Source organism: Monodon monoceros, unplaced genomic scaffold (assembly GCF_005190385.1).
Source record: "Monodon monoceros isolate NGI ecotype Baffin Bay Population unplaced genomic scaffold, NGI_Narwhal_1 Super_Scaffold_12, whole genome shotgun sequence".
Lineage (NCBI taxonomy): Eukaryota > Metazoa > Chordata > Mammalia > Artiodactyla > Monodontidae > Monodon > Monodon monoceros.
The window spans coordinates 150,260,015-150,404,193 of NW_021703768.1; the positions used below are offsets into that span (position 1 = coordinate 150,260,015).

General features: G+C 41.4%; 3 protein-coding genes across 4 annotated transcripts; 2 read left to right on the plus strand and 1 right to left on the minus strand.

The window, feature by feature from the left end:
• Positions 1-6,521: 6,521 nt before the first annotated feature.
• SIMC1 (SUMO interacting motifs containing 1) lies at positions 6,522-104,932 on the plus strand. Of its 2 annotated transcripts, XM_029217402.1 has the most exons (10): positions 6,522-6,763; positions 59,492-60,991; positions 64,869-65,101; positions 65,869-65,938; positions 70,870-71,024; positions 75,689-75,841; positions 77,703-77,831; positions 97,084-97,240; positions 97,427-97,511; positions 104,109-104,932. In XM_029217402.1, the coding sequence occupies exons 1-10, from the start codon at positions 6,635-6,637 to the stop codon at positions 104,369-104,371; spliced, it is 2,874 nt and encodes a 957-aa protein (XP_029073235.1). In that variant the 5' UTR covers positions 6,522-6,634; the 3' UTR covers positions 104,372-104,932. The 2 variants fall into 2 exon arrangements, with proteins under 2 accessions (XP_029073235.1, XP_029073236.1); XM_029217403.1 differs by lacking the exon at positions 59,492-60,991.
• Positions 104,933-105,043: 111 nt separating this feature from the next.
• KIAA1191 (KIAA1191 ortholog) lies at positions 105,044-119,216 on the minus strand. Its single transcript, XM_029217484.1, is given in 9 exon segments — positions 105,044-106,492; positions 106,600-106,742; positions 106,936-107,042; positions 109,111-109,235; positions 111,365-111,485; positions 114,604-114,782; positions 117,838-117,871; positions 117,873-117,941; positions 119,025-119,216. Coding segments are annotated over 9 exon segments (1,080 nt in total). The 5' UTR covers positions 119,118-119,216; the 3' UTR covers positions 105,044-106,283.
• A 14,053-nt stretch (positions 119,217-133,269) lies between these two features.
• ARL10 (ADP ribosylation factor like GTPase 10) lies at positions 133,270-144,056 on the plus strand. Its single transcript, XM_029215684.1, is given in 5 exon segments — positions 133,270-134,296; positions 134,298-134,588; positions 135,212-135,413; positions 138,290-138,465; positions 140,565-144,056. Coding segments are annotated over 5 exon segments (1,023 nt in total). The 5' UTR covers positions 133,270-134,116; the 3' UTR covers positions 140,739-144,056.
• Positions 144,057-144,179: the final 123 nt, after the last annotated feature.

Consider the following 144,179-nt stretch of genomic DNA (forward strand, 5'->3'; position numbering starts at 1 on the left):
AAAAATAAAAATAAAAAAACCTTTTAAAGATGTATATCCACTAAAAAAGTCCCCATTAATAAGTAAGGAAGCCCTGTTGCTTAGAACATTTTTACTGCAAATCATGGTTTCAAATCTCCATACTAAAGCAGACATGCTTTTTGGATAAAGCTGAAAATACATGTCATTTTGAATAAGTACATATGAATATAGGTAAATGTTAAAAAAAAAAAGCTCTAGAGAGGTAAACACAGCAGCACTGAAGAGGGGGAACCAGAATCAGGATGGAGGAGGTGGTCAAAGAGGCCACCTTGTCTATAACGTTTGAATTTTTTAATAAAAGGAAAGTATTCACATATTTTTATTGTGGTTAAAATATACATAAAATTTACATTACAGCCATTTTTAATGTTCAATTCAGTGGCACAGTACGGTCACAATATTATGCAACCATCAGCACTCTCAACTTCTAGAACTTTTTCATCATCCCAAATAGAAACTCTGTACCCATTAAATAACTCCCCATTTCCCTTCCCCCAACCCCTGATAACCTCTGTTTTTCTGTCTCTATGAATTTACCTATTCTAGGTAACTCACATAAGTAGAATCATAAAATATTTGTCTCTTTGTGACTGGCTTATTATATTTAGCATAGTTTCCTAAGCTTTCATCCATGGTGTAGCATATGTCATAATTTCCATCCTTTTTAAGGCTGAATAGAATTCCACTGTGTGGATATACCATTCATCTGCTGATGAATCCTTGGGTGATTTCTACCTTTGGCTATTATGAATAATGCTCTGTAGATTGGTGGGTAAGTATCTGTTTGAGTCCCTGCTCTCAAGGCTTTTGGGAAAATACCTAGGAGTCAAATTGCTGGATCATATGGTAATTCTAACTTTTTGAGGAACTGCCAAACTGTTCTCCCCAGCAGCTGCACCATTTTACATTCCCACCAGCAATGCATGAGGGTTCCAATTTCTCCACATCCTTGCCAAAACTTGTTTTTCCCTTTTTTTCTTCTAGTAATAAGCCACCCTATGGGTGTGAAATGTTATCTCATTGTGGTTTTGATTTGCATTTGCACATTTTTTTCATGTACTATAAATGTTTAATTAAAAATTATTTTAGAAGAAGAAAGTAAGGGATCAGGATTTGTTTTCTTCATTCACAAGCAAGGGATACCTTCTTCACTGCTAAGCTCTGGGATAGAGGCCAGGGCTGTCCTACTCACTGTTGCATCCCCAGCCCCTAACAAGGTGCCTGGCACCTAGTAGGCACTCATTAAATAGAGTATCCATTTGAGGAATAAATGACTGCATTATCCTCCCAATTTATGTATGAGTTGAGGGGAATAAGTCTATGAAGAAGTGTCACCTTGAAAAATATACACGCAAGTATTATTCAGCCATAAAAAAAAGGAAATCCTACCATTTGCGGCCATATGGTTAGACCTTGAGGGCATTTTCCCAAGTGAAATAATTCAGACAGAGAAAGACAAATACTATATGATCTCACTCATACGTGGAATCTAGAAACACAAAACTCAGAGAAAACGAGAGTAGAATGGTGGTTACCAGGGTCTGGGGGTTGGTGGGGGGAATGGGGAGATGTTGGTCAAAGGGTACAAACTTTCAGTTATAAGATGAATAAGTTCCAGGGATCTAATGTACAGCATGATGACTATAGATAATAATACTGTATTATATACTTAAATGTTGCTTTACTGTTCTCACCATAACAACAACAACAAAATGGTAATTATGTGAGATAAAGGATGTATTAACTAACCTTATTGTGGTAAACATTTCCCCATATATACATATATAAAAACATCACACTGTACACCTAATACTTACACAATGTTATATGTCAATTATATTTCAATAAATCTGGAAAAAATAATATAAGTCACCCAGAGGAAAAAGAAAAATACACATACATACTAATTTCTGAAAAAAACATCATCATAATCTTGGGAAGTCTTGGGTAGCAGCCTGTTTCAAGACAGATGCAGGATGGCCAAGAAAACATAAGTGACACTACTTAATGGTTTTAAGAAAGGCAACTTCGGGGTGGTATTCATCCATCTGGGTTGCCAGATAAGGACAAGGAACTTTTCAAGTGTACTCATATTATACAACCAGGGACCCTATATTTCCTGAGTTTCAGGCAGGATGGCTGATGAGAAAGATATATACAATCGGAACACTGTTGTACCCCTGAAGTCTTATCACTATTTGTGTGTTTGAAAGTCAGTTACTAATATTAATCACTTTAATCATAAATTCTGCAACAGAAGTAGATATTTGAATTTTTTTCCAATTTGTTCATATATCCATGAATGAACATTACTTATAGTAGATGGCAACCATCCATTGCTTTTCTCTAGCTAAAGAGGATGGAGGCCATTCATCTTGTTCTCCCATTCCCTTCCCACAAGTTTAAAGTGCAGTAAACTACTCCTCTCTCCACTCCCCAAGCTGAGAACTTGTCTGAAAGTCACGGAACTATTGCCCTGCCTAAGCCCCTGATGCCCCTAGGGGTGAAGGAAGGGAGGAGAGAGCTAGTTGATGCTAAGAGAAGAGCACTAAGATGGGAGCTGCCTGCATTCCCTTCCTCCTTGAGTTATGCACGTAAATTCTCCATGGGTGAGTCAACTGGAGAGCACAGAAGGTGGCTGAGGCTTAAGGCCCTTGCTGGCACTCCCCAAGAAGCCCCTCCAGACAAAGATCCCCCAACAACAAAAGGCTATACGTTAGACTGCCCCTGGCAGGGACTGGTGGGGATGTCTGGGAGAAAGGGTTTAGATTGACCTCTCCCACATTAGAGAGTGCACAGGGGAGGCCCCAGAGAGCAACAATGTGCCCATTCCAAGTAAGAGAGCTGGCATCCAGACTCCTGACACATTGGGAGAACTGTTACTGAAGTAGCAACAACCAGAAGAAAAAGAACAGATAACTCTTCATGGACAGTCTTGCAGAGAACATTCTTTCTCCCTCCTCCTCATCCTTACTTAGGAGCAGAGCCAAGCAGAAAGAAAGGGAGTGACATTACCACTCCCTCCACTAAGAACTGTTGTAGCCACAAGTCCACCTGCACCAGGAGAACGGGAAGAGCTATGAATTAAATAAGAGATTAAAGATTTTAAACAGGCAGGCCTAAGTCATAATACTTGGAATGGGACTGTATTAGTTACTGAAAGTGACTGCAGTTATAGGACCAGAGTAGAATATTCTTAAGGGAATCCGTTCAACAGAGTTAAGTGAATTTCTAAAGACAGTGGTAATGGTTATAGGGGAAACAAATTAAATCGTTTCATATTTATATCTCACAAGTGAAGACTTTACAAACTGGCTATATACTTATCATAATCTATAATTATTTACTAGTTTATTGTCTTCCCCATAAACTATAAGCACCATGGATCAGAGACCATGTCTATGTTGTTCACTATTGTATCCCTTGAGTACAGCATATATGCTCAACAATAACTTGATGAATGTAGATTCCTTATCTTTTAAAGATACAAACTGAAATGTCTGCAGAATAAACAATGTGATGTCTGATATTTACCTTAAAATAATTCAGGAAGGTAGAGGTGAGACAGTGCGTGGGAATATAAACAGAACAAGATTGATAATTCTTGAAGCTGGATGATGGGCACACGGGGTTCATTATAATCTCTTTTGTTTAAGTTTTTAAAATAGTGGTAGGGCTTCCCTGGTGGCGCAGTGGTTGAGAGTCCGCCTGCCGATGCGGGGAACACGGGTTCGTGCCCCGGTCCGGGAGGATCCCACATGCTGCGGAGCGGCTGGGCCTGTGAGCCACGGCCGCTGAGCCTGCGCATCCGGAGCCTGTGCTCCGCAACGGGAGAGGTCACAGCAGTGAGAGGCCTGCATACCGCAAAAAAAAAAAAAAAAATAGTGGTAAAATTATAATTGTTTCTTAACCTTTTTCTCAACATAATATAAAAACATCTAAATATACATAAAAGGTAAAAGTGAACACCCATATAACGACCATGTATTTGACAATGTTACTGTTTTATTATATTTATTTACCCACATCTATCTTTCTATACATTTATCCATCTTATTTTTGATGCATTTCAAAGTAATTTGCAGACTTCATTACATTTCACTCCTTAACACTATAGCATGCATATCATAAACCTCAAAATTTTTTACCATTTCTTTTTTTTTAAGGTAAAATTTACTTACAGTGAAATCATATACTTACTATATGTAAACATATCATATATTTACTATATAAAATAACATTAATATAATCTACACAAAATACATATTATTTATATTTGTCCTTATATTTAGACGTTCATAGCATGTTATGTTTGTGTTCTTCCAAAATTCATATGGTGAAACTCTAACCCCACAATGTAATGGTATCTGGAGATGTGGTCTTTGGAAGGTAATTAAGGTTAGATTAGAGTAAGGCATGAGGGCATGAGGGTATCCTCATGATAGGATTAGTGCCCTTATAAGAAGGCCATTAATCCTCACCCTCACCCTCTCCCTGCATGCACCCACTGGGGAAAGGCCATTTAAAGTTATACTGAGAAATCTGCAACCCAAGGAAAGAGTCTTCACTGAGAACTGAATTGGTCAGCACCTTAATCTTGGAATTCCCAGCCTCCAGGACCGTGAGAAAATAAATTTCTGTTGTTTAAGCCACCAGTCTATGGTATTTTGTCATGGCAACCTGAGCACACGAAGGCATAGTGTTATTAGGAAGCCACTGAAGGGGTTCATTACATACTTTCTTAAAGAGCACTCTGGCTGAGTGTGGAGGAAGGAATGAAATAGGACAAGAATAGATTCAGGAAGACTGGATAGGAGACTATGACTACTGACTAGACTAGAGGTGATCTTAGCTTGCCTAGAATCATAAGAGCAGAGACCAAAAGAAGCAAGTGAGTACAAGAAATATTTAGGGGGTAAAAGAGACAGGATTTGTTGAGGGCATAAAGCTGTGCCATTGCTGGCTGGTAGTACCACCAGTCACTAAAGTAGGGAACACAGAGAAGAAGCAGGCTTTATTTTTGGAGGGCCAGGTAGGGGGATGGAGGTTGAGTTCAGTTTTGGACATATTCAACTTGAGATGCCTATGAGATTCAACAGACATTTGGATATATATATCCGGAGCTTTGAGGACAGGACTGGGCTGGGGATAAACATATGGGGGTCACCAGCATCAAAATTATCATTAAAGCATGGAAACGATTGAGATTGTGTAGGGAGAAGTATGTGAAGGTCATGAGGAACACCATGATTTAAGAAGTGAGTTAGAGGAGCAGGAGTCAGCTAAGGAGAATGAAAAGAAGTGGTAACAGAGGTGCTGAGCCACAGAAGCCCAAAAAATAAGTTAAATAAACTAAATGTTTAATGGCATTTGGTGAAGACAAACAACTTAATGAATCCCTTCACAACAAGGATGATTTCAAACATACCACCAGAACATCTGAAATCTGTTGGCCATTGATCTGAGGTTTTCAATGCGTGGTCCCCACAAGAGCAGCATCAACATCACCTGGGAACCTGTTAGAAATGAAAACTGGGTGGCCCCACCTCATAAACCTACTAAGTCAGAAACCCTGGGGTGTGGCCCAGCAATCTGTGTTTTAACAAGCCTTCTGGGTGATTCTGATGCTCACTAAAGTTTGAGAATCGCTGCTCTAAGCAGTGCTTAGATAGCACCTGACAACCATTCCTTTAGGAACCAATCCCCTTTCCGATAAACACATTTTCCTTTAGCTCTGTTAATACATTCTGCCAAATTGCTAGAGCCTGGGCAGCAAGATTTGGTCAATACCCCATTTATTGTAACACAGATCCTATCCTGATTTTAACGTTCCTGCTCAACAACCAACTACCTACCGCTTCTCCCTCCACTGGGTGTATCTTTTTTGCTTATTCATAACATCTAAATATTTATAATGTCTGCTCCTTCATCGCTTCTCTTTGTGCATTTTTTTCAGTCTCTGATCCTGCTACCAACTGAACAAATCTCTAAATCTCAGTTTAAATTCCTGAGTGACATATATTGTTGGTGAAACCGCAAATTGGTACAATTTAGTAATTTGGCATCACTTATCAGAACAGAAACAGCGCCTTGGACCTAGTAATTCCACTTCTAGGAAATGATCCTACAAAGGTACTTGCACGTGTGCAGAAAAGGGACGCTCTTCGGGCGAGTATGTCGAGGCTGTCTGGGTCAGAGAGGCCTGTTCACACCTCACCTCACACTCGAGTCAGAAGCAGCAGGGGAAGCCCTCACAGCCTCAGCGTCCCGCACGGCCGTCCCCAACACCGGCCCAAGCCGGCTGCGACTTGATTTTCTCTCGCTTTCCGGGAAGGGAGAACGAGTGCCAACGCCAAAAACCGTGACCGCGGCCCTACCAGCCGCTAGCCGCCCGCCGCCTGCCGCCCGCCGCCAGCCGCCAGGGGGCGGTGCTCCGGAGGGGCGGGAAGGGGCCGACGGGGCGGGGATCGGGGCGGGGCAGTCGGGGTGATGGCCCCGGTTGTCGTCGCCGTCGCCGCCGCCGCCTCAGCAGCAGTAACCGAAGTCAACGCCGCCGCTGCCGCCTCCCGGGTTGCCGGCCGTCCGCGCGCTGGCTCGGCCGGGACCCACAGCCATGGAGGACTTCATCGTGATCTCGGACGACAGCGGCTCCGAGAGCTCCGGGGGGACCCGCTCGGGCCGGGCGCGGAGGCTCCGCCGGGCCCTGTCCCGGACCACCGGCGCGCTGCCCCGCCGGACCGTGGTGAGTGAGCGAGCCGCCGCTTCCCGAACCCCGCCGCGACCGGAGCGCCGCCTCTGCTCGGGCCACCCTCGGCCCGGCCCGCTGGCTCCGGCGGCCCCGCCGCTCGCCCCTGGGCGCCTCACAGCTGCAACCGCTTCCCGCCTTGCCGCCTTCCTGTCGTGTTCTACCCTGAGGAGTGCGGCTGGCCCGGGTCGGGAGGCCGGGCCTCCCGGGCTCCGCACTCAAGCCCGAGCGGGCTGAGGCTGGAGAGTGGCCGCCGAGCACATGGACGAGGTCCGGGTGCGGGGGGTGCAGGAGCCCACAGCGGGCGGCGGTCTCAGGCCGGGCCGTGCGCTTCCCCGAGCCTTGGCGGGGGTGGCGGCCGGGGGGCCCGGGGGCACGCAGGGTCCTGGGGGTAGTCGCGGACCTCGAGGCGGGGACGCGGGAGCGTGTAATTGTTTGGCTTGTGGTGGGTACAGATGTATGCAGGGAGGTAACAGGAGCCCGGGCGGGGAGGGAGGGAAGCTGGGGCCTGGGCCAGATGGTGGCCGCGCTCCAGGGCCTGGCAGCCGAGCGAGGGGCCCGATTTTGGAGTTGTGCAGGAGGGCCGTTTATTTCTCTTAGGAAACATTTACCAGGCTCGGGATAAGGAGGGAAACATCTTGCACGATTTCTTTTTCCCTCAGTCTCTTTGTCCTTCTTCCTAAGGTAGTGAATAAAACATCTATGGTCCCTGCCTTTCTAGAATCCTCCACAGATATTTATTGAACCTCTACTATGGGCCTGATGTTCTAAGAGCTGGGGATGCGATGGAGAACACAACATTCGCAGTTTCTGTCATAGAAGGTGATATAATCAACAAGTGGCTATTGAGTACTCAAGGGATGGGAGGTGGGCAAGGCTTTCTATCAGGAGACTCCCAGCATCAGACTTCCAACAATCTTCCCAGCCTCCCAAAGCCACACCCCAGAAATAACAGAATTGTCACACTGATGTTATTTGTAAACCCCTTTCTTCCTTTGCAAATACTTCATCAAGACAAATCTAGCTTCTGCTTCTCCAATCCCCTTCCCATTGTTTGTAGTCCCTAAGCCTCCACTGTGAGCCACTTCAGGTATAGTGCTAAATCTAGGAGGTCACTGTAGAATAAATGGCATGCAAAACCAATTAACTTATAGTGCTATGTTGCCATGATTCAAGCAAGAGGGATCCTCAATAAATTTCAGTAAAGAATTTAGATGAGATGGACAGACAAAAGATTTTCAAGGTAAAAGTGACCCAACTTGGGAAGTGAATGGATGTCCCTAGTGCTGTGACAGTGTGGGGGACATACTAGATCCACAGTAAATATTTGTTGGATGAAAGAATGGTTGATGGAATGGGAGAGCGAGCAGTTCAGATGGATGTTTGACGATGAGAGCAAATACAGTAGGAGCAGGCTTGGGGTGGAGGGAATGCTGCATTCAGTTTGAACCGCAGAGGACTTGAACTCTGGAGAAAAGTCAGGACTGGAAAGATTTGGTAACCATCTAAACAGAAAGGAGCATCGAAGGTCTAATTGTGACCGAGATAATCAAGGGAAAGAATATAGAAAGAAAAGAGGTGGAAGAAAAAAATACTGCAGAATAACTCCCAGCTGCATCTCCTCCCAGTTCCTCCTCTTTCCTATTCCTCCTTCTCTCAATCCCCCTTTAATTTGTCCTTCCTACTAACTTTGTCCTTTGCTCCCAAGTGGTATCCATCTTCCCTCATCCTGGGTCAGCTTCCTTCTTCAGGTGCCCAGATGTCATCCTTATCCCAGTCTGTCGCGTGTGTTGTGACCCTTCACACACATACATAGGGGCACTCTCAAACTGCCCCCCTCCCCTCCCTTGTGACCACCCAACCAAGCATTTTGATTTGGAGCTTTTGAGTTGAAGAGAAATGAAGGGCAAGTTCCAGAGTAGTACCCAGTGTAAATCTCGCTTCTCCAGAGACTTACTCCACCTTTCTAAAAACTCTGGGCTGGTTCTCCTTTTATCTTTCTTACAAGTTAGATAAGGGTGGTATGATAACCACACAAAAGATCAGAGGCATTGAGAGAGCAAGGTTATAAAGCCTCAAGCGCCTTTGTCCAGCTTTTCCTCAAGGCCCTGAGGTCAGAGAAACCTCTGTTTAAATACGGAACTTGGAACTCCCCCGCCTCCCCCCCCCCCAACAGCTGTGTGAGCTTTGGCAAGTTCTGTCATTTCTCTCAGCTTTTGCATTTGAGAACATTAATACCTACCTGGCAGGACCATTAGAAGGTTTTTAATGAAGCAATGCAAGGAAAATGCCAGCATAAATGATAGCTTTTGCTACACTTTGTGCTGTTTCTCAAGCTTGGGAAGCAATGAAATGAAAGAAACAAGTTTTGTAATTTTTTTTTCTTTTTTACAAATATTGACTGAGGGGAAACAACTTGCTTGAATTCAGGAAATCAGAAACCCATCTCCAATGCTGAAGTTGATGTTTCTGAACTTCTGGCTCTTAACCTAGGCTTTAGTCTTCAGTAAGTTGATGAAATGTGTCTGTGTTTTTTAATAATATTTATTGCTTTTTTTCCCCCCTACTTGTAAAAGCAGAACATATTCAGATAATTTTGGTTGCCCTAATTACAAAAAATTGAGAAATGTATATAGAAAAAAATTTAATTGCCCTTAATCTCGCTATCCAAAAATAACCAATGTTAACATTTTGAAGTATGCCTGGCTAAACTTTTATTTGTAAATACCAGTCTGCACTCATACATAGCCATGTGTCATCCCCATATGTTTTTGCAAAAATGAAGTCTTGCTATACTTCATTGTTTTCAGTTTGCCTTTTCTTTTAATATACTTTTTATCTCTTTCTGCATCAATAAATACACATCACCAATATTTTTAATGTATTTCATTGTACAGATTTATAATTACATTTCTCTTTTCCTATAAATGGATATTATGCTGCCATTTCTAAATTTTCTCTATTATAAACAACTCAGAAATTTCCTCATAAATAATCTTTGTACCTTTGTTTGTTTGTTTGTTTGTTTTAGGATAAGTTCCTCTTAGAAGTGAGATTGCTGAGTCTAAAGGTATGCCCTCTTTGGAGGGCTTTTGATATATATTGTCATATTTCCTACAGAAATCGTGCACCAATTATATTTTCACCGTACCCCTTTCTTCACTACCTAGTCCATATCTACCCCTAGATACTGTCAATTTATTCAGTATGTAAATATTTATTGAACACTTACTATATGCCAGGCACTCTTGTAGTTGCTAAGAATATGGCTGTGTAACAAAACCAAGTCCCTGTTTTTGTGGAGATTTCACTTTAGTCAGAGGGAGACAAAGAATAAACAATCACATAAATGTCATGTCAGAGTGTTAGGAAGAAAAGTAAGGAATTTTTGTTTTTTTAATATTTGCTGATTTGATAGCCAGATTTTGTGAGCTGTCATGGTTTTAATTTTTTCTATGGTTGTGGGTTGTGATTCATTCTCTCATTAAATACATATTGAGCACATGCTCTGACCTTGGGTACCAAAGGTGAACAGGATGACAATGGACCTACATTCTAGTGAAGAAATAAGAGCAATAAACTAACAAATAAGTGAACAATATAATAGAGAATAACTTGGGTGGGGTTGGGAGCATTAGATTGTGTCTTCAAAGAAGGCCTTTCTGAAGAGTTAATATTTGATAAGAGAACAAAATGACAGATTTGTTATGAGAAGATCTTGGGGAATAAAGTAGCAGTAAAGGGTGCAGCAAAAACAAAGGCTTGGAATTTGGAAGGGGCATGACTAATTGGAAGAATCAAAAGGCCAGTGGGGCTAGAATGTGAGTGAAGGACAGAGTTGGAAGAGATGAGAAGTAGGTGGGCTAGGTTATATAGGACCTTCTAGACCACAGTAAGGAACTTGGATTTATTCTTATGTAATAAGAAATCTTTGAAGGGTTTTTAGCAGGGGAAAAACATGATCTGATTTACACTTTTAAAAGGTGACTTTAGGGGCTTCCCTGGTGGCGCAGTGGTTGAGAGTCCGCCTGCCGGTGCAGGGGACACGGGTTCGTGCCCCGGTCCGGGAAGATCCCACATGCCGCGTAACGGCTGGGCCCGTGAGCCATGGCCGCTGAGCCTGCGCGTCCGGAGCCTGTGCTCCGTGACAGGAGAGGCCACAAGAGTGAGAGGCCCATGTACCGCAAAAAAAAAAAAGGTGACTTTAGCTACTGTGAGAAGAAAAGACTGTAAGGCAAGGTGACCATATAATTTGTCATCCAAATGGGGATTCTTTTGCAAATGAAAGGAGTTACTAACTGGACCGGGTATCAAGCAACAGGTGAAAACTGAAACTGTCCCAAACAAACCAGCTTCACCTTACTATAAGGGGACAAAAGTGGATCAGGGAGATCAGTCTTGGAGGTTTCATTAGTAGTCCAGACCAGAGATAATTGTAGCTTTGTAGGTGGTGCAACTGGAAGACTGGAGAGATATGGAAGGCATTTATAAAGTAAATCCTGATCTTTGGATGTGGTTAATGAGGGAAAGGGAGAAATCAAAAATGATGCCCTGGTTTTGGCCTGAACAACTGGATGCAAGTTGGTGTCAGTCATTGAAGTGGGGAAGACTTGGGGAGGAACAGAGTTGGAGGAAAGATTCAAGAGTTCTCTTTAAAAGGTGTTAAATTTAAGATGCCTGTGGGAGAGCCAACTGGAGATGCAAGGTATAAGGTTTGTACTGAGTTTGGAAGCCAGGGGAGAAGTCCTGACTAGTTTGGTGTCATTAGCACATAAGTTGTAAAGTCATTGACCTAGAAGAGTTCATCTAGGTTGACAGTCTACAAGAGGAAGAGCATCCAGGATCTAGCCCTAGAGCATGCCCCCTTCCATGGGGAAGGCAAGGGGAGGAGGAGCAGCTAGTGAGGTTGGAGATCAGAGTGTGTGCTCGGCATGTAGGAGAGCTGGACGTCTTGCACATGTTTATTGGAGATCTCTCTCTCTCCATATGTATGTGTGTATATATATATATATATATATATATATATATATATACACACACATATATACACACGTAGGGTGTGTGCGTGAATTGCCTGTTCTTATCCTATTGGGTTTCTGTTTGTGTGTTTACTAATTTGTCAGTTTTACTCACATAGTAAAGACTTTTTATAGGTTGTATTGGGTCCTCCAAAAAGATGTGTTGAAGTCCCCACCACCACTACAGAATGTGACCTTATTTGAAAATCGAGTCATTGCAGATGTAATCAGTGAAGATGAGAGCATAGAGTAGGGTGGACCCTTAGTCCGATATGACTAGTATCCTTATAAGATGTGAAGACAGAGAGGGAGTTATGCAGCTGCAAATCAAGGAACACCAGGGATTGCTCATGACACCAGAAGCTAAGAGAAGGGCACAGAACAGATTCTCCCCTAGAGCCTTGGAGAGAGCATGGTCCTGCAGACACCTTGATTTTGGACTTCTGAGCCTCCAGAACTGTGAGAGGATGTTGTTTTAAGCCAGCCAGTTTGTAGTAATTTGTACTAGGAAACTACCCCTGTGTCGTACATGTTACATATTTTTCCCCACTTTTGATTTCTTTGGTTTTCTTTACAGAGGTTTTAAATTTTTACATAGTCAATTCTGTCACCCTTTTCCTTTATGATTTCTGTCTTTGTTGTCATACTTAGAAAGACTTTCCTCACTCCTAAGATTATAAATATTTTTTTTCATTAATCCACCTGGAATTAGTTTCAAAAAAAGAATAGGAAAAAAAAAGAATAGAATGGTAATCTAATATTTTTCTCTCCAGATGGTTAGCTAGTTGTCCCAACATCATTTATTGAATTATCTGTCCTTTTTCCCCAGTGGTTTGAAATATTACCTTTATCAACTAATAACCTTCGTGTCTATTTGTGGACTTTGTATTTTGACCTTGTTACATGCTGTTTTAATAATAAGCAGAGGAAACTTTTCATTGCTCTTCTTTTTTAGAATTTTTCTGGCTAATTTTGCATATTTATTCTTTCAAATAACTTTAAAAATCACTTGGTCAACTTCCAAATAATTTTTACTTTTAAAATTGGGATTGCACTAAATTTAGAAATCTGTAGTTTGTGATGTTTTATTTAATGAAGTTTTACATTTTACATGTGTATTTGTGCATCTTTTTTCTTTATTTTTTTCTTTGTTTTATGTTGAGAAAGATATTTCCTGTCCTGAGATTATTTTCCTATTATTTACTTATTATTGTTCATTGGCTATCTCATTTTTAACATTTATTTCTTTAATTCATCTGAAATGCTTTATATAGCATGAAGTATGCTTACCATTTTCCATATACTGTATTGCCTTATTTCTAAGACAACACTGAATCTAAGACTTGCTGTCAGTTTAAGAACAGCTTTTCAAGAAAAAAGAAACTACCGCATGAAATGTATATACTATTAGATGCATCCTGATTGCAGATGTATGAGGGAAACATTCTGGATATTAGAATTTATAATATATGATTTTAATCATTTGTCTGGGAATCATTTCTTAAATAATTATTTTTCTCCATTTATCTGAAACACATTTTTTATACCAGATTATTTTAAGCACTTGGATCTATTTCTGGGTTTTTTTTATGTTTCATTGATTTGTGTATTCTCAGTGTCAGAATTTGACTGTCTTATTTTTGTGGTTTGATAGTATTTTTTTTTTTTTGGTATCTATTCGAGCAAATACCTCTTCTCACTTTTTTTTCCCCCAAAAGTTCATGTCTGTTGTGACCATTTAGTCCTCCAAGTGAATTTTAGAATATCTTATCAAGGATTGCATTAGATCAGGGTTTCTTTGGGCCAGATAATTCTTTGTTGTGGGAAGCTGTCCCGTGCACTGTGGAATGTTTAGTAGCATCTTTGGTCTCTACCTACTAGATGCCAGCCAGTAGCAGCAGCCCCTTCACTTGTGACTACCAAAAATGTCTCCAGATATTGCTAAATGTCTCCTGTGGGGGGCAAAATTGCCCCTGGTTCAGAACCACTACATTAGATTTATAAGTTAATTAAAGGAGTTTAATTTCTTAGTAGTATTGTCTTCCTAATTGGAAGCACAGTTTAACTTTAATTTTACAGGGCTTCCTTCTTGGCAGTAATAAAACTTTAAGACTTTCTTTGTTTGGGTTCTGTGCCTTTCTCATCAAGGAGCTGGTGTTTTGATTCAGAGTGACTGTTTGGTACATAGAACTGACCATGTTAATCATGATGAGCATCACATAGTAAGAAAAGTTGGTATTTATGCCAGGCACCATGTTGAGTGCTTTGCACGGATTAACTCATGTAATCTTCACTGCAACCCTATGAGGTGTAGGTACTATTATTATCCCTATTTGATAGATGAGGAAACTGAGGTAGGTTCAACCAGGTGCTAACTGATAGAGCAGATTTACCGCCACTAGTGTCAGTCTTGAAAATCCTGGGGTGAACTTGCAAACCTCTCACCGTGTTTCCAAAGGAACATCCTCTGGGGATGCTGGAAATAGTTAAGTGGAAAAAAGCAAATTGCAAAGTATAATTCTATTTTTCAAATGTGTGTTTTTATCAGAATAGACTCACCAGTGTTTTTTAATCCAAAAATTATTTTTTAAACCCTATCATGTACTTTAAAAATACTTTTTAAATCACTTTCTCTTTCTCAACCCCTTCTCCCCAAAATTGCAAGTTCCCTGCTGGACACAGCCACATACTTAATGCCTCAAACATAGTAGGTGCTCATTAATTATTTATTCAGGGAGAAACAGAATTCTTATTATTGGTTTTCTAAGGAATCCTTTCCTCCTGAGATAAGTTATGTCAAAATACCCTCTGCGATGGGAGAACCAGGGGATAAATAATGGCTTCCAACCCAAGATAATTTTTTATAAAGATTTTTGGAACTAAAACTATGGATATGTTTTAGAGTAGAAGCAAAATTCACCTACATTTTTAATTTAAAACATCAGATGTCAAACTATTGATAATTTGGATCTTAAATCAAGGTTGGCTCCCATGTAAGCCTGCAGATCACTTGCCCCGTTCCCCCTTAACAGCTTTATTAAGATATAATTCCATACCATACATAAAATTTGCCCTTAAAATTTCCTGAGTAGTTTAACAATCACCATTGTTTTAGATTTTAGAACATTTTCTTCACTCCAGAAGGAAACCCTATAGTCTCCAGTGGGTTCTCGGGGTTTTTTTTTTTTAAGGTATACCATTTGTGTCATTTAAAAAATAAAATTTCCCCATTTTAAATTTTAAAAATTATTTAAAAATTTTAAAGAGGCAAAAAACTCAGGACATCAGAAAGAATGCACCCCTGTCCATTCCCGCTCTCCAGAGATAACTAATAGTTTTCTCTGTGTATGTACACAAACATACCTAAATGTCTAATTTTTTTCCCAGTGGAGTCATAGTAATTTTTTAAACCACTTAATATATTTTAGGCATTAAAAAAAATATTGGTACCTCATTCAGACTATTGTCCACTTTGTTTACCATGGTATTCCCAGTGCATAACATGGTTCCTGGCACACAGTGAGTATTCATTCAATAAATATTTTATCAGCTGCATGTTATTCTCATATAAAAAATGCCATAATTTGTTTAACCAGTCCCTTATTTTTATTTATTTATTTTAACATCTTTATTGGAGTATAGTTGCTTTACAATGTTGTGTTAGTTTCTGCTGCATAACAAAGTGAATCATCTATACATATACATATACCCCTATATCTCCTCCCTCTTGCGTCTCCCTCCCACCCTCCCTATCCCACTCCTCTAGGTGGTTATAAAGCACCGAGCTGCTCCCTGTGTTATGCGGCTGCTTCCCACTAGCTGTCTATTTTACATTTGGTAGTATATATAAGTCCATGCCACTCTCACTTCGTCCCAGCTTATCCTTCCCCCTCCCCATGTCCTCAAGTCCATTCTCTACGTCTGCGTCTTTATTCCTATCCTGCCCCTAGTTTCTTCAGAACTTTTTTTTTAGATTCCATATATATGTGTTAGCATACGGTATTTATTTTTCTCCTTCTGAACCTCTCCCTTATTGATTTTAATTTTTTTGCTATTACAGACTGTGATGTGATGAACTCTCTTGTATGGTCATAAGAATATGTTTTTAGGACAAGTTCCTTACAATGGAATTCTGGAGTTAAAGAGTAATAAGTATTTATAATTTTAATGTATACCACTGTTGTGGACATAATGTCATTCTTTGTGTGATCCTAGTGTCTGAAACCCAGAACTATGTTTGTAAAACTCCCACCTTTGGAGATACAATCTATTTCCTCCTAAAAAAAAAAAGCTGAAATGCCAGATACTCACATTCCCAGGCTCCCTTGCACCTAATGCTTGGACATAGAACCTAGATTATACCAGTCAGAAGTACTTATTCCAGACTTTGAATTGGAAGCTGGTGATGGGAAAAAGCAGGGTAAGGTAGACTCCATTTTGGTGAGACAGCAGCAGCAATGGCAATTACATGTAGCAGTAGGGTACAGGGTATAGCTGGCCATGGAAGCTGTGGTGTTTGTGCCCACTGACAGTGATAATCGCATATTCAGTTGTGCACTATGGTTTAGAGCATCAGTTTTGGCTGTGTAGACTCCAAACTTGGTTCTCAGGTTCTCTAGATTCTAGGAGCTACCCTTTTTCTTGCAACTAAGATCACTAGTTGATATATAACCAGCAAATTATACTTCAAAGTGGATGTAATATCTATTCTTATGTGGACAGTGTTTAAGAATACCTGTTTTCTTATACTTTGGCAAACCTGGATATTATCAAATTTCTTAGATTTGTGCCAAATGTAATGGTCTAACTTTTCAATTGCATAGAATTTTGCTGAAAGGAAAAACTCCTCTCAAATATTGAGTTAACTCATTTAATACTATTGAATGATCTACCCAATTATGTGTAAAACTACCTGTGTTATAAACTAAGTTTCCAGATAATTCGGGGCCTATTTTCTACATATTTTAATTACTGTAGCTCTGAAGTTGTCTTGATATTTGGTAGTGCAAAGCCTCCTTATTTGTCTTTTGTTTCCCCTTTAAGTTATTCTTGAGCCTTTCCACTTTCAAAGGAATGTTTGAATCATCTTACTCATTCCTTTAAAAAATACCATTTTTGTTTGGAATTTATTAAATTTATAGGGTAATTTGGGGATAACCAACACTTTTTAAACTTTAAATTTTTGTTATAAAAGATATATGAATAGACTATCTGAATAGACCTGTATCTATTAAAGAAATTGAATCAATAATTAATAACCTTCCAAATCAGAAAACACCAGGCTCAGATGGGTTCACTGGTATATTCCACTAAACATTTAAGGAAGAAATTATACCAGTTCTCTACAGAAGATAGCAGCAGGGGGAATAACTCATTCTCTGAGGCCAGCATTACCCTAATACCCTAAAACCAGACAAAGACATTACAAGAAAAGAAAACTACAAACTAGTAGCTCTCATTGAACATAGATACAAAAACCCTTAACAAACTATTAGCAATTGAATCCAACAATGTATAAAAAGAATTATACACCACGACCAAGAGGAATTTATTCCAGGTATGCAAATCTGGTTCAACATTTGAAAACCAACTAATGTCATCCACCATATCAACAGGCTAAAGAAGAAATTTTTTCTTCATATGATCATATGATCATATTAGTAGACGCAGAAAAACCGTCTGACAAAATCCAACACCTATTCATGGTAGAAAAAAAAAAAAGAAAACCTCAGCAAACTAGGATTAAAGAGGAAACTTCCTCACCTTGATAAAGAACAGCTACAAAAAACCTCTGATACTTAATGGTAAGAAACTTAAAAATTTCCCACTAAGATCAGGAGCAAGGCAAGGACATCCTCTCTCACCAGTGCTTTTCAGTATTGTACAGGAAGTCCTAACTAATGCTATTAGACAAGAAAAAGTATACAGATTAGGAAAGAAGAAATAAAATTGTCTTTACTCACAGATGTCATAATCACCTATGTAGGAAAAAATCCAAAAGAATTAACACCAACAACAATGAAAACTAATAAGCGATAATAGCAAGACTGTAGGATGCAAGGTCAGCTTACAAAAGTCAGTCACTTTCCTGTATACCAGCAGTGAACAAGTGGAATTTGAAATTAAAAACATATTACCATTTACATTAAAACCTAAAAAAATGAAATACTTAAGTATAAATCTCATAAAACATGTACAAGATCTATATGAGGAAGACTATAAAACTGATAAAATATATCAAAGAAGAAATAAATAAATGGAGATATATTCCGTGTTCATAGAAAGGAAGACTCAATATTGTCAGGATGTCAGTTCTTATGAACCGGATCTATAGATTCAATACACTCCCAATCAAGATCCTAGCAAGTTATTTTGTGGATATCAGTAAACTGATTACGGTTTATATGGAGAAGCAATAGCCAACTAAATATTGAAGGAGAAGAACAAAGTCAGAGGACTGTCACTACCTGACTTCAAGACTTAACTACAAACTACAGTAATCAAAACAGTGTGGTATTGATGAAAGAATAGACAAATAGATCAGTGGAACAGAATAAAAAGCCCTGAAATAGACCCACATTACTATAGTCCACTGATCTTTGACAAAGGAGCAAAAGATAGTCTTTTCAACAAACGGTGCTGCAACAACGACATTCACATGCAAACAAATGAATCTAGACACAGACCTTACAACTTTCATAAAAATTATCTCAAAATGGATCATAGACCTAAACATAAGATGCAAAACTGTAAAATTCTCAGAAGATAGCATAGGAGAAAACCTAGATGACTTTGGGTTTGGCAGTGATGTTTTAGATACAACACCAAGGACATGATCTATGGAAGAAATAATTGCTAAGCTGGACTTCACTACTACTAAAAACTTCTCTGTGAAAGACAAGAGAATGAGAAGATAAGCCACAGACTGGAAAAAAATATTGCAAAAGACACATCTGATAAAGGACTGCTTTGAAAATATGCAAAGAGTTCTTAAAACTCAACAATAAGTAAACAACCTGATTAAAAAATGGACAAAGGACATAAACAGATACGTCATCAAAGAAGGTATATAGATGTCAAGTGTATGAAAAGATGTTCAACATCATGTGCCATTAGAGAATTGCAAATTAAAATAACAATGAAATATTACTACATTTGGATTTTAGACTACCCAAAATCCAAAACAAACACCAAATGCTGGTGAGGATGTGGAATAATGGAATTCTCACTCATTACTGGTGGGAATGCAAAATGGTACAGCAAATTTGGAAGACAGTTGGGCAGTTTTTTACAAAACTAAATGTGTTCTTACCATAAAAACCAGCAATTGTGCTCCTTGGTATTTACCCAGATGAATTGTAACTTCTGTCCACACAGAAAACCGAATACAGATGTTTATATCAGCTTCGTTCATAATTGCCGAAACTTGGAAGCAACTAAGATGTCCTTCAATAAGTGAATGGATAAGTAAACTGTGGTACATCCAGACGGTGGAATATTATTCAGCACTAAAAAGAAATAAGCTATCAAGCCATGAAAATACTTGGTGTAAACTTCAGTGGCTTTTTTCACTTAGTAATACGTAATCTGAAAAGACTACATACTGTATGATTCCAACAATGCGACATTCTGGAAAAGTGAAAACTGTGGAGACAGTGAAAAGATTACTGGCTGCCAGGGGTTAATGGAGAGGGAGACCTGAATAAGCAAAGCGCAGGATTTTTCAGGCAGTGAAACTATTCTGTATGATACTACAATGGTAGATACATGTCATTATACATTTGTCAAAACCCATAAAATGTACAGCACCAAGAGTAAACCCTTAATGTAAACTATGGGCTTTGGGTGTTGATAATGTGTCAGTGTAGGTTCATCAGTTGTAACTAATATACCACCGTGATGCTGATATTGGGGGAGGTTGTGCATATGTGGGGAGAGGGGATATATGGGAACACTCTACTTTCTGCTCAGTTTTTCTGTGAACCTAAAACTGCTCCAAAAAGTAAAGTTTATTAATTAAAAAAAAAAAAAACTTACATGTACCAGTCCAAAAAATTCAAATACTAGAGAATGGTATACGATGAAAATTAGGGTAGTGTTAGCCCCCAGCTCATTATTTTCCAGAGTTTTTCTGGGTTTTGTCACATTTCTCTTTTTTTTTTAAGTTATTTATTTAAAATTTTAGCTTTATTGATGAATAATTGACAAAATTGTAAGATATTTAAAGTGTATGTCATGGTGATTTGATATGCATATGCATTGTGAAAGGATTCCTCCCATCTAGTTAATTAACAAAGTTTTAAATTTTTAACCAAAGTTTCACACATTATCAATGAACTTTAGTGTCATGTCACATTTTCTAAAAATCCTCATCATTTTTTTATTGAGGTATAATTGACATATACCATTATATTAGTTTCAGATGTACAACATAATGATTCAGTATTTGTATACACTGCAAAATGACCTCCTTAATAAATCTAGTTACCATCATTCACCGTACAGAGTTACAAAGAAAATTTTTTTCTTGTGATGAGAATATTTTTAAGATTTACTCTCTTGACAACTTTCAAATACGCCCTGCAATATTATTGATATATTATTATAATACATTATAATATTATTATATAACATATTATATATTATAAAAATAATAATATATTATAAAATATTATTGATATAATTACTATGCTAAACATTACATCCCCATAACTTATTTTATAAGTGGAAGTTTATACCTCTTGACCCTGTTCACCCATTTTGCCCACCCTCACAACCCTCCCGGCAAACACCATTCTGTTCTCTGTACCTGTGAATTTCGTATTGTGTGTTTGTTTTTCTTTTTAGATTCCACGTATAAGTGAAATCATATGGTATTTGTCTTTCTCTGTCTGACTTATTTCACTTAGCATGATACCCTCTAGGTCCATCCATGTTGTCACAAATGGCAAAATTTCATACTTTTTTATGGCTGAGTAGTATTCTATTGTATATATATATGTATTTATATATATACTATACACACACACACACACACACACACACGCTACATATTTATCTGGTCATCCATCAATGGACACTTAGGTTGTTTCCATTTCTTGGCTATTGCAACTAATGCTGCAGTGAACATAGTGGTGCATATATCTTTTCAAATTAGTGTTTTCATTTTCTTCAGATAAATACCCAGAAGTAGAATTGCTGGATGGATCACATGTTCTATTTTTAATTTTGGGGGGAGCTTCCATACTGTTTTCCATAGCAGCTGTACCAATTTACATTCCCACCAACAGTGCACAAGGGTGCCCTTTTCTCCACATCCTTGCCAACCCTTGTCATCTCCTGTCTTTTTGATAAAAGCCACTGTAACAGGTATGAGGTAATAGTTCATTGTGGTTTTGATTTGCATTTCCCTGATGATTAGTGATGTTGAGCATCTTTTCATGTGTCTGTTGGCCATCTATATGTCTTCTTTGGGAAAATGTCTATTTAGGTCCTCTGTCCATTTCTTAATCAGATATTTGGTTTTTTGTTATTGAGTTGTATGAGTTCTTTATATATTTTGGATATTACTCTTTTATCAGATGCATGATTTGCAAATATTTTCTCTCACTCAGTAGGTTGCCTTTTCATTTTGCTGATGGTTTCCTTTGCTGTGCAGAAGCTTTTTAGTTCGATGTAGTCCCACTTGTTTATTTTTGCTTTTGTTGCCTTTGCTTTTGGAATCAGATACAAAAATAATCACCAAGACCAATGTCAAGGAGCTTACCACCTATGTTTTCTTCTAGGAGTTCTGTGGTTTCGAGTCTTCCATTCAGGTCTCTAATCCATTTTCAGTTAATTTCTGTGTATGGTGTAAGATAGTATCAATAGTCTAGTTTCATTCTTTTGCTTGTGGCTGTCTAGTTTTCCTAGCACCATTTATTAAAGAGACTGTCCCTTCCCCATTGTATAGTCTTACCTCTTTTCATAAATTAATTGACCATATATATGTGGGTTTGTTTCTGAGATCTCTATTTTTTTAATTGATCCATGTGTCGGTTTTTATGCCAAAATCATACTGAGTTTGATATCAGGGAGTGCAATGCCTTCAGCTTTGTTCTTCTTTCTTAAGACTGCTTTGGCTATTTGGGGTCTTTTGTGGTTCCATACAAATTTTAGGATTCTTTGTTCTATTTCTCTGAAATGTGCCATCAGAATTTTGATGAGGATTGCATTGAATCTGTAGATTGCTTTGGGTAATATGGGCATTTTAACAATATTAATTGTTCCAAACCATGAGCATGAAACATCTTTCCATTCATTTGTGTTTTGTTCAATTTCTTTCATCAGTGTCTTATAGTTTTCAGTGTGTAGGTCTTTTACCTCCTTGGTTAATTTTATTCATAGGTATTTTATTCTTTTTGATAAAATTGTAAATGGGATTGTTTTCTTTTTTGATAGTTCATTGTTAGTGTGTAGAAATACAACAGATTTTTGTATATTTATTTTGTACTCTGCAACTTTCCTGAATTTATTAGTTCTTACAGTTTATTGGTGGAGTTATCATACTTTATATAATATATTGTCCACAAAAACTGCCATTTATTTCTGTGTCTTGCCTAATTGCTCTGGCTAAGACTTCCAATGCTATGTGGAATAAAAGTGACAAGAGTGGACATCCTTGTCTTATTCCTGATCTTAGAGGAAAAACTTTCAGCTTTTCACCATTGAGTATGATGTTAGCTGTGGCCTTATCATATATGGCCTTTACTATGTTGAGGTATGTTTCCATCTCTACCCACTTTATTGAGAGTTTTTGTCATAATTGGATGCTGAATTTTGTCAAATGCTTTTTCTGCAACTATTGATATAATCATATGATTTTTATCCTTTGTTAATGTGGTATATCATGTTAATTGAATTGTGGATGGTGAACCATCCTTTCATTCCTGGACTAAATCCCACTTGATCATGGTGTATGATCCTTTTAATGTATTGTTGGATTCGGTTTGCTAGGATTTCTGCATCTATGTTCATCAGTGATATTGGCCTGAAATTTTCTTTTTTTGTGGTATTCTTGTCTGGTTTTGGTATCAAGGCCATTCTTGCCTTGTAAAATGAGTTTGGAAGAATTCCTTCCTCTTCAGTTTTCTGGAAGAGTTTGAGAAGGATAGTTATTAAATCTTATTTAAATATTTGGTAGAATTCACCAAAGAAGCCATGACCCTGGACTTTTGTTTGGGGTGAGGGGCAGTTTTTGACTACTGATTCAGTCTCTTTATTAGTAATCTGTCAATTCAGATTTTTAATTTTTTCATGATTCAGTCTTGGAAATTGTATGTTTCTAGGAGTTTATCCATTTCTTCTAGGTTGTCCAATTTTTTAGCATATAATTGCTCTTAGTAGTCTTTTATGATCCTGTGTATTTCTGTGATATCAGTTGTAACTTCTCTTTCATTTCTGATTTTATTCATTTGAGCCCTTTCTATTTTTTTCTTGGTGAGTCTAGCTAAAGGTTTGTCCATTTTGTTTATCTTTTCAAAGAATCAGCTCTTAGTTTCATTGATCTTTTCTGTTGTCTTTTTAGTCTTTATTTCACTTCTGTCTACTCTGATCTTTGTTATTTCCTTCCTTCTCCTAACTTTAGGATTCATTTCTTCTTTTTCTAGTTCCTGTAGGTGTAAAATTAAATTCTGTCTTTTGAGATTTTTCTTGTTTCTTGAGGTAAGCCTGTATCACTATCAACTTCCTTCTTAAAACTTCTTTTGCTGCATCCCATAGATTTTGGTAAGTTGTATTTCCATTTTCATTTGTCTCAAGGTATTTTTTTATTTATCTTTTGATTTCTCTGTTTACCCATTGGCTGTTCAGTAGCATGTTGTTTAATCTCCATGTATTTGTGATTTTTCCAGTTTTCTTCTTGTAATTAATTTTTTATTTCATACCATTGTTGTTAGAAAAGATGCTTGATGTGATTTCAGTCTTCCTAAATTTATTGAGACTTTATTTTGTTAAATATGGCCTGTCCTGGAGAATGTTCCATATGCACATGAGAAGAATGTATATTCTGTTGATTATGGCTGGAATGTTCTGTTTATACCTATTAAGTTAATCTGGTCTAGTGTGTCTTTTAAGGCCAATGTTTCCATATTGATTTTCTGTCTGAATGATTTATCCATTGATGTTAGTGGGGTATTAAAGTATATCACAGTTTTTTTCATTGCTGTCAGTTTCTCCCATTACATCTGTTAATGTTTGCTTTATATATTTAGGCGCTCCTATGTTGGGTACATAAATATTTACAAATGTTATATTCTCTGGTTTGATTGACCACTTTATCATTATGTAATGCCCTTCTTTGTCTTTTATTACAGTCTGTTTTAAAGTTTATTTTGTCTGATATAAGTACAGTTACCCCAGCTTTCTTTTGGTTTCCATTTGCATGGAACGTCTTTTTCCATCCCTTCACTTTTAGTCAGTATGTGTCCTTACATCTGAAGTAAGTCTTATAGGCAGCATATAGATGGGTCTTGTTTTGTTTTGTTTTGCGATACACGGGCCTCTCACTGCTGTGGGCTCTCCCGTCGCGGAGCACAGGTTCCGGACGCGCAGGCCCAGTGGCCATGGCCCACGGGCCCAGCCACTCCGCGGCACACGGGATCCTCCCGGACCGGGGCACGAACCCGCATCCCCTGCATTGGCAGGTGGACTCTCAATCACTGCACCACCAGGGAAGCCCTTGTTTTGTTTTGTTTTTAATCCACTCAGCCACTCTATATCTTTTAATTGGAGAATTTAGCCTATTTACATTTAATTATTGATAGGTATGTACTTATTACCATGTTGTTAATTGTTTTCTGGCAGTTTTGTAGTTCTTCTCTGTTCTTTCTTTTGCTCTCTTCCCCTGTTGTCTGATGACTTTCTTTAGTGTTATGCTTAGATTCCTTTCATATTATCTTTTGTGTATATACTATAGGTTTTTGCTTTGTGGTTACCATGAGGGTCATATATAACAGCCTATATATATGACAATCGAAGTTTTCTTAATATAGGTCTTGAAATTTCCCAGTAAGTTTATTCCAGGGACTTTTAAATTTTTATTCAAATTTGTTTATTGGGGGATAATTCTCCAACTCTCTGGATACCAACTGGGTGTCCCACAATTTCATTCAATTCTGACACTACCTGCAGTCATCATAGAACCCACAGGTTAAGGGCTCAGTCCTACAAGACTGCCCGCCTCTTCAGATTCCAATTGCATGTAGTGCAAGTTACCTTCACTTCTTTCCAACTTGTCTGCAAATCAGGGATTCCCAACACCCCCTTCTAAGGTTTGATAATTTGCTATAATGGCTCACAGAACTCAGGGAAACACTTTACTTACTGTTACCAGTTTATTATAAAGGACGTAAATGAACAGCCAGATGAAGAAGTACAGAGGGCAAAGTTCAGAAGGGTCTCAAGTGCAGGAGCTTCTGTCTCCATGTAATTTAGGGTACACCACCCTCCTGGCACATGGATGTGTTCACCAACTCAGAAGCTCTCCAAACCCTGTTGTTTAGGATTTTTATGGAGGCTCCATGACAGTGGGTGTGACTGATTAAATCCCTAGCCATTGGTGATTGCCTCAATCTTGAGTTCCTCTCCCCTCCCCAGACACTGAGGAAGTAGGGCTGAAAATTCTAACCCTCTAATCACATGGTTGGTTCCTCTAGCAACTAGCCCCAATCCTGAAATACCTAGGGGCTTTCAGCCATCAGTCATATCATTAACAAACACAGATATGGTTGAAAGGGGCTTATTAATAACGAAGATGCTTCTCTTCTATCACTAAGGAAACTACAAGGGTTTTAGGAGCTCTGTATCAGGAACCAGAGACAAAAACCAAATATATATTTCTTATTAGATCCCAATATCACAGAATCATATTGCACGTTATTCTCTTTTGCCTTTCTTTTTTCCTCAATCTTATGTTTATACAATTAAGCAGTGTTATTGCATGTGGCTTTAATTAGCCATTTTCATCTTTATATGGGATTCCCAAACCAGTCACTGCCAACTACCTTCTAATTTGTGACTTTTCTTACAACTTTCTGGTGTTTTGATAAACAGAAGTAGTATTCTCAGTGCATCTCATCAGGAGGAACATTAGGTAGTTTGTTTCATTATTGGTGATGTTAACATTGGTCACTTCATTGATGTAGAATCAGCCAGGTTTCTCTACTTTAAAGGTGCTATCTTTCTCTTGATTAGTAAGAAATTTGTAGGGAGACACTCTGAGACTATTAAGTGTTCTAATCCTCGTGAAATTGCTATACTTTAGTTTTAGCATACATTGATGTTTCTTGCCTAAATCAATTCTTACCATGATGGTTGTAAAATAGTGATTATATTTCCTGATTGCATTATGTTTCCTAATTATATTAGTTGGCATTCTACTATAAAGAAGAATATTTCCTTCTCTTTCACATCACCCTGTCTACCTATCATTAGTATGAATTAATGGATTTCTGTTTTATTCAGTTGGTTAAATAATTTCTACTACTCTTTATTTGTTTTTATTGAGATAATTATAGATTCACAAACAGTTGTAAGAAATAATACAGGGAGATCCCTTGTACACTTTGCCTAGTTTTCTTCAGTGGTAGCAGTTTGCAAAATTATAGTGTAATATCACATCCTGGATATTGATACAATTTGCTTATATTATTGAGATTTCCCCAGTTTTACTTTTATTCATTTGTGTGTTTGTGTGTATTAAGTTCTATAGATTTATAACCTTTGTAGGTTCTTGTATTTACTACCACAATCAAGATATTAAACCAATCCAATACCACAAGGATCCCTCATATTGCCCTTCTATAACCCCATTCACCTTCCCCCCACTACCACCATCACCCCACTCACATCCCTAAACCCTGGCAACCACTAATCTGACATTCATTTAAAATTTATCCTTTCAAAATGTTATTCAAATAGAATAATGTAGTATGTAACTATTGGGGATTAGCTTTTTCACTCATCATGATTCTTGGAAGATTCATCCAAGTTATTATGTGTATCAATAGTTCATTCCTTTTTGTAGAATAGTATTCCACTGTATGTATGTGCCAGTCTGTGTAACCAGGCATCTGTTGAAGGACATTGGGGATAACTGCAGTTTTTAGCTGTTACAAATAAAGCTGCTATGAACATGCATGTACATGTTTTTATATGAAGAATTTTTCATTTTTTTTTTTAGTATAAACGTCCAGGACTGTGATTGCTGGTACTATGGTAGTTGTTTGTTTCATTTTTTAAAAAACAGTCACACAGTTCCACTGACATTGTATGAGTGATCCAGTTTCTCTGCATCCTCACCCAGATTTGGTGTTTTCACTATTTTTATTTTAGTCATTCTGTTATATAGTGATATCTCATTGAGATTTTAATTTGAATTTCCCTAATGGTTAATGATGTTGAATATCTTTCCATGTGCTTATTTGCCATCTGTCTAGCTTCTTCAGCGAAATGTCTGTTCATATCTAACCCATTTTCTACTTGAATTTTTTTTTTTTTTTTTACTGTTGAGTTGTGAGAGTTCTTTATATATTCTAGTTACTATTTCTTTGTTGGGTCTGTGATTAGCAGGTCTTTTCTCCCAGTCTATAACATGTCTTTTCATCCTCTTCACACAGGCTTTCACAGAGCAAAAGTTTTAAATTTTGATTAGGTCTTATTTACTCACTTTTTTCTTTTATAAGTAGTGTTTTTGATGCTGTCTAAAAACTCTTTGCCTGGCCCTAGAGCCCAAAGATTTTCTCTTATTTTTTTCTAAAAGTTTTACATTTTATATTTAAGTCTATAATCTGTTTTGAGTTAATTTTGATGTAAGGTCTGAGATTTAGGTTGAGGTTCATATTTTTGCCTATGGATGTCCAATTGCTGCAGCATCATTTGTTTAAGTACTATTTATTTGTTGTTCAAATTGACCCAGTGTTAGCCAGTGGTAACCCCTTTATGCTGGCTTCTCTTCAAGAGAAATATTGAATAGGCACTATTCTTGTCTTACTGGCCTACTTTGGAACCAAATCCCCAAGTAAGATGAGCCTATACTGTACTTACTATCTTGGGGATGAGTTGATCTTGAGTTGTGTGAGATTTCACGAACTCTGGTGTGTAAAAGTAGGATCTTCTGCTCTATAATCCTTTGGACTCTGATGGTCTAATGCAACTTTTAAATTTCCCAAGGTTCCAAAGTTTGGTCCTACTTATTTGAAAACTAAAAAGTTTCTTTCTTAGCATGAGAGAGCAGAGCCACTCTTCTCCTTATTCTTAGTATATCATTAGGCCAACTTTTTAAAACTTTAAAAAGATGGTTGGCACTCCACCCAGTAACATCTGTTCTATCACACATGGGACATTCACCAAGATAGACCACATCTTGAGTCATTAAACAAACCTTATAGATGTTTTAAAAATTGAAATCATAAAAAGTATGCCCTCTGACCATAATGGAATCAAACTAGAAATCAGTAACACAAAGATAACAGGAAAATATCCAAACACTTGGAAATTAACACATGTCTAAATAATATATAGGTCAAAGAAGAAATCTTTTTTTTTTTAACATCTTTATTGGGGTATAATTGCTTTACAATGGTATGTTAGTTTCTGCTTTATAACAAAGTGAATCAGTTATACATATACATATGTTCCCATATCTCTTTCCTCTTGCGTCTCCCTCCCTCTCACCCTCCCTATCCCACCCCTCCAGGTGGTCACAAAGCACCGAGCTGATATCCCTGTGCTATGCGGCTGCTTCCCACTAGCTATCTACCTTACGTTTGGTAGTGTATATATGTCCATGCCTCTCTCTTGCTTTGTCACAGCTCTCCCTTCCCCCTCCCCATATCCTCAAGTCCATTCTCCAGTAGGTCTGTGTCTTTATTCCTGTCTTACCCCTAGGTTCTTCATGACATTTTTTTTCTTAAATTCCATATATATGTGTTAGCATACGGTATTTGTCTTTCTCTTTGTGACTTACTTCACTCTGTATGACAGACTCTAGGTCTATCCACCTCATTACAAATAGCTCAATTTCGTTTCTTTTTATGGCTGAGTAATATTCCATTGTATATATGTGCCACATCCAAAGAAGAAATCTTAAGGGAAATTTTTTAATGTATTATACTGATTTAAAATGAAAATACAACATATCAAAATCTTTGGGACACAGCTAAAGCAGTGCTTAGAGGGAAATATATTGCACTTAGTGCTTATATATAAGAAAGGCCTCAAATCAGTCATGTAAGCTCATACCTCAAGAAACTAAACAAAGAAATACATACAAAATAAATCCAAACAGAAGGAAGGAAATAATAAATATTAGAGTGGAAGTCAATGACATCAATAACAGAAAGACAATAGAGAAAATCAAACTAAAAGATTTCTTTTGAAAAGATCAGTAACTTTGATAAACCTCTAGCAAGAATGATAAATTAAAAATGGGAGATGAAACAAACTACCAGTATCAGGAATGGAAAAAGGAATATCCCTACAGACCCCACAGATATTAAAAGGATAATAAGATACTACTCCAAACAACTGTAGTCATATAAATTTGAAACTTTAGTTAACATGGACGTATTCCCCTCCAAAATCACAAACTCGCCCAAGGCTAAATAGATAATTGAATAGTCCCATAACTGTTGTGGAAATTGAATTAGTAATTTAAAATTTTCCAAAAAGAAATCTCCTGACCCAAAATTGTCACTAGCAAATTCTACCAAACATTTACAGAGGAAATAGCACCAATTCTACACAACTTTCAGAAAACAGAAGAAAAGCCAACACTACCCCCCTCATTTTATAAGGTGAGCATTACCTTGATATCAAAACCAAAGACAGTACAAAAAAAGAAAAAGAAAGAAAACTATAGACCAATATTCCTCATGAATGTAGATATAAAAATCCTCAGCAAGATATTAGCAAATCAAACCCAGCAATGTATGAAAAGAATAATATACCACAACTAAGTGGGATTTATTCTGGGAATTCCAGGCTGGCTCAGTATATTTTAAAACCAATTAATGTAATCTATTAACAGTCTTAAGAAGAAAAGCCACATGATCATATCAGTTGATGCAGAAAACACATTTGACAAAATTCAATACCTAATCATCATACAAACTCTCAGCACACTAGGAACAGAAGGGAATTTCCCCCAGCCCAATAAAGAGCATCTACAGAAACCAAAACAAAACACTAGAACTAACATCATACTTAATGATCAAAGACTGAATGCTTTCTGGAATAAGGCAAGGATGTCTGCTCTTTACACCCCTATTCAATATGGTACTGGAAGTCTTAGCTGGCACAATAAGGCAAGAAAAGGAAATAAAGGGCACACGGATTGTAAAGGAAGAAATAAAAGTGTAACTTTTTCCAGATAATATGATTGTCTACATGGAAAATCCTAAGGAATCTACAAGAAAGAACATAAGAGGAGGGGAGGAAGGAAGGAAGAGAAACCCTCCTAGGACAAATAAGTGAGGTTATAAGTTAGCAAGGTCACTGTATACAAGGTCAACACAAATTAATCATATTTCTATATGCTAGCAGTAAACATTTAGAAACCTAAATTGAAAACACTATCATTTGCAATCACATCCACAAAAATGAGATACTTAGATATAAATTTAACAAAATATATATAGGATCCATATACTGAAAACTACAAACTGCTTCTGAAAGAAAGAAGACCTGAATGAGTGAAAATATATACTGTGTTCATGGACTGGAAGACTCATCATACTAAAGATGTCATTTCTCTCAAATTGATGTATAGATTTAACTTAATTCCTACCAAAATCTCAACATGGTTCTTTATAAACATAGATAAGCTTGTCCTAAAATTTATGTGGAAAGGCAAAGGAAGTAAATTAGCCAGAACAATTTTGAAAAAGAAGACTATAGTTGGAGGAATCAAACTATCAGATTTTAATACTTACAATTTAGCTACAGTTATCACAAGAGTGTGGTATTGACACATAGATCAATGGAATAGAATAGAGTCCTGAGATAGACCCTCACAAGTACAGCAAGCTGATTTTTTTTTTTTTTTTATTCATTTATTTGCGGTATGCGGGCCCTCTCACTGCTGTGGCCTCTCCCGTTGTGGAACACAGGCTCCGGACGCGCAGGCTCAGCGGCCATGGCTCACGGGCCCAGCCACTCCGCGGCACGTGGGATCTTCCCGGACCGGGGCACGAACCCGCGTTCCCTGCATCGGCAGGCGGACTCTCAACCACTGCGCCACCAGGGAAGCCCAAGCTGATTTTTTTATGAAGACGCAGAAGCAATTTAATGGAGGAAGGATAGTATTTTTGACAAATGATGCTGGAACAATTGACATTCAAAAGCAAAAAAAAAAAAGGAAAAGAACCTTGATATAAATATCATACCTTATACCAAAATTAACTCAAAGTGGATCATAGATTTAAAATGTAAAGCTGTAAAGCTTATAGAAGAAAACATAAGTGAAAATTGCTGAGACCTGAGGTTAGATAGAGTCCTTAGATATGACACCAAAGGCACAATCCAGAAAAAAAAAAAAAAGATAAATTGGACTTAATCAAAATAAAAAATTTGGAGGAACTCTGGTCTCAAGGGCTGGGTGCAAGGCCTCTATATGCATCACTCCATAAGCAAGTGAAATTAGACTAAGGACAAGGAAAAGAAGAAGGGCCAAATATTTGTTTTCTCATGACCCTACCACCAGTAAACTGTAACTTCTTTGTTGTAATGGATTGTATCTCTTTTAAACTGTAAGCATTTAGAATAATGATTAGTGCACAATTGTCCTCAAAGAGTGATTGAATGAATCAATGACTTTGACTTCCATTTTGTCCATGTAGGTTACCATTTCTACTTTATTTATCTTTATTTTTTTACTCTATTTCTAATCCACTTTCTTGAAATAGATCTGAAGAACTCAAAACTTGTTAATATAAAAACTCCCTGGAATAGAGACAAGATGGCAGAATAGAAGGACTTGAGCTTACCTCCTCTCACGAAAACACCAAAATCACAACAAACTGCTGAATAACCATCAACAAAAAAGACTGGAACCTGCCAAAAAAGATATTCTACATCCAAAGACAAAGAAGAAGCCACAGTGAGACAGTAGGAGGGGTGCTTTCACAATGCAATCATATCCTACCAGGTGGGTGAACCAAAAAGTGGAAAATAATTATGTCACAGAGGTTCTCCCACAGGAGTGAGAGTTCTGAGCCCCATGTCAGACTCCCCAGCCTGGGGGTCTGGCATTGGGAGGAAAGGCCCCCAGAACATTTGGCTTTGAAGGCCAGCAGGGCTTGAGTGCAGAAGCTCCACAGGACCAGGGGAAACAGAGACTCCACTCTTGGAGGGCACACACAAGGTTTCACATGCACTGGGACCCAGGGCAAAGCAGTGACACCATAGGACCCTGGGCCAGAGCTACCTGTGGGCCTTGTAGGGTCTCCTGGGAAAGTAAGAGTCAGCTGTGGCTCACTGCAGGGGCAAGGACACTAGTGGTAGAGACCCCAGGGATATTCATTAGTGTGAGCTCTCCAGAGGTAACCATTCTGGAACCAAGACCTGGCCTGACCCATCAGCCTGCAGGCTCCATTGCTGGGAGACCTCAGGCCTAACTACCAACAGGGTGGAAACACAGCCCCACGCATCAGCAGACAGGCTGCCTAAAGTCTTCCTGAGCCCACAACCACCTATAAACACACCCCTTGACATGGCCCTTCCCATCAGTGGGACAAGACCCAACTCCACCCACCAGGGGGCAGACACCAGAAGCAAGAAGAACTACAATCCTGCAGCCTGAGAAATGGAGACAACAAACACAGAAAGCTAGAGAAAATGAGACCGCAGAGGAATATGTTCCAGATGAAGGAACAAGATAAAAGCCCAGAAGAACAACTAAGTGAAGTGGAGATAGGCAACCTACCTGAAAAAGAATTCAGAGTAATCATAGTAAAGATGATCCAATATCTCAAAAAAGAATGGAGGCACAGACCGAGAGGATACAAGAAATGTTTAATAAAGAGCTAGAAGCTTTAAAGAGCAAACAGAGATGAACAATACAATAACTGAAATGAAAAATACACTAGAAGGAATCAGTAGCAGAATAAATGAGGCAGAAGAATGAATAAGCATGCTGGAAGACAGATTGGTGGAAACACTGCTGCAGAACAGAATAAAGAAAAAGGAATGAAAAGAAATGAGGACAGTCTAAGAAACTGCTGGGACAACATTAAATGCACCAACATTTGCATTATAGGGGTCTCACAAGGAGAAGAGAGAGAGAAAGGGCAGAGAAAATATTTGAAGCAATAATAGCTGAAAAGCTTCCCTAACATGGGAAACGAAATGCTCACTCAAGTCTAGGAAATGCAGAGTCCCATACAGGATAAACCCAAGGAGGAACACATCAAGACACACATTAACCAAATAGACAAAAATTAAAGACAAAGAAAAAATATTAAAAGCAACAAAGGAAAAGCAACAAATAACATACAAGGGAATCCCCATAAGGTTATCAGCTGATTTTTCAAGAGAAACTCTGCAGGCCAGATATATTTACAGTGATGAAAGGGGAAAACCTACAACCAAGAGTACTGTATCCAGTAAGGCTTTCATTCAGATTCAACAGACAAATCAAATGCTTTACAGACAAGCAAAAGCTACAAGAGTTCAGCACAACCAAACCAGCCTTACAACAAATGCTAAAGAAACTTCTCTAGGTGGAAAAGTAAACCCCACAACTAGAAACAAGAAAATTATGAATGGAAAAGCTCACCAGTAATACAGTAAAGGTAGGAAATCATCCACGCACAAATGTGATATCAAAACCAGCAATTGTGAGAAGAGGAGAGTACAAACTCAGGATATTAGAAATGCATTTGAAATTAAGAGACCAGCAACTTAAAACAATCTTGTATATATATATAGACTGCTATATCAAAACTTCTGGTAACCACAAGCCAAAAATCTACAATAGATACACACAAAAAAAAACACAATTCTAAAGGTAGTCATCAAGTCACAAGAGAAGAGAACAAAAGAGGAAAGGAAGAAAAAAATACAACAAATCCAAAACAATTAACAAAGTGGCAGTAAGAACATACACATCAATAATTACATTAATTGTAAATGGATTAAATGCTGCAACCAAAAGACATAGACTGGCTGAATGGATACAAAAATCAGACCCATATATATGCTGCCTACAAGAGACCCACTTCAGATCTAGGGACACATACAGATTGAAAATGAGCAGAAGGAAAATGTATTCCATGCAAATGGAAATCAAAAGAAAGCTGGAGAAGCAGTACTCATATCAGACAAAATAGACTTTAAAATAAAGACTCTTACAAGGGACAAAGAACACAACATAATGATCAAGTGACTGATCCAAGAAGACGTTATAACAATTGAAAATAAGAAGATATAACAATTGTGCTCACAACATACGAGAAACACAATGTATAAGGCAAATACTAATGGCCATAAAGGGAGAAATTAACAGTAACACCATAATAGTGGGGGACTTTAACACCCCATTTTCATCAATGGACAGATCATCCAGATGGAAAATCAATAAGTAAATACAGGCCTTAAATGACACGTTAGACCAGATGTACTTAATTCATATTTATAGAACATTCCATCTGAAAACAGCAAAATACACATTCTCCTCAAGTGCACATGAAACATTCTCCAAGATAGATCACATACTGGGCCACAAAGCATGCCTTGGTAAATCTAAGAAACGTGAAATCACATCGAGCATCTTCTCTGACCACAACGCCGTGAGATTAGAAATCAACTACAAGAAAAAAAAACTGTAAAAAACACAAACACAAAACTGTAAAAAACTAAACAATATGTTACTAAACAACCAATGGATCACTGAAGAAATCAAAAAATACCTAGAGACGTAAGCGAAAACACAATGATCCAAAACCTATGGGACGCAGGAAATCAGTTCTAAGAGGGAAGTTTATAGCAATACAATCTTACTTCAGGAAACAAGAAAAATCTAAAATAAATAACCTAACCTTACACCTAAAGCAACTAGAGAAAGGAGAACAAACAAAACCCAAAGTTAGCAAAAGGAAAGAAATGATAAAGATCAGAGCAGAAATAAATGAGAGATGAAGAAAACAATAGAAAAGATCAATGAAACTAAAAGCTGGTTGTTTGAAAAAATAAACAAAATTGATAAACCTTTAGCCAGACTCAAGAAAAAAAGGGAGAGGGCTCAAATCAGTAAAAGTAGAGATGAAAAAGGAAAAGTTACAGCTGACACCACAGAAATGCAAAGGATCATAGAGACTGATGCAAACAACTGTATGCCAATAAAATGGACAACCTGGAAGAAATGGACAAACTCTTAGAAAAGCACAACCTTCTGAGACTGAACCAGGAAGAAATAGAAAATATAAACAGACCAATCACAAGCACTGAAATTGAGACTGTGATTAAAAATCTTCCCACAAACAAAAGCCCAGGACCAGATGGCTTCAAAGGCGAATTCTATCAAACATTTAGAGAGGAGTTAACACCTATTCTTCTGAAAGTATTCCAAAAAATTGCAGAGGAAGGAACACTCCCAAACTCATTCTATGAGGCCACCATCACCTTGATACCAAACCAGACAAAGATACCACAAAAAAGAAAATTACAGGCCAATATCACTGATGAACATAGATGCAGAAATCCTCACCAAAATACTAGCAAACAGAATCCAACAGCACATTAAAAGGATCATACACCACGATCAACTGAGGTTTATCCCAGGAATGCAAGGATACTTCAATATATGCAAATCAATCAATGTGATAAACCATATTAACATATTGAAGGGGAAAAACCGTATGATCATCTCAATTGATGCAGAAAAAGCTTTTGACAAAATTCAACACCCATTTATGATAAAACTCTCCAGAAAGTAGGCATAGAAGGAACCTACCTCAATATAATAAAGGCCATATATCACAAACCCACAGCCAATATCGTTCTCAATGGTGAAAAACTGAAACCATTTCCTCTAAGATCAGGAACAAGACAAGGTTGCCCACTCTAACCACTATTATTCAACATAGTTCTGGAAGTTTTAGCCACAGCAATCAGAGAAGAAAAAGAAATAAAATGTATCCAAATCAGAAAAGAAGAAGTAAAACTGTCACTGTTTGCAGAGGACATGAAACTATACATAGAGAATCCTAAAGATGCTACCACAAAACTACTAGAGCTAATTAATGAATTTGGTAAAGTAGCAGGTTACAAAATTAATGCACAGAAATCTCTTGCATTCCTATATGCTAACCACAAAAAATCTGAAAGAAAAATTAAGGAAACACTCCCATTTACCATTGCAACAAAAAGAATAAAATACCTAGGAATAAACGTACCTAAGGAAACAAAAGACCTGTATGCAGAAAAGTATAAGACACTGATGAAAGAAATTAAAGATGATACAAACAGATGGAGAGATATACCATGTTCTTGGATTGGAGGAATCAACATTGTGAAAATGATTATACCACCCAAAGCAATCTACAGATTGAATGCAATCCCTATCAAATTACCAATGGCAGTTTTTACAGAACTAGAACAAAAAATCTTAAAATTTGTATGGAGACACTAAAGACCCCGAATAACCAAAGCAGTCTTGAGGGAAAAAAGCGGAGCTGGAGCAATCAGACTCCCTGACTTCAGACTATACTACAAAGCTACAGTAATCAAGACAATATGGTACTGGCACAAAAACAGAAATACAGACCAATGGAACAGGATTGAAAACCCAGAGATAAACCCACACACCTATGGTCAACTAATCTATGACAAAGGAGGCAAGGATATACAATAGAGAAAAGACAGTCTCTTCAATAAGTGGTGCTGGGAAAACTGGACAGCTACATGTAAAGAAATTAGAACACTCTCTAACACCATACACAAAAATAAACTCAAAATGGATTAAAGACCTAAATGTAAGACCAGATACTATAAAACTCTTAGAGGAAGACATAGGCAAAACACTCTTTGACATAAATTGCGGCAATATCTTTTTGGATCCACATCCTAGAGTAGCAAAGATAAAAACAAAAGCAAATGGATCCTAATTAAACTTAAAAGCTTTTGCACAATGGAAACCATAAAACAAAAAGACAACCCACAGAATGGGAGAAATATTTGGAAATGAGTGACCAAAAAGGGATTAATCTCTAAAATATACAAACCACTCATGCAGCTCAATATGAAAAATACAAACAACCCAATCAGAAAATTGGCAGAAGCTCTAAATAGACATTTCTCCAAAGAAGCCATACAAATGACCAAAAAGCACATGAAAACATGCTCAGAATCACTAATTATTATAGAAATGCGAATCAAAACTACAATGAGGTATCACCTCACACCGGTCAGAATGGCCATCATCAAAAAGTCTACAAACAATAAATTCTGCAGGGACTTAATGCAGTGGTTAAGGATCCGCCTGCCAATTCAGGGGACACGGGTTCGAGCCCTGGTTCAGGAAGATGCCACATGCCGTGGAGCAACCAAGCCCATGTGCCACAACTACTGAGCCCTGCACTCTAGAGCCCAAAAGCCACAACTACTGAGCCTGTGTGCCACACCTACTGAGGCCCGTGCTCCTACAGCCTGTGCTCCACAACAAAAGAAGCCACCACAATGAGAAGCCCGTGCACCGCAACAAAGAGTAGCCCCCACTTGCCGCAACTAGAGAAAGCCCACATGCAGCAACAAAGACTCAATGCAGCCAAAGATATATACATAAATTTAAGTAATAATGATAAATAATAAATGCTGGAGAGGGTGTGGAGAAAATGGAACCTTCCTACCCTGTTGGTGGGAATGTAAATTGGTATAACCATTATGGAGAACAGTATGGACGTTCCTTAAAAAACTAAATATAGAGTTACCATATGTTCCAGCAATCCCACTCCTGGGCATATATCTGGAGAAAACTATACTTAAAAAAGATACATGCACCCCAGTGTTCATTGCACCACTATTTACAATAGCCAAGACATGGAAGCAACCTAAATGTCCACTGACAGAGGAATGGATAAAGGAGATGTGGTACATATATACAATGGAATATTACTCAGCCATTAAAAAGAATGAAATAGGGGCTTCCCTGGTGCAGTGGTTGAGAGTCCGCCTGCTGATGCAGGGGACACGGGTTCGTGCCCCAGCCCGGGAAGATCCCACATGCCGCAGAGCGGCTGGGCCCGTGAGCCATGGCCGCTGAGCCTGCGTGTCCTGAGCCTGTGCTCTGCAACAGGAGAGGCTATAGCAGTGAGAGGCCCGTGTACTGCAAAAAAAAAAAGAATGAAATAATGCCATTTGCAGCAACATGGATGGACCTAGAGATTATCATACTAAGTGAAGTAATAAGTCAGACAGAGAAAGACAAATATCATATAATATCAGTTATTTGTGGAATCTAAAAAATGTTACACGTGAACTTATTTACAAAACAGAAACAGACTCACAGACTTCTAAAACAAACTTATGGTTATCGAAGGGGAAAGGTGGCGGAGAGGGAAAAATTAGGAGTTTGGGATTAACATATACACGCTACTATATATAACGTAGATAATCAGTGCTTCCCTGGGGGCACAGTGGTTAAAAATCTGCCTGCCAATGCAAGGGACACAGATTCGAGCCCTGGTTCAGGAAGATCCCACACGCCACAGAGCAACTAAGCCCATGTACCACAACTACTGAGCCTGCAGTCTAGGGCCTGCGAGCTACAACTACTGATGCCCACACGCCTAGAGCCCAGGCTCCATGAGAGAAGCCACTGAAATGATGAGAATCCCGCACACCGCAATGAACAGTAGCCCCCACTCGCCACAATTAGAGAAAGCCCGCACGCAGCAACAAAGACCCAACTCAGCCAAAAATTAATTAATTATGAAAAAATAGATTAAAACGACTGCATACTACAAGGAACTCTACTCACTATTCTGTAATAATCTTTATGGGAAAAGAATCTGATAAAGAATGGATATATGTATATGTATAACTGAATCAGTTTGCTGTACACCAGAAACTAACACAACAGTGTAAATCAATTATACTCTAATATAAAATAAAATGTAAAAAATTAATTGATTAAAAATCAATTGATTAAAACTTTGCTCTGTGAAAGACGCTGTTAAAATGAAAAGGCAAACTATACACCAGGAGAAAAGATTTACAAATAACATATATCACAAAAAGACTTATCTAGGTACATGTAGTATACTTTAACCTTAATACTAAGAAAACAAACATTCCAATTAGAATATGGACAGACGATACATGCGCAGCAAGTATTTTCATGAAAAGTTCAACATCATTTGCCATTAAGAAAATACAATTAAAATCATAATGAGCTATCACTACACTTCTATCAGAATGGCCAAAATAAGATGGTGTCAATTCCAAATGCTGGCAAGGATGCAGAAGAACTGAAACACTTGTGCATTGCTGGTAGTAATGTAAAATAATATGGCCACTCTAGAAAACATTGACAGTTTCTTATAAAGTCAAACATGAACTTACCTGATGACCCAGCATTTGCATTTCCAGGCATATACCCAATAAAACTGAAAACAAAACACAAAACACACAAAAACTTGTCTACAGATGTTCATAGTATTATTCATAATAGCCAGTAAGTGGAAACACCCCAAATGTCTATCAACTGGTGAATGAATAAAGAATAGTGCTATTGCCATACAACAGATCCACAAAAAGGAATGAAATACTAATAACAACATGGATGAATGTTGGGGACACTTCCCTGGTGGTCCAGTAGTTAAGAATCCACCTTCTGATCCAACAGAGAGCAGACAGCAGAAGCAAGAAGAACTACAATCCTGCAGCCTATGGAACAAAAACCACATTCACAAGATAGACAAGGTGAAAAGGCAGAGGGCTATGTACCAGATGAAGGAAAAAGATAAAACCCCAGAAAAACAACTAAATGAACTGGAGATAGGCAACCTTCCAGAAAAGAAATTCAGAATAATGATAGTGCAGATGATCCAGGACCTCGGAAAAAGAATGGAGGCAAAGATCGAGAAGATGCAAGAAATGTTTAACAAAGACCTAGAAGAATTAAAGGACAAACAAACAGAGAGGAACAATACAGTAACTGAAATGAAAAATATACTAGAAGGACTCAATAGCAGGATAACTGAAGCAGAAGAACGGATAAGTGACCTGGAAGACAGAATGGTGGAATTCACTACTGTGGAACAGAAGAAAGAAAAAAGAATGAAAAGAAATGAAGACAGCCTAAAAGACCTCTGGAACAGCATTAAATGCAACAACATTGACATTATAGGGGTCCCAGAAGGAGAGAGAGAGAGAAAGGACCAGAGAATGGGAAAGGAAATAGCCACCCAAGTCCAGGAAGCCAGAAAGTCCCATACAGGATAAACCCAAGGAGAAACATGCCGAGACACATAGTAATCAAATTGGCAAAAATTAAAGACAAAGAAAAATTATTGAAAGCAGCAATGGAAAAATGACAAATAACATACAAGGGAACTCCCATAAGGTTAAGAGCTGATTTGTCAGCAGAAACTCTACAAGCCAGAAGGGAGTGGCATGATATACTTAAAGTGATGAAAGGGAAGAACGTACAACCAAGATTACTCTACCCAGCAAGGATCTCATTCATATTCAATGGAGAAATCAAAAGCTTAACAGACAAGCAAACGCTAAGAGAACTCAGCACCACCAAACCAGCTCTACAACGAATGCTAAAGGAACTTCTCTAAGTGGGAAACACAAGAGAAGAAGAGGACCTACAAAAACAAACCCAAAACAATTAAGAAAATGGTCATAGGAACATACATATCGACAATTACCTTAAACGTGAGTGGATTAAATGCTCCAACCAAAAGACACAGGATCGCTGAATGGATACAAAAACGAGACCCATATATATGCTATCTACAAGAGACCCACTTCAGACCTAGGGACACATACAGACTGAAAGCGAGGGGATGGAAAAAGATATTCCATGCAAATGGAAATCAAAAGAAAGCTGGAGTAGCAATACTCATATCAGATAAAATAGCCGTTAAAATAAAGAATGTTACAAGAGACAAGAACACTACATAATGATCAAGGGATCAGTCCAAGAAAAAGATATAACAATAATAAATGTATATGTACCCAAAATAGGAGCACCTCAATACATAAGGCAACTGCTACCACCTATAAAAGGAAATTGACAGTAACAGAATAATAGTGGGGAACTTCTAACACCTCACTTACACCAATGGACAGATCATCCAAACAGAAAATTAATAAGGAAACACAAGCTTTAAATGACACAATAGACCAGATAGCTTTAATTGATATTTATAGGACATTCCATCCAAAAACAGCAGATTACACTTTCTTCTCAAGTGCACATGGAAGATTCTCCAGGATAGATCACATCTTGGGTCACAAATCAAGCCTCAGTAAATTTAAGAAAATTGAAAGCATATTAAGCATCTTTTCTGACCACAATGCTATGAGATTAGAAATCAATTACAGAGAAAAAACGTAAAAAACACAAACACATGGAGGCTAAACAATACGTTACTAAATAACCAGGAGGTCACTGAAGAAATCAAAGAGGAAATCAAAACATGACAATGAAAACAGGACAATCCAAAACTTATGGGATGCAGCAAAAGCAGTTCTAAGAGGGAAGTTTATAGCAATACAAGCCTACCTCAAGAAACAAGAAAAGTCTCAAACAATCTAACCTTACACCTAAAGGAACTAGAGAAAGAAGAACAAACAAAACCCAAACTTAGCAGAAGGAAAGAAATAAAGATCAGAGCAGAAATAAATGAAATAGAAACAAAACAATAGCAAAGATCAATAAAACTAAAAGCTGGTTCTTTGAGAAGATAAACAAAATTGATAAACCATTAGCCAGACTCATCAAGAAAAAGAGGGAGAGGACTCAAATCAATAAAATTAGAAATGAAAAAGGAGAAGTTACAACAGACACCACAGAAATACAAAGCATCCTATGAGACCAGTACAAGCAACTCTATGCCAATAAAATGGACAACCTGGAAAAAATGGACAAATTCTTAGGTATAACCTCCCAATACTGAACCAGAAAGGAATAGAAAATATGAACAGACCAATCACAAGCAATGAAATTGAAACTGTGATTAAAAATCTTCCAACAAACAAAAGTCCAGGACCAGATGGCTTCACAGGTGAATTCTATCAAACATTTAGAGAAGAGCTAACACCCATCCTTCTCAAACTCTTCCAAAAAATTGCAGAGGAAGGAACACTCCCAAACCCATTCTATGAGGCCACCATCACCCTGATACCAAAACCAGACAAAGATTAATCTCCAAAATGTATAAACAGCTCATGCAGCTCAATATTTAAAAAACAAACAACCCAATCCAAAAATGGGCAGAACACCTAAATAGACATTTCTCCAAATAAGACATACAGATGGCCAAGAAGCACATGAAAAGCTGCTCAACATCACTAATTATTAGAGAAATGCAAATCAAAACTACAATGAGGTATCACCTCACACCAGTTAGAGTGGGCATCATCAGAAAATCTACAAACAATAAATGCCGGAGAGGGTCTGTAGGAAAGGGAACCCTCTTGCACTGTTGGTGGGAGTGTAAATTGATATAGCCACTATGGAGAACAGTATGGAGTTTCCTTAAAAAATTAAAAATAGAATTCCCATATGACCTAGCAATCCCACTACTGGGCATATACCCAGAGAAAACTGTAATTCAAAAAGACACGTGCACACCAATGTTCAGTGCAGCACTATTTACAATAGCCAGGTCATGGAAGCAACCTAAATGCCCATCGGCAGACAAATGGATAAAGAAGATGTGGTATATATATACAATGGAATATTACTCAGCCATAAAAAGGAACGAAATTAGGTCATTTTTAGAGATGTGGGTGAATCTAGAGACTGTCATACAGCATGATGTGAGTCAGAAAGAGAAAAACCAATATTGTATATTAACGCATATATGTGGAACTTAGAAAAATGGTACAGATGAACTGGTTTGCAGGACAGAAATTGAGACACAGATGTACAGAACAAACGTATGGACACCAAGGAGGGAAAGCGGTGGGGGGTGGGTGTGGTGGTGTGATGAATTGAGAGATTGGGATTGACATGTATAGACTACTATGTATAAAATGGATAACTAATAAGAACCTAATAAGAATTTAAAAATAAATAAAATTTAAAAATTAAAAAAAAAACACCTTCCAGTGCAGGGTACATGGATTCAGTCCCTGGTTGGGGAACTAAGATCCCACATGCCACGGGGCAAGTAAGCCTGTGAACCACAACTACTGAGCCCACACACCACAACTAGAGAGCTCATGTGCTGCAACTACGGAGCCCACGTGCTCTGGAGCCCATGCACCTTAACTCCTGAGCCCGCATGCTCTGGAGCCCACGCACTGCACCTAGAGAGAAGCCCTCACACTGCAATGAAAGATCCTCCATACTGCAATTAAGACCCGACACAGCCAAAAATAAATAAATAATAAATATTTTTTTTAAAAAACATGGAGGAATCTTGAAAACATAATGCTAAGTTAAGGAAACCAGGCATTAAAGGCCACATATTTATTATTCCATTTATATGAAATGTCCAGAATGGGCAAATCCATAGAGACAGAAAAAGGATATACAAGTCAGATAGATGGAGATTGATCTAATACCTATGTTACTAATAGTAACTAGTTAGAGTAAGCTTCCTGGATCTATAGCCCCATTTTGGCTTTCTAAAACTATAAATTAAACTTAAAACCCTGTTGACCCCTTCCTACCTAACAAACTTCAAGGTAAACTTACCCAAGCAAAAAGCAGATAGTATCTTTAGGGTAGAGGGCTTAAAACAAAGAAGGGGGGCTCCTGGTTCAGCCCTTGGTTCTAGTTTCACCAAATAATGGCGCCATTCCTTTTTCCTTGTGGAAAAGAGTGATAGGTGGAGAGAAACCTGAAGTATCTCCGTTATTTTCAGTCTTCTTGAGTGGAAGTTCCATATGTGAGGTATGGAAGATCAGCTTTCCCCCTCAAAATTATTATTTTTTTATTCAGTTGATGTTACTTGAGCACTTTGCCATTTGTTGGATGCTGTGCCAGTCACTATGGCATTATACTCAGTCCTAGTGGGAAAGATAAACAACTAATACTGGGATCTTGTAAAGAGGCCTGAACCCAGGAACTTCTGCCTTCAGCAGTATGACTGACTTGAAAGGGTTCTCTGCTAAAACAACAACAACTAGATCCTGAATGAAACTAATTTTTCCTGCTTGCTGGGCTGGCAGGAATTAACAGAACTCTCCAAGGAGAAAAATAAAACCAAAACCATGAGCTGAACCTGCAGTGAAGAGGAAATACCATTTTCAGCACCATAATCAGGAAATAAGCCTTGGACCAACACCTTGGCATGCGTAGGTGAATCTGAGACTTCTGATTTAAACAAGTCCAGAAACCCAAAAGAAAAGTATTCTGCTTTCTGAGTTTTAGTTTTTTTAGCTATAAAATGTGAATAATATTCACCTCACAGGGTTGTTGTGAGGCATCTAGTTTTGGAAAATAGGGTTAATGGAGTGGACAAGGGCTTTATGGGCTTGTTGCTATGTTTCATTCTGCAGATACAAACTATTGGAGAGCCTTAGTCATCTGTATTTCTGTCTGGTGACATAATTATTAAAATTAGAAAGATAATTTGTTGTCTGTGAAAACTTTTCCATGTGATGGAAAAGCAAATTACTTAATTAGGAGTTAGGAGGACTATCAGAGGACAATGAGATGAGAGGATAAATAAACAATTATTAGATTAAATTTATTCATTTATCATTTGTTGAGTCCAAAATACTATGCAGGTACCAAGGATACAGGATACAAAAATAAGTTACGTCTAATGGGGGAGAGGATAAGTAGGTACTCTGTGATATGCACTAAAGTGATATTGGTATGTATAGAGTGCTACAGAGTGATCAAAGAGGGAAGCAATAAACTCTCTCCAAGGTGGAGCAAGGCAGTTGAATTGTACTTCCAATCTGTGAAATTACTTTACCTGCCAAAATACTCCCTGATGGCCCAGGGAAAAATCAGGCAGACACTAGAGAGAAATATACTCTTGAAAGATAGCTGCACGGGGCAGTATCTGTGAATTTGCTGCTCTTTTAACGAACTGCATTCCGCAATCATTTGCCACTTAGGTGACAGAAAGCTGAAATTTTATGCTTTTGAAATGTCAGGGGATAGAGATCAAGGTTGGCAGAGCAGCAAATAATTAGGGAAGCAATCCCTAATCCCCAGAAGCAAGAGAATCACAGGAAGGGCAAACCGCAAAATTAGAGTAAAATCTGCACAAATCTTTGGCTGATAGCCAAATTTAGGCAGGCACAAGAGAGAACCACCCTGCCGCCCACCGCCAGGTTGAAAGAGCAGCACCTGGAAACCATAAGAACAAAGATGTCAGTACCTACATTGTGCCAGGGAGAAAAAGCTTGCAGTTTGAGTTCAGGCAAATTAACTATCTACTAGAACAACAACAAAAATGAAAAGACAGTTTTTGTAAGAAAACCATCAAATCATTATGTGTATTACCTATAATACTCAATTTTCAACCAAAAATTACTAGACATGTAAAGAAGCAGAAGTGTGACCCATACTCGGGGGGGGGGGGAGTAGGCAGTCAATAGAAACTGACTCTGAGCCTAAGTGTTGGATTTAACAAAATATTTATTATAAATATGTTCATCCAATTAAAGAAAATATGGCATCAATGAATGAATAGGTAGAAAATCTCAACAGAGAAAATGGAAACAATAAACAGCAGAAATTCATTTTATAAAAGGGGGAAATTTGGATATAGAGATAGACACGTCCAGAGGCAAGATAATGTGAAGACACACATCCAGAAGCCAAGGAATGCTAAGGATTGCTAATAAACCCCAGAAGTTAGAAGAGCCAAGGAAGGAGTCTCCCCTACAGCCATCAGAGAGAGCATGGCCCTGCTGACACCTTAATTTTGGACTTCTGGACTTCAGAACTGTGAGACAATAAAGTTATGTTATTTTAAGCAAAAAAAAAAAACAAGTTCGGGAGTTTAAAAATACAGTAACTAAAATTTTAAAATAACTAGATGGGCTCAACAGCAAATTAGAAAAGAAAACAGGATGTCGGGGTGGGCAGGAGTGACAGCAGTGTTTAAGATAGAACAATAGAAATCACCCAATTTTAAGAACAGAGTGGGGGAAAAGATGGAAATAATTGAACAGAGCCTCAGAGATCTGTAGGGAAATATCAAATAATTCAAAATATGGGTAATTAGAGTCTTAAAAGGAGGGGTGGGGGTAATAAAATTTTTTTGAAGAAATAATGGCAGAAATTTTCTCAAATTTGGTGGGGAAAAAAATAATAAGTTACAGATCCTCGAAGCACAGCAGACCCAAGACAAGATGAACACAAAGAAAACCACTCCTTGACTGTCCAGAAAAAAATATGTTACATATAGGACACACAGTGCAATTAACAACAGACTTCTTGGGAATCCCCTGGTGGTCCAGTGGCTAGGACTCTGCAGTTTCACTTCCAAGGGCACAGGTTTATTCTCTGGTCGAGGAACTAAGATCCCGCAAGCTACGCAGTGTGGCCAAAAAAGAAAACCAAAACACAACGGACTTCTTATCAGAAACTGGAGGCTAAAAGACATTGGACTGACATTTCCCTTATATCCAAATAAAGGAAAAAAGAAACCTTTAGCCAAGGATTCTGTATATGGGAAAGTTGTCCTTCAAAATTAAGGACAAGGAGTTCCCTGTTGGCACAGTCGTTAAGAATCTGCCTGCTAATGCAGGGCACAAGGGTTCAATCCCTGGTCCGGGAACATCCCACATGCTGTGGAGCAACTAAGCTCATGTGCCACAGCAACTGAGCCTGTGCTCTAGAGCCTGCAAGCCACAACTACTGAGCCTGCATGCTGCAACTGCTGAGCCCGCGTGCTGCAACTACTGAAGCCCATGCACCTAGAGCCCATGCTCCGCAACAAGAGAGGCCACCACAATGAGAAGCCCATGCACCACAATGAAGAGTAGTCCCCGCTCACCAAAACTAGAGAAAGCCCGTGTGCAACAACAAAAACCCAACGCCACCAAAAAAATTTTTTGAAAAGGACAAAATAAAAGACATTTTCAGATAAACAGAAAAAGAGAATTTGTCACTAGCAGACCTGCACTATGAGAAATTTTAGCTGAAGGGGAATGACACCAAATGGAAACTTGGATCTACAAAAATGAATGAAGAGAACTAGAACTTGTAAATATGTGTGTAAAAAGAAAATATTTTCTTCTATTAATTTCCTTAAAAGACAAATAACTGAAAATAAAAGTTATACTATATTGATGAGTTCATAATATATATATGTAAAATATATATGACAACAAAAATAATGGGGCACAAGGCAAGAGGAATATTTTTTAAGGTTCCTACATTTTAACCTTAAGTATTTTAATATATTTTCTAAGTATACTGGATTAGTTGAATTTGCATACTGTAATCATCTGAGTAACCACTAAAAATATAATTAAAAAATATAGCTAGAGGGGCTTCCCTGGTGGCGCAGTGGTTGAGAGTCCATCTGCCGATGCAGGGGACACGGGTTCATGCCCCGGTCCGGGAAGATCCCACATACTGCGGAGCAGCTAGGCCTGTGAGCCATGGCCGCTGAGCCTGCACGTCCGGAGCCTGTGCTCCGCAATGGGAGAGGCCACAACAGTGAGAGGCCCGTGTACCGCAAAGAAAAAAAAAAAAAAAAAAAATATATATATATAGCTAGAAAACCAACAAAGGAATTAAAATGGAATTCCAAAAAATATATGTGATTAATTCAAAGTGGGGTGGGAAAGGAGGAACAGAAGAACAATGAACAGATAGGAAATAAATGGCATGATTATAGATATAAAAGCAAATAAATCACCAATTAAGTGTAAATGACCCCAAAACGAATCAAAAGGCAGAGGTTGTCAGACCAGACGAAAAAGCAGTAACAACTATGAACTATTTATATGAGATGCACTTTAAATACAAAGATACAAGTACATGGAGAACAGAAGGAGAGAAATACACCATGCAAACAGTATGCATAAGAAATTTAAATTAGCTCTATTAATAACAGAAAAATAGACATCAGTACAAGGAGGATTGCTGGAGAGTAAGGATAAATGATAATCCTAATAATGATAAATGGGTTAATACATTAAGAAGGTATAATAATTAAAAGTGTATATACACCTAATAAACAGAATTTCAAAAGACACAAAGCAAAAACTAACTGAACAAAAAGGAGAAATGGTCAAAGCCACAATCATAGTTGGACACTTTATTTTTTTAACATCTTTATTGGAGTATAATTGCTTTACAATGGTGTGTTAATTTCTGCTTTACAATGGTGTGTTAATTTCTGCTTTATAACAAAGTAAATGAGCTATACATATACATATATCCCCATATCTCCTCCCTCTTGAATCTTCCTATCACCCTCCCTATGCCACCCCTCTAGGTGGTCACAAAGCACCAAGCTGATGTCCCTGTGCTATGTGGCTGCTTCCCAGTAGCTATCTATTTTACATTTGGTAGTATGTATAAGTCCATGCCACTCTCTCACTTCATCCCAGCTTACCCTTCTCCCACCCTGTGTCCTCAAGTCCATTCTCTGTGTCTGCGTCTTTATTCCTGTTCTGCCTCTAGGTTCTTCAGAAACATTTTGTGTTTTTTTTAGATTCCATATATATGTGTTAGCATATGGTATTAGCATAAGTCTTTCTGACTTATTTCACTCTGTATGACAGACTCTAGGTCCATCCACCTCACTACAAATAACTCAATTTTGTTTCTTTTTATGGCTGAGTAATATTCCATTGTATATATATGTATACATGTTCTTTATCCATTCATCTGTCGATGAACGCTGAGGTTGCTTCCATGTCCTGGCTATTGTAAATAGAGCTGCAATGAACATTTTGCTACATGACTCTTTTTGAATTACGGTTTTCTCGTCTGAGAAAACGACCCAGTAGTGGGATTACTGGGTCGTATGGTAGTTCTATTTTTAGTTTTTTAAGGAACCTCCATACCGCTCTCCATAGTGGCTATATCAATTTACATTCCCACCAACAGTGCAAGAGGGTTCCCTTTTCTCCACACACTCTCCAGCATTTACTGTTTGTAGATTTTTTGATGATAGCCATTCTGACTGGTGTGAGGTGATATGTCATTGTAGTTTTCATTTACATTTCTCTAATGATTGAGAAATGCATCCTTTAGTGGGTTTGTTGAGCATCCTTTCACGGGTTTGTTCGCAATCTGTATATCTTCTTTGGAGAAATGTCTATTTATGTCTTCTGCACATTTTTGGATTCGGTTGTTTGTTTTCTGGATATTGAGCTGCATGAGCTGCTTGTAAATTTTGGAGATTAATCCTTTGTCAGTTGCTTCATTTGAAAATATTTTCTCCCATTCTGAGGGTGGTCTTTTTGTCTTGTTTATGGTTTCCTTTGCTGTGCAAAAGCTTTTAAGTTTCATTAGGTCCCATTTGTTTATTTTTGTTTTTATTTCCATTTCTCTAGGAGGTGGGTCAAAAAGGATCTTACTGTGATTTATGTCATAGAGTGTTCTGCATATGTTTTCCTCTAAGAGTTTTATAGTGTCTGGCCTTACATTTAGATCTTTAATCCATTTTAAGTTTATCTTTGTGTATGGTGTTAGGGAGTGTTCTAATTTCATTCTTTTACATGTAGCTCTTCAGTTTTCCCAACACCACTTATTGAAGAGGCTGTCTTTTCTCCACTGTATATTTTTGCCTCCTTTATTAAAAATAAGGTGACCATATGTGCGTGGGTTTATCTCTGGGCTTTCTATCCTGTTCTGTTGATCTATATTTCTGTTTTTGTGTCAGTACCATACTGTCTTGATTACTGTAGCTTTGTACTATATTCTGAAGTCTGGGAACCTGATTCCTCCAGCTCTGTTTTTCTTTCTCATGATTGCTTTGGCTATTTGGGGTATTTTGTGTTTCTATATAAATTGTGAAATTTTTTGTTCTAGTTCTGTGAAAAATGCCATTGGTAGTTTGATAGGGATTGCCTTGAATCTGTAGATTGCTTTGGGTAGTATAGTCATTTTCACAATATTGATTCTTCCAATCCAAGAACATGGTATATCTCTCCATCTGTTTGTATCATCTTTAATTTCTTTCATCAGTGTCTTATACTTTTCTGCATACAGGTCTTTTGTCTCCTTAGGTAGGTTTATTCCTAGGTATTTTATTCTTTTTGTTGCAATGGTAAATGGGAGTGTTTGCTTAGTTTCTCTTCCAGATTTTTTTGTGGTTAGCGTATAGGAATGCAAGAGGTTTCTGTGCATTAATTTTGTATCCTGCTACTTTACCAAATTCATTGATTAGCTCTAGTAGTTTTGTGGTAGCATCTTTAGGATTCTCTATGTATAGTTTCATGTCCTCTGCAAACAGTGACAGTTTTACTTCTTCTGTTCTGATTTGGATACATTTTATTTCTTTTTCTTCTCTGATTGCTGTGGCTAAAACTTCCAGAACTATGTTGAATAATAGTGGTTAGAGTGGGCAACCTTGTCTTGTTCCTGATCTTAGAGGAAATGGTTTCAGTTTTTCACCATTGAGAACAATATTGGCTGTGGGTTTGTGATATATGGCCTTTATTATATTGACATAGTTTCACTCTATGCCTACTTTCTGGAGAGTTTTTATCATAAATGGGTGTTGAATTTTGTCGAAAGCTTTTTCTGCATCAATTGAGATGATCATATGATGTTCATAAATATCAATATTTTCTCCTTCAATTTGTTAATATGGCTTATCACACTGATTAATTTGCGTATATTGAAGAATCCTTGCATTATTGGGATGAACCCCAGTTGTTCATGGTGTATGATCCTCTTAATGTGCTGTTGGATTCTGTTTGCTAGTATTAGGTTGAGGATTTTTGCATCTATGTTCACCAGTGATATTGGCCGGTACTTTTCTTTCTTTGTGACATCTTTGTCTGGTTTTGGTATCAGGGCGATGGTGGTCTCATAGAATGAGTTTGGGAGTGTTCCTCCCTCTGCTATATTTTGGAAGAGTTTGAGAAGGATAGGTGTTAGCTCTTCTCTAAATGTTTGATAGAATTCGCCTTTGAAGCCATCTGGTCCTGGGCTTTTGTTTGTGGGAAGATTTTTAATCACAGTCTCAACTTCAGTGCTTGTGATTGGTCTGTTTATATTTTCTATTTCTTCCTGGTTCAGTCTCAGAAGGTTGTGCTTTTCTAAGAATTTGTCCATTTCTTCCAGGTTGTCCATTTTATTGGCATATAGTTGCTTGTAGTAATCTCTCATGATCTTTTGTATTTCTGCAGTGTCAGTTGTTACTTCACCTTTTTCATTTCTAATTCTATTTATTTGAGTCTTCTCCCTTTTCTTCTTTTTTTTTTTTTATTTTTATTTTGCGGTATGCGGGCCTCTCACTGCTGTGGCCTCTCCCGTTACAGAGCACAGGCTCCGGATGCGCAGGCCCAGCAGCCACGGCCCATGGGCCCAGCTGCTCTGCGACATGCGGGATCCTCCTGGACCGGGGCATGAACCCGCATCCCCTGCATCGGCAGGCAGACTCCCAATCACTGCGCCACCAGGGAAGCCCTCCCTTTTTTTCTTGATGAGTCTTGCTAATGGTTTATTGATTTTGTTTATCTTCTCAAAGAACCAGCTTTTAGTTTTATTTATCTCTGCTATTGTTTCCTTCATTCCCTTTTCATTTATTTATGATCTGATCTTTATGATTTCTTTCGTTCTGCTAACTTTGGGGGGTTTTTTTGTTCTTCTTTCTCTACTTGCTTTAGGTGTAAGGTTAGGTTGTTTATTTGAGATGTTTCTTGTTTGTTGAGGTAGGATTGTATTGCTATAAACTTCCCTCTTAAAACTCCTTTTGCTGCATCCCCTTGGTTTTGGGTCATCGTGTTTTCATTGTCATTTGTTTCTAGGTATTTTTTGGTTTCCTCTTTGATTTCTTCAGTGATCTTTTGGTTATTTAGTAGTGTATTGTTTAGCCTCCATGGGTTTGCATTTTTTACAGATTTTTTCCTGTAATTGATATCTAGTCTCATAGCATTGTGGTCGGAAAAGATACTTGATATGATTTCAATTTTCTTAACTTTACCAAGGCTTGATTTGTGAACCAATATATGATCTATCCTGGAGAATGTACCATGAGCACTTGAGAAGAAAGTGTATTCTCTTGTTTTTGGATGGAATGTCCTATAAATGTCAATTAAGTCCATCTTGTTTAATCATTTAAAGCTGTGTTTCCTTATTTATTTTCATTTTGGATGATCTGTCCATTGTTGAAAGTGTGGTGTTAAAGTCCCCTACTATGATTATGTTACTGTCGATTTCCCCTCTTATGGCTGTTAACATTAGCCTTATGTATTGAGGTGCTCCTATGTTGGGTGCATAAATATTGACAATTGTTATATCTTCTTCTTGGATTGATCCCTTGATCATTATGTAGTGTCCTTCTTTGTCTCTTGTAATAGTCTATTTTAATGTCTACTTTGTCTGATACGAGAATTGCTACTCCAGCTTTTTTGATTTCCATTTGCATGGCATATATTTTTTCAGGACCTCACTTTCAGTCTGTATGTGTCCCTAGGTCTGAAGTGGGTCTCTTATAGACAGCATATATATGGGTCTTGTTTTTGTATGCATTCAGCCAGTCTGTGTCTTTTGGTTGGAGCATTTAATCCATTTACATTTAAGGTAATTATCGATATGTATATTCCTGTGACCATTGTCTTATTTGTTTTGGGTTTGTTATTGTAGGTCTTTTCCTTCTCCTTTGTTTCCTGCCTAGAGAAGTTCCTTTAGCATTCATTGTAGATCTGGTCTGGTGGTGCTGAATTCTCTTAGCTTTTGCTTATCTGTAAAGGTTTTAATTTCTCCATCGAATCTGAATGAGATCCTTGCTGGGTAGAGTAATCTTGGTTGTAGGTTTTTCCCTTTCATCACTTTAAATATGTCCTGCCACTCCCTTCTGGCTTGAGAGCTTCTGCTGATAGATCAGCTGTTAACCTTATGGGGATTCCCTTGTATGTTATTTGTTGTTATTCCCTTGCTGCTTTTAATATTTTTTCTTTGTATTTAATTTTTGATAGTTTGATTAATGTGTCTTGGCGTATTTCTCCTTGGATTTTTCCTATATTGGACTCTCTGCACTTCCTGGACTTGATTGACTCTTTCCCATATTAGGGAAGTTTTCAACTATAATCTCTTGAAATATTTTCTCAGTCCCTTTCTTTTGCTCTTCTTCTTCTGGGACCCTTATAATTCAAATATTGGTGTGTTTAATATTGTCTCAGAGGTCTCTGAGACTGTCCTCAATTCTTTTCATTCTTTTTTCTTTATTCTGCTCTGTAGTAGTTATTTCCACTATTTTATCTTCCAGGTCACTTATCCGTTCTTCTGCCTCAGTTATTCTGCTATTGATTCCTTCTAGAGAATTTTTTATTTCATTTGTTGTGGTCTGGTGGGTTTTTACCTTGCTCCTTCATCTGCTGTGTTTCTCTGTCTTCTCATTTTGCTTAACTTACTGTGTTTGGGGGTCTCCTTTTCGCAGGCTACAGGTTTGTAGTTCCTGTTGTTTTTGGTTACTGCCCCCAGTGGCTAAGGTTGGTTCAGTGGGTTATGTAAGCTTCCTGGTGGCGGGGACTCGTGCCTGTGTTCTGGTGCATGAGTCTGGATCTTGTCTTTCTGGTGGGCAGGACCATGTCCGGTGATGTGTTTTGGGGTGTCTGTGACCTTGTTATGATTTTAGGCAGCCTCTCTGCTAATGGGTGGGGTTCTGTTCCTGTCTTGCTAGTTGTTTGTCATAGGGTGTCCAGCACTGTAGCCCTCTCGTCATTGAGTGGAGCTGGGTCTTAGTGTTTAGATGGAGATCTCTGGGAGAGCTTTTGCCATTTGATATTATGTGAAGCCAGGAGGTCTCTGGTGGACCAATGTCCTGAACTCGGCTCTCCCACCTCAGAGGCACAGGCCTGACACCCAGCTGAAGCACCAAGACTCTGTCAGCCACATGGCTCGGAAAAAAAGGAGAAAGAAAGAGAAAGAGAGAGAGATAAAATAAAGTTATTGAAATTAAAAATAATCATTAAAAATAAAAATATTAAAAAGTAATAAAAAAAGAAAGAAAGAAAGAAGAGAGCAACCAAACCAAAAAACAAATCCACCAATGACAACAAGCACTAAAAACTATACTAAAAAAAAAAAAAAAAGAAAACCGACAGACAGAACCCTAGGACAAATGGTAAAAGCAAATCTATACAGACAAAATCACACAAAGAAGCATACACATACACACTCATGAAAAGAGAAAAAGGAAAAAAATATATATATATATATATAAAAAGGAAGCGAGCAACCAAACCAATAAACAAATCTACCAATGATAATAAACTCTAAATACTAAACTAAGATAAACATAAAACCAGAAACAAATTAGATGCAGAAAGCAAACCCTGAGTCTACAGTTGCTTCCAAAGTCCACCACCTCAATTTTGGGTGATCCGTTGTCTATTCAGGTAGTCCAGAGATGCAGGGTACATCATGTTGATTGTGGAGATTTAATACCCTGCTCCTGAGGCTGCTGGGAGAAATTTCCCTTTCTCTTCTTTGTTGGAACAGCTGCTGGGGTTCAGCTTTGGAATTGGCCCCACCTCTGCGTATAGGTCGCCTGAGGGCATCTGTTCCCTCCCAGACAGGATAAAGGACCAGCTGATTAGGGGCCTCTGGCTCACTCAGGCCCGAGGGAGGGAGGGGTACTGAATGCGGGGCGAGCCTGTGGCGGCAGAGGCTGGCATGATGTTGCAACAGCCTGAGGCTTGCCGTGTGTTCTCCCGGGGAAGTTGTCCCTGGATCACAGGACCCTGGCAGTGGCGGGTTGCACAGGCTCCCTGCAGGGGAGGTGTGGATAATGACCTGTGCTTGCACACAGGCTTCTTGGTGGCTGCAGTAGCCACCTTAGCATTTCATAACCATCTCTGGTGTCCACCCTGATAGCCGCAGCTCGCGCCTATCTCTGGAACTTGTTTAGGTGGTGCTCTGAATCCCCTCTCCTCGTGCACCCTGAAACAATGGTCTCTTGCCTCTTAGGCAGTTCCAGACTTTTTCCCAGACTCCCTCCCTGCTAGCTGTGGCACACTAGACCCCCTTCAGCCTGTGTTCATGCAGCCAACCCCAGTCCTCTCCCTGGGATCTGACCTCCTATGCCGGAGCCTCTGCTCCCAGTCCCCACCCATCCTGGCAGGTGAGCAGACAAGCCTCTCAGGCTGGTGAGTGCTGGTCGGCAGTGATCCTCCGTGCGGAAATCTCTCCACTTTGCCCTCTGCACCCCTGTTGCTGCGCTCTCCTCTGGCTCCGAAGCTCCCCCACCCACCCACCCCCCATCTCCACCAGTGAGGGGGCTTCCTAGTGTGTGGAAACTTTTCCTCCTTCACAGCTCCCTCCCAGAGGTGCAGGTCCCGTCCCTATTCTTTTGTCTCTGTTTTTTCTTTTTTCTTTTGCCCTACCCAGGTACGTGGGGAGTTTCTTGCCTCTTGGGAGGTCTGAGGTTTTCTGCTAGCGTTCAGTAGGTGTTCTGTATGAGTTGTTCCACATGTAGATGTATTTCTGATGTATTTATGGGGAGGAAGATGAGTTCCACATCTTACTCCTCCGCCATCTTGAAGGTCTCTCCCCTGGACACTTTAATACACTTCTGTCAGTACTTGATAGCACAACTGCATCCCCTCAAAGGTGAAGAAAATCAAAGATCCAAAAGCTACTACTATCAGCAACCATGACCTAATTGACATTTATATCCAACAACTGCAGAATGCACATTTTTTTCAAGTGTACAAGGAACATTCAACAAGTAGGCCATGTGTTAGGACATAAAATAAGTCTCAGTGTATTTCAAAAGATTGAAATCTTACAGGGTTTATTTTCTGACTATGGTGAAGGTAAGCTTGAACTACATGATAATAAAGTGACTGTGTATTAAAAATTGTGGGATGGGGCTTCTCTGGTGGCGCAGTGGTTGAGAGTCCGCCTGCCGATGCAGGGGACACAGGTTCGTGCCCCGGTCCGGGAAGATCCCACATACCGCGGAGCGACTGGGCCCGTGAGCCATGGCTGCTGAGCCTGCACGTCCGGAGCCTGTGCTCTGCAACGGGAGAGGCCACAACAGTGAGAGACTTGCGTACCGCAAAAAAAAAAAAAAAAATGTGGGATGAAGCTAAAGCAGTACTTACAGGGAAATTTTTAGCTTTAAATGCTGATGTTAGAAAAGAAAGATTTTGAAAATCAAGGTATCAGCTTCCACATTAAGAAGCTAGAAAAAGAAGGGCAAATTAAATCCACAGTAAATAGAAGGAAGGAAATAATAATGACAACAATAGAAATAAAGGGAATGGATGAAAAATCTGGTCCTTTGGAAAGATCAGTCAAATTGATAAACTTCTAGCTAGGCTGATCAGGGGAGAAAATGCAAAGGATACAAATTACCAATACTGGGAATAAAAAAAGAAAATTGAGGATAAATCTATACAGAGTATAGAATTAAAAAGATAATAAAGGACTGTTGTGAACAACTTTATGCTAATAATTTTAATAACAAAATCCATAAGTCACAGAACTAACACAAGAAGTAGAAAATGTAAATAGCCTAAATAATCTACTAAATTTTAACTACAAAGCAAATTTCAGGCCCAGATAGCTTCACTGGTGATTTCTATAAACATTGAAGAAAGATATGGTACCAATCCAACACAACCTAAATAGAGGGGGTGGGAATAGCTCCCAATCATTTTATGAGGCCAATTTTATTCTGATAGCAAAACCAGTAAAAGAAATTAAAAGAATAGAAAACTATAAACTAATATCCCTCTTAAATATGCAAAAATTCTTAACAAAATATTGATATATTAAAACAATATAGAAAAATAATACATAATAACCAGTGGAGTTTTCCGTAGGATTAATTTAACATTAGAAAATCAGTTAATATAATTTTTGATATTAATAGTACAAAGGAAAATCATAAAATATCTCAACAGGTGCATAAAAATCATTTGACTAAATTTAACAACCATTTCCAATTAAAACTCTCAGAAAACGGGACTTCCCTGGTGGTCCAGTGGGTAAAACTCCATGCTCCCAATGCAGGGGGCCCGGGTTCGATCCCTGGTCAGGGAACTAGATCCCACATGCATGCTGCAACTAAGAAGCCACAACTAAACATGCCACAACAAAGATCCTGTGTGTTGCAACTAAGACCCAGTGCAGCCTAAATAAATAAATTTTTTTAAACTCTGAGAAAACAATGAGAAGAAGGGAACTTTCTCAACATGATATGGGGCATCTATGAAGGCAACACAGCTAACATTATACTTAATGATGAAAGTCTCAGATGTCTGCTTTCAGCACTTCTGCTGAGAATTATACTAGATGCCTTAGCCACTGCAATAGTTAAGAAAAAGAAATAAAAGGCATGCAGATTGAAAAGGAAGAAGTAAAACTCTATTTGCAGACATGATTTCTTATATGGAAAACACTAAGGAATCTACAAAAAAAGTTACCTGAACTATTAAGTGAATTTAGCAAGGTCAGAGGATACAGGGATAATATACATACATAAATCAACAGCATTTCTATATACTAGCAATGAATAATTGGAAAATGACAAAAAGTTATTTCCATTTTCAATATCATTTAAAAACATCAAATTCTTTGGGATAAACCTTTTTGGTTTGTACAGATGAATTGGGGATATAAGGGAGAAAACTAATAATTTAACTTGGGACAAGAAGTGATCTGGAAGAATTTTCGCACACAGTGATATCTGTGCTGAGTCTTGAAAGACAAGAAACTTCCAAACAATCAAAGGGATAATAATCACTCCAGACAAAAGAAAGAACATAAGCAAACATAAAGATAGAAATACTTGAGAAAGCATGGCACATTTGGGGATCTGAAGTAGTTCTGTGTGATTTGCGCACACGAGGAGGAGAGTAATCACGAAGAGGCTGAATTATGAAGGGCTTTATGAGTCTTTACTAAAGCATTTGCCCTTTATCCTGTAGCTCATATGGTGGGTTTTAAGTGAGAGAGACATGGTAATGTTGCACTTTAGGAGTTGGTGATGGAATAGGAGTTGAATTCAGACCTTTGCAGCTATTTATGTTGAGTTCAGCTAGCAGTAGAGAGGCAGCGATACTATATGGCTGCTTCTTAGGAATGAGGCATTAGGTTTCACCAAGCAATCCCTATTCCAAGATGAGATGCATGCCAGCTTCTCACTTGACCCACCCAGGATCCTGTGTCCTGCTTTGGTGCCGTTGACAGTGGTGACCATCACATCTATTAAAAGAAATAGCACGGTAGCTGTAGTAGCAGCAAGAGCATTGCTAGCCCAGCAATTAGTACCCGACATAGCAGTGGCAATGGTACCCAACCAAGTGAGGAGACACCTGGAAGGCAGAGCAATATTTTTCCTGGCTCATGACACAGAGGTTGTTTACAGTACCTCTGGCTGGCATCATCAGGCTTTGTGAACTGCCTAATCATCAAGGAATGGGGGTGAATATAGGAGGTTTTTTGTAATTAGTTTAGGCTCACACTTAGAATGGTTAGTTTTATAACCCTTAGTGTATTATTCTCCATATCTGACTATAGGCTGACTATACATTGAATGAAGTTGTACATTCCTAGGCCCTAACAGGGAAAGAAGGAAACAGGCCTGGGTTTGAATGTCTGTCTCTGCTACATAACTGTATAATCCATAGGTAAATAACCTAACCCCTCTGAACTCTAGTTTCCCCATCTGTATAATGGAGATGATAATGCCTTCCTGACAGGGTCATTGTGAAAATTAAAGATGTGTGAAAGCACTCAACACATTCTTAGCACAAAGTAGATTCTCATACTTCTCATGTTTCCCTTCTTTAGCTTCTGTTGTAGGTTATCCTGTGTATTTGCTTTTCCAAACAAAGTTTGCTTTTTACTTTGACTTAAGGTTGAAATCTTCTCTACTACTCCCCTGTCCACCTTGGATCATAATACATTTCCCCCTGTGTCCTCTGTTATGTGCTTGTGGCATTTGGATAATTTAAGAAGGTATAGAAATTGGCAGCTTTGACAGAGGAAAATTTTGGCCAAAAGAAATAAACTAACACTTATGTTATATAAGATATATAGGGGCTTCCCTGGTGGCGCTGTGGTTGAGAGTCCACCTGCTGATGCAGGGGACACGGGTTCATGCCCCAGTCCGGGAAGATCCCACATGCCGCGGAGCGGCTGGGCCCGTGAGCCATGGCCGCTGAGCCTGCGCGTCCAGAGCCTGTGCTCTGCAACAGGAGAGGCCACAACAGTGAGAAGCCCGCGTACGGCAAAAAAAAAAAAAAAAAAGATATATAAATTGTCAGTGAAGTGAAAAAGTGAAATAGTTTTATCCTTAAAAGCTAAGCTTTAAGTCCTCTTAGATAAAGCTAAGACCCCTACTTGACCTCTTATCTTCTCACAATCCTTCAACAGGACTTCATTGACTTAACTAGAGAAACCAGACCAAGGGCAAAGGATCGCAATGGACTCTGTGTGATTGACCTAACAGGATCTGAGGAAGAAAATAGACCTATTGCCACTCTTGACTTGACTCTAGAACCCGTTGCTCCTTCCCAGAAAGAGCCAGCCAGTCTTCAAGCATGTGCCAGCCTCTCCAGCAAAGAGGTGATGGAAGGGCGGGTAGACAGAAGCTCTCGGCCTGCAGCACGGAGAATCATTAACAGTGATCCTGTGGATTTGGACCTTTTGGAAGAAACTGCATTTGAAGGTCCCCAGCCCCCTATGTCCATCAGTGGGGACTCTGTTTATCCAGGAGAGCCGAATTGTAGCTCAACCATATTCAAAGGTGACCTCGGCTTCTTGGCAAGCCTACAGCTATCTTCAGATATTCACTCCCTCCCTGCAACAAGCAATAATGGTAGCCGTAGCAATCAAAGGGCACCCTTGCCATGCCCACAGCAAGATGTGCCTTGCCCTCCACAAGCCTTGCCATGCCCACTGAGAGCCTTGCCATGCCCACTGCAAGCCTCACCGTGTCCACCACGAGCCTCCTCATGCCCACCGCGAGCCTTGTCATGCCCATCACAAACCATGCAGTGCCAACTACAAACTTTGCCTCACCCACCTCAAGAAGGGCCATGCCCTCCTCAAGATGTGCCATGCCCTCAGAATGTGCCATGTGCTCAGCAGAATATGCCAAGTCCACCTCAAGACTCATCATGGCAACTTCAACACTCACAAAGCCCACCTCAAGACTCACTGGGCCTACTTCAAGATGTACCAGGCCCACCTCAAAACATAACGTATCCACAAGATGTGGCACACCTGCAAGACATGCCACAGTCACCAGGAGATATGCTACAATCATCAGGAGACATGCCACAATCACCAGGAGACATGCCCCAGTCAGCAAGAGATGTGCCACAGTCACCAGCTGATGTCCTACAGTCACCAGCAGATGTGTCACAGTCACCAGCCAATGTACCACAGTCACCAAGAGACATGCCACCGTCACCAGGAAGTGTACCACATTCACCTGGAGAAGTCCCACACTTATCAGGAGATGTGCTACATTCACCTGGGGACATGTCGTGCTTGCCAGAAGACATGCCACACACACTTAGAGACTTGCCTCATTTACCAAAACTCAGGCCTGACTCTCCACAAAATGATGTACAGAACCATGACACCCCTATGGATGTCTCAGCTCCATCCTCTCCAAGCTGCTCTCCCAGCCCACAGTCTGAAACTTCCTTAGAGAAAGTTCCTTGGCTCTCTGTCACAGAAACTCCAGCCAGAAAAGAGATATCACTGTCAGAGCCTGTCAACCCCAGATCTGCCCAGGTGCAAGCACGAACACCACAAGGTGGGTTGTACAACAGACCATGCCTGCATAGACTGAAGTACTTCTTACGACCTCCGGTGCATCACCTCTTCTTCCAGACACTAATACCAGATAAAGACACAAGAGAGGTGAGCTAACATGTCTTCCCCTGGGAATCAGGTGTCCTTTGTATAGGCCTAGCATGACGTTAGTATGCTACAAGGAGTCCATGCATGAGAGGACAGGCCCAGCTGAGTTAAGACATTTTTATCTTTCTCCCACTGTGGAACCATTCAGTGTAGAATCAGATCTGGGTTCAAATTCAGCCCCACACTTAAAATCTGGCACTGAAGAAGTCACTTCACCTATCTATAAAATGGAGATAAGAACATACTTCACAGCATCATTAAAGGAGATAATATGTAAAGTGCCTGTTGGAGTGTCTGGCTCATCATAGGCCTTCATCAAATACTTCTCCATTCCTCTGCCTTTCCTTCCTCAATTCCTGATGCCCTCATTACAGCTTCCATATTACAGAGATAATAATACTCATGACACTTTGGTACCTTCAAAATTGTTACTCTCTAACTTGGGGGGAGGAAATTCAACTTTAAGATTTTTTTTATTGAAGTTGATTTACAATATTGTTTTAGTTTCAGGTATACAGCAAAGTGATTCAGTTATATATTTGTTCAGATTATTTTCCATTACACATCATTACAAGATACAGAATATTGTTCCCTGTGCTAGACAATAGATCCTTGTTGCTGATCTGTTTTATGTATAGCAGTTTGTGTCTGTTAATCCCATACTTCTAACTTGTCCTTCCCCACCTCCCTTTCTCCTTTGGTACCCATAAGTTTGTTTTCTATATCTGCAAGTCTGTTTCTGTTTTGTAGATAGATTCATTGGTATTATTTTTTTGGATTCCACATATAAGTGATATTATATAATATCTGTCTTTCTCTGTCTGACTTACTTCACTTAGTATGATATTCTCTAGGTCCATCCATGTTGCTGCAAATGGCATTATTTCATTCTTTTTTATGGCCGAGTAATATTCCACTGTGTGTATGTTTGTGTGTGTGTGTACCATATCTTCTTAAACCAATCATCTGTTGATGGGCACTTGGGTTGTTTCCATGTCTTGGCTATTGTACATAGTGCTACTGTGAACATTGGAGTGCCTGTATCTTTTTAAATTAGAGTTTTCGTCTTTTTCCAGATATATGCCCAGGAGTGGGATTGCTGGACATATGGTAGCTCTATTTTCAGTTTTTTGAGGAACCTCCATACTGTTTTCCATAGTGGCAGCACCAGTTTACATTCCTACCAACAGTGTAGGAGGGTTCCCTTTTCTCAACACCCTCTCCAGCTCAATTTTAAGACTTTAACGGGAATGCTACTTCCCATTAGTCTTCATCGATCTGTAAGAACTAAACTAGATGTGTAAGAAAAAAAAAAAATTGTGGCTAAGTCCCATAACATGAAGCTTTTTTTCATTATACCTAACCACATTCCCAACGTTAAGAAGACTGGCTTGAAGTTGTTCAAGAATTCAAAAGGTGCTTCTCCTGTTGGAGCAATCCGTAATCCAGCTTAGTGGGTGTCAGGCATTCACATTGATTTGCCCTTAGAGAGTGAATTTTTTTTTCTCGTTTTAATTGTTCTACCTTCTAGTAGGCTTTATGTCTCCTCCTTCTGAATGACTTTGCCCAACACTAGCTTGTTCTCTTTTTTCCTATGAGTTTGCCTCTGATTGGCGATACATCATTCCATTATTGAGCACCTGGAGGACTTGAGAAAGTTTTTTACCTAGTTAAGGCTGTAGTGCTTTGTAGGTGCTACACAACCAAAGAAGCCATCAGTAGATACAGGTCCACCTTATGTGTACACATAGCTCAGATTACAAGGTGGCAATTAGGCTACACAGAGTGACTTTTTCTTCTTCATCTTTATTTCTTAACTTCTCAAAGAATCTCAGCCATCTAGAATACATCTGTAAATATTTTCTGTCTCTTTTGATTACTTTTGGGCTTTTTATAAGTAGTTCTTCACTAAGTCATTCTCCCCCCAGAACTTGTTTTTAGTGTGATGCACTTTATTTTCTATTCTGTTCTAATTCATTGGGGGTTTTGGTCAGTACATTATTTTTTTATTGAAGTATAGTTGATTTACAGTATTATATTAGTAATGGGCAAAGGATTTGAATAGACGTTTCTCAAAAGATTTTCTGTATCGTTAGTCATTAGGGAACTGCAAATCAGAATCACAATGGGATGCCACTTTGTATCGACTAGGATGGCTATAATAATACTTATTATAGAGGGCTTCCCTGGTGGCGCAGTGGTTGAGAGTCCGCCTGCCGATGCAGGGGACGCGGGTTCGTGCCCCGGTCCGGGAAGATCCCACATGCCGCGGGGCGGCTGGGCCCGTGAGCCATGGCCGCTGAGCCTGCGCGTCCGGAGCCTGTGCTCCGCAACGGGAGAGGCCACAACAGTGAGAGGCCCGCGTAACGCAAAAAAAAAATAATAATAATAATAATACTTATTATAGCCATTTATAGCCAATAAATATAATATATTTATTATATTAAATATATATTTAATACTATATAACTATATTATTAAAATATAGTTGATTTACAATATTATGTTAGTTTCAGGTATACAACAAAGTGATTCCGTTATTTTTTTCAGGTTACATTCCATTATAGGTTTTTACAGAATATTGAATATAATTCCCTGTGCTATACAGTAAATTCTTCCAAGAACTTCTTAGCCAGTGTCCATGCTGCCGCTAACCAGACATTAGCCTTAACTCCTCTGAGTTATCAGTGAGATCAGGGGTTACCCTCAGGTGTCCTGAGACATAAGAAAGCTAACTGCCCTCTCCCCAGAAGGGCAATTCCAGCCATCACTGTTTTTCTGTTATACATAAACTATCAAACTTTGTTTGGCTTATGTTTTAAAATTAATACTTATTCTCAGATTTTAAAAATAATGCTTGCTTAAGAAATAATCACCCATGATGCTATCAGTCAGCATTTATTAATGTTAATAATTGGGTGTATTTCCTTCCTGGTTGCCTTTTTATGTGTAGACACTTTAAATTTTTTAATAATTGGGGGTTTTAACAATAATATATTTATTATTGTTGGTTTTATTGTTTATAGAGAGTTTGAGTTTAGATGGTAGCTATGGAGTTATACTGCTGTATGAAACCAGCTTCTGCCATCTATTGCATGACAAATTCTCACTCTAAATCTCAGTTTCCTTATCTATAAAATAGGAATAATAATAACATGTATTTCTTACAGTTGTTGAGAGAATTAAGTGAGGATAAGTTGAATGTTAAAACTTATTATTATAATTATTGTTGTTATTGTATCAGACTTTTTAATGTTTGTTTTTCTTCTGATGATGTGTCTATTACAGAAAAATTGAAAACTACAAAAGAACATATAGAGGAAAAATCATCCATCATTTCACCACCCAGATAATAGAAAACCACTTTTCATACATTCTCTTTCATTCTTTATATACATACTGTTTGGGGGTTGGTGGGGGGGGCGGTGAAGCAACTTAATATTTACTGTTGACTCAAAAAAAATCAACAAAATGGAATTCTTCTTCTAACAATAAAAGATATTTTAAGCATCTTTATTCATCTCTTTGTTTCAGTATCTGATATAGTATCATAGCTACCCCTAAATATCTTATCACCCTTATTCCAAAATCAACTTAGGCTAGCTCTTAAATCTTTTGTACTTTCCTTTCTAATGCTATATTTTAACACAGATGAAATCATGTTACATGTAGAACTTTGTATTCTTATTTGTTAACTTAATATAAGCATTTTACCATGTCATTAGAAGTTTTTTAGATAAGGCTTTCCAGTCTCAATTTTTTAAATTATGAATATTTAAAATGCATGGAAAACTTCCCTGTCTTCAACTTGTTCCAGAACCTCTAGCTTTTATGTCTATAGAAACCCATCCTAATTTATTTCTTTTTATCTCTGCAGAACAAGGGTCAAAAATTAGAACCTATCCCTCATCGAAGACTAAGGATGGTAGCAAACACCATTGAAGAAAACTTTCCCCTGGGGACTGTGCAGTTTTTGATGGACTTTGTGTCACCCCAGCATTACCCACCCAGAGAAATTGTGGCTCACATCATCCAGAAAATCCTGCTCAGTGGCTCTGAGACTGTGGATGTTCTAAAGGAGGCCTACATGCTTCTCATGAAAATTCAACAGTATGAACCTTAGCTTTTGGCAAATCTTCTGGGGAACCTGGACTCAGGGCACAACTTTCTCTTGCTTAAGATTTATTCATCTAACCATTAGAGAGGGTGACTTAGTATATTAGTATTATTTGTATTGCAAGTGACAGGAAACTCAATCCAAACTGGCTTTAACAGCTGGTAAAAGAGAATTTAATGACTCGTGTTACTAGAAACCTAGGAATAAGATGTGACTTAATTCAGTTCAGAAATGGTTACCAGGATCCATTTTTCAGCTCTGCGTTGCTGTTTCTAGGCTTCACATGGTAACCTTCTCAGCCTCTAGCTTTTACAACATTCTTAGTACAAGAGAGGGTCCACTTCCTTTATAATCACACAGAGTTCTGAAATTGAGTCTTACAGGTTTTAATTGGCATAACATAAGACCTGAGTCCATCTTTGAGCCAATCATTGTGAACTGAGGAATAGAATATCAAGACTGACATGCTTCACAGACTTCATCCCAGGGTCCTAGTGGGTAAAGCCAGTGGGCTAAGAATAATAAAGAGTTGATTTCTTCAAGGCAAAATTGGGGTACTAATGCTTCCCAAAAGACAGGTGGATACTGGGTAGCCAAAGAAAATGAACTTCCACTACCCTCAGATGACATGGTATTGTATCAAAGGGTGGGCAAGAGCACTGAGGATAAGAGGAGGCTTCTTGCTTCTATCATCTTCGAGATCCCATCCCTTCTTCCACTAAACTCTCCAGAATTCTGATTGATGTCACTTTACTTTCAGGCTACATCCAGCTAATGCCAAGACAGTGGAGTGGGACTGGAAGCTGCTCACTTATGTCATGGAGGAAGAGGTAACATAGCAATTGCAAGCAAAAATCTTTTGCAGAGGAGGTTTTTTGTTTGTTTTTTTTTTTGCGGTATGCGGGCCTCTCACTGTTGTGGCCTCTCCCGTTGCGGAGCACAGGCTCCGGACGCGCAGGCTCAGTGGCCATGGCTCAGGGGCCCAGCCACTCCACGGCATGTGGGATCTTCCCAGACCGGGGCACGAACCCGTGTCCCCTGCATCGGCAGGCGGACTCTCAACCACTGCGCCACCAGGGAAGCCCCGCAGAGGAAGTTTTAACTAGAAATAAAAGTGACTGTAAATCTGGTAGTAACGTCTTTGCCATTATTCCTTTCTTTTACTCCCCCCAATCCCGACCAAAACATTCCTATTGAAATGGTATGTGCTGTCTTCCAATTCAAGATTGAATACGTTCACTTATCCCTCTCCTTTTTCAGATTCCATTTAAAATAACAGTAAATGAATAGAGAAATGTATAAACCTATGGCACTGAAAATAAGGGGAAAGACAATAGATTTGAATGAAGATTGGAAGAGCTAAAGGAAATATAAGAGTGATGACTGATGAAGCTAGGCTGAGAAAGCTACAGGCTAGAATACATGAGGAAGGGCTGTAGCCAAAGAGGGAGGAAATCTGCCCTTTAGAGCAGAGAATTTTTGGACTCAGAAACACAGTATATAAGAAGGTTGAAGTAGGATATGAGCTGTAAGTCTGTTGAAAGCTTGTAGATGGAACTGATAATCTCTCTATTTTTGAGTACAGAAAGCTCAGTTGCCAGGTTACCTACCTTTCAGGCAAAAAATCAGAGGATTCATTGTCTAAAAGAAATCGAATGAACCATCTGTCATAAATGAAGGCAGCTAGTGTAGAGTTGGTGCTCCAGAAAAAAAGTCTGCATTCTGACCTTTAGGGATCCCTAAACTTAATTGCCAGCTTTCTGTCTGCTAACCCAAAAGCACTTGGATGGAACAAATTATTGTCAACTTAGAACTCTATACTCAGCCAAACTATTAGTCAACTGTGAGGGTAGAATAAAGACATTTCCAGACATGTACAAACTTGACAAAATATCCACACACCCCATTTCATAGGTTACTTGAAGATATGCATACAAAGAATAGGGGAACAATCAAAAAAGGGGGAGACACAGGATCCAGTATCACTAGATCTAATCCAGAAGAGTAAGGAAGAGAAGTCCTGAGATTACTGCAAATAGTAGACCTAGAGGGCAATCACTCCAGATTGGAGCAAAAAAATACAGGGCTTTAAGGAAGCATGATCTGGGAAACACCACCAAGAGGGCAGACAAGGAAGCTCCAGGCTCTTATTCCCCAATGGAGATACCAAGTTAACAACAATATGTGGACCAGAATACCTTTGTGAAAACTCTAGAGACCAGTTGAGAAGTTGTAGTACTCAGGCCAACCAATGCATAACCAAGAAGGTACTCCATTGAAAGGAGTAGGAAAGTTTGTGGTGTTTTGTGTGTCCATACCCCTCCCTCTACCTAGCATAGCACAGTGCAACTAGGAGGAAATCTCCCATACCTTGGCTCCTCCCTTGGGATGGAAACAGAAGAGTGGACGTTGAGTCCAGTGTTCTGGCTTGTTAGGAGGATAGTTTCTGTCTTACCTGACTCAGAGCACTGTTGAGAACAGTGGCTTAGTTTTCTGGCTGAAAAGAAATGTGAACACTGCAGCATTTTAGAGGTGCAGAGAGTATGCAGTTCCACAAACAGGTACTGGGGGAGCAAGAGACTGTGGGCTTTCAAGAAGAAGTAGGGGCAAGCCACTTGGGAAATTAAGGCAGATAAAAGCACACACACAAGCTCAGAGAAAACACATCTCCAATAAAGGTCTGAGAGGTCTCAGGACCTTTAGCCAAGCTGATTGGTGAAGGTCTTGCCATGCATGAACTCAATGGATAAAGACTGGGAAAGGTGTTTTTTTCAAATGTTTAAATCTCAAAAGAAGATTACAAAGAGGCAGGGAAATGCGGCCCAATCAAAAGAATGAAATAAAGCTCCAGAAACTGACCCTAAAGAAACACATCTCTCAACATACTGACAAAAAAAATTTTTTAACTATCTTAAAGATGCTCAAGGAGCTAAAAAAGAACACAGACAACAAAATGAAGCAAGAAAATAATGCATGAACAAAATGAGAATATTAAATTTTAAAAAACTGTAGAAAATAATCAAACATATCCTGGAGCTGAAAAATACAGTTACTGAATTGAAAACTTCACTAGAGGAGTTCAACAACAGTCTTGGTCAGGCAGGAGAAAAAAAATCAGTGAACATGAAGAAAGGTCATTTGAAATCACTGAGACAGAGGAGCAAAAAGAAAACAGAATAAAGAAAATTGATGAGCACCTAAGGGACTATGGGACACCATTAAATGGACCATATACACATTAGGGAAGTCCCAGAAATGGAAGAGAGAAAGGGGCAAAGAGCTTATTTGAAGAAATAATAACCAAAAACTTTCCAAGTCTGAGGAAAGAAGTGGGCATACAAATTCAAGAAAGCTCCAGTGAGAATAAACCAGAGAGACCCCACACCAAGACACATTGTAATCAAACTGTCAAAAGTCAAAGACTTTTTCTTTGAAAGACTTTTTCTTGAAAGCAGCAAGAAAAAAGTGAGTTTGTATAAGACTCTCAGCAGATTCTCAGCGAAACCTTGCAGGTCAGAAGGCAATGTGATGATGTATTCAAAGTTCTAAAAGAAAAGAACTGTCAACCAAGAATACTATATCTGGCAAAACTTTCCTTTAAAAATGAGGGTGAGCAGCAGGAGAGAAGTGACACATCAATACAAGATCCTCAATAAGATTATCAGAGATTTCTCATTAGAAACTGGAGGCCAGAAGTTAGTGGGGCGATATATTCAAAGTGCTAAAGAATAAAAGTCAACCAAGATTCCTGTATCCAGCAAAACTGTCCTTCAAAAATGAGGGAGAAACTACTGGGCATATACCCTGAAAAAACCATAATTCAAAAAGAGTCATGTACCACAATGTTAATTGCAGGTCTGTTTACAATAGCCAGGACATGGAAGCAACCTAAGTGTCCATCGACAGATGAATGGTTAAAAAAGATGTGGCACATATATACAATGGAATATTACCCATAGAAAGAAACGAAATTGAGTTATTTGTAGTGAGGTGGATGGACCTAGAGACTGTCATATAGAGTGAAGTAAATCAGAAAGAGAAAAACAAATATCATATGCTAACACATATATATGGAATCTAAAAAAAAAAAAAAATGGTTCTGAAGAACCTAGGGGCAGGACAGGAATAAAGACAGACGTAGAGAATGGACTTGAGGACATGGGGAGGGAGAAGGGTAAGCTGGGACGAAGTGAGAGAGTGGCATAGACATATATACACTACCAAATGTAAAATACATAGCTAGTGGGAAGCAGCTGCATAGCACAGGGAGATCAGCTCAGTGCTTTATGTCCACCTAGAGGGGTGGGATAGGGAGGGTGGGAGGGAGACGCAAAAGGGAGGCGATACGAGGATATAAGTATATGTATAGCTGATTCACTTTGTTATACAGCAGAAACTAACACACCATTGTAAAGCAATTATACTCCAATAAAGTTGTTAAAAAAAAAAATGAGGGAGAAATAAAGACATTCCCAGATAAACAAAAGCTGAGGGAGTTCATTTACTACTATCCCTGCTCATCAAGAAATGCTAAAGGGAGTCCTGAAGGGTAAAATGAAAACTAAACAGTAACTTGAAGCCGTATGAAGAAATAAAGATAAATACATGGGCAGTTATAAAAGCTATTATTGTAACAATGGTTTGTAACTCCACATTGGTTTTCTATAATGTATTAAGAAACTAATACATTTTTAAAGTATTAATCTAAAAGCTAGTATTATTGTAACTCCACATTTTGTTTTCTACATAATTTAAAAGATTAATGCATTTAAAAGAATTATTAGTTTATTTTGGGGCACACAATATATGAAGATATAGTATTGTGACTTCAACAACTAAAAGGGGTGGGAACAGAGCTGTAAAGGAGCAGAGTTTTTGTGTGTTATTGAAGTTAAGCTGGTATAAATTCAAAGTATTATAATTTTAGAATGTTAAATGTAATCCCCATGGTAACCACAAAGACAATAGCTGTAGAATGTACACAAAAGGAAATGAGAAAGGAATGTAAACATTTCACTACGAAAAAATCAAAGACAATAATGCAGGAAATGAGGGACAAATAAACTATAAGGCATTTACAAAACAAATAGCACAAGGCCAGAAGTAAGTCCTTCCTTGTCAGTAAAGGGAAACCAATGAATTGTGCATGCCTGCCTGCTGTGTGACAGACACTTACGCTGGCTTTGGTAAGGTTAGAGTTATCACCACATAAATCACAAGGACACTGAGACTCAGCGGGGTAAGTTAAATACGGGATGGAGCTGAGTTTCAAACAAACAAATAAATAAGGTCTGTGCACCACCAAAGCCCATGCTCTTTACCTGCATCAGTTAGGCTTCAACAGTTAGGATCATTTCACCTGTAACAGGAAACCCAGCTCAGACTTGCTTTCACAGTAAGGATATACATCAGCTCATCTTACTAGAAGTATAGCAGTGAGATAGACATCATGGTTGCTTGATCTAGTAGCTTGGCATAGTCATTTTTTCTGTCTCTGTTCGGATATCCACAGTTTAGGGTTTATCCTGAGACTGATAGTTAGGTTCAGTGAAAGAAAGAGACTGACTTTTCAAGCTCTAGGATTGCCCTATTTGCCCTCTTTTATAATGACCTAGACTGCTTGCTCTCTCCCAGAAACCTCTCTTTTAGATACACACTCGTTGACTCATGGGCCTTCCCTTGACTTAGTATTTATGAGAGCCCAGTGCTCAGTGTCGTCCAGGAGATTGAGAGGAAATACTTCTCATTTTTTCTCCCCCAGGGACAAAATCTGCCCGGGCGAGTCCTTTTTCTACGTTATGTAGTACAAACCCTGGAAGATGATTTCCAACAGATCCTGAGGAAGCAGCGACAGCACCTGCAGCAATCTATTGCAAGCACTGTGCTATCCTGTGACAAGCAACCCCACAATGTCAGGTAACCAGCCATCTGAGCCCTGGGATGACAAGAGGTAGGGGCTGTAAGTGGGCAGCTACTCAAGTCCGGAGAACATCAGGTGGATGAGATTTTCTAGTAGCTAGATAGTATAACAGGGATAGTTATTACAACTATAAACAGTCCTAGAAGAAAACCTCTCTGTACCAACTGTGTGTCAGATGCCATAACTTGTGTGGTTTTTTTCCCGAGGACCATCAGACTTCCTTTAGTCTATTTCAGTATTGTTCAGACGGCCTTGTGAGATCCAGGGGGAAAACTTGACTTGTGTAAAACTTTTCACAGCTTTTATAAACCTAAATTTATTTCCATCCCCCTGAGTAACTCAAGATAAATCTCATTTGTCACTACTACTTTCTGAAAAGCCTATTATTATAATAGGTCACGTGGCTGACAATAAAGTACAGTAAGGTAGCAAGCACGTGTTCTTTTTTTGTAGGATAAGGTCCAAAGCTTCTGGAAGCTTCAGAGTGGGGAACTACCATATCCTTATACCAATGGGGTGAAATGTGGTTTATAGGTTAGGGATCTCAGGCTAGAATTTTCATCCTGGAACTACAAGCTTTGCTTCTTTTGGAAACGGTTCTCACCAGCATTCCTTTTTTCAGAGCATCATTGAGATTTTTTTCACTCACATTTACATTCTCATATGTTCTGGCATATTTGTTAAGAATAGTTTTCACAGGCCAGTGTGGGATATTGACTATTATAACTCCTTTAATTAGAAAAGGGGGACGTTTCATTATGTTCTAAGTAACAGTCCGCTTTTTCTCCCTTAGTTTGCATGCTTATATCCATTTCCCTAGATGTACCATTTTATGTAAAGTTTAAATGTTAATGATTATAGGGGGTAGAAAATCAGTAAGTAGAGAAACTACAGAGAGTACAGGATAGCATAGTTGGGTTTAAAATTGAAAAATAACAATTTAAATAGTGAGAGCAACTCTCCTGACCATTCTGCTTTGTGAGCTTAGGCATTGGATTGGGAGATGGGAGACATAAACCCAACTCAATCCAGTGACAAGTCACTCACTTTCATTGTGTGAGCCTCTCACTATACCCAACACTATACTCTTGGGTTTAAAGATAGGCATTGGTAACCTCTAAATGCAAGCCACATACTCTATTTTGTGCTTTATCAATGAAAAAAATCAGTTCCAGCTGGAGGGGAAACCAGCTGTATTTGATTCAATAAGAGAGGGCTATTAGATTGAGGTTGTGGTTACACGGATATGTGCATGTATTTATCAGAACTCATCAAACAGTATATAACTGTGCTTTGACCTCTAACGGGTGGGACAGTTGTCAGAGCTTTCTGAGAGGCTGTTCCCGGGTTATAATCCTCAGCTTAGCTCAAATAAAATTTTCCATTTCCTTCTTAAAATAAAAAAATTTCATCAAACAAAAACCAGTGTGCAATTTATTTTATATGTTATACCTCAAAGATAAGTTTTTAAAAAGAAAGTGATGGTAAGTCAGTCTCCATATGACCCCTTAAGGGATTTTCTTTTCTTTTTTTAACTGTGCATACAAAGAATAATCTAGTTCTACATGATTTAAGAAATACACTAGTCCCCAGATCCCCTCACCCACATTTTCCTTTCCCAAGGGGTAACTACTTTCAACTCTTTTATTTAAGTGATTCTTTGGATTTTTACCTCTTTATGGCTAAATAAACTGCTTGTGTTGCTAATTGTTGATTTTTCATTGTTAGCTATTATCTATTAACTCCCCACATGAAAGATGAGGAGTTAGCTCTTTTTCCTCTCTACCTCCTCTCTCTCTCTCTCTCTCTCTCTCTCTCACACACACACACACACACACACACACATCCCAGCCCCCATGCCATTAATAGAGTTATATCATAATTTTGTTTAGATCAGTATCCAATGTTTCCATCACTATAACTATGTGTGCTAGTCAGAGTTGAGCCAAGTACTAAACTGTGATTACTTTTTCTTTCACTCATACCTTTTTTGTTTTCCTTAGAGTTAATAACTGCCTCATTTTTAGTTTCCTTGTATTGTTTGTGCATATCAGAAGTCAACCCTAGATTCTCTGCCGTTTGGTTTAAATATCCCATCAAGATGTTTATTCACACTGGGTTAGTCTTATGAAGTTCTTCTTCTTGAAGATCTGTGGTGGAACGTTTTGACCTCCTTCAATCTGGATTGGTTGTCCTCTTTTCCAGTCTTTATCATAAATGTGAAAATTCCCTTCACCTGTTTCCAGTGTTGGATCTCTGTTTCATATCTTCTCTTTCTTGGTTTACTCCCATGTTTTTGATAGATCAGTCTCCAGTAGCTTCTTAGAAAGGTATGTGGGAAGTAAAATTTTTGAGATCTTGTATGTCTGAAAATATCTTTATCTTCCCACACGTTGATTGATAAGTAAGTATAGATATTTAGGTTAGAAATATCTTTTCTACAGAATATTAAAGGAAATATTCCATTGTCTTCTAGCTTCCAGAATTGCTGTAAAGAAGCCATAAGCTACTTTGATTACTGATTCTTTGTGTGTGCCTTGATTTTTTTCTCTGGCTGTTTATAGAATCCTCTTTTTGCCCAATATACTTGTTTTAGATCTATGTTCATCTAGAATGCTGGGCATTCAATGGGCCATTTCATATCCTTCATTCTTGGAAAATAGAATTTTCATTCCTGTTATCATGTTTTTAATTTCCAAGAGCTCTTTTTCTTTAAATGTTCCTTTTTAAAAATAATAAATAGAATTCTGTTCTTGTCTTTTTCTTTCATGGATCCGTATCTTTCCATATCTTTGATTATATTAATGATAGCTTTTGTTTTTGTTAGTTCCCTGTATAATGTCTGTTTTCTCCAAGTTGCTTTTTTGAGGAGAAAGGAGGGTTGGTTTGGCTTTTTGGTGTTTATCTCTCATGTTAGAATATGTCCATAGATGTCTGGTAAACTTTTGTAATCTATCCACGTTTAAGGGTGACTCAAAAGCTCTTGGAAGCTCTGAGTACAGGTGAGGACTTGTCATTTCTGAGCTTCCCTGTAGGTGGAACTGGCTGTCCATTTCTTAGAAAATACTTCGTCAGTGTCTTTAGGTCTTTCCTCTTGGGCTGGATGAGTTTTCCAGAAAAGACTTCAGATTTCCTACATGAAGGATAAAGACCAGGTTGCCAGGTTTTGGGAAGACAGTTCTGGGAAGGTGGCAAGGATCTCTGCACTGAGCATGCATAGGTTCACTTAGAGCCCCTGTTTTTGCTTTGATGCCTTTGCCTCCCAGCTGTGCCTGGTATCCCAGTCCAGAGACCCTCTGTTTTACCTCTCCACAAAGTTAACCTGTAGTCTTCAGCATTGGGGGAGAAGATCTAAAAGTTTCTTAAACAGATTACAAGCCATCATATTTATTTTAATTTACCCGCTTTTACCCTAACTTCATGGAAACCTCATACTGCCATTTGCAGCACTTATTGAAGGTTTTTTTTTTCCATTTTTTGGTGAATAGGATTAAATAGGATTGCTCTTCCCTACTGCTGGCTTAGGATTCAGCTTTCTTAATTCTGCCAAGTCAGTTAAAATTTACCCCATTGCCAAAGTCATAGACTTAGATTAAACATCATCTAAACATGACATTTGCCTTATTTATTTAGTTAATTGGTTACTTTGAATTTTGTAATCAGCATCTCTTACCCAACCCCTTAAATCAAAGGCTAGGACCTTGACAATTACCTACATCCATCCCCCATCATCCACTTTTTGCACCTTCTTGCACCCAAAGTAATTGGCATCCTGAATGTTCATCATGTTCCTTTCCTTTTTATATAGTTTTATTGCATCTATATGTGTTCCTGTAAAGTATATATTTTTATTTTAGCTCCTTTTAGCTGTATATAAAAGAGTATCATGTTGTATGTAATCAATTGGTACTTTTATATTTCACTTACTATTATAGAGTACTAAGATTTGTCCATACCTATCCACTGTAGCATATTCATTTCCACTACTGTAGAATATTGTTTTGTGAATATACTTCATTTTCCTTCCAGCTTCCAGATTTTTACTGTTATTATCTGCCCTCCTTTTCTTCCCTTCTTTGTGGATTTTTAAAAAAATTATTTACTGTAGTATTAGTGGCATTTTAGGAGGGAACAAAATTAGATGTGTATATTCAATCCATCATTTTTACCTGGGTTACCTAAGTGATCATCAAAAGTAATTTTGACTATATGAGATGTTTTTACCTTACTAACTTTGTGAGCCTACACCCTGTGTAAGGTTTGACTCCACTGCACATACTCTAAACCTTGGTTATTAGCATTAATAACTGACATCTAATAATAGAAAGCCAACAAAGTCATCCAGTCCAACTTTCCACTTTGTCAAGGAATGTTCCTGGTCAGGAAGCCACAGATAGTGCTCTTTGACCTTGGAGATACCTTTCAATAATTCTAACTTAAAGAAAAATGTTGATGTTTTACTTACCTTTTGTAACCTTACTACAATTAAATGCAGGGTTTCCATTAGACTTTTTAAATATTGAAAGTAGCCTAAGGACCCTCTGTGTTGCCTTTAGGGAAATCTAGAGGTCTAGGAGCCCATGTTAAAGTTGCAGTTCTGAGCACCATATAGTAAGACAGAAGTTTAAACTTTTTCTTTCTTATCTTTTTTCCATTGCAGGGATGTCATCAAGTGGTTGGTCAAAGCAGTAACTGAAGACAGATTAACTCAGTCCCCAAAGGAGAATCAAACCTCTCCAGGAACAGGAATCTTGAGGGCCAGCAGTAGCCACCCTTCTCCCCAACCTAACCTCACAAAGAACACCAATCAGCTGTAAGGAGCAGGCAGAAGTTATCTTTCCTGGGGCTATTGGGATTTACTGTTTTAGAGAACAGCACCACCCCCTAAGAGGAGTTTCCCCAAAATTAACAAGCTCTTATAACATAGGCTGGTTTTTACTAAAAACTATCTTAGTTTGACTAAAGGCTAAATTCCTAATTCCAAAGGTAAAACAAAAGCAGATGCTTTCCCCCTAGATGAATAGGGCTTCACTAAGTGAATATTAATTCACAAAGCCGAAATGGAACAAAAGCCAGAGGACAGTGCCCTCCCTTTCCTAGATTCCAAGAGACAATACAGGGTTACAGCTACTCACCACTTCATCTGTCCACTGACAGAAGAGGAGTCATGCGTAGTGGGTGTTCCAAAGGCCTCTTGTTCTCAAGGACCTGGGTCTCTCCTCCAGTCCTGGAAGAAGAGCAGTTCAACCTGCAGGTTCCAACAGGTTATAACAGCAATGGCTCAGACCAGGGCAGGTCCTATTACCTCAGACCACACTGGAAAGAGATTCCTGGCATTTTTTTAATGGGATTGAAAGTGGTCTTGGCATTTTTTGAGAAATGCCAGGATTTGGGGGCTGGAGCTGCCCTTGCACAAGTAACCTGCTATTCCATGTCAATTATGTTAAAAATGACAGTCACACTTGATATTTCAAATACAGCATTAGTGCCTAAATTCACAACGCTATATAATAATCTAGTTGCACTGACCTGATTTTCATATAAGTACTATGGGTTTTCACTAATTTAGGAGACAATCTTGTATCTAAAGGGAGAATGTTTTGGAACAATGAAATATTTGCTTGAGCAGATTGGGGAAGGTCCTAAAGTAGGGAAGTAGGGTTATCCCAGAACTCAGTATATAGACCCAAGAGAGAAGCAGACACTGTTCCTTAAATGAAAGCTAATATAATAATAATAATAGTAATAAATTTATTGTAAGTAGATATTAGTAGAATAAAATAGGGTCCCCCTAAAAGTGATCATGATCTTAACAACAACAGTAGGCACTGCTGTTTACCATTAATGAGTGCCTGTCTGCCAGATATCTTAAACAGCACAACTTTATGAAATAGGTGGTATTATTTCTCCTTTTTTGAGATGAGAGAACTTAGACTGAGAGCAGTTTAGTAATTTGTCAAAAATTGATCAGCTTGTCATTGCTGAGCCAGAATCTGATGCCAGAGTCCCTGTTCCACCTATTGTGTCACTGGCTACAGATTTTCTGAAAACAGAGCCCTTCCTTCCCTCACAAATAATAGTGCATGTTAGAAGAGGCTAGCTTCAAGGCCAGGCTCACCTTCTGAGGGGTTGCCCAGATTCCTCCTGCCACATCAGCCTGGCTGTCTCCCACAGTTAGGTCTGATGAGAGAGAGGGTCACGTTTCACCAGCTGAAACTCTGAGACTGAACTTAGTAAAAGATTATTGTGAAGGAACTAGTAACAGGAGAAGACTATATGGTAAATATGTATTTTCTCCTATCAAAGAAATTCAAATAATTGTTAGTCATTCTGGACCTGTTTCTTCATCTGTGAAATAGAGAAGTTATAGGTTAGGTGATCCTTAAAGTTCTCTAGATCCTTAAGATTGTATGTTTCTCTTTTTGAATTTAAAAGCAGCTTGCTTTTACAGCTCAACCCCAGGTTCTGAGAGGTTCAGATAGTATGATCTGGCAAAAGGGATTCAGGTAGGTGAAATTGCTAATAAAAGCATGCTGATGCTTGAGTAGTTCTCCCTGACCCTAGTGTGTGCTTTACAAGATCCTTTAGTACACTGGTGGGGACCTCATCCCAGCCAGTAGGGTGGCTCTTTGCCAGACCCTCCCGCTCATTTGTGTTCTGTGTTCTGGACTCAGGATTGTATGCCAGCTGCAGAGGATGCTGTCCATAGCCGTAGAGGTGGATAGGACCCCCACATGCAGCTCCAATAAAATTGCTGAAATGATGTTTGGGTTTGTGCTGGACATTCCTGAGAGGAGTCAGAGGTGAGTCTTAGTTTTTTTGTTGTTGTTGTTTGTTTGTCTTTTGTTTTGGTCTGGGAACATAATTTCAAAAGAGAATTCCAAATGGTAGTTAAATTAGGAAAAAAGAGGTAGAGGGATAGTTCCTGTCTCTTTAACCTTTTGAAAGAAAGAGGTTCTCAACCAGTTGTTATTATTTGCAACTAAGGCATAATTTCTTGGGAAGAGGCAGGGTACCTTAAAATGGAGCCTAAATTTTCCCACTTTATCCATCTGTCTAATAACTTTACTCATCTCTCAAGGTTCAGCTGTGAGGCACGACCATCTTCTCTGACCCTCAGCCATAGAGCCTGGTATAACTGTTCACTAAAGTCTTGATGGATGAATGAAATAGGCATATCCAATATTAGGGGAAAAAGAGGTGACCCAAGAATGAATAGGGTTGCACCTTTAGAATGAGCCGAGATACTAAGAATAAGGAATTCAGTTTCTCTAAGCATTAATTAGTAAAGCATTTCATCAGGAAGAGACAAGGAAATAGAGCTCTTGGCTAGGGCCTGTGATTCCTCCTTTGAACCAGTAATTTTAGAAATCTGAAGGAAGAAAAATAAACTGGAATGAATATGAATTCATGAACAGTTGCTGGTACAGAAGATAACTATGAGAAAGCCATTGTACGGTGGTGGCCCTTAGGGGAAATTATCTCCATCAGGTCCATGTCTGTTTCCCATCCCCATCCCCTAAGCTGCCAGTTGGCAGCCAAGACTATTCTTGTACAGTTCTGGTTCCTCTATTGGAAGAAAATGTCATACCATATAGAATTGTAATAAAGATTTAATTAAAATATCCTGCTAAGATTAAGACAAACACTTATTGGGTCCCTACAATGTGCCAGTCATTGTCATGTTAATTATCTCATGTTTTCATAAAACTTTATAATGTTATTACTGTTTAACAAATGAGAAATATACTCTAAGTAGTTAAATAACCCAAGTTTACACATTTAATCACATTCAGAATCCAGATTTAAACCCAGGACTTCTTTTTTTTTTTTTTGCGGTACGCGGGCCTCTCACTGTTGTGGCCTCTCCCGGCGCGGAGTACAGGCTCCGGACACGCAGGCCCAGCGGCCATGGCTCACGGGCTCAGCCGCTCCGCGGCATGTGGGATCCTCCCGGACCAGGGAACGAACCCATGTCCCCTGCATCGGCAGGCGGACTCTCAACCACTGCGCCACCAGGGAAGCCCTTTTTTTTTTTTTTGCGGTACGCGGGCCTTTCACTGTAGTGGCCTCTCCCGTGGCGGAGCACAGGCTCCGGACGCGCAGGCTCAGCGGCCATGGCTCACGGGCCTAGCCGCTCCGCGGCATGTGGGATCTTCCCGGACCGAGACATGAACCCGTGTCCCCTGCATCGTCAGGCGGACTCTCAACCACTGCACCACCAGGGAAGCCCCCCAGGACTTCTTAAATCCAAGGTCAGTTCAAAGAAGGCAATACATTACAGTGGTCAGCCAAAAGGAAGCATTCATAAATGCCATGCTTGCGCTATCACTTTGTTAAGGATATTTCATTTGGGTCCAACTCCCATACCATTCATTCGTTTATACCCAGATTCTGGTGAGAGATGGGAAATCTAAGGAATGGGTAACTGTAGACAAATTTGGGCTTAACATAGACAAAAAAATTTTAAATAAAACCTGGCCCTACTTTAAAACTTTCTCAGAAAGGGCATATTGGCAACCACCCCAAATTATACTAGAAGATACTTTATATACTTTTATCTTGGTTGTTTTAACTTTTAAAAGTTTAGGTATAATTTACATGCAATTAAATGATACAAACTAATTTACATACATATCCTTCCATGAGTTTTGACAAAGGCATAACCCATGTGACCTATCATTTTCCAGTGCCTCATTGATAGCATATAGAAATCCTGCAACCTTGCTGAATTCATTTATTCTAGTAGGAATATTTCTGTAGTTTCCTTAGAATTTTCTACATACACAATATTTTGTCTGCAAATAAAAACAGTTTAACCTCTTCCTTTCCAATCTGTATGCCTTTTGCTTGTTTATCTTGCCCTATTGCATGGGCTAATACCTCCAAAAGAATGTTGGAGAAGTGATAGGAACAGACATCCTTGCCTTATGCCTGATCTCAGGGGGCAAACATTCAGTCTTTGACCATTTAGTAGTAGTATTAGCTGTAGGTGTTTCATAGGTACCCCTTGTCAGATTGAGGAGACTTCCTTCTATTTCTAATATATTGAGTGTTTTTGTGAAGAACAGGTATTAAAATTTGTGAAATTTTTTTCCTCTATTGAGATAGTCAAAATTTTTCTCCTTTCTTCCATTGGTGTGATGAATTACATTGATTAATTTCCTAATATTAAAACAACCTTGCATTCCTAGAATAAAAAACCCTACTTGACTGTGATATGTTATCCTTTTTTTATTGACAGATTGAATTTGCTAATATTTTGTTAAGGGCTTTTGCATCTATGTTTACTAGAGATAGTGATCTGTGATTTTATTTTCTTATAATGTTCAACCTCATTCATATTTAAAGAAATTTAAATTAAAACTACACTGAGGTACAATTTCTAACCTATCTAAATAGTAAAAATTTTAAAGTACTATAAAAGATAACATTAGTGAGACTTTGAGAAAGCAGGTAGGTACTCATACATTGCTGGTGGGACTGCAGAATGGTACAAGCCTTATGGAGGGGAATTTTACAATATCTAACAAAATTAAAGGTACATGTACCTCTTGACCCAGCAATCTCATGTCTAGGAATTTACCCTGAAGGTACACTTTTTTTTTTTCTTTTTGCGGTACGCGGGCCTCTCACTGTTGTGGCCTTTCCCGTTGCGGGGCACAGGCTCCGGATGCGCAGGCTCAGCGGCCATGGCGCACGGGCCCAGCCGCTCCGCGGCATGTGGGATCTTCCTGGACCGGGGCACGAACACGTGTTCCCTGCATCGGCAGGCGGACTCTCAACCACTGCGCCACCAGGGAAGCCCCCTGAAGGTACACTTTTAACAGTATAAAAATACATATGCACAAGGATATTCACAACAGCATGTTTGTAATTGCAAAATACTAGAAATGACCCAAATGCCCATACATAGGGCAGTGGTTGAATATCTGTGGTACATCTACACAGTGAAGATGTAGCTGTAAAAAAGTAAAATTTAAAAATAGGAGCAAAATATTTATGATCTGTTTTCCAAAATATATTAAGTAAACAAAGCAAAATACAAAAGAGTATGCATAATAAATATACATATCTTTTTCTAAGAAGGAGAAATTTTTAAATATACATGATTATAATAATTTACAAAAAAAGAAACCAAGTTAAGTCAAACTGCAGTCTAATCAAATTGCTTACATACAGGGGTAGATAGATGGCAATGGGCTGGAAAGGAGATAAGGTGCTGAGCTGGAGTTGGAATGACCTTAATGGTAGCATTGGTAGTGTAATACTTCCCTGAGTATACTTCTTTGTATAGTTATAACTTTTAGACTTTTAGAACCATATTAATGTTTTATATACTCAAAAAAAAATAAATCAGCAAGGAAGTTGGATGGGAGCCTAACATGCAATACGAACAGACACAAATTAACCTGTGTTTTAAATGAATAATAATTGGGGCCATGGGGTGGGGGATTGGAGGGAGGACAAGCCCAAGCAACTTTTTTTTTACTTCTTATTTTTAAATAATTATAGATTCACAGGAAGTTGCAAAAACTAGTACAGAGGGGTCCTGTATACCCTTCACCCTCTTTCCCGTAGTGATTACATCTTGCATAACCATAACAGTATCACAAAAAGGAAATTGACATTGGTATAATCCACAGAACATATTCAGATTTCATCCATTTCACCTAGATTGTCCTCATTTGAGGGTAGTTCTATGTAATTTTATCACATTTGTAGCTTCATATAACCACCAGCACAATCAAGATATATGGAACTGTTCCATCACCACAAAGATCCCTTGTACTACCCTTTTACGGGTAACTATTCATCTTCTCCAACCCCTGGAAACCACTAGTCTGTCCAAGTAAGGTAAAACACAGTATCTGGACTTAATGCCCTCAGGCAAAAGACAAAATGAAGTGTAAGTAAATATTAAACTCTAGTTAGTAACTTTCTTTTTCACAGAAAGTATGAGTTAACAATTCAAAAACTATCTTATGTGTATTCTAGGATTAAACAAATAAATGTATTGTGGATAATGAGAGCCAAGTTTCTCACTGTCAGAGAAGAGAGTTACACATATGAAAAGGGGAAAGGATAGAAGGAACCCTGTGGTGCTGGATTGGAATTGGAGGTATCAACATGAACTTGTGGTTTCTAATAAATATAGATAGATATAGGAATAAATGTAGATGTGTGAATGAGTTTTATATATATATATAGAGAGAGAGAGAGAGAGAGTGTGTGTGTGTGTGTGTGTGTGTGTGTGTGTGAATTCATACGTCTGTTTCCTACCTTTACCCACTGAGAGAGCATAGAAACAATTACACCCTAGTAGCAGTGAGCACACCTAGTACTCAGATCTTTGTTTCTAAATACTAGTTTATACTAAAAGGAACCAGAGTTCTTTAAGGAAATGACTAATTCCAGAGCTGAGGTAAAGAAAAGTATAAAATGAGCCTAGAACATCTTGTTCCAGAAAGTGAGGAAATGTTCAAGGAATGTTCAGAGCATGTCAAAAGAAGCTTAAAGGGCTTCCACTGACTAAATCTGGGATAATTTGAGTACCAAATAAATATTGACAGTAGAACATTATAAACTGTGTAAAATAAGAATCCATGATTCTAATACTGATAGGAAGGAAGAAAATGGACTCTCTTCCTTATATTAGAAAGCCAGCTAATAAATATAAGAAGAAATGATGAATTAGGGGAAAAAATGCCATTTGGAAGCCATCATAATAAGAGTAAATTCAGGTATGAGTGCGTACTAAAATTGTGAAAGTTTGTGTACTCCAAGATATTTGCATAATCTCAAAGTATATTCTCACAAGATATTAATTATGAAGTGAAAAATAATAACTTTACTGTGGAGATACTACCATAGTCAAGTGATCAAAATTAACACCAGCAATGGGACAAATTGACATCATATGCCCCTTGATATGATACACACAACATTTTTGCAGTCCTCTTGCCAAAAAATGCATAACCTCAATCAAATCATGGGAAAACATCAGAGAAATCCCAAATGAGAAACATTCTATGAAAAAAACTGACCTGCACTTTTCCAAAATGTCAATGTCATGAAAGACAAAGCAAGATTGAGGAACTATTCCAGATCAAAGGACATTAGAAAACAGGCAACTGAATGAAATGTATAATCTGGGATTTTCTTTTGCTATTAATAGCATCATTAAGACAATTTAAAAAATCTGATTAAAGTCTATGCTTAATATAATAGTATTGCATTAAGATTAATTTTCTGATTTTTTTTATCATTGTACGTGGTTATCTTAGAGAATGTCCTTGTTTTTAGGAATTATACACTGCAAGTATTTAGGGATAAATGGGCATCATGTCTGCAACTTACTATCAAATAGTTTAGAGAAAAAAAATAGAAAGACAGTTATTAAGAAGGATAAAGAAGATATGGTAAATGTCTAACACTTGGGGAACCTGAGTGAAAAATACTAAGGGTATTTGGGAATTATTTGTACTATTCTTGCAGCTCTTCTCTGAGTATAAAAAAAAAGTTTAAAAAAAAAGGTATATTTATTGTAAACAGCATATAGTCAGATTTGCTTTTTTACGCAGCTGAAAATCCCTGCCTTTTAACTGGAGTTATTTATTCCATTTACATTTAATTTAATTATTAGTTTTATATCTGTCATCTTACTGTTTGTTTCCTATTTGTCCCTTTTGTTCTTTGTTCATTTTTACCTCCTTTTCTGCCTTCTTTTGGATTAATTATTTTCTATTATTCCATTTTATCTTTCCTAAGTCTTTTTAACTTTTTTAAATTAAAAATTTATTTTTACATAGTTGTAGATTCTTATGTAGTTGTAAGGAATAGTACAGAGAGATCACATGTACTCTTTACACAATTTTGCCCAATGGTAACATATTGCAAAACTTTAGTGCATGTATCACAACCAGGATATCAAGAATGGATTTCCCTGGTGGCGCAGTGGTTAAGAATCCACCTGCCAATGCAGGGGACACAGGTTTGAGCCCCGGTCTGGGAAGATCCCACATGCCGCAGGGAAACTAAGCCTGTGAGCCTCAACTACTGAACCTGCACTCTAGAGCCCGTGAGCCACAACTACTGAGCCCACGTGCCGCAACTGCTGAGGCCTGCGTGCCTAGAGCCCGTGCTCCGCAACGAGAGAGGCCACCGCAATAAGAAGCCCGCACACTGCAACAAAGAGTAGCCCCCACTCACAGCAAATAGAGAAAGCCCGTGTGCAGCAACCCAATGCAGCCAAAAATAAAAATAAATAAAATAAAAATTTTTTCAATTTTTAAAAATAAAAACAAAGAATGATAGAAGCCAAGATAGAGAACATTTCCATAGTCATAAGGATTATTCATTTTGCCCTTTTAGAACTATACCCTCCCACCGCCAGCCCTTCTTAACCCTTGGCAACTACTAGTCTATTTTTCATTTTTATAGTTTTGTCATTTCAAGATATTGTATAAGTGGAATCATACAGTACGTAAAGTTTGGGGACTGGCTTTTTCACTTAGCATAAACCTCTGGAGATCCATTCAGGTTGTTGTATCTATTAATAGTTGATTATTTTTTATTGCTGAATAGTATTCCATAGTGTGGGTGTACCTTTGATTTTTTTTCTTTAACAATTTACCTCCTGAAGGATATCTGTCTCGTTACCAGTTTGGGGCTATTATGAATAAAACTTCTATAAACATTCATGTACAAATTTTTGAATAAATGTAAGTCTTCATTTCTATGGAATAAGTGCCAAGGAGTACAATTTTTGTATTATATAGTAGTTACTTATTTAATTTTTTTAAGAAACTGCCAAACTGTTTCCTTGAGTGGTTGTACGGTTTTACATTCCCCCCAGCAGTATATGAGTGATCCAGTTTCTCTGCATCCTGGCCAGCATTTGGTGTTGTTACTGTTTTTTATTTTAGCCATTCTGATAGGTGTGTAGTAGATTCTCATTGTGATTTTCATCTTCATTTCTCTGATGGCTAATGAAGTTGAACATCTTTTCATGTGCTTAATACCATCTGTATAACATCTTCACTAAAATATTTTTTTCTCATGTTCTAAATAGATTGTTTGCTTTTTTACTGAGTTTGGTTTTTTTTAATAGATCTTTATTGGAATATAATTACTTCACAATACTGTGTTAGTTCTGTTGCACAGTGAAGCGAATAGCCATATGCATACACATGTCCCCATATCCCTTCCCTCTTGAGCCTCCCTCCCATCCCCCCTCTAGGTCATCGTAAAGCACCGAGACGATCTCCCTGTGCTATGCTGCTGCTTCCCACCAGCCAACTATTTTACATTTGGTAGTGTATGTATGTCAATGCTACTCTCACTTTGCCCTCCCACCCCATGTCCTAAAGTCCATTTTCTATGTCTATCTCTTTATTCCTGCCCTGCAACTAGGTTCATTGGTACCTTTTTTTTTTCTTAGATTCCATATATATGTGTTAGCATATGGTATCTGTTTTTCTTTTTCTGACTTACTTCACTCTGTATGAGAGACTCTAGGCCCATCCACCTCACTACAGATAACTCAATTTTGTTTCTTTTTATGGCTGAGTAATATTCCATTGTGCATATGTGCCACATCTTCCTTACCCATTCATCTGTCGATGGACATTTAGGTTGGTTCCATGTCCTGGCTATTGTAAATAGTGCTGCAATGAACACTGGTACATGTCTCTTTTTGAATTATGGTTTTCTCAGGGTATATGCCCAGTAGTGGGATTGCTGGGTCATATGGTAGTTCTCTTTTTAGTTTTTTAAGGAACCTGCATACTGTTCTCCATAGTGGCTGTATCAATTTACATTCCCACCAACAGTGCAGGAGGATTCCCTTTTCACCACACCCTTTCCAGCATTTATTTTTTCTAGATTTTTTGATAATGGCCATTCTGATCAGCGTGAGGTGATACCTCATTGTAGTTTGTTTTTGGTTTTTTTTTGCAGTACACGGGCCTCTCACTGTTGTGGCCCCTCCCGTTGCGGAGCACAGGCTCCGGACGCGCAGGCTCAGCAGCCATGGCTCACAGGCCCAGCCGCTCCACGGCATGTGGGATCTTGCCGGACCGGGGCATGAACCCGTGTCCCTTGCATCGGCAGGCAGACTCTCAACCACTGCGCCACCAGGGGAGCCCCTCATTGTAGTTTTGATTTGCATTTCTCTAATAATTAGTGATGTTGAGCATCTTTTCATGTGCCTCTTGGCCATCTGTATGAAATGTCTATTTAGGTCTTCCACCCATTTTTTAACTGGATTGTTTGGTTTTTTTCATATTGAGCTCCATGAGCTGTTTGTATATTTTGGAGACTAATCCTTTGTTGTTTCATTTGCAAATATTATTTTCTCCCATTCTGAGGGTTGTCTTTTTGTCTTGGTTATGGTTTCCTTTGCTGTGCAAAAGCTCTTAAGTTTAAGTCCCATTTGTTTATTTTTGTTTTTATTTCTGTTACTCTAGGATATGGGTCAAAAAGATCTTGCTGTGGTTTATGTTAAAGAGTGTTTTTCCTATGTTTTCCTCTAAGAGTTTTATAGTGTCTGGCCTTATGTTTAAGTGTTTAATCCATATGGAGTTTATTTTTGTGTATGGTGTTAGGTAGTATTCTAATTTTATTCTTTTACACGTAGCTGTCCAGTTTTCCCAGCATCACTTATTGAAGAGGATGTCTTTTCTCCATTGTATGTTCTTGCCTCCTTTGTCGTAATTAGGTGCCCATATATGCATGGGTTTATCTCTGGGCATTCTATCCTGTACCATTGATATATATTTCTGTTTTTGTGCCAGCACCATACTGTCTTGATTACTGTAGCTTTGTAGTATAGTTTGAAGTTGGGGAGCCTGATTCCTCCAACTCCATTTTTCTTTCTCAAGATTCCTTGGCTATTCAGAGTCTTTTGTGTTTCCATACGAATTGTAAGGTTTTTTGTTCTAATTCTGTGAAAAATGCCATTGGTAGTTTGATAGGGATTGCATTGAATCTGTAGATTGCTTTAGGTAGTATAGTCATTTTCACAATATTGATTCTTCCAATCCAAGAACATGATATATTTCTCCGTTTATGTCATCTTTGATTTCTTTCGTCAGTGTTTTATAGTTTTCTGAGTGCAAGTCTTTTACCTCCTTAGGCAGGTTTATCCCTAGGTATTTTATTCTTTTTGTTGCAATGGTAAATGGGAGTGTTTTCTTAGTTTCTGTTTCTGCTTTTTGTTGTTGGTGTATAGGAATGCCAGAGATTTCTGTACATTAATTTTGTATCCCGCAACCTTACCAAATTCATTGATTAGTTCTAGTAGTTTTCTGGTGGCATCTTTAGGATTTTCTATGTATAGCATCATGTTATTGGCAAACAGTGCCAATTTGTATTCCTGTTGTTTCTTTTTCTTCTCTGATTGCTGTGGCTAGGACTTCCAAAACTATGTTGAATAAGAGTGGTGAGAGTGGACATCCTTGTCTTCTTCCTGATCTTAGTGGAAATGCTTTGAGTTTTTCACCATTGAGTATGATGCTTGCTGTGGGTTTGTCATATATGGCCTTTATTATGTTGAGGTAGGTTCCCTCTATGCCCATTTTCTGGAGAGTTTTTATCATAAATTGGTGTTGAATTTTGTCAAAAGCTTTTTCTGCATCTATTGAGATGATCATATGGTTTTTATTCCTTAATTTGTTAATGTGGTGTACCATTATTGATTGATTTGCATATATTAAAGAATCCTTGCATCCCTGGGATAAATCCCACTTGATCATGGTGTATGATCCTTTTAATGTGCTGTTGGGTTCTGTTTACTAGTATTTTGTTCAGGATTTTTTTTGGAAGAGTTTGAGAAGGATTGGTGTTAGCTCTTCTCTAAATGTTTGATAGAATTCGCCTGTGAAGCCATCTGGTCCTGGACTTTTGTTTGTTGGAAGATTTTAAATTACAGTTTCAATTTCATTACTTGTGATAGTTCTGTTTATATTTTCTAATTCTTCCTGGTTCAGTCTTGGAAAATTGTACCTTTCCAAGAATTTGTCCGTTTCTTCATGGTTGTCCATTTTATTGGCATATAGTTGCTTGTAGTAGTCTCTTACGATGCTTTGTATTTCTGCGGTGTCTGTTGTAACTTCTCCTTTTTCATTTCTAATTTTATTGATTTGCGTCCTCTCCCTTTTTTTCTGGATGAGACTGACTAAGGGTTTATCAATTTTGTTTTTCTCAAAGAACCAGCTTTTAGTTTTATTGATCTTCGCTATTGTTTTCTTCATTTCTATTTCATTTATTTCTGCTCTCATCTTTATGATTTCTTTCCTTCTACTGACTTTGGGTTTTCTTTGTTCTTCTTTCTCTAGCTGTTTTAAGTATAGAGTTAGATTGTTTATTTGAGATTTTTCTTGTTTCTTGTAGTGAGATTGTATTGCTATAAACTTCTCTCTTAGAACTGCTTTTGCTGCATCGCATAGGTTTTGGGTTGTCGTGTTTTCATTGTCATTTGTTCCTATGTATTTTTTTATTTCTTCTTTGATTTCTTCAGTGATCCCTTGGTTATTTAGTAGTGCACTGCTTAGCCTCCATGTATTTGTGTTTTTTACAGTTTTTTTCCTGTGATTGATTTCCAGTCTCATGGCATGTGGTCAGAAAAGATGCTTGATGTGATTTCAATTTTCTTAAATTTTCCGAGGCTTGATTTGTGACCAAAGATGTGATCTATCCTGAAGAATGTTCCATGTGCACTTGAGAAGAAAGTGTATTCTGCCACGTTTGGTTGGAATGTTGTATAAATATCAGTTAGATCTGCCTGGTCTATTGTGTCATTTAAAGTTTGTGTTTCCTTATTTATTTTCTGTTTGGATGATCTGTCCATTGGTGTAACTGGGGTGTTAAAGTCCCCTACTATTATTGTGTTACTGTCGATTTCTCCTTTCATGGTTGTTAGCATTTGCCTATGTATTGAGGTGCTCCTATGCTGGGTGAATATATATTTATAATTGTTATATCTTCTTCTTGGATTGATCCTTTGATCATTATGTAGTGTCCCTCCTTGTCTGTTGTAACATCTTTTTCCATCCCTTCACTTTCAGTCTGTATATGTCCCTAGATGTGAAGTAGGTCTCTTGTAGACAGCATATATATGGGTCTTGTTTTTGTATCCATTCAGCCAGTCTGTGTCTTTTGGTTGGGGCATTTAATAATCAAGGTTATTATCGATATGTATGTTCCTATTACTATTTTCTTAACTGTTTTGGGTTTGTTTCTGTGGGTCTTTTTCTCCTCTTGTGCTTCCCGCTTGGAGAAGTTTCTTTAGCGTTTGTTGTAAAGCTGGTTTGGTGGTGCTGAATTTTCTCTTAGCTTTTCCTTGTCTGAAAAGCTTTTGACTTCTCCATTGAATCTGAATGAGATCCTTGCTGGGTAGAGTAATCTAGGTTGTAGGTTTTTCTCTTTCATCACTTTAAGTATATCCTGCCACTCCCTTCTGGCCTGCAGAGTTTCTGCTGAAAAATCAGCTGATAACGTTATGGGGATTCCTTTATATGTTATTTTTTGTTTTTCCCTTGCTGCTTTTAATATTTTTCTTTGAATTTAATTTTTGTTAGTTTGAATAATATGTGTCTTGGTGTGTTTTTCCTAGGGTTTATCCTGTATGGGACTCTCTTTGCTTCTTGGACTTAAGTGACTCTTTCCCATGTAACGGAAGTTTTCAACTATAATCTCTTCAGATATTTTCTCAGACCTTTTCTTTTTCTCTTCTTCTTCTGGGACCCCTATAATTCGAATGTTGGTGTGTTTAGTGTTGTCCCAGAGGTCTCTGAGATTGTCTTCAATTCTTTTCATTCTTTTTTCTTTATTCTGCTCCTCGACAGTTATTTCCACCATTTTGTCTTCCAGCTCACTTACTCGTTCTTCTGCCTCAGTTATTCTGTTACTGATTCCTTCTGCTGTATTTTTTATTTCAGTTATTGTGGTGTTCATCTCTGTTTGTTCTTTATTTCTTCTAGACCTTTGTTAAACATTTCTTGTATTTTCTCAGTCTGTGCCTCCATTCTGTTTCCGAGATTCTGAATCATCATTACTATCATTACTTTGAATTCTTTTTCAGGTAGATTGCCTATTTCCTCTTCACATTTTTGGTCTTGTAGGTTTTTACCTTGCTCCTCCATCTGTGACATATTATTTTGCCGTCTCATTTTTTTAAATTTTTTTATGAGTGGGACTGTGTTCTTGTCTTACTGGTTGTTTGGCCTGAGGCTTCCAACACTGGGGTTTGTAGGCTACTGTGTAGAGCTGGGTCTTGGTGCTGAGATGAGGAACTCCGTGAGACCTCATTCCAATGAAGACTCCCTGGGGTCTAAGGTTCTCTGTTAGTCCAGTGGTTCGGACTCAGAACTCCCACCGCAGGAGCTTTGTCCTTACCCTGGCAGGCTCATGAACCAAGATCCCACAAGCTGCCTGGGGTGGCAAAAAAATAAAACACAATAACAAAGTAAAAAATAAAATTAGACTAGGAAACTAACAGATATGTTAGGAAGACTATAAAAATAAAAATATAGATGAATCAACAACCGGAAGGTACAACAGTACCACAGTAGTAAAAAAGAGGAGGGAAAAAAAAGGGGGGTGGGGGAGGAGGCTTTGGCTGCAGAGGGCAGGGCCTAAGCAAGGGTGAGGTTTGGGTAGTGGGTGGGGCCAATGCTCAGGACCCACAGGGCTGGAACAGGCCCTGGGGGCTGTGGGGGATGGGGCTTAGGCTCAAGGAGCAGAAGGGGCCCAGGCGTGCCCCCCACTCCTGGTCTGAGAGGGCAGGGGACTTCACCTGGGAGCCCAGCAGGCTTCCTGGGCTCAAGTGGGTGTGACAAACGCCCTCCTCTCCTCTCCTGCTCCTCCAGTCTGGGAGGGCCCCTCCCCCCTGCCTCTCCTGATCTCCCCTCCTCCCTCCTATGCCCTCAAGGACCTACATATTTGGAGGGCAGGGGACAGGCCTGGGATCTCAGCAGGCTCCCCATACCGAGTGAGAGGGGCAATCGCCCTCCGCTCATCCCCCACTCCTCCCAGATGGCTCCTCCCAACTGCCTCTCCTGATCTCCCTGCCTCCCTCCTATGCCCCCAGGACCCATGCAGCCTGGATGGGGCTTTGGAGGGGGGGGGGGGGGTACAGGACTGGGAGCTCAGCAGGCTCCCTGGCCCAGACGGGCCAGGCAATCGCCCTCCCTCCTCTCCTGCTCTTCCTGGAGAGTCCCTCCCGCCTGCCTCTCCTGATCTCCCTGGCCTCAGGGATGCCGATCCTGTCTGGCTTACACTTCTCCTCCCCCATCAGTCCCCCTGCATCCTACCGGTTCACTTTGGGGTTCCTCCCATCTCCTTGGGCATCAGAGTCCCCCACCAGCGGCCGGCAGGCGCCCTAGTTGCAGGGAGAAGCTAACTCCACATCTTCCCACATCTCCATCTTGACTCTGCTCTCCTACTGTTGACTTTTAAGAGTCTTTATATATTCTAGATACAATCCTTTTTCAGATCTGTAGTTTGCAAATATTTTCTCCCATTCTGTAGTTTGTCTTTTCATCCTCTTTAACAAGGTCTTTCAAAAAGCAAGTTTTAAATTTTAATGAAGTCCAGCTTATCAGCTTTTTCTTTTAAGGAAAATGCTTTTGTGCCAAAGATTCCTTAGGATTGTCTTGTGTAGACCATCATGTCATCTGCAAATAGGGAAAGTTTTATTTCTTTTTTTCCAATCAGTATGCCTTTTATTGCCTTACTGCACTGGCTAGAACTTCCAGTACTATGTTGAATAGCAGTGATGAAAGCAGACACCTTTGTTCATGATCTAGGGGAAAGCATTCAGTTCATTAATTATTGATTAATTAAAATATGAGTTCAAGGCTTCCCTGGTGGCGCAGTGGTTGAGAGTCGACCTGCCAATGCAGGGGACACAGGTTCGTGCCCTAGTCCGGGAAGATCCCACATGCTGCGGAGCGGCTAGGCCCGCGAGCCATGGCCACTGAGCCTGCGCGTCTGGAGCCTGTGCTCCGCCACGGGAGAGGCCACAACAGTGAGAGGCCCGTGTACTGCAAAAAAATATATATATATGAGTTCACCATTAATTATTATGCCAGCTATAAGTTTTTTTGTAGATATTCATTAATAAGTTGAAGAAGTTCCCTTCTATTCCTAGTTTTCTCAGTTTTTATCATGAGCAGGTATTGAATTTTATCACATGCTTTTTCAGCAAATGTTTTACTTTTTTTAATGGTTGCTCTTGGAATTACAATATGCATTCTTAACTTACTAGAGTCTGCCTTGAATTAATATTATATCATAACATGTAATGTAAGAAGCTTATAACTGTGTATTTCCATTTACCCCACTCCCATCCTCTGTGCTATTGTTGTCATACATTTTACTCCAGGATGGGATCATATTTTTGCTTTAAACATTTAGTTGTTTTTAAAAAAATTTCAGAGATATGGGACGGAAAGTCTTTATACTACCTAACTGTGATATTATGACCTATAATAAGAAATATATATATTTGATCTTCATCCTGTTCCTGGCACAGAGCTCTTTTGGAGTTTTATAAGTGATAAGAGTGATCAAGTTATCTTTGTTATGTTAGTGAGGGGTCTTTCAGAAAGCATTTGGTGACCTACGGATAGGAGCTGGTTGCCAGGGGAACCATGTAATTAGAGAGTTGGGACTCCAACCCTCCACTCCCAGCCCTCCCCCCACCCCACCCCCACGTCTTGGGGATGGGCAGGGGCTGCAGGTTGAGTTCAATTACCAATGGCCAATGATTTAATCAGTCATGCCTATCTAATGCAGCTTCCTTGAAAACCCAAAAGGCCTGGGTTCAGAGAGCTTCCAGGTTGGTAAACAGGTGGAGATGCCTGTAGAGTGATGTACCCAGAGAGCATGGAAGGGCCTCACCCTTTCCCCATACCTTATGCATCTCTCCCATTTGGCTGTTCTTGAGTTATATCCTTTTATAATAAACTGGTAATCTAGTAAGTAAAGTGTTTCTCTGAGTTCTGTGTGCCACTGTAACAAATTAATCAAACCTAAGATGGGTTTCTGGGAACCTTCGATCTATAGCTAAGTGGTTCAGAAGCACACAGGTCAACAACCTGGACTTTCCAATTGGCACCTGAAGAGAGAGTGGGAGGGCAGTCTTGTAGGATTGAGCCCTTAACCTGTGGGATCTGACGCTATGGTAAATAGTGTCAGAATTGAGTTAATTGCTTAGTGGTGCTGAAATAAAACACACATCAGATCCACATAGCTACCATTTTGGGTGCTCTTCTTTCTTTGTTGAAGATCCAAGTTCCATTTGGTATCATTTCTCTTCCACCTAAAGAACTTAACCTCAATTAACATTTTTTGTAGTGCAGGTCTACCGTAATGAATTCTCTCAGCTTTTGTTTATCTGGAAATGTTTTTATTTTACCTTCATATATGAATGGTGTTTTTACTTGATATGAGTTCTAGATTGATAGGTATTTTTAATTTATTTTAAAGATGTTCCATTTTCTTCTGGCTTGCTGATGAGAAGTCATTAGAATTTCTTACTTTTGTTCCCTTATATGCCATGTGTCTTTTTTCTCTGGCTGCTTTTTTTTGTTTTCAGCAATTTGATTATTATAACTAGGTGTGGTTTCCTTTATGTTTATCCTGCTTGGGGTTTATTGAGATTCTGGAATCTGTGAGTTGATATTTTTGATCAATTTTTGAAATATCTTGGCCATTATTTTTTGCCCCAAACTTTCATCTTCTGGGAATTCAAGTACATATACATTAAGCTGTATGACACTGTTCCACAGAACACTGAGGATCTGGTGTTTTCTACTGTTGTTGTTTTGTTTTATTTTGTTTTGACTTGTCTTTTTTTTTCTCTTTTTCACTTTGGATAGTCTTCATGCTCCCTGATCTTTTCTTTTGTGGTGCCCAATTGTTGTTAAGCCTATCCAGTGATTTTTTTTTTTCAGGTATTGTGTTTTTCAGCTCTAGAGTCTCCATTTGGTTCATTGTTATAGTGTCCATTTCTCTCTGCTAAGTGTCCCCATCTAATCACTGATTATATATATTCTTGGTTAGTTGGTCGGCTGGTTGGTTGGTTGGTTGGTTAATTTTGAACATATTTATAATAGCTGTTCTAAAGTCCTTGTCTACTAATTCCAACATCTGTATCAACTCTTAGCCTGTTTCTATGGACATTTTGCTCCTGGTTATGAATCACATTTTCCTGCTTTTTCCCCTGTCTAATAATTTTTTATTGTGTGCTGAACATTATGAATGCCACATTGTTGAGAGTCTGAAATTTGCTGACTTCCTTTAAAGAGTATTGAGTTTCATTCTTGCAGACAGTGATTTACTGGCAGATTAGCTTTCTCCTTTTAAGCCTTGTTTCTAGGATTTGTAAGGGTGTTCTAAATCAACCCTTCTTAAGATACTAGTCTTGTAGCTTAGTCTTTCTGGGGTTGCACCTGAATGCCCAACATGTTCAATGAGATCTCTCCTCTAGCTCATTGAAACCCCATGTCTTTCAGCACTGGGTACTCTCCCGAATTCCCAGTCAGCTTATAGCTCCTCACTAGCTGTTCTCTCCCAGGCTTTTGGATCTTCTCCCTGTCCGTGTGCCAAGGGGGCCCCTTACACATATTTCTTGAGCTCCCTCTTCTTTGACACAAATTCCAGCCACCTCAGCTCTACTGAACTCCAGTCTCTGTTTGCTCTGCCCAGCAAGCCCACTGCTTTCTGTTTGGGACCCACACTTTCCTCTGCCTTAGTTAGAAAGTGCCCCCAGCAAGAAATCTGGGGTAAACATGGGGTTCACCACCTTTGTTTCCCTTCTCTCAAGAATAATAGTCATTTGTAGTAGCTTGTCCAATGCCTGAAAATAGTTATTTCATATATTTTGTACAGGTTTATAATTATTGATAACAGGAGAGTAAATCCAATACCAGCTATACTTGCTAAGGCTGGATCTGGATGTTAGCCTTCCTCTGTATCTTGTTTTTAAATTTTGAATTTGAATTGCTATAGATAATTGTACCTCCATTTCCTACTATGTCCAATACATTAAAATTACTTTCTTGTCCCTTGGATATTTCTGGGTTTGCCATTTTGGGTTATAAAACCAGGACAAATGCAGGCCCTGGAATAAAAATTGGAAGAGAAAATACAGTTTGAAATAAAAAGTTATTAAAAAGGAAAACTGTCTTGTGAAAGTAATAGGCCAAATACAGAGTAGAAATTAAACTTTAAAAGAATTGGGGGAATATCTTATAAATGTAATAATTTGGAGTCCTTTGTATTAAAAAAGAAAATTTGTCAGAGGAGGTATAGAATCGTACTTAAAAAAAAGACACACATTAAAGAGATAAAATGGGGCTTCCCTGGTGGCGCAGTGGTTAAGAATCCACCTGCCAATGCAGGGGACACGGGTTCGAGCCCCGGTCCGGGAAGATCCCACATGCCGCAGAACAACTAAGCCCATGTGCCACAACTACTGAGGCTGCGCTCTACAGCCCGTGAGCCACAACTACTGAGCCTGCGTGCCACAACTGCTGAAGCCCACGTGCTACAACTACTGAAGCCCGTGTGCCCAGAGCCCGTGCTCTGCAGCAAGAGAAGCCACCGCGATGAAAAGCCCGCGCACCGCAAAGAAGAGTAGCCTACGCTCGCCGCAACTAGAGAAAGCTCGCGTGCAGCAACGAAGACCCAACACAACCATAAATAAATAAATATATTTTTTTAAAAAAGAGAGATAAAATGGATTTTCACAAATATTACAGACTTTTTAAAACTTTTGAATGGTAAGAAGCAGAGGTTTTAAAGTATTTATTCTGCTTTTTTACCCTTGCTTTTACACAAATAATACCTGTGCCTGGTGGAACAGCAACGGGAAAGGGGAAAAAAGAAAATAAAAATGAATAGATACTTTGTTATTTATCATTTTTATAAGTGACAGTGGCACAAAGAGCACCCTGTTTTTCCAGATGTTGCAAAACTGCAAAGGGGCAGTTGTAGAAGAAAGAACTCTGAGATCTAGAGCTAGCTCTGTTGCTGCCATCTCCTTATCTGCTCATGAGCCGTCTATTCCTCAGAACTGCTATGACAAGCAGACCTGGCAAGAACCACCAAACAAACCTTCAGGCAAAAACCTTCAGGCAGTCCAGAGATTCACCCTGTGCATCTGAGATTCATAACTTTTTTTTTTTTGGAAGCTGACATTGCTTTTAGAACAATGAGTTTGATTCACCTTTCTGAAGCACAGCCCCCGTTTTACAGCTATCCCGCTCAGAAGCCTCTGAATGTGCTCCAACCCACCCTCGCTGGCCAAGCCCTGCCCTGCACAGAGTGACAAAGTCAAGGGCCAGAGTCCCTCTGGGACTCTTAAGTCCTAGACTTGAAATTTAAGAAGGCTGCAGTGCCCCAGCTATGACTTTTACTTCTTTGTTTTTACCCATGTTTAACCCTGCACTGAAATGCCTCCTGCCTCGGGCCTTCTTTACTCCTAGACCACCGTCAGCAGCGCCACCTCCTCCATACGAAGGCTGCTTCCAGCCCCTTGATCAAATGTGCTCTCTTCTCTGTGTCTCTAGAGCGCCACAGGCACCTCGCATACGTGTACACTTGCCCTGCGCTTTATGTAGGTTTCCTGTTGCATACTTCTTGCCCCTGTTCAACTATCAGCTTTTTGAGAGCAATATCCTCTTTTATTTCTCTTATTATTCCTTGTTTCTGCCAAACAGTACCTGGCACATTATGGCCATTCAGAAATATGTAATCTCATGATTAATTCTCTTGGTTACAGTATGATATAATTCTTCTTAACGTGTCCTAAACTAGTCTTTTTCAAATATCAAAGACTTTCCCTCTTTCTGACAGTTGCAAATTTATGAACAAATCCATTTCTGCCCTGTCCACAAGCTTTGTGATTTTGTAGGCCTTCACTGTATTCCTTCTTAGCCTTCTCTGGATTAGGGCAAAGGTTAGAGCATTCAGGGAGAATTGTGGTGTATGTTCCGTGAAACAATAATTGTGATAGTGAACTCTCTCTATCTCTTCTCCACACAGAGAGATGTTCTTTACTACCATGGAGAGCCACCTTCTGCGCTGCAAAGTGCTGGAAATCATATTCCTCCACAGCTGTGAGACACCCACCCGCCTGCCCTTGTCTCTGGCCCAGGCCCTCTATTTTCTGAACAATTCCACATCACTGCTCAAGTGTCAGGTACATTTTTCCCTATTTCAGTTCCAGGCCTAGAACACCTTTTCCTTAATCCTTGATTAAGTAAATTATGTAAACGTGTAAAAGTGTTTTACACTTTTTTACATTATGTAAAAGTGACTTGAAAACTGTACAAAACCTCTAACTGAGGAAGGCATTTATTACCAATTGCTTTTACTATCTCTGCAGTCAGATAAAACCCAGTGGCAGACATGGGATGAACTGGTTGAGCATCTACAGTTTCTGTTATCCAGTTACCAACATGTTTTAAGAGGTAAGGAGCATTTGGTCACAAACCAGATGGTGTGGGAGTCTCACAGTGGACATTATTATGAATTAAAGTTACATAAGGGACTCTAATTTGTTAGCTTCAGTAAACCATTGTTCCTTGGTGTAACTGTGAGGAACAAGGAAGGACATAGCCGGAATCACTGCTGTGAAACAGAAGAATTCACATAGTATTTTTGTTATGGCAGATACTACAGTGGTCCTCACAGTTATTAGGCTGTGCAGGTAAACAAAAGTCATCCTAACATGAGAAGGATTTAGTAATGACCTGATTTGGCCCTGGCATCTTTCCGTGGCCTATCACTGCAGCGTCTTTGTTGGGTTGATTGCTCACTGACTCGGACATTGTAAATATCCGTCAATATGATGCAAATACAGAGCAAATCAGTGGCAAAGTAAAAATGTACATCTTGCAAAAGTTGTAAGACACTCTTAAGTCTGTGAAAGTGGCTCTGCTCTAGTCACAGGCAAAGCCAGTGATCCGTGAGGATCTGGAAAAGTTAGACTAATTAACACTCAGGGGGCAAATATTGACAAGGATAATGATGGAATAGCTGCTTCAAATAAGAATGATTTGATTAGCCAAGGATTAATGTGGTCCCTGGGGAAACTAATGTAATTATTAATTACATAAGGAAAGATAGTAAGTTTTCAGGGGAGAAAACTGACATGCCTCTTGATGTGATACCCTGAGAAGGACACCTCATCACTTATGTAGTGTTCTTGCCAAAAATTCATGACCTGAATCTAATCAGAAGGAAGCATCAGACAAACCCAGATTGAAGGGCTTTTACAAAGTACCTGGCCTGTACTTTCAAAAGTCACAATGTCTTAAAAACAAAGAAAGACTGAAGAACTGTTCCAGATTAAAAACAAACTAAAGCACATGAATATTAAACGTAAAACATGATCCTGGATAGGATCCTGAACCAGGAAAAAAGAAGTTATAATGTGCATTATTGGGACAATTGGTAAATTTTAAGTAGATTATATAATAGTATTGTGTTAATATTAAGTTTCATTTTTTTTTATAATTATCCTGGCTTATGAAAGTAAATACCCTTGGTCTTAGGAAATCCATTCTCAAGTATTGAGGGGTACAATGTCCAACTTATTCTCCATCAGTAAGGGGGGAAAATGCATATATATATACACACACACACACACACACACACACACACACACACATACATATATACATAATTTACCTGCCATGATCATATTGAGGTTGATTTTAGCTCAGTAATGGCACTTGGGAAGATAAGATGGTCCTTACACCCTCTTGGGCCTGGAATTGAGGAAGCTGTTACAGAAACATTTTAAAAAGCACTGGATTTAAGACAGAAGGTCTGGGTTTAAATCCCAACTCCATCACCTACTCTGCATTGGGCAGCTAACTTTATGTCTCTAGACCTCAGTTTCTTCCTTCTACAGAACGGGGATGGTAATACATAACTTGCCAAGACTGATTGCTAATGGGCGTGAGATAAAAGTAGAAAGCACTCAGTCAGTGTTAGCTGCCTGTCATCTGGCCAGGAGGGTCTTCTCTGTTTCAGGCGCCTGTAACTAAAACATAAGAGAGAGCATTGTCAAGGCCACGACATGTAATTGTGTGGTTTGTGCATTTTTTAACACGCTCAAAGAAAGGTATGTGTCCTTCTCAGAACAAAGCCCCAAAGGCAAATTCCATGCCTTATGGAGGTTTATGTAATTGTTTCTTTTGGAGATCTAGCTGAAAGTTTAATATTAAAGCAGCTCAGTTTTGCTTAAAGTTCACCTTTAAGACTTCTTGTTCATTTCTGTTTTGCGTCCCAGGGAATACACCTGGGTCATGGGCAATAGTAATTTAAGATGGACATGGAATCTACTTTTATTACAGAATATATTCTTCTGCCTTGAATAAAGGAGAGGAAGGCCTCAGACCAGTGTATATTGACCAAGAATAAACGGGGTGTGTTCCAATGCTATTTTATCCTTAACGTTGTTTCCAGCTTCTTTGGAGACCAGGAGTTAAGAAGGAGAAAAAAATATTTAGAACCAGTAGTTTGAAAACAGAGTCCTACAAAGAACTACAAAGAACACAGCTGAATGGTTCCCTGAAATGGTCAGTGTCCTTGTCAGTAGGCATTTTACTGTGAGGGCTCCTTAGTCATCTCTGTCCTCTTCAAGTGGGCTGAGGACATTGTTGACTGTGTTTTGAGGTCGGCCGGAGTTGTCCAGCTCCAAGGGCAGGGGAAGAAGGGAAGAGGTTGGGGAGCCTAAGCTCGCCCTATGTTTATGGGAACCTCTTAGCATGGAGGAATAGAGGAAGGGAGCATAGGTAAATGTGCATGCACTGGCTTATCTAACCCAGTACCCCTGTGAAGGTGAGTACCACCCGCCTTTCACAGATGGGAAAACAAAGGCTGAGAGGAAAGTACATGCAGAGCCAGGTCTGTTGCCAAAGTCTGTATATGGTGAAAGCACACTGGAAGGAACTAATTTTCTATGAAATCACTGGGTCAGATTAGAAGGTGAGATTCTAAGGAATTTCCGACCCCCCACTTTCTAAACTCTCTATACATGGTTAAAATACTTTTGTATCTACCCTTGATCCTGGGCAGAAGTATATCTTGAAGCCCCACATCTTGTAAATGTTTCTGTAGAGGGCAGAGTAGCCCCACTGAGAGGTGGATGCTGGGCTGTCGGCTGAGCTCACATTCTCTGGCTGAGAGAATCAATCCCCCACACCCCAGTTTCACAACCATGCAACTCAAGTCAGCCTCGGCAAAATTATGAATTGCCATAATGCCGTGAGTTTTCCTGATGCTTATGAATAATTAGAACCTCATATTTTGAAACCATGAATTCTAGGAATTTAAACATATAGTATTTAAATGAATGAAATGCATGCTTTTCCTGAATTCCGCCCTGCTGGACCACTTAGGGCGATGCGGAAGTCAGACACCTGTTCACTCCAAGGAGAGTCTCACATACAGCCTTCCTGCAAGGAGCCCTGTCCACAGAGGGGAGAAAAGCAGACTCAGGCAAGGTCAGTTAAGTTCATACATTCATCCAGGCAACAAATATTTACTGAATGCCTCCTCTGTGCCTGGCTCATTGGGAAAACTTCAATGAATGAGACCAACATGGCCCCTGCCCTCCTAGAGCTTAACTGTCTAGTAAAGAGATTGACCCTAAACAAACCACCACACAAGTAACATATAATTGCAATGAAAATAAATGCTGTGAAGGAAAGTACAAGTGCACACTGTTTATGGAGGAACCCAGGAAGGCCTCCCTGAAGAAGTGATACTTGGGCTGAGATATGAAGTACCAGTGTTAGCCAAGCGAATAGGGAGGGAAAAGTTTCCCAGAAAGAAGAAACAGCATGTCCAAGGGCCTTGAGACAAGAAGTTGCTTAATGAGTCCAAGGAACATAGAGCAAACTGGTGGGACTAGGATACAGTGAGCAAGGGGGTAATAGCACGAAACGAGACCACGGTACTAGACAGGAGCAGGTGTGAAGGGCCCTCCTGTTAGGGAGTTCGTGTTAAGGAATTTCACCTTGATTCCAGAGTGAAGGGAACCCATCAAAGTGGTTTTAAGTAAGGTCACTCTGCCTGATGTGTGATAAATAGTTTGGCCAAGGACCAGAGAGGTCAGGGGAGGGATAATGGTGACAAGGGTGTGGGTGGTGCAGTGGGGAAGGCAGTGACGGATCAGAAGCACTTTGAAGATCAGTGTGACAGGGCATGGGTGACCAAGGCTGAAGGATGTCGCCCAGTACTGACGTGGAGATAAATGGAAGATCTGCAGAGAAGATAAAGAGCTCAGTGTGACTGTTAGATTGGAGATTCCTGTAGTGACGACGATTATGATAAAATAATAGTAGCTGATCCTAGTGTTGATCCAGGAACTAATAATACTACCAGCCAGAATATCTTGAGCCAGGCCTTGTGCCAAATAAACCCTTTACATAAATCACCTCACACAATAATCACAAGAACCTCTGATGTAAGAACTCTCCTCTACTGAAGCATAAAATCCAAGGCCTTGCCAACTGGACCAGAATGGTTCAAGTCCACTGGCCTAGACTTCCTCCCCTTGGATGGTGGTTAGGTGGGCACTGCCAACCTTTGCTTCTTTGAATTTCCTGTATTAATAAATTCCAAATTCTTCTTGCTCCTAACCCACATGTTCCCTATATCCCACTCTATTCAGCCAATTCTATCTTTTCAAAGTCATTTTAATGTTTTTCAGAGTAGTACATGCTTTGTTTAAGAAAATCAAATTCTACTCAAAGGCTTTTGTCCCCTGTGACCGTTCTCCTCCAGTAGCAGAGTGAAATAGAGCACATTTCCCTGCTTAAAACCCTCCAGATACTTGCCTTTGCTTTCAGAGGCCAAACTCCACATTGTTCTGTGGCCCAGCCTGCCTGCCAGTCTCCTCTAGTCCTGCTCTCCTTCTTACTACCCGGATCTTACCTCCAGTTCTTGAAACAAGCTCTTCCTGCATCATGGCATTTGCACTTGTTCTCTCTATCTGGACTGCTTTTCCCCTAGACCTTTGCATGCTTATCTCCTTCTCATCCTTTGGGACTCAGAGGCCCTCCCTGACTAGAGTGAGCTGCTTCCCTCGTTTCCCCAGTGTTCCTCTTCATCACAGCACCTGATTTATTTATTGGGTTGCACTCACCAAAACTATAATTGTTTTTGTTGGCTTGTTCACTGTCAGGCACTGTCACTGCAGCTAGAACGTCAGTCCATGAGGGCTGGGCCCAAGGCTCTGATCCCACTGCATCCCCGAAGTCTAGCCCAGTTCCACAGACAGAGTAGGTGCTCACTGTAAATGTTTGTTGATTGAATGTTGAAAGGGCCCTGTAATGACATCTCAAGGCAGCTTCACCTCCTATGTTTCCAGACTTTTTGGATACTCTACAGTGTATTTATTGTACTTTCTTTTCAGTTTATTCTGTTTCCCAAATTTCTGGACACTGTAGTTCAGTCCTTCTAATAACCCTGTTAATGAAGGTGCCATTACCCCCATTTTATAAATGAGATAGAGAAAATGATACTGTTGTGGCCTCTGGCGCACCTGGGAGTCAGAAGGGCTGCAGGGCTCTTCTCACTTTATTTGCCTTATATGTAACCTTGAGCTCCTTTCCCTCAATTCCACACACTTCCAGAACCTTGTTGGGACTGAGTTATGGATTTGGGATGAGATACCTTTAGACCTTTGTACTTTTCCCCAGTATTTTATTTTTGGACTTACAGAAAAGTTTAAAGCATAGTACGATGCACACCCATATAAACTTTACCTTGATTCATAAGCTGTTAACATTTTGCCACATTTGGTTTATCTGTTAATCCATCTATATGCTTTTTTCTTTTTCTTTTTCTTGCTGAACCAGTTAAGAGTAAGTTGCACTGTCATAATCCTTCATGCTTAAATACTTCAGCTTAAGAATACGAATATTCCCCTACATAACAACTATTCATCATCCCACTCATTTTATCCTTGATTTAATATTATCTAATATGTGCCGATAATATCCTTTATAGGTGTTCAGTTTTGCTTTGGGCCAGGATTCAGTCAAACAGCACACATTGTACTTGGTTGTTATGCTCTTCAGTCTCCTGTCATCTAACACAGCTCCCAGCCTTTACTTGTCTCTCGTAATATGTACATTTTTGAAGAGTCCAGGGCAGTTATTTTGTAGAATGCCCCACAATTGGGGTTGCCTAGTTATTCTCTGGTGACCAGCAAGAACATGGAAGAGATGAGGATGTACACCCCTTTCCCAGTGCGTGATGTCAGAGGCAGAGACTTGAGCCCAGCCCTCATGGACTGACATTCTAGCTGCAGTGACAGTGCCTGACAGTGAACAAGCCAACAAAAACAATTATAGTTTTGGTGAGTGCAACCCAATAAATAAATCAGGTGCTGTGATGAAGAGGAACACTGGGGAAACGAGGGAAGCAGCTCACTCTAGTCAGGGAGGGCCTCTTAGCTGAGTCCCAAAGGATGAGAAGGAGGTAAGCATGCAAAGGTCTAGGGGAAAAGCAGTCCAGATAGAGAGAACAAGTGCAAATGCCATGATGCAGGAAGAGCTTGTTTCAAGAACTGGAGGTAAGATCCGGGTAGTAAGAAGGAGAGCAGGACTAGAGGAGACTGGCAGGCAGGCTGGGCCACAGAACAATGTGGAGTTTGGCCTCTGAAAGCAAAGGCAAGTATCTGGAGGGTTTTAAGCAGGGAAATGTGCTCTATTTCACTCTGCTACTGGGGGAGAACAGTCACAGGGGACAAAAGCCTTTGAGTAGAATTTGATTTTCTTAAACAAAGCATGTACTACTCTGAAAAAAATTAAAATGACTTTGAAATACATTTTTTAATACGTAAAACTTGAGGTCCAAAGAGGACCAAGAACAAAGGACTGGAAATGGAGGTACCACAGGTACTCACATGCCCTTTGACTTGTATCCTAGTAACTCATCAAGTCTTTGCCTAGACCCTACCTACCAAAATTGGACTTCATCTTCCCAAGTCATAAAGGAATAAAAAGCAGTTCAGAACAGTTCCGCTAACCTTTTCCCTCTTGCAGAGCACTTACGGAGTTCAGTGATCGATCGAAAAGACTTAATAATCAAAAGGATTAAGCCCAAGCCCCAGCAAGGAGATGACATCACAGTGGTGGACGTGGAGAAACAGATCGAGGCCTTCCGCAGCCGCCTGGTCCAGATGCTGGGGGAGCCGCTCGTCCCACAGCTCCAAGACAAGGTGCACCTGTTGAAGCTCCTGCTTTTCTATGCCGCAGACCTGAACCCTGACGCAGACGCCTCTCCACAGGCCTGGAGCAGACCCTGAGGTCCTTCTAAGCACTGAACGCCAAGAATACCTCCTGAACTCCATCTCAAATTACTTGGAAGTTCTAAAAGTATAAAAAGTAGTTTAAAATCTTATAGGACCAAACCTATCTTATTTATCTGTAGGCTATAATAACTTTCTGTTTAGTAAATATCTTTTTTTTATAATCCTATCCTAGCCTGTTCTCAGATATGGCTTAAATATATAAGGTGTATATATTTTTTAATAAATTATTTATCTATACTTCTTTTGAAACAGGTAATACTATATGCACTATATGTTTAACATTTCAAGATGTGAAAAAAGAATCCGTGTGCTGAACAAATTCTAGACATCAATGTTATGTCATTCAAGGTACTGACAACCTGTTTCGAAAGAGAAAGAGATATTTGTTTCTCCCTAATGGAAAACAAACATCCTATATTGGACCTGTGATATTGCCTATGAATTTGACTTTGTGGCCAGTCTGTCAAGATCTAATGCAATGAAAGGGGTAAAAACAAAAGGATTGAGTGTGTTACAAAAAATCTGATGTTAAAAGCATACATACAATAAAAAAGCAATGGTTTTTCAAAATACCAAGTTTATCACGCTTCGGTTTCATGACTGCAAGCAGGCAGAATGGAATAACTACTCTTAACAGAACCAAAAAAAGTTCCATCCACATTTGAGAAAGTAGTAAGGATTTTTATTGTCAAAACAGTTGATACAAGCATAACAGAAAACACAAATAAATTAACTGTTCTGATCATTTTAGACTCCAGGGCATCTCTGTGGGAAGGTCAGCTCAGCTCCTTGTGTAGACACCATACTGTCCAAAGCAAAAGACAGCAGGAATTTGAGACAGTGTTCAAGACAATGATTGAACATGTACACAGTGTGGAGAAATGAAAAGGTGGTTCCCCTCGTCCCTTTCCTCAGTGAGGTACGTGTTTAGAAAGGTATGAGGCTCTTTTGGGGGGAAAATGATTGCATACAGAAAATTTTTTAATTCTTCCACCTCCCAGAAAAGAATTTTTCAGGCCCTGGCCTGAACAAGAAACTCAAAATAGGGTGACACTAGTTCCATATGAACCGCAAGACTATACTCGAACTGCAGTTGCCACCTCCTTTAAGAAAGTTTAACATCCATTTATCTATACCAAACCAGTAGACTGGATTTTCTCCCTTCGGAAGTTTTCAGCCAAATGGGAGTTAAATTAATCTCACTTTAAAGTGCAACAAAGGATATGTAAGGCTAGTGTTTGTTCTGTGACACACAAAAGAGAAGCATCCCTCCAACAGCACTGGCCCAAGAGGTACTACGTAAGAACTGGCTGCAGGACAAAGTGATCCATGAGGTCTACCAAAAAGGAAGGAGATTCTGGTTTCAGCAGAAAACAGAGGGGATCCCTACCAAGGCTGGCTCTTAACTATACCCAGATCTCAAACAGATCCTGGGTCCCCATAACTGACAAGGCTGGAGCACACAGTGCCAGCACAGCCAAGAGGGCCAAGGTCATCTAAACTAGTCAGTGAACGCCTCTATGCCATGATTTGTCCATGTGCACATGGACAGTGGTAAAGGAATCAAGAAGCCTTGGTTTTGGAACAACACAAATATTATTTACCTATTAAGTAATGATCAAAGTTCTTGTGTAGGGTAAATGATACAAAAATAGGTAATGAGGTCCCCATACATCACTGCTGAGGTTTAGTCTAACTTTAAATTAAAGCAGTACAAAATGGCTTCTTCCACACAAGGACAAGCTTTGCACTAATGTTTCTCAAAAGCCAGTTATGTCTCCAGCTCTAGCCTCAGTTTGAGAGTTTTTTAAAAAGAGAAAACAAAACTTTTCCTATGTCAGAGCCAAGGTAAAGGGGAGCTGGGCTCAAGCCACCTCTATCAAGAGTCCCTGGAACAGAAAGGGCTCTAGAAGCCAGTGGGTGTGAGAACATTCAAGTCCCGCGGTTTTAGATTGTGGGCCCGCGGCAGCTGTTTCTTCCCTTCTATCACTGGGATGTCCATTTTGGGTGGCTTGAACACTGCTGGATCCTCGGCCATTCGGGTGGCTTGTGTGCGAATCAGTTCCATTGGAGAAGGCTTCTGGGCTCCTTTGTAGGCCTGGATGGCAAAACCTCCTACAGAAGTAAACCACAGAGCAAACGATTTCAAAATTAGTAAGCAGCTACCAACATACATGGTAAAATGCCCGCCACTGCTCTCTTCCGTGAAGCGGCAGCCTTACCCGAATCAGACTTCTGGAGGGATCTTGGTCCAAAGACGCTCCATTTATCTGCCGAGCTTCTGTCTTTTTCCCCGCTTCCAGAATCCATGGTGCTAAGATTGGGGCCAGGTAAGGCTGTGGAAGAACCAGAAGTGAACCAGCCTCTGGAAGAGAAAGAATGAAATGGTAACACATCCTCTTCCTACACCTCTAGAAGTGTCCCACGCCAGGACTAGGGACTGTCAGCTCCCCCTCCTGGCTCGGAAGCCACAGGCTGACCTCCCAGTGTTGGACGTGGCACTGGCTTTGCTTTAGCCCACGGCTACTGGGGGGGTGGGGGTTGCAGGAAGGGCTCACCTGGGCTTCTGCTTAGGGGACGAGTGGGGGCTGCTGCTTGGGGTGGACTGGGTGGAGGCCGGCTGCTTCTCCTCTCTTGTTATCTCTCCGCTCTGGAGCTTTAGTTTCTGCTCAGATGGGTAAGAAGAGAGGCTTTTTAAAAATCACAGCAAATACAAAACAGCTAAGTTTGGGTATAAACAACCTGGTTCACACTAACTTCAGGCAAAAGGAAACATTAAGAGGTGAAATCGTTTTGGATTATAGGAAGATATTCCTTTGATTCTGCCATACTAGAGTTCCATCTTTTAAAAAAATGTATTCATTCTATAGCATATCCTGAACATCTCTGTACTAATTCCACACCAGAGCTTTCGACTGTCCACATTGACCAACCAATAAGTGGACGAGCCAGAACCCCAGTGGCGGGCCTTCCTCAACTGCCCTCTTTGCCGCTACCGCGCACACCCCGCCATCCCCAGCCTCTCAGCGCCGACTTGGCCGCTAACCCCTCCAGCTAAGTGCTCCCTCTGTGCAGCCCTTCCTTCCCATAACCAGTCACTCCAGCTGCCCTCAGCATTGTAAACAGACATCTAACAGACAGACCAGCACTCTAGCAGGGGAGACAAGCCTACTTCTCACTGCTCCTAGGTCAAGGCTTCCATACGGTCTCCGTGCTCCGTGTCTAGTACACCAATGCTCAGCCCAGGCTATACTTCAAACAAATGACCGTGATGAATTTTCTCAACACTCAACATATCAAGTTACATGAGCTGGCATTTCAGCCATCCTCATGTTCTACTCCTATGGCCAAGATGCAGAAGGTGGGCCAGATTCAGTTCCACCATTATATGGGGTGAACTGTGCAAATGGAATTCAGACTGACACCTACCCTGGAAAGTTCTCAGTGTCAAAGGCTGACAGTGCCCCTCTCCGGAAGGACCTGTCTTGTCTGAGAGCTTAAGCTGGACACCAAACCAACCCTGACCCGCCACAGCAGTGGTTTTAAGTTTAGTGTGCAAACATCATCCGGGATGCTCATTACAAAATGCAGCCATCCACAACGTCTCATATCCCTGCCCACAGGCCACTAACCCCCAACTATTCCTCCTCCATGTATTGTATATCATGATCCTCCTTGTGAGCCCCTCGGGAGCCAGATTCTCAGGCAACTCTGGAATATGGAGAAAAACCAACAGGAAATAGGGCATCAGGAGACTTGATTTCAGGTACTATGACTGGTTAATAAATACATAACCCTGGACCTCAGTTTCTTCATTTATAGAACATGGATGTATCTATGTCAGAGGATTAATAAGAAGATGAAGTGAATATGAGTGCTTGATAAATCTTAAAAGCACTATTAAGTATAAAGTGATATTCCCTGAAAGAAAATCATTTGAAACTATTTTATTTTATTCATACAATTATTTGGTCATTATTAACCTTACTGAAAATTCTCCATTTGTTCCAATTTTTAAAATGAAAGCAAAAACATCCCAATTCTATATTTATTTTAATTTTTAAAAAACTAAACATAGAGCATAACATTCCTTTCTAGCCAGTGTTACCTCTGTTGAGGTTGCCTGACTCCCATTTCTCGCCCTCAGAGTCAATCACCCTGGTACATAGTGACCCACGTTGGCTTTGTTGTTCATAACGTGCTCACACATATCACCTGTGTAAGCTCAGAATCTCATCTGACCCTCCGAACTAGAAGTAAGGGAAACAGTAAGTTTTATAGATGGATAAGCAGAAACTACGAGGCCAAGAGCCCGGGAGCTTTCAGCTAGAAAGTGCGACCACAAGGGGGACTAAACCTGCTCTAAATTCCTCGCTCAAGCCTCTTTCCACCACTCTCCACACCCCCAACTAGCTGAGCTGGTAACTTCAAAACCACAGCCACACCTCAAGCTGTGAATGATGAGAGTTTTGTTTTTTTGTTTTTGTTTTTGTTTTTTTTGCGGTACGCGGGCCTCTCACTGTTATGGCCTCTCCCGTTGTGGAGCACAGGCTCCGGATGTGCAGGCTCAGCGGCCATGGCTCACGGGCCCAGCCGCCCCGCGGCACGTGGGATCTTCCCGGACCGGGGCACGAACCCGTGTCCCCTGTATCCACAGGCGGACTCTCAACCACTGCACCACCCGGGAAGCCCGAGGGTTTTGTTTTTTAAAAGTTCCTAAGAAACAAGCTTACGTGGAGTGCTTCTGCCACTCGAAGGTACTTGGTCTCCTCGGTGGTGAGGCCCTTGTGGGGTGTGTAGCCAGCATCTCTCAGCCCTGCCTGTTGCTCAAAACGCTGAATGCTCTCCTGGGTCTGTTCTGGGAACAGAGGAGATAACAGTCATGCCCATCCCCCTCTCCCATCACAAACTGGAGGAGATGAACACAGATATCCACTGTTCTCCCCGGGAGCAAGAGCATACACACTGGCCATCCGAGAAGGATGCCCAGACAGGCATCGTGGCAGGAATTCTGAACCTCACATGAAGCCTAGGCAGAAAGAAGCCTTCCCTTACAGCAAGCTAAAGAGCAGGTTACTCCTAAAGGGACAGCCTGATAACCTCCAGGGAAACACTCCTTACCTTCCTCTCATTTATACCCTAGGACATTTTCTTTGTATTCAGAAATGCAACATGAAGAAGGCAGCTGACATGCAGAAACAGTGCAAGTTCTCCAAATATAAAGTTTCCTCAGAGATACTCACCACCCTCTTTATGATCTTCATCAAAGAGAAATGGGCCACGTTTAGGACAGATGGCACCAAAGTAGCAACTGGATCCAAACCAGAGAGAATGTGCCTTGAACTAACCAAGGTCTACTGATCCAATGTTTCCTGTGTGTGAAACTGCCTACCACAGTGCCTGGCACAGCAGGCAGGACTCAACTCACTATCAGGGCATTCTGACCCGATTATCTTGTCATCAATGTCAGTTATACCTGGGAATGACTGACAGTGGAATTTTTGCTTAATCTGTACACACACTATGTAATACACCCCCATGTACAAGAATGTGGCAGCTGATGACCAAAAGTCCAGATGCCAGATGTCCTTTATGACTTAGTCATTCCCCTTCTAAGGGACTAGTTTATTTCCAACAGAAATAGAAGCAAAGGAAACATACACACACACACACACACACTAAATGTATAAAGGTGTTTTCCAGTCTTGCCATGTAGTCACTTGAAAATTTTAAAAGCAGGAAAGGATTTAATGAATACGATACCTGGTATTTAAAATGCCAGGATTTTAAATGCAGCTTTTTTTTTTAATTTATGACTACAGCAACATGAAAAGTTCATCGTAATATTAATTGAAAAAATATTGATAGAATGGTTTGTCTATTAGATTTGCAATTATATAAAAATATGCATATATGTGGAAATGACTAAGCCAAATAAGTATCTGAGTGATAGTAATATATACTGGGGTGCTATAATGTTCTATACTATTAGTAAACTCTATTTTCAATAAAGAAGTTACACTGTTCTAAAAGAACAATGACTAAGCTTCCTAACACTGCCAGGACACCTTCTCAAGCTTGCAAAATACAAGCAATAGTTGCTGATTCAAACAGTGCATTTATGTGTGAATAAGAAAAAGTCCAAGTAAGAGTTTGGACTTTTGGTTCCTGGGTGAGTTCTTCAGGAATTGCCCAAGACTAACTGATGCCCTCCAGAGCAGATAAACAAGGGCTTCCGACATCAAAACTGAGCCAACTAAAGAGAACCCCTACGTGCCTTGCCCCTGGCAGAGGCTGCTGCTGACAAGCAGAGCTGTATATCTAATAATTGTTAACTTCCCACTAGAAGCAACTAGAAGGGCCCTCTGGAACCAACAAGTTTAGTTAACTTGTAAGATTTTTTTAAAAAATTCAAGCTCTCTTGTTTCCAGTCTTATCAGGACCACAGATCACACATTCTTAAGACCAAAGACACTTGAGGCACCAATCTTGTCTCAAGATCCAAGAGGAGGAACAACTTTGAGCCATTTAATTTTAAAAAATAAGCGCAGGGGCGGTGGGAGATGTCTCAGTGTGTCTCCTTCTCCAGCAGAGCTTGAAACAGTAACAGCAGCCGCTCCCGGCCACTGAGCACTGGTGCCATCTAATCCTCCCCTCCACCTGCCGGCCAGATTCCCCATCTCACAGAGGAGGAAACAGCCTCAGTAGTTAAGTAACTTGCCCAAGGTCACGCTGATGGATATGGGAAAATAAGGCTGTAGCAACGAAGCAGCAGGAGTGCACCTAAATCAACTGAGATGCTTAACGTTGGGCAAGTCTTCCACCTAAATGTAGCTTCAACACTGGTGATGACTCAGCAGCCAGACTGACCTCTGCCGGGCTGGGTTAGGACAGGTTAAGGCAAGTGTGTCTGCAGAACTCCCCCAGCTAGTTGTAGGAAGCCTAAACTCTTCCCCGCCCCCAGTTCTGAGAGCGCAGAATGCTTACTTGTGATCAGAGAACTCATGATGACATGGGTAGCTTTAGCCTTCACCACGGGGACCTTGTCCGCACCATCAATGGCCGATGGCAGGGCACAGGATGAGACGCTGGCCTCTCCTTCCTCCACCTGTTCAAGAGGGGCAAGGAGGCACCTGAGCCAGACAAGGGAGTCACACGCCTCAACTTACTCCTCTGGGAGTAATCAGATACAGGAGAAAATATGTGAAGGGGGGCTTGGTTGTCCACACCCAATTAGATATGTATTATCCATAGTGACAAAAGATATGACATCATACGAATAGCCTGTATTTATAAAAGTGGGAGAGCCAGAATTTGAAGCTCTGAGCTCTATTATCTTTCCAGATTATGTCTGTCCAAAACACAATATGCCCCTAAGGATACAGAAGAAACAACTATTACTAAGCATTGACCGTGTACCAAGCACCATGCTTGCTTTTGCTTAATTAATCACTGCATTCGCTAAGTGGTTCGCAAATTTTGCCAAGCACCAGAATCCCCTGGAGGGCTTGTTAAACAGACTGCTGGGCCCCAACCCAGAGCTGATTCAGTAGGTAGGGCTCAAGAATTTTGTTTCTAACAAATTACTAAGTGATGCTGATGCTGTTGGTCCCTGAGGCCACACTTCGAGGACCACTGCTCTAAGGGTTCAATAACGGTCTTTTAAAACAAACCAGAAAGTCTACGTAGCTCCTCAGCTTTAACATGAGAGAGCTGGAGCACGCTGCCTTCCTTAATCTAAACACCTGACACCGTGCTCAGGACTAACTGGAAGCAGAGGACTGGGTTTTACTCTTTGTTCTCTACTTCTCCAAAGGAATCGAGAAGAAAGATGGTCAGAAAGGAAGGGAGTAGAAGGAAGTATTGAAATGTTGTATCCCTGTTACAAAACAGGATTTAAACTCTTCAGCTGTGACCTTACTCGAGCAAAACTTGAACCTCTGCTTTCTCACTTGGAAGACGGCTGACGATTGGGACATGGATGCCTAGGGCATGGATGGTTAGGACAAACAAAAGAATGCATGTAATGAGTCAAGTTGAGCTCTCCTTAGAAAGGCCAGTTGTTCCAAACTGTCAGCTGTTCCAGCTGGGACACAGCAGAAAACTGGAAGCCCATTCTTTGCCTAGAGGAGCAAGCAGCAGCCTTCATAAATGAAGAGGGTAGTGGGCTGCCCTCCCAAGAGCTATCAGGAGCCTTGCTTCTTTTCTGCTCCGGTCCCTTGAGTCTGCTGTTTTGGCATCACAGGCAGGCTGCTGGGGCCCTTTCCCCCTAGTACTGCCAATACTTTTTACACAAAATGTTTCCACCTCAACAACTGACTGGGTCAGATTTCAGTAGAAAACTGATATAGGGAACTTCCCCCAGAGCTGTAGGGGGTACTTTCATAGCAAGGAGCGCCCTGTTCTGAGAGCTTAATGGTATGTGGGGGGCGGGGGGGCGGGGAAGGGAGGGACACTACACTCTTTAGAAAGGAAGGATCACATACAGCTCTGCCAAGGGAAGCTAAGCCCGGAGCCAGGAGTCACAACATCAGCTCCACACCTAATATGTGCCAGGCCTTTCAATCCTCTTTTTTTTTTATATAAATTTATCTATTTTATTTATTTATTTTTGGCTGCGTTGGGTCTTCGTTGCTGCGCGCGGGTTTTCTCTAGCTGCGGCGAGCGGGGGCTACTCTTCGTTGCGGTGCACGGGCTTCCCACTGCGGTGGCTTCTCTTGTTGCGGAGCACGGGCTCTAGGTGCGTGGGCTCAGTAGTTGTGGCTCTCGGGCTCTAGAGCGCAGGCTCCGTAGTTGTGGCGCACGGGCTTAGTTGCTCCATGGCATGTGGGATCTTCCCAGACCAGGGCTTGAACCCGTGTCCACTGCAATGGCAGGCAGATTCTTAACCACTGTGCCACCAGGGAAGTCCCTCCATTCCTCTTTTATTTAATCCCCACGGCACCTCCATGACAAAGTATTTTCATCTCTCACACAGAGACACTGTGGCTCAGGGGTGAAGCCCAAGCTCACAGCTGGTGCACAGACTGTTAGGTGGCTCACACCCAGGTCTGCTTAGACAGCTGCTTACTGGTACTTGCTGTCAGGACCTAGCTGTCACACAGCTCAAAGTGCAGTGAAACGATAGCTGCAGCTTAAAAGGATTCATCTGAACTGGGTGGGCCTAGCTTATTCAGGCAACAGGACCACCTTTCTGGCATTCTTGGTGGTTGGAAAGTCAGAGGCGAGAGAGACACAGTCCCTGCAGTCAGGAAGCACAGGCTTCAGAAACAAGCCTGCAACAAGCATGTCAGAACCCATGAAGCCCAACTGCACAAAAGGGCTGTGAGAGCAGATCAGTGTGTAACGAGGTATGTGTGTGCATGTGTGTGCATGTCAGGAGGGCCTTACAAAGGAGGCAGCTCTCACATAGGATGGCAGTGGGGAAGGGCATCTGAGGCAGGAGGGACAGCATGAGGAAAAGCACAGCATATGTTCAGGAAAGAGCCAATTTTTAATCACTCAATGAGCATGTTTTTGCAATCACTTTATGCCAAGTCCTCTGCTAGATACTGTAGATGGAGTATGAATCAGACAGGGCCCCTGCCTCCAGGAAGCTAATGGAGGGCAGTGAAGTAACACAGGGATTGTAACAGGGGTCCACAGTACACTGGAGACCTCAAAAGGAGGGGTGATAGTCTTACTGGGAGGATGGAGGAAAATCACAGAAGAGATGGTTGAGCTAAGACTTAAAGGATGCCATCTGTCAGGCAGATGAAGTACGAGGATAGGATGGGGACTGTGAACATTCCAGGCAATCGGAGCAGCGAGAAGCAAAGACTTAGAGGCATCAAATACCCTATTAAATACAAGAAATCTTAGGTGACTTGCATGGCTGGATCACAGGGGGTGGGGGGTGGATTCGGAGGGGAGGGAGCGCAGACAGGACCTGGACCATGCAGAGCCAGACTAAGACTAAGGAGCTTGGATTTAATACTGTGGAAACGAGGGTGGGGAGGACGAGGAGGAGAGGGGATGGGGAGGTTGTATTTCAGGTAGAAGACACAGCCATTCTAGTTTTGAATTAAAAAGGAAAAAGGCCTACCAACTCTACAGAAAACATAACATATATAGGGATTGGTGGCTGCCCAATTCTATGGGCGTCAGGAGCCGCTGACAGCTTCTGGAGCAGAGGGAGGAGAACGAAGGGGTTGGGCCTGCCAACAGCAGTCAGCGGGGTCAGATACCTTGGCGAGGTGCTGATACTTGCGCTCTGGAATCACTGGCTTCCAGGGGATGCTGCCCATGTCCGATGGAGGAGGAGTCATGGGCGTAGGGTCCTCGAGGGCATCATCATAGCTGAATGCCCGGCGGTACATCCCGATGGGCAGGGACATCTTGCCTAGAGGCCCACTAGGCTCAAGAGCTAAGAACAGACACACCTGTCAGGATGGGCTCATCAGCTGAACATACCAGTAGCTTTAAATTAATCTGTAGGCAGGAAAGCTCTGAAACACTCTTATTCTGGGACAGAGCAAGAAAAGCTCGTTCTGGAAGAGCTAATCCAGTCAAGGTAAGGTAACTACAAATTCCTTCCTCTCTGCCTGACACTGGATTCTCCACTTAACCCACACAGCAGCCCTAATCCATTTTTATGGATTAGGAAACCAAAATTCAATTTCAATTTACCTGAGCAAGGTCACATAACTTCAAAGTGCAGTAAGAAATCAAAACCCAAAGCAATCTGATTTCAAAGCTTGTATTCTTTTTTTTTTTTTTTTTTGGGGGGGGGTACGCGGGCCTCTCACTGTTGTGGCCTCTCCCGTGGCGGAGCACAGGCTCCGGACGTGCAGGCTCAGCGGCCATGGCTCACGGGCCCAGCCACTCTGCGGAATGTGGGATCTTCCCGGACCGGGGCACGAACCCGTGACCCCTGCGTCAGCAGGCAGACTCTCAACCACTGCGCCACCAGGGAAGCCCTCAAAGCTTGTATTCTTTAGGCCACAGAAGCCCACAGCAATCCCAAGACTCTCAACTCAGGCAAAACTGAGGATATGCAGTCTTGGGAATTCCCTGGCAGTCTAGTGGTTAGGACTCCACGCTTTCACTGCTGAGGGCCAGGGTTCAATCCCTGGTTGGGGGGACTAAAATCCCACAAGCCTCATGGCCAAAAAAAACAAAAAAAAAAACACCATGAAATCTTGTTCCCAGTTTATACATGAGGAAATGAAGGCCCAGAGGTGGAAAATCCTCTGTCTTTACTAACTCACCTAAGATAACAAGAGCACCATGACAAGAAATATGTCAAATAATATGCTGTCCAGCAGCATCTAGAACAGTTTCGAATGTTCTATATGACTTAAATGGCACAGCCAATTTTCATCACAGAAACTACTGACAACGGTTCTCACAAAGCACTGCCAGCTGATCCTGCCATTCCTGTCCACCGGAACGGACTGGCAGAATGCCCCAGTGACGCAGGCTCCCCACCTCAAGGGCACACTCAGCTCTGCCAGATCAGGGAGCAAAGTTCATTTTGTTTGTTTGCTGATCCTTTCAGAGCAGAACTAACGTCCAGATCCTGCCTTCAGTGTGACATTATCCTGCTGCTATAATTACACAATCACACTCTCCAAGACATCAACCTGTTCGGCAATAAGTCCAAAACCAGCAAAGACATTCCATGTAAACAACAAGAGGGCCAAGCAGTTACCATTATTATTATGATTAATGACAATTACTAACAAATCCATAGAAACAGAAAGAGGATTAGTAGTTGCCAGGACCTGGGGGGAGGGAGGAGCCACAGGAGTGACTACTAAAGGGACAAGGTTTTCTTTTGTGGGTGAGGAAGATGTTCTGGAATCAGACAGTGGTGATGGTTGCACAACCTTGTGAATATACTAAAAATCACTGTACTGTTCATTTTAAATGGCTGAATTGTATGGTATGTGAATTATCTCAATTAAAACAAACACACAAGCAAATCATAATTACAAGTACCCTTCCTTGCCAGGAACTTACATCCCTCATCTTTCCTAATCCTCATTAAGCAGATATTCTTCCCCTTTTCCAGCTCAGGAAACTGAGGCATAGATCTTAAGCAACACCCCACTAGCAAGTGTGAGGTGGGGGCTGGAACACAGATCTCAGCCAGCTCTCACACCCGCCACGCAACACTCCATGCTCCACACACTATAAGCATTAACCTAATGCATGCAACCCTGCGGCCAGCGTGCTTACAGGGAGTTCACAGTCATCACAACGACAATGAAAGACAAACTAAAACACAGGTTGATGAAGTTAGAGACTAGAGATGGATCCTTATCGGGAGACACAAGGGAGACTCCTATGACTCCACTTAATTTGGGAGCAATTTCGGAAACATCTTAAAGACTCATTCCAAGAGCCATCCCAATAGCCTTCCTAAGAATAATAATAAAGTCAGCTAATATTTACTAGGAGATAAATTCCCACAAATAGAGACCAAAAAATTTTCTGGGCAGTAAATGTATATTCATCTTTAACTCACATTTTCATGTATTTTATGTTTGATCTTCACAGCAAACCTGAGAGACAGGCACTATCATCTATACTTTACTGAGAATCAAAAATTGAGTGATTCAGATTTTAAAAATCACTAGCCCTTCCCACTAAAACAGTCCAAGGAGGAATCAATGACTTCACTAACCCAGAAATTATAACCCTGTACAGACCCAGGACTCACTAAATGTTGCAGTGAGCATTTTCATGACTAAGTTCAATGTGTCTTGAAATCAGGCTGGTGCCTTTTTGCCCAAACTTTCATTCCTCCCACCCTCCTATCTCCTCCTCACAAAAAAAGGGGGTGAGTTTAATCATTTTGGTTTAAGAACTACGCAGCTTATTCTAAATTTTTATTTGATACATAGGAAAGTGACAAATCTGTCATACCCTTAAGTGAAATAACTGTTCTCTTTCAAGTCAGATTTTTGGGTTCACACCCTGGCTGGGTGGTTAATAAGATAATATTTAAATGATGCCAATCTATTAAGTCTAAATACTCTCCTGGTGGCACAGAGTTACTATTGATATGTGGTTCAGAAAAAGTAGTTTCTGTCTAGCTCAAAATGTTAAGGGCAAAACATAACTTTACCAAAAAGAATTAAGTTTACCAGGCACTTCTGGTTGTCTCGAAGCCATTGAAAGACTGGGATCCAGGTGCTTTTTCTATACAGAATTCAGAGCTGAGTCCCTGCCACCTAATAAAAACAACAAAGGGCATTTTCTTACAGTGAACACCAAAGAATAGCTCCAATGCTGTTCTTCTGACAAGCACACAGAGTTTTATGGCTTGGTTACAAGGTTGAAACACACACAAAAGAGGGACAAACATGCGAGGGAGAAAAAAAAGGATAAAATCAAAGGTCTCACTGTACCTGTCACTGATCTTAACACCTGTGATATGACAGACACCATACACAGTGAAAAGGTCACCTTACCAGAGCGAAATGATGTGACGATTATGCTGACAGACAGATATTAATGAGGAACACTGCTCAGCTGCTGCAAGCTGCTCGGGAAGAGTCCATCCATTCCAGAGGTTCTGAGAACAACAAACAACCACCATTGGCACAGCCCTTCAGAGTCTGCCAAACACCTTCCTGTACTTTCATGTATCTCCTGTAACAACCTTGCGAGAGATACTATACTCATTTCGTTTTTAAATAAGTTAGGGCTCAGGGTCCAAATAACCTGACCCACAGCAAGGGACGAGGGAACCACAGTGGGTAAATTCATTCCTTGCTGCTAGTACTGACTGATATTCATAAGGGTTTTATACAACACTTATCTTGTGTTTTAACCCTTGCAGCAACCCTTGCAAAGCAGGCATTGTTTACCCCCAATTTAAAGAAAAGGAAACTAAAAAGCAGAAGTGATTTGTCCAAGGTTACAGACAAGTGGCCCATCTGTAAGGCAGGTAGTTTCATCTCCATTTTACAGGGGAGTTCAAACAAAGCTCCGAGAAAGCCAAGTTACTTGCTTTTCAGCTTGCTGCACTCCCCCCTCTATCCTGATGAAGCTCAGAAGGCAAAATTGTTAGTTCCTCATTAAAGAATATCGCTGAAACCAAAGTCGGCCATCCTCGGGGTCCAGGCAGCATTCCGACCCGACACCTCCCCTTCCACTTCCCAGTGCCCATCCCCTCCCTCTCCCCGCAGAGCTCTGACTTCTCCTTCATAAGATACAGGACAATGCCACCATGATGTGAAACGCCTGGGCTGACTGAACCGCCTCTTCCACCCGGCGAGGATAAGAAAGATTAAGGCGATTAGGGCCAGGGCCTGGCACAAGCCGAAAGTTCCCCGGGGCAAGGCAAGTAGGAGGCTTGGGAGGTAAGGGCGAGAAATGGGGGGTCCAGGACAAGGCCGGCCTGGTAAAGTAGAGGCGAGCCCGGTGCCGGGGCTGCGGGGGCATGATCACAGAGATACCCCACGGGGGGACCCCAGAAGGCGGGGCGAGAGATGCACGGAGCGGTCCGGCAAAGGTCTGAGCCTGAGTAAGGGGAGAGGAGAGAAGCACCACGAGGGCCCGGGCCAGGGCCTCGGTGGAGGGGACGGGGGCACGCCCCTCCTTACCGGTGGAGGACCGAGCCCCAAGGAGGGTCCGGTCCGGCTCATCTGGTTACCTGTTTTTCCGCCGCCGCGGAGCCGCCTGCGGCCCGAGCTCCGGCACTAAAGAGGCTCCGAGGACCCACGTCTCTCGAGAGGCTGTGGCGCATTCGGGACCCAAGCCATGGTGTGAGCGGCGCTGTGCCCGTGGCGACACAGAGGCCCCAGACACCAAACAGGGAGGGACCACAGGCTGCCGGCCCACAGCCTTCCCGATAAAGTCTCCAGAGGCCGAGTCATTTCACGCGAGATTTGGCGGGGGGGGGGGGCTCGATGCATGCTGGGAGTTGTAGTCCACGGTCGGGAAAGCCCCAGGATCTTAGCTGCACTGCAGGTTGGTAGGGCCAGAGCTCCGTGTGTGGAAACTGCCAGCTCCCATACGAAAAGCTACCCTTGGCATTTTATGCCTGGGTCTGTGACAGGCTGAGGGCAGATGGAGGTGGCATAGTAAAGTGACACCCTCAAACCCGTTTCACGGAGGGGAAGTTGAAGAGATGCGAAGGCACTTTGACTAAGAAGAGATGAAGTGAGCAGGGACCCTCTTCCAGGAACAGCTGGGTTAGGCAGGGTTCATACTAGTAGCAGAACCAAAAGGGGAAGCAAATAGCACCAGCCTCTGCTAGGTAAGGTGGTCGTAACATTATTTCCCTTTTACACTAAGGAAAGTGACACTTGGAGAGGTGCCAGCTCAACTGTCATACCCTGAAGACTTCTTTTTTCCTTAAAGGGTTTACAAATATGACAAAGCAATAAAGTTGAGGAAGTAAACGAAGTTGAAAAACAATCTATCCACATGTCCAAAGTTTGCCATCAAGGCTCATTTCAAGAGGGCTATAGGGGCTTGGGGCTGGGACTTTTAGATTTCAGCATTTGACCATTGGCCAGGCCTACTGGCGGGACTGAGAGGCTTTCTTCATGCACCTTTAAACTTGAATATGCCAGTAATTAGAGTCTTTTCTAAATTCTGTGATTAGCTTATAAATAGCACAATTACATTGCAGTGTGATTTTTTTCTCGTGTTAAAAGTGTTCTTTCATGGGCTTCCCTGGTGGTGCAGTGGTTGAGAGTCCGCCTGCCGATGCAGGGGACACGGGTTCGTGCCCTGTTCCAGGAAGATCCCGCATGCCGCGGAGCGGCTGGGCCCGTGAGCCATGGCCGCTGAGCCTGCGCGTCCGGAGCCTGTGCTCCGCAACAGGAGAGGCCAAGACAGTGAGAGGCCCGCGTACCGCAAAAAAAAAAAAAAAAAAAAAAAAAATTGTTGCTTCAGGGCTTCCCTGGTGGCACAGTGGTTAAGAATCCGCCTGCCAATGCAGGGGACACGGGTTCAAGCCCTGGTCCAGGAAGATCCCACATGCTGCAGAGCAAATAAGTCCGTGTGCCACGACTACTGAGCCTGCTCTCTAGAGCCTGTGAGCCACAACTACTGAAGCCCGCGCACCTAGAGCCCGTGCTCCACAACAAGAGAAGCCGGCACACCACAACAAAGAGTAGCTCCTGCTTGCCGTAACTAGAGAAAGCCCGCACGCAGCAACGAAGACCCAACGCAGCCCAAAATTAATTAATTAAAATAGATTCTCAAAATAAAAAAGTGTTACTTTGTAAATTTGCAACTTTTAAAATATGCCATAATTTTTGCCCTCTGTGGGGACAAAGCTGACACCTTGCCCTCCTCCATCACAAGGAAGGCATACACATCACATCTTAGTCAGAAGGGGAGGAAAGAGCACTTTGCACCTTTATATAAATTGCAGGACAGGATCACCTTGTTTCAGTCTTATTCCCAAATTAATGAAAACTGAAGGCTTTCCTGGAAGTTACTGACTCTAACTAAGACAACTTTATCCCTGACTCTTGTGATACTGATGTCTGAAGCTGTGACATGATGTTGGCAGACAGTAGCCGTTTGAGAAAATTGCTGTTTTCCCCAAAGAGCAGACTAGCTATAAACTTTTAGCCTTTGCAAGCTTACAGGGTTTCCCCCTTTAAATGGGTGTTGTATTTTTTATTTAGGGAGCTTATTCTTCTAAAGCCTGGACTTCCTTCGAACCCTTCTTTGTAAGTAAACTACTTTTCTAAATGGTCTGGTTGCATAGCTAAAGAGGATTCAGTCGCAGCTGAATCCATGAGGCCCAAGAAGGGCACCTTCAGAGCTGTTTGATCTCAGGCGGATTTTCTCAGTGCCGGGGGTGGATCTCTTGTGGCAATAGAGATTCCCCTCCACTGTCTTTTCTGTGCTTTTTTTCTCACTCTGGTTTTGGTTCTTTTTTTCTTTCTTTCTTTCTTTGTTTTAAAGTCTTTATTGCATTTGTTACAATATTGCTTCTGTTTTATGTTTTGGTTTTTTGGCCACGAGGCATGTGGGATCTTAGCTCCCCGACCAGAGATCGAACCCACACCCCCTGCATTGGAAGGTGAAGTCTTAAGCACTGGACCGCCAGGGAAGTCCCTCTGGTTTTGGTTCTTAGCCAAGCCTACTTTTAATTGTCACAGCCACTTTATTTCCCCAAGAGTGGCAGCATCTTTGGGAGGTTGGTCTTTGAGGTCTGATTGTTGGTTCTTATCTGGGGACAGACAACAGTCAAGGGTCCCTGTGTGTGGTTGACCAGGGAATCTGGTTGCCTTTTTATGTATGTTTACAACATACACTTACCACGAAACTAATTTTCTTTTTTTAAAAAAATATTTTTTTTAATTTATTTATTTATTTTATTATTTTTGGGGGGGCTGCGTTGGGTCTTCATTGCTGTGCATGGGCTCTCTCTAGTTGCTGCGAGTGGGGGTTACTCTTCTTTGCGGTGTGCAGGCTTCTCATTGGGGTGGCTTCTCTTATTGTGGAGCACGGGCTCTAGGCGTGTGGGCTCAGTAGTTGTGGCGCACGGGCTTAGTTGCTCCGCGGCATGTGGGATCTTCCCGGACCAAGGCTCGAACCCGTGTCCCCTGCATGGGCAGGAATATTCTTAACCACTGTGTCATCAGGGAAGTCCCGAAACTAATTTTCTAAATACTTTTGACTCGGAATTTTCTTTTTGCACCTCCTTGGGCACTTCATACTTTAATAAACTTGGAGCCTCTGAAATTGACCAGAATCTCTCTTACATCCACCCAGGATGCCCCAAATCATCCTGCATTTCTACTTCATGGGGGACGGGCAGAGAGTGGAACCAGACTCTGCCCACCTGCCTTCCTCTAGACATCTGCGCTCTCTGGCCAGTACAAGCCCTCAGAAAGGTCCACTCCCTAGATAGACCTGCCAACATTCTCACGACCCATCAGCGGACTGAAACTTGGTCACTGGGATAGTAGCAGGTGGGGCATTTGCATTTTTGGGATCTCTAGACTTGGAACTCTGGAAATCTGCCCCCTATAATATCACAGATAAGGCATTCCACCTAGTAGTGCTTAGGCATTGTCCATTTCCATTGCCCATTTCGCAGCAGAGGAAACTAACACTCTCAAGGGAACTTTGGATAAGATACCTCAGCCAGGAAGCGGCAGAGTTGAAATTCAAGACGGGCTGAGTGCCCAGCTGATAGTTTCGCTGCTGGCTATCCTTGGCCTCAGCTCCTCCACTTTAACGTCCCTGGGGCTAGAGGGTTGAAGGCGCATTCCCAAGGAAGAAACAAAGATCAGTAACACCGCCCTCTAGTGGTGAGGGGTAAAGATTTCACTGAAAAAAATAAGGATGCTTGGTCAGCTGTCAGACTGTCCTTAGAGACAAACTTCTCCCGCCTAATATCACAGATGAAGCAACTAAGGTGCAGAGAACAGAAGGAACCCGGCCACTGTCACAAAGTTAGTCCGGGGCAGTTGGTTAGCTAGAAAATGTGTTTTTGTTTCTTACTTTGTGTCAGGTACTATGCGTGGTACTCAGGATACACTGGGAAGGGTCCCTGGATGTTATAGGCTGACTTGTGTCTTCCCAAAATTCATTTGATGAAATCCCAAACCCCAGTGCCAGTTATTTATAGATAAGGGCTGTAAAGGGGGTGATTAGGTTAAAATAAGGCTGGTGTCCTTATAAGAAGAGGAAGAGGCCCCAGAGTTACACAAGCACAGGGAAAAGGCTATGTGAGGATACAGTGAGAGGTGGCAATTTGCAAGCCAAGAAGAGAGGCTGCAAAAGAAACCAAACCTGCCGGTACCTTGATCTTGGACTTCTAGCCTCCAGAACTGTGAGAAAATTAATTTCTGTTGTTTAAGCCACCCACTCTGTGATACTTTGTTATGGCAGCCCTACCAAACTAATACGAGGAGACAGACAACGAATGAGAGATTATGAATAATTAAAAGCCAGATATCAGGAGGCAAGAGCACCAAGTGCTATGTAATAGGGGGACTGACTCTGGAACATCAGGGGAGGGTGCCCAGAGAAATACGAGTTACAGAGGCAAGGAAGTAGGTGGAAGAGGGTGCTCCACGTGGGGCACCAAAGCAAGGGCAAAGGCCCAGAGGCAGGAGAAAGCTTGTGTCTGAGGAGAATTGGAGGGTGGGGAGCAATTAGCAGAGTCCTTGAGGTGGCAGAGCCCCCACCAGCTCAAGGTTTATAGGCCAAGGTATGGATTTTGGTCTTTCCCCTGAGAGCCATGGGGGTGAGGGGCCACCTGGAAGTGGACATAGTGTAAACAAGTCCATAGTTGGCCTTGGGTGGGGAGGGGAAGAGAGGGGAGAGTTAGAAAGGTTAGTGCAACGGGCCCTGGGGTGATTTTGTTAAGCTAGGTTTTATTAGGGTTGGGGTTTATCTGGACGGCAGTTGGAGCACATTTAAATGCATTGGGAAGAATCAGCAGAGAGGGAAGTGTGCAAGATGCAGGTGAGTAAGGGGTTAAGAGCCCTGAGATGCAGGAAGGGGCACCTGGCATTTGATCAATTACCTAGGGCCTACAGGTCTTTCAGAGACCCACAAAAACATCTTTGAACGCTAAAAGTTAAATGATTGGCTCCAAGATTTTTTTAAAACTGCAGAATCAAAACTAATATGTTTAATTAAATGTCCGCACAACAGAGTATTACATCAACTTCCTTTATGATAATATTTAACTCTCATAAAGATGCCGTTGCATTTGAAAACAAATTGAGAGCTAGATTTTTCTCACCTTGAAAAATACTCCCAATGAGCAACTTAGTGCTCCCCCAAAAAAAACAAAAAGCAAAAAAACATAGCCAATCACAAATTAGACAAGTTGGGACTTCCCTGGTGGCACAGTGGTTAAGAATCTGCCTGCCCATGCAGGGGACACGGGCTCAAGCCCTGGTCTGGGAAGATCTCACATGCCGCGGAGCAACTAAGCCCGTGCGCCACAACTACTGACCCCACACACCACAACTACTGAAGCCCGCGCACCGCAACAAGGAGTAGCCCCCGCTCGCCACAACTAGAGAAAGCCCGCGCACAGCAACAAAGACCCAACTCAGTCAAAAATAAATAAATAAAATAAATAAATTTATAAAAAAAATTAGACAAGTTATCTGTAGCTAAGTAATTTTTAAAGAAAAACTTTTTAATTATTTAAATGTTTTACAGCAATATGTTTAACATGGGACGTGAGTACATTTGAATATGTTTGTTTGGTACAGTATGTGGTGGAATGTTCTAAGGAAGGACAGACTAGGGCAGAGGAGACCTAAAAACCACCCCGGGGTGGGTCCAAAGCATGTGACATGTGAGGGGCTGGCCTCGGAAAGAAGGAAGTTTTCCGTGTGTTTGGTGGAGAAGATTGGCAAGGCCCCCTCTACTGGCTTTTTTGTTGTCGGTGAGGTAGGAGGTGAGCTGTCTCTTCTGTCTGTGAGCAGAGAGGGGGAGGTGAGGTGAGGGGCAAAGAGAGAAGAACGTAAAGATTTGAAATTGCCATTTCAGAGAGTGGAGGAGGAGAAACTGACTGGAAAGTGTGGATGACCGAGTTGAGGCTGGTCACCATGAGTAACTGATAGTGCCAATGTGTCTAGTTGTGTGTATTAAGGAGCATAGTTTAACGGTCTGGAAGCAGGAACACCCTGGATTCACCCAGGGCTGGGGTCCAATAGGGTGAGCAGGATGAAGGGTCAAAGGAGGTGAGGAAGTTAACATCACTTGAGTGCCTACATCGTGTGCACAAGAATAGACACTCTTACATACACTGCCTCATCCATAAGGATCATTATATTGGTTACGATGCGTTTGGCTGCAGTCAAGAGAAAAACTCAACTAACAATGGCCTAAAGGTATTTGTTGTTTATTTAGGAGTCCGTAGGAAATTAGACCTCGGATTGGTTTGGAAGCTCCATAATATCCTCAGAGACCTGGGTTTTCCCTTCCCTTTTGTGCCTTCCCTCAGCAAGTTGGGTTTCATTTTCAGGCTTGGACCTCACGTTTGAACTGTGGTCGCTCCAGCTCACAAAGCGGAGCTTCCTCACATGACAGCACTCTCTGTGGGAAGGGAGAAAATTACTTCCTAGAAGGCTAGCAGTCTTCTACCTACAACCCCTGGGCCAGAACTGAGCCAGATGCTCACCCCTACACTAAAACTGATCAACAGGAACTGGAAGGCTCCAATCATCTTAGTTTTAAGTCATGACTCCTCCCAAGGCTGAGCACATACCAAATAAATAAAGTTGGGATTCTGTTAGCAAGAAAAACAGAGGGATGGCTCTGTTGGATAGGCCACCAGCAGTGTCTGCACAATCATTATCCTCATTTTACAGTTGAAGAAACAGGTTCAAAGAGGTTATGTGGCATGATGAAGGTCAGAGTGGGTCCGGAAATTGAGCCCAGATCCTTCTGATACCCCTATGCTGTGCCCTGTTCAGGTCTTGCTGACTCTAAGACCAGTTTTCTTTGCATGTAACAATGGTTCCCAACTAGGGGTCCCTATAGCCCCTACAGAGAGTTGGGGAGAGGAGGGAACTTCCTGGGTATTTATTTCCAGTGTAAAAAAATTAATAAAGAGAAACCTTAATTAGATAGTCAAGAGACCAGAAGCAGGGGGCTCTCACACTCTGTGATGATGATAACAGAGCCCAAAAGGAATAAGAAAGATTCCTCTTGGGCTTCCCTGGTGGCGCAGTGGTTGAGAGTCCGCCTGCCGATGCAGGGGACACGGGTTCGTGCCCTGTTCCGGGAAGATCCCACGTGCCGCGGAGCGGCTGGGCCCGTGAGCCGTGGCCGCTGAGCCTGCGCGTCCAGAGCCTGTGCTCCACAACGGGAAAGGCCACAACAGTGAGAGGCCCGCATACTGCAAAAAAAAAGAAAGATTCCTCTTCCTTCCTGACAAGGACTCATCCAGTGAAAAGCCATGGACTCTTTGTTTACTGTAGCCCTCCCAGCTTCCTTTTCCCCTTTATAAAAGAGTTCTCCTTCCCTTGCCATGCAAGGACTTGCACATGGCTTCCCACAATTGCAGGTCCCAAATTGCAATTCTCTGCTCATCTTGAATAAACCCACCTTGGCTGGAGAAATATCTGGCAGTCTTTTTATTTTAGGTCAACATTTTGGTGGCCCATATGGGGGCCAGAGATGATCCCTGCTGGTTCGAGGACTGGTGAGCAAACAGATGCAGCACCACAATTGAGCCCACTGTCACTCACTGCTTTTCTCACCAACCCTGGTCTTTCTCCTGGATCAAGCTCACACTCTCTTTGCCTTTGAAGCTCTCCAGGCTTTTGGGGGGATCTACTTAAAGCTTTCGTCTTTCTGGTTAAGGTCTTGTGCTGTATGCGAGTACTTTTTTCACACTTTGGTCTGATTTTTGAGATCAGAACGTTTCAATTGAAGCTGGCTGAGAAGCTGTGGGCCCATTCCTATGGGAACAAGAGCTGCTTCACTGAAACTGTGCCAGTTCAGCTGTCAGCCCATTCCTTAGGAATAGGGGCTATTCTCTAGAAACTGACTGAGAAAGTCTTTGGCCTGGCTTCTCTGGGACCAACCTGTTTCCTTAGAATTGGATGGTATCAGCTTTCAAGTTGTTTGAGCTGTTTGAAAATTGTTTTTACTCTAGAGAAAAACCTGTAAGAAATAGGATATCAGTTACCTAAATAGTTTGAGGGTGTCCTCCCTATAGTGACTCTGAATGATTTTATGTTTAAAAACTGCATCATTCTTCATGCACATTTCAACAAATGGACCAACCCAACCAAAGGCAATTTAGAATATCAAAGGCCATTTGGAGGAACTTTCGAAATCCACAAACTTAATTTCATTAAAACCAAATTGGACTAAAATGGCTCAAAAATTTTCCAGAACTGAGTTGTATGCCTATTTCAATTGGTACTTTGAGGATTCCCAATGTTATCAGGAGTCTAAAATTGCCTCTCTGAAAAATAAGATTTTAAGATTAAGTACGGCAAATGAAGAAAAACAAAATGGCTCCCAAAGCCTTGGACTCTTCTTCCTTGGCTTCTTTGTCTCCCATTCTGCCTCTGACACCATCTTATCTCTCTCTCCCTTGGTTCTTCATGTTCAGGCCCTGTTCCCAGCGCCATCTTCCTCCTTCCCTTCTATACCACCTACACCTCCTCTATACTCTCGAGTCCCCCATGCTAAATCTCTCACCAAACTTGTCCTTTTTTCTGAAACTCTCCCTACCCCCTTTTCCTCTGAACCTTTAAAATTAAAGGTTCAGAGGAAAATCTGTCCCTTTAAAATTAAGCCTCCTGAGGACCCAGAGAAAAACCCTTAATTTCTTATATTCCCTGGATTAAAATTAAACTGCGAGCCATAGTTAAAAGATTTTCCCAAAGTAACTGAAGGTCCTCCCGGATTTGCTGAGGAATTTAAAAGTATAGTCATTCAAACTTATTAACCTGGTTTCTCCAACTTATATCAGCTAGTTAATATGCTTGTCAGTGGCCCAGCCTTAGATAAAAACCCCTAATTGGGAAAATCATGAAAGGGCTCTAGAATTACAACTGGGAGAGCAGCCCACTAATTGATTATATGATCAGGCTTGTTCAATTGCTAGGTGACTTCACTGAGCAATTTCTAGGGCTTTTCCAAAGCCTATTGATTGAGACAAAATTCAAGCTTGCCCACAAAAATCTGATGAACCTGTTCATGACTATTACAGTCAACTTCAGATTATTTTTTAAGAAAATTCTCATCTTCCTTCAGATGTTGATTCCCCATGGGTAACTTTTAACTCTGTTTATTAGTGGGCTGAACCAGGACCTTTCCCTTCTAATATAAAGGACCAGGATGAAGTGGGAAATTATGTCCACTCTAGATTTAGGTAATCTGGCAAACCAGCTCTCACGTTGTAGGTGAGTCACCACCAAAATTCTTAATCTTCAACTCCAAAAATGAAGTCCCCTAAATAAAATCAACACCCTCCCAGTTTCTGCTATTACTGCAAAGAGCCAGGACATGGAAAAGAGATTGTTACAGACTCAAGCACTTCAGGCACCATTATCCCTCTAACCAGCTTTTCCAACTTCTTCCCAATTCTCACTGACAGGGCTCCAAGGAACTACAGGGCCGCTTCCCAATCCTCCCTCTTAATCAGCTTGGAGAAACACTCCTCCAGATTTGGGATGGGTCTCTTCTCATCCTAACTGACACTGCAGCCACACTCTCAGTGCTCAACCCCACTACTATAAAGCAGCCCCTGCCTCGGAGTACTAATACAGTTCAAACAGTGGGATCTCTAATGAACCTCAAGCGCTTCCTGTCCCTGAACCTATTCTTTTTTGTCTAGACCCTTCGAAAGATATACATGCCTTTCTCCTCAGTCCCTCCACCTCATCCATTTATTAGGCCAAGACTTCTTATAGAAGTATCACACCAGGGACTTCCCTGGCGGTCCAGTGGTTAGGACTCCATGCTTCCACTGCAGGGGGAATGGGTTCTATCCCTGGTCTGGGTCCTGAATGCTGTGTGGTGTGGCCAAGAAATAAAAAAAGTATCATGCCAGAATTTCTTTCTCCCCAAAAAAGGAAATAATTCTAGAATTTGACAGTAGTCATCAAAGTCACCCACCAGGTGAATTAAATGATCCTTTGACATCTTTTATTTGTTCCATCTCTGACAGTATTAGAGCTTATTCTAGAAACACAGATCATTTGTGCCTATTGAATCAGCTACCATCCCCCTTCTGGGCAAAATCTCCAACTGATGTTGGCAAAATTCATAGCGTACCTCCCATCAAGATTCATATAGACCCCTCAAAACTTCTCCCCAGAATTAGTTAACACCCTATAAGAAGTTCTTCAGGGCATAAGACCCATAACAGTTACAAGGCTCAAGGCCTCATTATCCCTTGTAGTAGCCCTGTAACACTCCCATTTTACCAGTGAGAAAACCTAAGGGTCAAGGGTGGAGGTTTGTGCTGCACCTCAGAGCAACAAACAACACTGTTATCTCTCCACACCCTGTTGTTCCTAATCCATGTATGTTGCTAACATCCATTCCCACCAGATGTAAATTTTTTACTGTAATTGATTTATGCAGTGCATTCTTTAGTATTCTTGTTGATGAAGCTACCTACCTACTTTTTGCCTTCACTTGGGAAGAAAAACAATTCACCTGGACAGTAATGTCTCAAGGTTCTACTTGAGACATTACTTCTTATTTCTTGCAAATCCCAGAAGCTGATCTGGATGATATAAAGTCCCCTAGAGGTTCTACTTTGTTGCAATATGTAGATGATTTATTTCTTTTCTCTCTTTCTCAAGGTTTCTCACAGAAAGACAGCATCGACTTGCTAAAGCTTTTAGCCTCAAAGGGACCGAAGTTCACCAAAGAAAAATTGCAGTTTGCCCGAACCCAGGTTTGATATTTAGGATATCTGATATCAGAACAAGGGCTACACTCAGATTCAGATAGACTTCATGGTGTCCTAAGTTTCCTAAAACCCAAAACTAAGTGCCCACTGGGAGGTTTTCTTGGGCTAGTTGGCTATTGCCAAAACTGGATTTCAAATTTCTTATGGCCAAACCTCTGTAATATTTTACTAAACAATAACAACCTGGACCCAATTTTATGAGAACCAGACAACATAGTTTCCAAGGCCTTAAAGGAGAGTTTGATGAACCCACTTGCTCTTGGACATTGCAATTATCAGTATGATAAAAGTATGATAAAATTATCAGTATGATAAAAGTATGATAAAATGAGTGGACCTAGGTTCCAACAACTGTAAAGGGGGATCTAGGATATTTAAAGCATGGTTTTGCAATCCTTTTTGTTTATGAAAAGGAAAAGAATGCCCTGGGGATATTCACCCAAAAACATGGGACCACCATTGATGCTTAGGGTATTATAGCCAGCAACTGGACCCTGTGGCATGGGGACACCCTCCTTGCCTTAGAGCCATTACGGCCACTGCCCTTTTGGTTAAGAGCACCAAGAAAATTATTGTGGGATCCCCTTTAACCATCTTTGTACCTCATGCAGTAGAAGCCTTCCTGAGTTCTCATCACACTCAACATTTCTCAGTCAGCTGCCTCACCTCCTATGAAGGCCTTTTGTTAACTGCTCCTCACATAACTCTATTATGCTCTAATAACTTTTAACCCTGCTACTCTTCTCTCCTCCAATACATATGAGAGACTTCAGAGCCAAACTCTTGAGTTTTGCTTCTTTTTCACATGAAAAGTATGATAAAATGAGTGGACCTAGGTTCCAGCAACTGTAAAGGGGGATCTAGGATATTTAAAGAAGCATGGTTTTGCAATCACACAGACCTGATACAAACCCCAGTTGCATCATTTATTGACTCTGTGGTCTTGGGGAAGTCACTTCCTCTCTCCAGGCTTCAGTTTTCTCTTTTAGGAGATGGAGATAAGCTGACAAGTTGGCAGATAGCACAAGCCAGCCCCAGGTCAGGGGGATACCCAGGAGTCACAGGGAAGTTGGCAGATCAGAGAAACTAGCCCTGTGGCTACCAGAAGAGGGCCGGGCTGGGGTGTGGACAATGGCAGCCCAGAGCAGAATAGGACACAGCCCCATCAGAGTTTTCTGATAGACACACACTTTCTTCTTCCCCACCTTGTCCGGGGCAGACCTTGGCCAGCCCTATAGCTGTCACCATACTATTACTGCAGGCTGAGAAGGCACTGGCTGGGTGGGGTGGCTTACAGCCTCTGGGTGAGGAGGGAAGTCAAAAACAAGTACAAGGCAGTGAACTGGCCTGTACCTTAGCTTCTCTTCCACCACTCCTCTCCGCCCTCCTGATACCTTAGGCACTAGGTTATGGCAACCATGGGTGGCAGCTTCTAGTAAGAGTCCTACCTGGATAGAGAGAGGTACAGGGAGGTACTTCAGGGATGCAGATGTCTGCTCAGGACAGTATAAACCAGGAGGTATAGACTGTACACGAGTCTCCTTCTCAACTCACCAGGAAAAGTTCAAGCTATACTTGGGTTTTGCCCCCTCCCCCAGGCACTCAGTCCTGGCCCCAAAGAAATAGGAGCTCACAGGGGCAGAAAAGAGACAGCTGAGGGACACACACCCATCAAGAGAAAGACAACATACAGGGCAACCATAACCAGACACAGCAGAGTTCATGGACTAGGCAGGACAGGAAATGAAATACCCATTTTAAGTATTATTCTAAAAAGGAAAAGAGAGGATTGGGGAAATATGAAGGAGGAACAAGAAGTCATACAGAAGAACCAACTATAGAGTCAGACATGAAAAATGTCATAGATGAAATAAAGACCTCAAAGTCTGGGGTGAATAGCAGAGTGGATATAGCCAAAGAAAGACCAAATAAGCAAGTATTGATATTAAGATCAGGTTGAGAAAATCTCCTAAAAAGCATGAAGAAGGTATAGATATTTTACATGGTACCTCAGTACATACACACACACACACACACACACACACACACACCCTTAAAACAAAAGTTTCATGAGAGGGTGTTATTGTCCACTGTATTCCATATATATATATATATGTATAAAACATATATATGATATAAATTGATTTCACAATTCACTAATGGTCTTAAACTACAGTTTGAAACACAGGACTGGAGTCATACTCTTAGGCTCTCTTGCTAAGCATTACTTCTCTCCAGAGGAATGACTTCTTTGAATGGGGAGTTTGGGAGAAGACAGTAGGTATGCTCAACCCAGCTGCTTCTGGGCTCTTCTGCCCTGCCCATCTGTAGAGATGGTGGATCAGGATGCTCTCTGACTGCTCGGGAGGGGCCTGGCCCTGTAAGGTTTCTAGACAGTTTCTGTTCTCACTTCAGTGCCTACCCCTTTCTGATTATTTGGTGCCTCTGCCATACTGGCTGTTAATATTCTTAGTACAAAACTCCTGCCCTTGCGTGATGAGTTGAGTCACTGATCTGGTGGGTAGTCCATCTGTTTCAGGAGAAAGTATCAGCAAGACTATTTCGGCCCCATGTCTAAGCCACTTTCTCCAATTCAGCATTTATTGACAACAAAGATGACATTTTTCTCTCCATTTGAACATCTTCTTTGTCTTCTCCATTAGTTCTAAACTTGCGGAGCAGAAGCATTCTTTATAAACCTGCTGTTATGGACCAAATGGTGGTATCCCCCCAAAATACATTATGTTGATGCCCTAGTCCCCAGTGTAATAGCAATGATAGTATTTGGAGGTGGTGCTCTTGGGAGGTAATTAAATTTAAATGAGGTCAAGAGGGTGGGGCCCCACTATGGGATTAGCGTCCACATAAGAGGAAGAGAGAGCAGAGCTCACTCTCTCTGCCACATGAGTACACAGTGAGAAGGTGGCTGCCTGCAAGTCAAGAGGGCACTAGCTGGGAACTGAATCTGCTGATACCTTGATCTTGGACTTCCTAGCCTCCAGAACTGTGAGAACTAAATTCTTATTGTTTTTCACCCAGTCTGTGGTATTTTGTTATGACAGCCCAAGAAGATTAAAACATCTGCTAAGATTTAACAGTGTTGGGGCTTCCCTGGTGGTGCAGTGGTTAAGAATCCGCCTGCCAATGCAGGGGATATGGGTTCGAGCCCTGGTCCGAGAAGATCCCACATGCCGCGGAGCAACTAAGCTCGTGCACCACAACTACTGAGCCTGCGTGCCTAGAGCCTGTGCTCTGCAACAAGAGAAGCCACTGTAATGAGAAGCCCGCGCACTGCAAAGAAGAGTAGCCGCTACTCGCCGCAACTAGAGAAAGCCCGTGTGCAGCAACAAAGACCCAATGCAGCCAAAAATAAAATTAAAAAAAAAAAAAAAAAAAAAAAGGGCTTCTCTGGTGGCGCAGTGGATGAGAGTCCGCCTGGCGATGCAGGGGACATGGGTTCACGCCCCGATCCGGGAAGGTCCCACATGCCGCGGAGCGGCTGGGCCCGTGAGCCATGGCCGCTGAGCCTGCGCGTCCGGAGGCTGTGCCCCGCAACGGGAGAGGCCACAACAGTGAGAGGTCTGCGTACTGAAAGAAAAAAAAAAAGATTTAACGGTGTTAAATGGTGCCAGGAGGTCAAGCAAGATAAGAACTAAGATGCCACTAAGGGATTTACCAACAAGGGGTTTGTTAGAGACCCTGGTGAGAACAGCTTCTCTGGGTGGGTGGGTCAAAGAATAGGAAATGCAGGGCTAAAATGGAAAGGAGAGGTAGCAACCAGAGTCAGAGGAAACAGGAGAGATCTGAGCATACCGGGGGATGACTAGAAAAAAGCCCAGAGTCCTCCCTGTTGTATAAGATGGCTTGAGGTGGTTTACAGTAAAAATATACCCATTCTCCTCACAGGGTCCTCCTCTTAAGTACCCAGGCCCGTTTCTCCTGCTTTTCCTCCTTGTGTTACATCTGGAAACTTTGGCAGTCACTGGGGGTCACGGAGGACAAAGTGGTCAGGTCTAAACAGACTCCTGGACCTGCCTCCTTCATCAGGATGCCAAGAGACCACAAGAGAGCAGAACCCCTGGGAACCAGGCAGCAGCCAAGGCAGGGAAGGGCGTACTAACAGTCGTGGACCTGGGTTCCAGTCCTGTTTCTGCACTCCATAACCTGCCATCCCATAGAATTCCTTTCCGAGATCTTGAGGGACGCAGGAAACAGATCGCCTGGGTTTGAATGCAGGCTTCACCAAAGCACTACGGTGTGGCTTGGGCCTCGGTTTTCCCTTCTAAGAGGCACTGTTTTAAGGGGAAACCTAGAACAGCTGTGAGCTAACCCCTTGGCACACAGCAAGTGCTCGGTAGATGCCAGTATCACCGCCTCTTGTTCTGCCCAGGCACAGCCTCTCGCTCCACACCGCACCTTGCAGAGTGGGCAGGAGGTCCCCGCGCTCCGGCCAGCGCCCCCACTCCAGCCGCCAGGGCGCGGGCGGCCTGTCGCGACAGCGGCGGTGCATTGTGGGGCTTGTAGTGCGGGTCTCGGTTGGGTGGGTGGGTGGGTGGGCGCGGCCGAGGCAGTTCGCAGCGGGGCCATCTTCGGCAGGCCGGCTGGCTCGGCCTGTGCAGCCGGTACCCGCGCCTCTCGCCCGGCCCGATGGCGCCGCGGCCGCTAAGCCCGTTGGTGCTGGCGCTGGGTGGCGCGGCGGCCGTGCTCGGTTCGGTGATCTTCATCCTCTGGAAGACCTACTTCGGCCGCGGACGGGAGCGGCGCTGGGACGGAGGCGAAGCCTGGTGGGGCACGGAGCCTGCCCGCCTTCCGGAGTGGGACGAATGGGATGTGAGTACCTGGAGGGGTTCTGCGCCTCCGCGCGCGCAGCCGAGGGGTGTGACCGCCGCCCTGCGGGGCGGGAGTTTGACGCCGCAGGCCTCGCGCGGGTGGACGCGCGTCGGGCGGCCGGGAGTCCCGGAACCGAGGAACGGGTGGGCGTTTGGGGGAGTGTGCTATGATGCGCCGCCGTAGGCCTAGGGCTTCCTCCGGGCAGCCGGAGCCTGGCGGGCCCGCGTCGGGCCCAGCCCGCGCCCGCCCGGCGCCTGCGCAGTGCGCGCGGGCCGGGGGATGCCGGGAGAGGCCCTCCGCCCCCTCACCCAGCCCGCGCGGTTCATTTGCGCGTTACCCCGCCTCGGTTGTTCCTTTCGCTGTGGGGTGTTGGGGATTGTCAGTCTGAGGAGGCTGACGCTCCGCGAGGGGTAGGAATTTGCCCGAGGGCACTCAGGAAAAACCTGAAGAACGGGTCTTGAGACTCAGGACTCCATAGGCCCCGCTAGTCCCTTTGCAGCAGAGCGGGCCTGGCTGCCCCTTTAACGGCGGCAGGGCGGGGATGGGCGCTTTGGGCCTTCGGTCTTCTATGGGGAAGGGTCAGGCGGGAGGGTGCCAACCGCAGCCTGACCCGTACCCCACAGCCCGAGGACGAAGCGGACGAGGAGCCGGCGTTGGAGGAGTTGGAGCAGCGCGAGGTGCTGGTGCTGGGGCTGGATGGCTCTGGGAAGAGCACGTTCCTGCGCGTGCTGGCCGGGAAGCCACCGCTGGAAGGCCACATCCCCACCTGGGGCTTCAACTCCGTGCGGCTGCCCACCAAGAACTTCGAGGTGGACCTGCTGGAGAGTGAGCAGACCCTCCCTCCGTGTCTCCCGCTGTCTCCCCATCATCTCAGCTGGACCCAAGCTGTGGCTTTTTATCTAAGCAGGACACGCCCCTGTAGAAAGTCCTTCCCACGCTTCCCTGCGACACAGGATATAGTCCAAGCTCTGTACTCTGGCTTGGTCGACCCCTGTCCCTCACCCTTACTGCAGCCTACATGCCTAACACTGAGATACTAACATCTAAAGTTTCCAGTATGCCAAGCCCTTGACAGACATCACTTAAAAAAACCCTCCCAACAACTCCATAAAACCGGCAACAGTTACCACCTTCATTATATGTGAGGAAAGGAGGCCCAGAAAAATAATTTTTTTTTTATTTATCGAGGCCCAGTAAAATAATTTATCCAAGCGCACGCAGCTTGCCGGTCAGCTAATGCAGACTATCTGGCTCTGGGCTCTCGATGTTAAGCACCATTTGCAGTGCTTGTTTCTGAAGGGTGCTTGCTGTTTTCTTTCTAATCTTCTGTGCTTTGCATGCACACTGTTCCCCCAGTCTGGAAAGCCCTTCTTCCCTTGTTAAACTGCTGTTCATCCTTCAAGATTTAAGTCAAACATGATATCCCTCTGAAGCCTTCTCTGACCCCTATAGGCTAGATTAAGAGCTCCTCCTGCTGCAGTGTTTGCCACATACCACCCTGTGTCCCTGACTAGGCATCTGGGGCACCGATAAATCCGATCCAGCTCTGGCCTCTAGGGCCCAGCCCTAATCAGGTACCTGGGAGAGCTTGTTGAGTGAGTGATCAGAGAGGGTCTGAGCATCCTCCTGCCCTCAGTGTTAGGCCTCTTGGGGATCCCAGGAGAGGATGGGAGAGAGGGTATTGAGAGCGCAGCAGTACTTAACCACCTGTGTCCAGCCACAGACTCAGTGGGGATGGACAGGTAGCCTTCCTGCCAGCCAAAGGACTCAGACCATAAAGACTAGGTGGGTTTAGTTAAGTCCTAAAGTGGTGGGATGGGACTCTGAGGACCTGGCTTTTGGCCTGAATGGGTCCAGTTCCTCTGGTCTCAGGGCCTTGCCTGCTAGCCTGCCCTGGCTACATCTTTTCTCCCTGACTGTAGCAAATGTTGACATTCACCTGAGATTTAGTCCTTTCAACAAGCTTTCCCTGTCTCCATCTCTTGTGCCAGGGACACAAAATTCAAGTGGGGATTCTGCACTTAAGGCCCACTCTGTCTGGCAGAGACAGTATCCCCCTCCCTTCACCTTGGAAGAAGGGGTTTGGTGTTTTCATGTTACCCAGGGGTCTGCCCTGTTAACATCCCAGGCTCAGTAAGGTCACCCAACCTGGATTCAAACCCAGATCTCCCATTCAAGTCTTGGGGCTTTCCCCTCCCACAGCACACACTTCACTGTGGTCTCCTACAGTGCCTGGCCTGCAGCCCCAGCTGAGAGTGAGCACTTTGTGCATTTTTGACGACTTTTGCCTTCCCCACACCTCCTATATCCATTTTATTAGCTAGTTCTGTCAGCTTTATCCTCCAGTCGAGTCTGCGTCTGTTCACCTCTCCCCACCTCCATCTCTGCCTAATTGGTCCAAGCCATGGTCACCTGTCAGGACTACAACAGTCTCCTTGCTGGTCATCCTGCTTCTACTTCTGTCCTCAATGTTGGCCATAGGTATCTTTAAGAAACCCGTATCAGATCATGTCATTCTTGCTTAAAATGCTTAAGGGGCTCCCCACAGACTCACTGTGGCTTTACAGGCCCTGTGTGGTCCAGCCCTGGGCAGCCTTGCTGGTCATGGCTTCCTCCTCTCCCCTTCTGGCGGCGCCTCAGCCTTCTGTTTCTCGAACACATGGATCTTGCTCTGCTTCTCTCTGCCTCATCTCATGACTAGCTCCTTCTCGTCATCCCGGACTCAGCTCACATGCTGCCTCCTTAGACCACCTTCCCAGACCAACCAGTCCAAAGCCACCAGCACATAGAACCACCTCACCCCACCCCTTTCACTTTTTCTGTTTTACTTCCTTCCTTTGTGGAATGTGTTTATGTGTTACTGCTGTGTTGTTTCTGGTTACGGAGGGAGCTCCTTGAGAGCAGGGCCCCTGCCTGCCTTGCTCACCTCTGTATCTCCAGCACCCAGATCAGTGCTTGGCACCTAGTAAGCACTCAGTATATACTTGTTGAGTGCCTGCTATGTGCCAGGCATTGTGCTGAGGGCTTTGGGGGGATCCAGAGATAAATAGCTCTAACTCTCAAAGAGCTTAGAGCCCACAAGTGTCAGAAGTATAACCAGAAACACTAGGATGCAGGATGACCAGTGGGGACTTTGCAGAGGGACAGAGGGGAACAGGAATAACCCAGGTTGGGGGTGCTACTTGGGCAGCCACTTGGTGACACTATTGAGTATGGTGTTTCCAAGGAAAGAAAATGGGGCGACTAGACTGAACAAGAGAAGCCAAATGGAGAATGGCTGTGCACAGGCAGGGCAGGGAGTCCTGGCTGCTGACCACAGCTGCCACTGACCCAGGAGGAAGCTAGGATTTGGGAGGAGGCAAGGCAGCCCAGGAGAAAGAACCAGAGTACTATTTATTGAGCATATAGTATACACCAGTCCTGTGAAAGGTGCATTGCATGTGGTACCTTTGGGTCTTGCTGCAACCTGTTAGGTAAGTTCAGTGAGGAGGAGACTGATGCTCGGAGGTAGCGACCTGCGCAGGGCGACCTAGCTGTCAGAGCTGGAGCTAAACCCAGGTCTGATTGGCTCTGGAACCTGTGGACTTAACCTTGCTCCTGGCCAGTGGAGCCTTGGAAGGCAGGAAGTGGGGTGGGGTCAGGCTATATGTAGAGAGCCAGGGCCCAGGGAGGCTCTGAGCTGGCCCCTGGCCTCTCCTCAGTCGGTGGCAGCCAGAATCTGCGTTTCTACTGGAAGGAGTTTGTGAATGAAGTGGACGTGCTGGTGTTCATGGTGGACTCGGCTGACCGGCTGCGGATGCCCTGGGCCCGACAGGAGCTGCACAAGCTGCTGGACAAGGACCCTGACCTGCCTGTCGTCATCGTGGCCAACAAGCAGGTGAGGGCCATGGGAGGCTGGCTCAGGCCAGGCGGGCTTGGTCCACAGATGCCTGGGCAGGGGCAGGGAGCACTGGAGAGGTATTCAGGCCCAGGCCCATGACCTGCAACGCTTAGCTGAGAAACTGTCCCCCACCTCTGCTACCTGTACTCTTTTCCCATTCCTAATCCTCATCCTCTCTCTGCCTTCCTCTTTGCCTGTCATTTGTCATCCTAGAGAAATGAGAAAAATTATTATTAAGTGTCCACTATTTCCCAGGTGTGGTTTCAAATAACATTTCATATTATGCTTCTGTTCACCCTACAAGATATGGGATACTCTTTCCATTTTACAGATGGGGAATCTGAAGCTCAGAAATTTTGTACACCTTGAAAATAGTAAAATTGGAATGTCTTAACTCCAAAACCTGCACCTTTTCCACTCTTCTATGTCCATATGATTTCTGACTCTAGATCAGAGAGCTATAGCTAGGAAGTAATAAGAAGTTGAACAGATTAAATAAGAAGAACATTTATTGTGTGCTTACAGCATGCTAAGCACCTGGTAATCGTGACCTCACTTCAGCCTTACAAAAACCCCACTATAGGCCTTGCTGTTAGCCCAAAGTTACAGCTGGTATGTGGCAAAGCCAGGAGTTGAGCTTAGATCTTCCTCAAAGTTCCTGCTCTTCACTCTACCTCTCCTGGCCCAGCAGCTCTCGGCATCACACACTTAAGATGCCATTCTCTGCCACAGTATAGAGTCCTGTCATATTTCATGTGGCCTGTGCCCATGGTCCTGATAGCTGTGGGGCATGTTTCCAGCCTGGCTTGGAGAGAGGCTGTCCATTTTTGACCTCAGGTTCCCTCTGCCTATCAGGAAATACTTGACCGTCATTTATAAATAGGGTAACCATATGTCCTGGTCTGCCTGGGACAGCCCCCATTTATGCCTGTTGCTCTGGTATAACTATTAATACTACCTACTTTGAGTCTCTGAAGTACCCCAGTTTGACATGGGGAGGGGGAAGGGTAAGCTGGGACAAAGTGAGAGAGTAGCAGTGACATATATACACTACCAAATGTAAAATAGCTAGCTAGTGGGAAGCAGCTGCATAGCACAGGGAGATCAGCTTGGTGCTCGGTGCTTTGTGACCGCCTAGAGGGGTCAAATGTAAAATAGCTAGTGGGAAGCAGCTGCATAGCACAGGGAGATCAGTTCAGTGCTTTGTGTCCACCTAGAGGGTTGGGATAGGGAGGGTGAGAGGGAGATGCAAGAGGGAGGGGATATGGGGATATATGTATATGTATAGCTGATTCACTTTGTTATAAAGCAGAAACTAACACAACATTGTAAAGCAATTAGACTCCAATAAAGACGTTAAAATAAATAAATTAATTAATTAATTAAAATAAAAAGAAGTACCCCAGTTTGGACAGTGAATCACATCATCATCTTGTATATAAACTATAATTTATAGTGATTTTGAACCTGAGGTCCCAGCACTCTTATGAATTGCTCCAAGAAGAATCATTTTAATCTTGGGCTAGGCTTGCAATTAAAATGTACCATCACCAGCCATGTTGTGTAGTGGCTTCTTTTTCTTGTCACTGGGTCTCTAGAAGTCTAGGGAAGGTAAGGCCCTTGTCTGGAAGTGACCCTACTGTAAGAGCTCTCTCTCCACCATTAAGTTTAGGAAACTGAGCTAGGATTCCTATAAAGGTTATAAACTTGGTCATCAAGCCAACCTGAGTTTGAAACCTGGCTCTGCCACTTATCACTGTTTCATTGGCTAAATGACTTCACCTCCCTGAGCTTATTTCCTCATCAGTTAAGTGTGGACTGTGAGAATGAAGTAAGATTAAGTGCCTATCACAATGCCTGACTTAGAGGAAGTGCTCTTTCTTAGCACAGTGGCTGTGGGTAAGAATGACGGGGTGGAAAGAGATTGATACCAAGAAAGTCAGAGATGAGGAAGAGAGTTTAGACCAAGTGGCCGTGAGAGAACTTAGGCCCCAGTGTTCCCCCAGGGAGCCGAAGAACAGTTTATTTCATAGATGACAAGGGTGGGTTGTTGGGAAACACTGTCAGTCCCGCCTGACATCTCTGTTTCATCCCAGGACCTGAGCGAGGCCATGAGTGTGGTGGAGCTGCAGCAGGAGCTGGGCCTTCAGGCTGTCGATAACCAGCGGGAAGTCTTCCTCTTGGCAGCCAGCATTGCCCCTGCAGGAGCCGGCTTTGAAAATCCTGGCACCGTGCACATCTGGAGACTGCTCCTGGAGCTTCTCTCCTAGGCTGGTACCCACCTGCTCACCAACCAGCCCTGGGACCCCAGTTCTGCTCCTCCTGCTTCTTCATCCCCAGCCGGGGCCTGGGGCACAGGCTATGTGGCAGCACTTCCCTTCTCCCCTCCTCGCCCTCTCAAGAGCAGGGCCTGGGCAAGGCCAGGAACCATATGGAAGCCTTGGTGAGCTAGCCATGAGGCTGAAGCAGGGAGATGGGTGAGGCTGAGGGTGGGAGAGAATGGTGTCTTGCCCATTCTGGGCTGGGAGTGAATCCCACTTTCACCAGGGAAGGCAGCCTCGTCCTCTGACCTGTACAGTGAGCTGCTCAGCAGGCTTAGTTCTCCCCGCCCTATAGGTCCCAGTGGTTGAGGACCATTGTAGGTGTCCGAAGTATGCCCAGTCTAGACCATTCCCTCCTGGTGACTTCACACCCCTCTAATGTGGGCAGGCTCTGGGCAGTACGCTGTGAGCTCAGACCCCCACTCCTGCATTATCCTCCAACCCCAGCTGGCTCATGGCCTTGTGCAATCCCTCCCTCTCTGGCCCCAGGGCCATCATTTTTAAAGAGAAGTGATTTCTATGTTTTTTTTCTAACTTGGAGATGTATTTCCCAGCCATGAAGATAAGAAGCTCAAGGACAAACCTAGAGATCCTAGCAAGGAGCTTTCTGAAACCTCCCTGCTTCCCCGAGGTTGAGGCCTGGCCCACCAGCCTCTTGACTACAGAGTAAGTGGTATTCACCCGCTAATCAGAAAAACTGAAAGCTTCCCCCAGCCCCCCACCCCACCAAAATCTGGAGACAGAAGCTGCTGCTCTTACACTAACTGTGCCAATGCCCATGTTTACATAAGTCTGGGGAAGGAAGGAGCCTGCCTGTGTCCCTGGGAAGAAGACTGTCAGTGGAGCGGGACGTTGCCCTCCAAACTGCATTTATTTATTTATTTATTTATTTACAAAAGGAACAGGCCAAAGTTTAGGCTCTGTTTCTAGGTGCTGTTATTAAAACCCCCAGATGATTGTCATGGAAAATTTGGATCTTTGAGGAAAATAACTGGAATCATGAATGACAGTGTGGTAAGCTACATGTGTCAGTGGAGACAGAGCTCGTACTCCCCTGACCCTCTGTGGCTGTAATTGATGTCATAATACTTCTCGATGATCCATATGAACTTGAACTCTACCACTTGGCCCAGTAGTCAAAGGGACACAAAGTCTGTGTAGGTAACATGACTCTGGGAGAGGCAATTTCATCATAGTTACCCAAATAAAAAGAAATGAGACTCAGCAGACCAACCAACAGGGTAGCCTTGGGTACATCACTCAGCCTTTCTAGACCTGCTGATTGCCCAGCTAAAGCAAAGTTGGACGGAATTTCTGCTGTCCTCTCCAGTACACATTCCACGATTCTCCTGTTTCCAGTGATCAGCCAGTTTAAGGACTGTCTCTGGATTGACACTTCTCTTTAGTGCAGACAAAAGGAGTCTTTTGTCTGTCAGGGGCCACTGAACTGTCATCTCCACAAATGGGCCTTTTTTTCAAGGAGATATCCAACTCAGTTTGCTTTTTAATTGAGAATAGAGATTATGTGCCTTTGTTTCATTTGACCGGTGCAAAAGGGGCAGGCCAGGAAGGTGGGCTGTAGATGTCTCAGAATAGAATCACTTTCTTTGAAATTCTGATTAACTTTCTGCTTTAAGAAGTGATTTGACTGATTTTATTTTAAATATTTCGGGAATGACTTGGGTTTTAGAGTAGACTTTGAAGCTCTGCTGACACTTTTCATTTCGCCATTAGAAGGTTGAGAGACTTTACTTCTCTGTTCTATGAACTCCACCTTGTCCTCTAGTACTTAAAAGTTACCTTTGGAGCCAGCATTGTTGAGGGGGGCACCCTTTTCTACTAATTAAGATCTGCCTTTGGTCTAATGAGTATCACTATGTAGTAAGGTTTTTAAAGTCCCCACTGTGGGGAGGTGAACTTGACTAGAGTTTAACTATATGTACTTTAGCAACTTTCAAAGACCACTCTCAGAACTGACAGGTCCCAGTGGCACACCAGAAGACACCACTGAGGAGCACTGAAGGTCCCTGGTACTTGCACAGAGTGTATAGACATTCTTTTGGCCTGTGGCTGTGCCTCACGTGTGGAGCTGCTGGCCTGCCCTGGCTGGGTGGCAAACAGTACTCATCTGCTCCAGTTCCTACCAGGACCAGATTGGGCAAAGTGGGGGAGAGGCCTTTCTTAGGAACAGCTAACTGCCTGGCCTTGTGGTGCTCTTACCTAGTTGTTCCTGAATGTGACTTTGGTTCTGGAGCCCAGATGACTGCTTTAGGGAACCAGTCATTACCTGGAGCTGTTCATCTCAAAGTGAGGTTCCTGACTAGTCTGGGTGACGCTGTGTTCCCCCTACTGCCCTGACTCTACCTGAGCTTGGGAATAGGGAGTGAATGGTTGGGCAGCTCTCATATTCTAATGAAGACAATACAGTGCCCACTTCACATGGGAAGGAAGTTTCTGCACCTACTTGCTGGTTGAACCTGTGCCTGGATCACTTACCCTGGCTCTAGGGGCTTCTGTTCTTAAGAGTTATTTAAATGAAACCATGGCTTCTGACCTGCTGCTATCCCTCTGAAGAGAGGCCAGCCTGGCCCAGAGCTTGGACATGTGGATGGTCTAGGCAAGAGGGATCCTGAGGCTGCTGGGACCATCACCTTGGACTGGCCGCCTATTCTAAGAAGCCTCCTCTGGCACTTCTTGGCGCCCAGAACTGCCCGTTGCAAGCTTGCACTGACACATTGGTATCCAGCTGTAAAGACTGGGGAGGAGGTGAAGTTGGTCCATCCTGGCCTCCCGATCCTCCACAGAGAAATGCTAATGAAAAATCTCACAACTCTAGCCTGTCTGTCTGAGTGAAACCCCAGGTTCTCCAAAATAATGTTTCCACTTGCCTTTGGGAAAGAAACATTTTTTTCTTATGCTAGTTTAGTATCAACTGCCAGCATCTCGAACCAGCTGCTAAAACTCGCCTGTGGTGTCCATCGTCGTCCTCATCCTGCCCCAGACCTCAGACCTGGGCAGTCTGAGCAGTCTGCCTCTCATCTTTGCTATGTGCTCCCACATCCTCTAAGTCCTTTCTAGTAACTGAGAAGGGGCACCTCCAAGTTTTCCTGCTGCCTCCAGGAGGTGGGCCTATTAAGGGACAAGGGGAAGATTGCCATCAAAGATGTGAAGTAAAGGAGCCTTGCTGTCCCAGCCCATGCCCTGTGAACACGGACCCATGAACTGCATAAAACGGAGTGTTGGTGGCTGTTTAAGGTATACAATAAACGCAAAAAATTTGGATATGGTTTCACGTAAATTCTGATTTTGAGGAACGTGTGCTTGGTGCTTATAGTTCCAGTGAGGGGCAGCTATGGAGGGTGGTCCCAGAACACTTCCTGTGACACAACG

Bases quoted from the DNA above. Each gene is read 5' to 3' on its own strand.
- SIMC1 (XM_029217402.1), top strand. From the start codon at position 6,635: ATGGAGGACTTCATCGTGATCTCGGACGACAGCGGCTCCGAGAGCTCC. The intron at 65,939-70,869 runs GTAACATAGCAA...TTTCTCCCCCAG, and splicing joins CTTATGTCATGGAGGAAGAG to GGACAAAATCTGCCCGGGCG. The intron at 75,842-77,702 runs GTAAGGAGCAGG...TTCTGGACTCAG, and splicing joins ACAAAGAACACCAATCAGCT to GATTGTATGCCAGCTGCAGA.